The 131805-nt window shown below is 35.6% G+C and overlaps 3 protein-coding genes, 1 long non-coding RNA gene and 1 pseudogene across 4 annotated transcripts; 3 read left to right on the top strand and 2 right to left on the bottom strand.

Moving 5' to 3' along the window:
- Positions 1-2578: 2578 nt before the first annotated feature.
- Positions 2579-4682, bottom strand: LOC148565808 (uncharacterized). Its single transcript, XR_015883400.1, has 3 exons — positions 4559-4682; positions 4355-4432; positions 2579-2642 (listed from the first exon to the last, which is right to left on the bottom strand). It is a non-coding gene; the product is annotated as an uncharacterized LOC148565808 (long non-coding RNA).
- Positions 4683-17446: 12764 nt separating this feature from the next.
- Positions 17447-19531, bottom strand: LOC107643960 (uncharacterized). The gene is made up of 4 exons (XM_016347718.3): positions 19089-19531; positions 18623-18702; positions 18452-18510; positions 17447-18119 (listed from the first exon to the last, which is right to left on the bottom strand). The coding sequence occupies exons 1-4, from the start codon at positions 19368-19370 to the stop codon at positions 17815-17817; spliced, it is 726 nt and encodes a 241-aa protein (XP_016203204.1). The 5' UTR covers positions 19371-19531; the 3' UTR covers positions 17447-17814.
- Positions 19532-35529: 15998 nt separating this feature from the next.
- On the top strand, positions 35530-39510 carry LOC107643959 (vesicle transport protein GOT1). Its single transcript, XM_016347717.3, has 7 exons — positions 35530-35693; positions 37091-37159; positions 38032-38123; positions 38230-38310; positions 38388-38485; positions 38561-38642; positions 39067-39510. Exons 2-7 carry the CDS (start codon positions 37129-37131, stop codon positions 39103-39105), a joined length of 423 nt encoding a protein of 140 aa, XP_016203203.1. The 5' UTR covers positions 35530-35693; positions 37091-37128; the 3' UTR covers positions 39106-39510.
- A 16209-nt stretch (positions 39511-55719) lies between these two features.
- On the top strand, positions 55720-56214 carry LOC148565807 (uncharacterized). The gene is made up of 2 exons (XM_088487240.1): positions 55720-55828; positions 56036-56214. Exons 1-2 carry the CDS (start codon positions 55720-55722, stop codon positions 56212-56214), a joined length of 288 nt encoding a protein of 95 aa, XP_088343366.1.
- Positions 56215-71368: 15154 nt separating this feature from the next.
- LOC107642031 (putative protein phosphatase 2C 76 pseudogene) lies at positions 71369-72174 on the top strand (annotated as a pseudogene).
- The last annotated feature ends 59631 nt before the right edge of the window (positions 72175-131805 follow it).

The raw sequence follows: 131805 nt of genomic DNA, 5'->3' as shown, positions 1-131805 counted from the left end.
CCAGTCTTTACAATGCACCAAATATGAATTATCCAAGAGAGGATTATACGAGTTTTAGTTTTTATTAATATAAATTTCTGTTCACCCATGATAAAGTTTCGGTTCACCAAGGTTATAGGAGGGTTAATTTCTGACTGTTGTTAGTCTTTAATGAATAGTCACTTTTTTTGTGAAATTCTTTATTCCAAAAGTCAATTTTTTCATTATTGAATAGCCAATTTATTGTGCTATGTCAGATAGTTCAGGTGTTTCTGAAACTAAATACTGATAGAAACATTTTTTTATAATTAGTTCTCTGAATTTCTGTATAGTATGTTTGCAACTTTTGGTTCGACCAGTGTATTAATTTCGATTTTCACTGTGTTTTTTGGTGTTCTTCATGTATTGGTAAATACACTGATTGTAGTCACTGGAAATCCTGGAACAAAACAGCAGCCAGATAGTTCTAACGGATATATAAATTAACATCTCAGACCGACAGGACAAGGAGTAATCCATCTTGAATCAGATATAAATATTAACATTTGGTATATACATTGATATTAAGAATAGATATATACGTTAACATTTACATTAATATTGACATATATACATTTGAAAGAAGCATTGTTTTCTTTTTTAAACAAGTTAAACAAAATATTGTTAATTACAACCAGTTAATCATAGTATATCCTATTTACTATCTAAATCCCCAGATAAGAATTTACAATAAGAGCTGGAGAGGGCAGCAGATGGCTTCGGGAGTCTTATTGCTTCAAATGTCTGAATCACTTGGTCTCTGATTTTGTTCATTTCGTGCAACAGAATGTGCGGACCATATTCGTACCTGAAGCCATCAATCTCTTCCTACATTTCAATTGAAAGGAATTATTTACATAAGAAATGAACCCAACTGAAACAAGAAATGAAAGAACTTTATTAATTTAGAAAGTACTTACTTGTGTCCAAGCTTTATGTTTATATCTCTTCCCACTTTTGATCTTTCGTGGATCAATTGTTTCGAGCCATTCATGACGTATATGCCACAATCATAGCTAAGCAAGAATTGAGTATAATCCAATTAATAGTATTCAAAATAAAATACATTAAATATAGCACTGTAGAAGAGAAAGATTTTTACTTTGTACGTTGACCATTTAGTGGAATATACTGTGCTTTTTCTCCCAATCCGTCCTCCATTAAGGGTTCCGCCCCAGCGTAAACCCTCATCTGGGAAATTATTAATTCCTGAAAGGGACATAAAAATTGGAAAAAAAAAAAAAGCAACAACAGTGAATCGAACTCATTTCATGTACTAAATAATTTGAATAATTTACAAGAAAATAACTTACAACAAATTTGTTCAGTTTCACTCTCAATTCAGGTATATATTTTTTCGGCTTATTCACAGGGTCAAGCACATAGAATGTCTTTTTTTTTACATCGGCAATCCACAACCACCAATGCCCTCTGTTGCAAATTAGCACAAATAGCTGAAGTTTGGGAAAATGAAAGAATATTTCAGTCAAAACAATAGCAAACGAGAGAATTATCGAAGAATTTTTAGAAATTATAACTTACAAATGGATTCGATGCAAGTTTTTTTTTGTCAAGAAACTGGCGGTGGTGGGCATACTGCTCAATATCGAACCAGTAGACCTTCTTTGTCCTTTTATCATTGTAGTCCACGCCATGAGTTCCCACCATAAAATTCTGCAAAACGAACATAAGTTAAATCACATTTCCACCGAACCGAACACAATTCATATGATTAATAAAATGTGAAAAATATTCAATCATCAAGAGAAAAGTTTTCTTCATGCAAAAGAACTCAATAGAACACATAACAATCAGGTGAATCAATATGAATATTCCCACTAAACCGAACAGCAATCAGCAGGGAATAAGAAATTTAACTTACCACAATATCCAGCGGCACAATGTATATTTGTTCCTGATACTGGCAAATTTTTATTTGATTGAGAATCATGCTATGTATACTGACCACCTACAGGAAGAAAATTTATGAGATATACTGTATAAGAGTGTTTAGAAAAATCATTAATGTTAACGCAATTGGCAAAGAATTTACCGTGGCATGCACTTGTTCTTTGGACATTAGAGACATGAAATATTCTATTAACCCCTCGTAAAGTGCCTCATGTTTCAAGAAGAATATTGTATCATATTCATTGCTACTATCTTTTGTCTTTTTCACATGTGTCATCCAATGATAACACTTTTCGATCAACTTCTTCGAGATTTTTATCTTTTTCTCTAGAGTTTTGAAAACTTTAGCAGCTGGTAAGGTTGGCTCGGAAGTTGTTGCTTCAGCAAACTTTAATGCTGCCATCACTCAAGCATCTACCACCGCCTCTTCCAGAATTTCAAGCTATAAAACACTCGGCTCAGAGGGCTGAGTTGGTTGAGATGCTAGTTGACTTATCCCAAGGTTAAAGGAAGGCATATCATCTTCCCTTTGCCTAGGTTGAGCAGCATTGCAAGATGATAGATATTTAACAATGATATTAAACAATATAGTGAACCGAAATTAAAACTTATAAAAAAAATTTTATGCTTACACATTAACAGGTGCTTCTTGTTCTGATTTCCGTGCCACCGAAGGTTCTTGGTATGGTTGTTGTTGTTCTTCGGCAGCGCTGCTGCATTAAACAGAAAACAGTTCAATAACAACCCAGAATTATTATCCTATACCATTAAAATTAATAAAAAGAGTTTTTATGTGCAACTTACTCATTATCAGAAACTTCATAGATATAGTTGATAAACCACTATTTTATGGTTTATCTTATACTTAATTGAGTGGTTTTTATCAACTCTTTACCCATTTATTCATACTAATCGCATGTTTTATATTTTCCTTCCTGATTTTGTGCTATGATTGAAAACATGCTTCTCTAGCTTTAAATTACCAAATATTAATCCTCTCTTATTACCATTAGTTACCTTGATATGTGTGTTAAGTGTTTTCAGAGATTACAGGGCAGGAATGGCTCAGAGGATGGAAAGAAAGCATGCAAAAGTGGAAGGAATACAAGAAGCTGAAGGAACTGCAAAGCTGTCAGCCTGACCCTCTCTCACTAAAACGGCTATAACTAGAGCTACAGAAGTCCAAACGACGCGATTCTAGTTGCGTTGGAAAGCTAACGTCCGGGGCTTCGATTTGATATATAATATGCCATAGTTGCCCTGACGCTAGGCAACGCGAACGCGTGCTCCACGCGGACGCGTCGCAGTGACGAAAAATCAGCGTGTTTGAATTTGCAACCAGCGAATTCTGGGCTGTTTCTGACCCAGTTTGCGGCTCAGAAAACACAGATTAGAGGCTATAAAGTGGGAGAATGCATCCATTCATAATGATAAGCTTTCACATTCACAATTTTAGGATTTAGATGTAGTTTTTAGAGAGAGAGGTTCTTTCCTCTCTCTTAGGATTAAGATTTAGGATTTCTCTTAGTTTTAGGAGTGCCTCTCAATTCCAGGTTCAATGTTCTTTTTATTTCTTTTCTCAATTTAATTTATGAACTCTTTATGTTTAGATTGATCTTCTATTATTAATGCAATTCGAGGTATTTTCAGATTTAATTTTGCTTTGCTTTATTTATAAATGCTTTTAATTTAATTTAGATATTCTCCCTTTTGGCTTTGGTTAAATAATTGGTGACTCTTGAGTTATCAAACTCATTGTTGATTAAAAATTGGAAATTTTCAAGAATTAATTCAAGTTCCAATAACTCTAGCCTTTTCCAAGGAAAGACTAGGACCTGAGGAATCAAAATTAATTCATCCACTTAACTTACCTTCATAGTTAGAGGTTAACAAAATGGGAGAAAAATCCAATTCTCATTACAATTGATAAGGATAACCAGGATAGGACTTCCAGTTTTCATACCTTGCCAAGAGTTTATTTTATAGTTATTTATTTATTTTATTCTTCTTATCGTTTAACATACTGCTTTCTTACTTTCAAAACTCCCAATTTACAAGACTCCTAACCAATAATAAGAACACCTCCCTGCAATTTCTTGAGAAGACGACCCGAGGTTTAAATACTCGGTTATCAATTTTAAAGGGGTTTGTTACTTGTGACAACCAAAACGTTTGTAAGAAAGGTTGATTGCTTGGTTTAGTAACTATACTTGCAACGAGAGTTTACTATAATTTCTAAACCATCAATCTTCAGTTCTTTCAATAGTCATCATTGATTAACTCTTCAATAACAGAACTCGTAACAGACACCGTAACAGGATCTCTAAGGAATGTAATCAAGGAAGAAGTAAATGTTGAATAATTAGAATAGGTTTTGAGAAACCGAAATCTGCACATTGAAAAAATGATATTAATTAAAACTTACACATTCAACATAGGTTCTGGCTCCGTTTTCCTTGGTGAAGATTCCTCGACAACCTGTTTTTCGGGTTCCGGAGGGCAGCTGTAAGAAACAGAAGAGAGTCCAAAGACAAGAACACATTGAATTCATTTCTGGATTCAACTGAACCACAATTAAACCATGTAGTGAACCGAAATTATCAGGATTTGTATAAACAGTAAAACTTACACATCAACAGGTACTTCTTGTTCCGATTACTGCGCTGTTACTTCTTCGCAGGGCTGTTGTTGTGTTTCTAGAGAACTGCTGCATTTAACAATAAACATTTCAATAATTATCCCAAACTATTATCATATTCCATTAAAAATAATAAAAAGTGTTTTATGAGCCCACCGAACTGAATCTCATTGATGCACTGAATAAAACATGATAAATAATGAAACAGCTAGAAAAGCATTGAGCAAGATTCATGTGGTGAATAAATATTTATAAACTTACCCATTATCAGAAGTTTGTGTGTTTGATTTTCTAGAGGGACATAGATGAAGTCATCTTTGATCAACTCTTCCTGAACAGAACTTGGAAGAGACAACACAAGAGGAGGTCTAAGGAATGTAAATAAGGAAGAAGTTAATGTTGAATAATTAGAATTTGTTATGAGAAACAGGAATCTGCACATTGAAAAACTCACATTTCCAAAGGTTCAGAATGAGTTTCTTATCGAAAGTCAATGATTTGTAGCTTAGAATTAGGTGTAGTGCTAGTGACATTTAAACACATTTTCCATGTGATTAGTTAAACAAAAATTAATTACCTAAATCTAAAAGAGTAACATAAATATTTTTAACTTACACTTGTGGAGTTTTAAAATTCTTTCTTGGATGGATTTTCTTTTTTCTAAAATATTTTACCGGGCTTTCTAGGGTATTTTTCCTAAAAAAAAAAGATAACAAATTAAAATTAGAAACCAAGATTAAAAGCAGAGGTCAAGAAACACATTAAATTCCATGTGTTTTTTGTTACAGGCATGCTACACATCCGTGTAACCATGTAACCAAGTTGGCTCAAGCCCAAATAGAGTCATGCGCATTAATGACGAGGGAAAACACGCACCCGAAAACCCTACTTTACTTCGCGCTCATTATGAAAAAATGTTACTTCTTCTTCAACACGAAACCGCTCCTTCTCTTCGAATCTCTCTCAAAATCACTCAAATTTCAGTCACGTTCTCTGCGAAAATCACTACTGGAGAAGAATAGCGAGAAGATTTGGCAAGGAACAACCAGAAACAAACAAAAACAGCAACAGAGACTACCAAAGGTATGAGAGAAACTACTGTTCATTTAAAATCTTGCAATGTCACGTTTCTTCTAGTTGCATTTTAGGTTTACTGGATTGATTTACTTCGTTTAGTAGATCAAACTATTGTGATTATATTTTTACAGTATAACTAGGGCTTGGAATGAAATTTGTTGTTATTTTCATTTAGTTCAGTGGATAGTGTAACTAGGGCTTTGACATTGGTTGTTACTCTGTTCAGTACTTCTTTTGCATGGAGAAATACTATTCTTGTTGACTGAAAGTTGATCACCATTTATTCACCACATAAACAATGTTCGGTTCGATGGCCTTCTTTTACTTTGTTTAGGGTTTAGGGTTACTGTGATTGCATTTTTACAGTATAACTAGGGCTTTGAAATTGGTTGTTACTCTGTTCAGTACTTCTTTTGCATGGAGAAATACTATTCTTGTTGATTGAAAGTTGATCACCATTTATTGACTACATGAACATTGTTCGGTTCGGTGGCCTTTGTGATTTTGATTTACTTGATATTTAATGTGATCATTAGGGTTATTGTGATTACATTTTTACAGTATAACTATGGCTTTGAATGATATTTGTTCTTATTTTCATTCAGTTCAGTGGATAGTGTAACTAGGGTTTGTACTTAGTTGTTACTTTGTTTAGTACTTCTTTTGCATGGAGAAATACTATTCTTGATGATTGAAAGTTGATAACAATTTATTCACCAAATGAATGTTGTTCGGTTTGGTGGCCGCCTTTTACTTTGTTCAAGGTTTAAGATTATTGTGATAGCATGCAGGAATCATTTCCTAGCTATTTCATTATTTATCATGCTTGATTCTGTGCATGAATAAGTTTCGATTCAGTAGCTAGTGACATTTTAATTGACTTGATTAAGATATACATGCTTGTGATTATCGGTGTATTGAGTGAAGTATAACCAAATTTTTTCATTACAGCAAAACAAAACAAGACAATGGTGACAAAGAAGAAGAAGCCGCACTATAATGTAAGCACGTTAAATATATTTATCCGCTTTCATTCGAATAATATCTATTTTGTATTATAAATATATCCTCACATTCTGTTTCAAAATTTGCAGAAAACTCATAATTGCAGATGCCAAACAAAGGCAATAGCAATAGTGTTCAGGGATATGAGTCAGAAAAAGAAAGATATAGTAGAAGAAATGGGATTTGGTGCCCTGGCACATGTCCCGAAAATGAATGTCTTTCACGCCCTCTTGAGAAAATTGATTGATTGCTATGATGACTCTAAGGAATGCTTGAAAACTCTTCAGGGGAAAATATACATAACTCCTCGAAAAGTAGCAGCTGTTCTGGGCATAAACAACGGCGATAATACACTTTCCACTTCCTGCTTATTTTCAGTTCATTGGTGTACTGAAAATTAAACTGAGCCTTTTTGGCTGATTTTTGCTATTAAAATATTGTAGGGAATCGTTTTGATGAAAAGGTTGATTACACCAAACTGAATCAAGAAGACAAGGAATGTGGTGGATATGAGCGTTGAAGGGGAGGAGAACCGGAAAAAATTCAAGAGGAATTTTGTTGTTTTCATACAAAAGTGCTTTTTGCTACCGACGACGGTAAGTGTGGCCTCCTCGATCCATGAGCCGCCGATCTTTCATGTGGACAACATTCGGGAGTGGGATCAGGCAAAATATGTGCTCAACTTCTTGATGAAAGGAATTGAAAATAACAGAAAGGGGAGGAAACAGTCCGTTGATGGCTATGTTTTTGTGTTGATGCTGCTATACTTCCATGAAACCAAGTTCCCTCGCCCGTTCGGACCTGATGCTCCTCCGGCACCGTGGGTGGCCCATTGGACAAAGCAAATGATGCTCGATCGGATTTCTAACGAAGCAACAGAATCATTGGTAAATACTCTACTAAAATTCCCCCTAAAATTTGGTTTCAAATGCTTCTAAAATACTCTACTAACTAAATAAACTTGTGTTTTAGGTAATAATTAATTTATTTGTCCTACTTGTAATTGTTAGTGTGTTCATTTGAATCTTTGTGCATTCAGAAATATTTTTCTTGATGATTAAATGTTTGTCACGTATTATTCACCATATGAATCTTTGTTCAGTTCGGTGGGCTTGCTCCCTTTGGTTCACCTGATTATTAGTGTGTTCATTTGAATCCTTGTGCATTCAGAAATATTTTTCTTAATGATTAAATGTTTGTCATGTTTTATTCACCATATGAATCTTGTTTGGTTCGATAGGCTTGCTCCCTTTGGTTTACCTGATTGTTAGTGTGTTCAATTGAGTCCTTGTGCATGCAAAAATATTTTTTTATCATTAAATAATTATCATGTTTTATGGTGTTTTATTCAGCACATGAGTATCATTCGGTTAAGTGTGTTGCTCATGTTAATTCAAATGATTGTTACTATATTTCTCATTAAATAATTGAGTCCTTGTTTCTGTTTTAGGGACTTATGTACATAAAGGAAAAAAAGAAGGAAAAAAAAAGCAAGGAAGTTAGATAAGAAAGAAAAAGGAAAGAAAATAAAAAAGAAAATTGTCGATCTGGATTCTTCTTCGGAAGAAGAAAGATTTTCTGAATCTGAATCTGAATCCGAATCCAAATCCGACAAAACACCACCAGCAAAGAGAACAAGACAAAAGAAGGTGGTTGAAAAACAAAGGCTTGTTGAGACGGATTCAAAAACAACAAGTGAAACTGAAAGCATTCCCATGGATTCAAAAAGCAAAATTGAATCCGAAAACCAGTATGTTTAATGTCATATTGATTTCATTTAACTTGTATTTGCTTAAATTTGTTCTTATACGCTTGTTCTTATGTATTGCAGAGAAGAAGAAATTGAAAAAACTGGCACAAAGAAAATAAAACAACCACAGAAGGTGGTTAAAAAACAAAGCAAAAAAAGGAAGCCTGTGACGACAGATTCAGAGAGCACAAGCAAATCTGAAAGCCAGTAAGTATTGCGTAATTTTTCTTAGACGTTTTGTTGATTGCATATGTATCACGTTTTGTTCAGAAAATGAATTGCTTTTGGTTCAGTGGTCTTTTAATTTTCGGTTCAGCCCTTTAATTGAGTTTGGTTCGGTGGTGTCTATTAGTTTGGTTGACTTGATTGTTAGTGTCTTGTTCTTGGTTATATTTTTCTCCGGTATAAATTCGATGTGTTTGTCTGTCTTGCAGAGAAAAAGAAATCGAGAAAACACCCATAATAAAAAGAAAACAACCGCAAAGGGTGGCAAAAAAAACCCAATCTGACAAGGAGTAAGTTTCTCGAATCATATTTTCTTTTATTGATACTTTTGTTTTAGGTTCCTTGATACTTATTTTATGAACTTTCAGAACTGAACAAGCAAAAGACAACGCTGTGGAAAGAAGAAGACAAGCGTTGGAGACGACAAGAGAAAAGAGATCAAAGAAAAGAAATGATGGAGCTCAGTCAGCAAACATTGCTCCGGATCAGTTTGACTCAACAGAGGCACGAAATGAATTCTCTCAGACGTAAGATTCAGTTTCTTATACCGAGTTCTTTTTCTTTCTTTTCTTAGTTTTGCTAGAACCTTTTCTAATTCCTTTAGATTCAGTTACTAATATTTATTTATCTTGCTTAGAGTGCCGACTGTAAATCTGGATAGCAAACATCTCTTACAAACTCAAACAAGCCCTACACCATCTGTAAATGCCACGGACAATACAAGGTAAATTGGTTCATTGCATGCTTTACTTTCGGTTCAATGGTTCCCAAAAATAAATTTAATGTGTTTCTAGACCTCTGCTTTTAATCTTGGTTTCTAATTTTAATTTGTTATCTTTTTTTAGGAAAAATACCCCAGAAATCCCGGTAATTTATTTTAGAAAAAAGAAAATCCATCAAAGAAAGAGTTTTAAAACTCCACTAGTGTAAGTTAAAAATATTTATGTTACTCTTTTAGATTTAGGTAATTAATTTTTGTTTAACTAATCACACGAAAACGTGTTTAAATGTCACTAGCACTACACCTCATTCTAAGCTACAAATCATTGACTTTCAAGAAGAAACTCGTTCTGAAACTTTGGAAATGTGAGTTTTTTAATGTGCAGATTTCCGTTTCTCAGAATAAATTCTAATTATTCAACATTAACTTCTTCCTTGTTTACATTCCTTAGACCTCCTCTTGCATTGTCTCTTCCAAGTTCTGTTCAAGAAGAGTTGATCAAAGATGACTTCATCTATGTCCCTCCAGAAAATCAAACACAGCAAACTTCTGATAATGAGTAAGTTTATAAATATTTATTCACCACATGAATCTTGTTCAATGCTTTTCTAGCTGTTTCATTATTTATCATGTTTTATTCAGCGTATCAATGGGATTCGGTTCGGTGGGCTCATAAAACACTTTTTATTATTTTTAATGGAATATGATAATAGTTTGGGATAATTATTGAAATGTTTTCCTTTTAATGCAGCAGCCCTCTAGAAACGCAACAACATCCCTGCGAAGAAGCAACAGTGCAGCAATCGGAACAAAAAGTACCTGTTGATGTGTAAGTTTTACTGCTTATACAAATCCAATAATTTTGGTTCACTACATGGTTTAATTGTGGTTCAGTTGAATCCAGAAATAAATTCAATGTGTTCTTGTCTTTAGACTCTCTTCTGTTTCTTACAGCTGCCCTCCAGAACCCGAAAACCAGGCTATCAAGGAATCTTCACCGAGGAAAACGGAGCCAGAACCTACGTTGAATGTGTAAGTTTTAATTAATATCATTTTTTCAATGTGCAGATTTCGGTTTCTCAAAACCTATTCTAATTATTCAACATTAACTTCTTCCTTGTTTACATTCCTTAGAGATCCTGTTACGGTGTCTGTTACGAGTTCTGTTATTGAAGAGTTAATCAACGATGACTATATCTATGAAGTTTTTGATAATGAGTAAGTTGCACATAAAAACTCTTTTTATTAATTTTAATGGTATATGATAATAATTCTGAGTTGTTATTGAACTGTTTTCTGTTTAATGCAGCAGCGCTACCGAAGAACAACAACAACCATACCAAGAACCTCCGGTGGCACGGCAATCAGAATAAGAAGCACCTATTACTGTGTAAGCATAAAATTCTTTTTGTAAGTTTTAATTTCGATTCACTATATTGTTTAATATCATTGTTAAATATCTATCATCTTGCATTGCTGCTCAACCTAGGCAAAGGGAAGATGATATGCCTTCCTTTAGCCTTGGGATAAGTCCACCAGCATCTCAACCAACTCAGCCCTCTGAGCCGAGTGTTTCACATCTTGAAATCCTGGAAGAGGCTGTGGTAGATGCTGGAGTGACGGCAGCATTAAAGTTTGCTGAAGCAACAACTTCCGAGCTAACCTTACCAACTGCTGAAGTTTTCAAAACTCCAGAGAAAAAGATAAAAATCTCGAAGGAGTTGATCGAAAAGTGTTATCATTGGATGACACATGTGAAAAAGACAAAACATAGTAGCAACGAATATGATACAATATTCGTCTTGAAACATGAGGCACTTTATGAGGAGTTAATAGAATATTTCATGTCTCTAATGCCCAAAGAACAAGTGCATGGCACAGTAAATTCTTTGCCAATTGCGTTAACATTAATGATTTTTCTATACACTCTTATACAGTATATCTCATAAATTTTCTTCCTGTAGGTGGTCAGTATACATAGCATGATTCTCAACCAAATAAAAGTTCGCCTGTATCAGGAACAAATATACATTCTACCGCTGGATATTGTGGTAAGCTAAATTTCTTATTCCCTGCTGATTGCTGTTCAGTTCAGTGGGAATGTTCATATAGATTCACCTGATTGTTATGTGTTCTGTTGAGTTCTTTTGCATGAAGAAAACTTTTCTTTTGATGATTGAATATTTTTCACGTTTTATTCATCATATGAATTGTGTTCGGTTCGGTGGAAATGTGATTTAACTGATGTTCGTTTTGCAGAATTTTATGGTGGGAACTCATGGCGTGGACTATACTGATAAAAGGACAAAGAAGGCCTACTGGTTCGATATTGAGCAGTATGCCCACCCCCGCCAGTTTCTTGACAAAAGAAAACTTGCATTGCATCCATTTGTAAGTTGTAATTTCTAAAAATTCTTCGATAATTCTCTTGTTTGCTATTGTTTCGACTGAAATATTCTATCATTTTCCCAAACTTCAGCTATTTGTGCCAATTTGCAACGGAGGAAATTGGTGGTTGTGGATTGCCGATGTCAAGAAAAAGGCATTCTATATGCTTGACCCTGTGAATAAGCCGAAAAAAGATATACCTGAATCGAGAATGAAACTGAACAAATTTGTTGTAAGTTATTTTCTTGTAAATTATTCAAATTATTTAGTACATGAAATGAGTTCGATTCACTATTGTTTCTTTTTTTTCAATTTTTGTGTCCTTTTCAGGGATTAATAATCCCAGATGAGGGTTTACGCTGGGGCGGAACCCTTAATGGAGGACGGACTAGTAGAAGAAGCAGAGTATATCCCACTGAATGGTCAACGTACAAAGTAAAAATCTTTCTCTTCTATAGTGCTATATTTAATGTATTTTATTTTGTATACTATTAATCGTATTATACTCAATTCTTGCTTAGCTATGATTGTGGCATATACGTCATGAAATGGCTCGAAACAATTGATCCACAAAAGATCAAAAGCGGGAAGAGATATAAATATAAAGCTTGGACACAAGTAAGTACTTTCTAAATTAATAAAGTTCTTTCATTTCTTATTTCAGTTGGGTTCATTTCTTATGTAACTAATTCCTTTCAATTGAAATGTAGGAAGAGATTGATGGCTTCAGGTATGACTATGGTCCGCACATTCTGTTGCATGAAATGAACAAAATCAGAGACCAAGTGATTCGGGCATCTGAAGCAATAAGACTCCCGAAATCATCTGCTGCCCTCTCCAGCCCTTATTGTAAATTCTCATCTGGGGATTTAGATAGTAAATAGGATATACTATGATTGACTGGTTGTAATTAACAATATTTTGTTTAACTTGTTTAAAAAAGCAAACAATGCTTCTTTCAAATGTATATATGTCAATATTAATGTAAATGTTAACGTATATATCTATTCTTAATATCAATGTATATACCAAATGTTAATATTTATATCTGATTCAAGATGGATTACTCCTTGTCCTGTCGGTCTGAAATATTAATTTATATATCTGTTGGAACTGTCTGGCTCTGTTTTGTTCTAGGTTCTCCAGTGATTGTAATCAGTGTATTTACCAATAAATGAAGAATACCAAAAAACACAATGAACTGAAATTAATACACTGGTCGAACCGAAAGTTGCAAACACACTGTACAGAAATTCAGAGAACTAATTATAAAAAAAATTGTTTCTATCAGTATTTAGTTTCAGAAACACCTGAATTCTCTGACATAGCACAATAAATTGACTATTCAATAAAAAAAAATTGACTTTTGGAATAAAGAATTTCACAAGAAAAGGACTATTCATTAAAGACTAACAACAGTCAGAAATTAACCCTCCTATAACCTTGGTGAACCGAAATTTTCTCATGGGTGAACAGAAATTTATATTAATAAAAACTAAGACTCGTATAATCCTCTCTTGGATAATTCATATCTGGTGCATTGTAAAGACTGGAGCTTGATTGAATCAATGATCCGCCGTCTAAAAGGTTCAACTACAAAAGACATAATCAATTGTATATTAGCAAAATGTACAACTGAATTTTTACCTAATCGAAAGCAAGTCAATTTTACCTCGCTTGGAGCTGTCTTTTTCTTTTTCTTCATAGCATTTGAGATCTTTTTTTCAGGTTTGATCCAAGTCTGTTCTTGGGCCAGCCTCTTGTTTTAACGCGTGGCGGGCTTTGAAGGTCGTTCACATCGCTCAACGTCGCTTTTTCGTGGGATAACAAACTTTTTCCTTTGCTTCTTGATATTCTTGCATCTCAGCCGTGATCTTGTCAAATGCCCGGTGCAGAATTCCGGTCAACTCCTCGGACTCAGATGCAAATTCGCATATATTGTGTGACCAAAACACCAATTCATCGAATCTCTTACTTCTCGGCTCCAGTAGAGGCTCATCTTGGCTGCTCTTGATGTGTGTGTGCCTCCTCTTTATGTTCTTGCTCCAGCGTTTCAGTATGTATTTCGGTGCCACGTTATCCACTCGCTCGAAGCTTAGGACGCTCAGGGAATGGCGGCACAATATGTCCCTTGACTCGAACAGCAAACACTGGCACTTTACCTCTCATGATACTGTGTCGTAGGTGACGAAGAACTTGTTGAATGTGGAGTTAAAAACCTGCTCTATAACTTTGTATGTTATGAAATCTAGGGTGAAATGTGTTAATCTTGTGATGCAATTCACTTTACCTCTTAATTGACGGGCTTCTGGCCTTGGACAAGGAAGCTATGGTCCTCGAGATTGTTGAAGATACCCTTTGCATCGTAGAATTTAGAAATGAGAAAAGGGAACGAATTTGACGATTGAATGAATCAATGGCAGTGGTTTGTTTTCAGTGGTTAAGCTTGAAAAATTTAGTAGAAGCGATGGTTATGACTTATGAACTTAACTAGGTAAGAGGTCGAGAGCTTGTGATGAGTTCATTAAATTTGTTGAACAAATTTACAAAACGTTTCAGGCCTTATTTTGGGCCTATATCCAGGTTAGCCCCGACGTGGGCTTGTGCTTAACATACATGTTGACCAAAATCTAGACCGAAGATCAGTTATGACAACGAAAACATCACCAATAATATTAAATTAGGATAAAGTATAATTTTTTGTTCTTAAACTTTGGTAATAATTTTAAAAATATCTTTAAATTTTATTTTGTTTCAATCTTTTTTCAAAAGTTTTCGATTTGCATCAAATATATCACCGACAGCTAAATTTTCGAAAAATTTAAGACCAATCCAACAATAATACATGATAATTGTTTGATTTGTTTGTATTGAAGGTTATTCTTATATAATTGTTATTGAATTGGTTCTAAATTTTTTGAAAAATTAGCCCTTAAGGGCATATTTGATTCAAATAAAAAAATTTTGAGATAAAATTGAAATAAAATAAAATTTAGCGGTATTTTTAAAACTTTTGCTAAACTTTAGCTACAAAAAGTATATTTTACCCTATTAAATTATTAGTAGTACCCTAACAGTAAAATTAGTTTATTTAAAAAAAAAAACAGAGTTCGAAAATTTAGTATTGAAATTCTCAACTCTTAATTTATAAGAGACATGTTAGAGAATTATTAGAATTTATTATTTTTTACTAACAGTTAGCTATCAATATTTAAAAGTGTCGATTAAAAAATATTATTAGATTACTAGACTAAGAATTGGATTGATGGACAAAAACAATAAATTTTGATAGTCTTTTATTATTCCTCAATTTATAATACTTAATTTAGTCTTCCCACAGAAAGAAAAATTTATGACAAAATAAGAACCATAAGAAAAAATGTTGAGTGTATTTTTGTTTTATTTTATTTTTTGCTTGTTTAGGTATAGTCTCTTGTTTACTTCATGGAGCATTCCAACCTTTGTTTGTTAATGAGAAAAGCGACATAAGAAGAGTGAGAAGATAAACAAAATGGATATCGTTGTGTGGAATAGAAATGCTTGTCCTTTTATGAATGAGAAAAGAATTTCTTCTAGTTCTACTATGAATAATTTCTACGTAACAAAAAAAAAAAATAATAATAATAAGCTAAAATGTTTAACTCAGTATTGCTATTTGAGAGATCACACTTTACTCTTTAAAGTGAAATTCAAACTTTAGAGGATCCAAATCCTTTTACATAACATGATATCACTTTGCATTTGCAACTTCCAAAATATCATTTTGGAAATGGAAGAAGTTTGAAATGAATTTAATTAAAGCGGCTAAGCATGCAAAAGATATATACTTAATTTAATAATGAGGCTCAAATTTTCTAGTGACAATAATATAATTATGAATGCATGATTCTTTATTTGTTTGAGAATAAGCAAAAATTTAAACTTGGTGTTGTGATTTATGAGCATTTTTTAGTAGTTTCTTAATTAATTCTATTAGTAAAGTCAGTGACAATCAATTAGACAATTAACAATCAATTTCAATTAAGCAATTTAACAATCACACAACAGGAACGGAAGCTATTAACAATTATAAAAAATTTGACGATTGAATGAATCAGTGGCAATGTTTTGTTTTCAGTGGTTAAGCTTGAAAAGTTTAGTAGTAGCGATGGTTATAACTTAGGAAGATTTTCAAGTGTACCGTCGTACCGGTGTATCAGTGATTTTTAACCGTTGATCTTAATTATATATATTATATATATTTTTTATAATTAAGATTAACGGTTAAAAATCACTGAAATACCGGTACGACGGTACACTTGAAAATTTTCCTATAACTTATGAACTTAACTTGGTAAGAGGTCGAGAGCTTGTGATGAGTTTATTAAATTTGTTGAACAAATTTACAGCACAAAACGTTTCAGGCCTTATTTTGGGCCTATATCCAAGTTAGCCCCCACATGGGATTGCTCATAACATACATGTTAACCAAAATGTAGACCAAAGATCAGTTATTGACAACGAAAACATTACCAATAATATTAAATTAGGTTAAAGTATATTTTTTTCTCTTTAAAGTTTGATAATAATTTCAAAAAAATTCTTAAATTTTACTTTGTTTCAATTTTATTTCAAAATTTTTTTTATTTGCATCAAATATATCCCCAACAGCTAAATTTTCAAAAAATTTAAGATCAACCTAACAATAATTTATGATAATTATGTTTGATTTACTTGTATTGAAGGTTGTTCTTATATAATTGTTGTTGAATTGGTTCTAAATTTTTTGAAAAATTAGTCGTCAAGAGCATATTTGATGCAAATCGAAAATTTTTGAGACAAAATTGAAATAAAGTAAAATTTAGAAATATTTTTAAAATTTTTACTAAACTTTAGAGACAAAAAATATATTTTACCCTATTAAATTATTAGTAGTTCCCTAACAATAAAATTAGTTTATTTTTTTAAAATAAAAAAAGAGTTCAGAAATTTATTATTGAAATTCTCAATTATTAATTTATAAGAGACATGTTAAAGAACTATTAAAATTTATTTTTTTGACTAGCAATTAACTATCAATATTTAAAAGTGTGGAATAAAATATATTATTAAATTACTAGACTAAAAATTAAATTAATAACCAAGAATAATAAATTTTAATAATTTTTTATTATTTCTCAATTTATAATACTTAATTTAGTCCTTAGACAGAAAGAAAAATTTATGACAAATAAGAACCATAAGAAAAGATGTTGAGTGTATTTTTGTTTTATTTTAATTTTTGCTTGTTTAAGTATAAGGTCAGTTTGAATTGGTTTTTAAAAAAAAACTTAATTTTTTCATTTTTTGAAAAAAAAAAATTTACCAGACAAAAATTATTTTCCAGTTGGATAGATTTTTTAAAAAAAATTTTAAGTATTAAAAAAATCTTTTGTTTTTATTTTTTTTTTAAGACGTATCCAAATAAATTTTAAATTAAACAAAAATACTTTATTTAAAAAAAATATATTTTTTTTACTAAAAAAACCAATCCAAACTAGCAAATAGTCTCTTGTTTACTTCATGGAGCATCCCAACCTTTGCTTGTTAATGAGAAAAGCGACATAAAAAGAGTGAAAAGATAAACAAGATAGATATCGTTGTGTGGAATAGAAATACTTGTCCTTTTATAGATGAGAAAAGAATTTCTTCTAGTTCTACTATGAATAATTCACCTTAAAAAAGAAATAGAAAATAGCAAACTAAAATGTTTAATTCAACATTATTGCCCTTTCACATAACATGATACGACTTTGCATTTACAACTTCTAAACATTTCATTATGGAAATGGAAGAAGTTTGAACTGAATTTAATTAAAGCTGCTAAGCATGCAAAAGGAAACACATAAAAGTATTTGAATGCAAGATTTTAACAAATAAAAAATGAAGAAATATCTCCTCTAACCTTGCCATGAGTCATTTCCATTTTGCATCTCCCTTCACCATAGGCTGCAGACAGACATCTCGATAAACAGGTTCATTTGCAACTTCAATGTCCTACATCCAATCAACCCTTCTTCTTTGTTTGTTGCAGCAATTTAGTATTTGTCCAATTAAAAGTGGTCACAGAATCGGCATGTTCAACGCTTGCAAGACATCCTTAAACTCAAAATCATGTGTTTCTTTGTTGAACCTCTCAACCAGTTTGTACCTCACATCATTCAAATAGAAAGACTGAACAGTTTCTATTAGCCATTCCGCCTCAGAGTCGGTCAGCTTGCTGGTAAACACAACATCCCCACGGATAAGCACCAAGTCCTTGGTCTCAGCAAATTCTTTGTAAAAGGTCACAGTAAAGTAGGGGGCTGCTTGTGTTCCCCTGGCCTTGTAATCTTCAAGACCCGTAAAAAGAATGTGTGGCATCTGCACTGCAAGAAAAGAATGAATATGCATCTCAAAATCAAATTGGAAGAAGAGAAGCAATAGAGACAACAAAACAAATAAATCGTTTGCATCAACATAGCTGAACTGAACGGTATATTCACGTTTCCATTAGCTATCTGAATAGATTGAGCTTATAGAATTTCTACTAGTAACCTAGATTTTTAGGATATACATAAGCGTCCAAGGTCAGTGTTTATCCTATGTATCAAGGTGAGACTCTCTTAAAAAATCATCAAAGATTTGTAACACAGTTTTAATTCACAAGTATTAATTAAATTTAGACTAAATGATAAGCTAGATAAAGTTTTTAACAAACCTTGAACAAACATTGTCGTATAACCGCTTCCTCTCCACACAGGAATGACAAAATATCGGCTGCCGAGGATAAATAAAGCTGAGGTGAGAACATGAATTCTGGAATGGTACAAATATCGTGATACATATCTTAATAACTACCATAATAATAATTAAAAAGAAAAAATAATACCATTCTGAAGCTCTATGCTCCAGCAGGTTATAAAGTTTTGCTTTCATGGATGCTCCAATATGACCTCTTCCCAAGTGATACTGAAATAAAACAAGCCAAATCATATTATCATAAATAAATAAACAAAACTCTTTAAAGGAGACATAAATTGTTACACAACATAATAGCTTTATGATGAATTGCATTCCATGATTCCATCAAAGCTAAGAAAAGCTAACTCAAGCTATTCAACATATCACATTAGGCACAAGCAAAAGCATTTTTTTTACCAAGTTCCACAAATTCCAGTGAAAAGAATAAGGAAAAAAAAACAAATATAGTAAAAGCAAACAGCAAAGACAAACAAGAGGATTTTGAGTTTAATCTGATCCTTATCTTAATGCATATAAGTCCATAAAGGAATGAACAAAGAACTATTTGATGCATGCTAATTGAGTAATGAGTAGCCCGAAAATGAAAGACTTGCATCATCCCAAATAGAAGCAATATCATCAGGGTAGCGGTCCTTCAATCTTTCAACATCTACAACGGAATCCAAGGGCTTTGGCTGCAAAGGAGTGAACCCACTGGCGAACTTTGACGTCCTGTAAAACCCAGCCGAACCCCATTTCCGGAAATCTCCCGGAATCTCCGGCTGCTGCGATTTCTGGGTAGTTGCTGCAAAGAAAGGGCGTTTAAGCAGAAACGAGCTTCTGGCCTTGGACAAAGAAGCTATGGTCCTTGAGATTGTTGAAGATACCCTTTGCATCGTAGACTTCAGAAATGAGAAAAAGGAACAAATTTGACGATTGAATGAATCAGTGACAGTGTTTTGTTTTCAGTGGTTAAGCTTGAAAATTTTAGTAGAAGCGATGGTTATGATTTATGAACTTAACTTGGTAAGAGGCCTAGATCTTGTGATGAGTTCATTAAATTTGTTGAACAAATTTACAAAACAAAACGTTTTTAGACTTTATTTTGGGCCTATATCCAAGTTAGCCCCACATTGACCAAAATCTGGACCAAAGATTAGTTATGACAACCAAAACATCACCAATAATACTAAATTACGGTAAAGTATAATTTTTTGTCCTTAAAATTTGATAATAATTTCAAAAATATTTTTAAATTTGTTTTTTGTTTCATTTTTTTTAAATTTTTTATTTGTATCAAATATACTTTCGACAAATTTTTAAAATATTTAAGACCAATCCAATAATAATACATGATAATTGTTTGATTTGTTTGTATTAAAGGTTGTTCTTATATAATTATTATTCAATTGGTTCTAAATTTTTTAAAAAATTAGCTATCAAAAGCATATTTGATGCAAATAAAAAATTTGCTTGGATGTATAGCAGATCTGCTAAGTTTATACTGTGATAAAAACATTAGAATTAACAGAATGTTTTGTTAAATAAAATAAATATGCCAATCACTTAATTGAATATTTTATTTTGTTTAACAAAATATTCTATTAATTCCTACCTTTTTACATAGTAAGGATTTAGTTACAAAATTTTATATGGTATAAGATCTCAATTGAAAAGACAAAAATATAGAAACCTAATTAAAAATTTAGTAAAACTACAAGAATCCACAAAATAATTAAATCGTATTTATATTAATAATATATTATAAATTTTATACTTTTAATTTATAATAATAATATATAATTTTATATACGCACATAATTTTTATATATAATTATAAAAGATTATATAAATTATAATTGATAGATTATACTTTAGTGGCAGATACTATTTACATACTTTGATGGCGGATACTACTGTTGACTTCGTATAACCGAAATTATTGGATGATATGAGTGACTTCAATTTTTTGGAAGATAAAGCATTGTTAGCACCAACTCTTGAAGTTGATGAGATGCTCAATGAAAATATATATATATTCTTTCACAAATTCCTTTAGAGGAGAAAGAGTATTTAAGATCGAGCTCATTTTGTGTGACAGATCAAGATGTTGGCATTGAAGCTAAGTGGATAACTATTGAATTCTTAAATGAAATGAAATGTTCTTGAACTCCAAATCATAAATAAGTTTTGAAAAAGGGAGTTCCAATCATGCTACAAGATGAGTTGTTAGTGAATTGAGCCAAAATATCATAAGTGCTATTGTTATTACCGGTGAGAAAGTTTTCATTTCTCGAATGAATTTTATAATATTTCGATTTTTCATAGAGTTATTCTAAAAATTTCTGTAATGATAAAATAAACTAACATACGTGATTTTGTTAGTATGAAAGGATCATAAGTAATAAATATTATCCAATTTAAAATTTTAAAGGATTATTGGAAAGTGACACCTGATGACTGACACTGATCTGGACCTGACAGAAATTGAGTTGTTACAACTTAGTATCAGAGCACTTTGTTCTTAATAGAGTCTGAAAATGGATTGACTATGCTTCGTTGCATACTCTACCTTTTGTTTTCTCATGTTGTTAGGGTATCTTCATTGATATATATAGCATGATCGTCTGCGAGTGCTTGTTCAGGAATTATTCAGACTTGACCTGATATGTTAAGGCTGATCACCTTGATGTTGATTGTTGGGAATGAATAAGACCTCAATGACTGTGAGTAGACGAATTTATCGATATAGGATTTCTCGCAACACATGCGATTATTAGATAGACCGTCATCATAAAACTTTTAAACGCCGATGACCACATTTTTGTGGGATGCAGCTACTGTACTTAGACGTACGGTTGACTGTTAGACGTTGAGATAGGAATAGTACGAGAATGGTAACAATGAATCCAAGACAGCCCGATGTGAGTGATGCGTAGTGGAAGCATGGTGATATGAGGCACGAACGTGGAGAGTTTCCATCAACTTCGCTTACGGATGTCCTTGGGATCGAACTCCTTTCCATGTAAGATGAGTATTGCGTTAATATCGTACCACAATATTAGCTTACTACAATATTAGAACCGAATAGCAATCAGCAGGGAATAAGAAATTTAACTTACCACAATATCTAGCGGCACAATGTATATTTGTTCCTGATACCGGCGAACTTTTATTTGGTTGAGAATCATGCTATGTATACTGACCACCTACAGGAAGAAAATTTATGAGATATACTGTATAAGAGTGTTTAGAAAAATCATTAACGTTAACGTAATTGGCAAAGAATTTACCGTGGCATGCACTTGTTTTTTGGGCATTAGATACATGAAATATTCTCTTAACCCCTCGAAAAGTGCCTCATGTTTCGAGACAAATATTGTATCATATTCGTTACTACTATCTTTTGTCTTTTTAACATGTGTCATCCAATGATAACACTTTCGATCAACTCCTTCGAGATTTTTATCTTTTTCTCTGGAGTTTTGAGAACTTCAGCAGCTGGTAAGGTTGGCTCGAAAGTTGTTGCTTCAGCAAACTTTAATGCTGCTATCACTCCAACATCTACCACCGCCTCTTCTAGGATTTCAAGATGTGAAACACTTGGCTCAAAGGGCTGAGTTGGTTGAGATGCTGGTGGACTTATCTCAAGGCTAAAGGAAGGCAAGGCATATCATCTTTCCTTTGCCTAGGTTGAGCAGCACTACAAGATGATAAATATTTAACAATGACATTAAACAAAAATGATATTAAACAATATAGTGAACCGAAATTAAAACTTACAAAAAGAATTTTATGCTTACACATTAATAGGTGCTTCTTGTTCTGATTGCCATGCCACTGGAGGTTCTTCGCATGGTTTGCTGTTGTTCTTCAGCAGGGCTGTTGTCTTAAACAGAAAACAGTTCAATAACAACCCATAATTATTATCCTATACCATTAAAATTAATAAAAAGAATTTTTATGTGCAACTTACTCATTATCAGAAACTTCATAGATATAGTCATCGTTGATTAACTCTTCAATAACAGAACTCGTAACAGACACCATAACAAGATCTCTAAGGAATGTAAACAAGAAAGAAGTTAATGTTGAATAATTAGAATAGGTTTTGAGAAACCGAAATCTGCACATTGAAAAAATGATATTAATTAAACCTTACACATTCAACGTAGGTTCTAGCTCCATTTTCCTCGGTGAAGATTCCTCGACAGCCTGCTTTTTGGGTTCCAGAGGGCAGCTGTAAGAAACAGAAGAGAGTCCAAAGACAATAACACATTGAATTCATTTCTGGATTCAACTAAACCACAATTAAACCATGTAGTGAACCGAAATTATCGGGATTTGTATAAGCAGCAAAACTTACACATCAACAGGTACTTCTTGTTCCGATTGCTGCGCTGTTGCTTCTTCGCAGGGCTGTTGTTGCATTTCAGAGGGCTGCTGCATTAAACAGTAAACATTTCAATAATTATCCCAAACTATTATCATATTCTATTAAAAATAATAAAAAGTATTTTATGAGCCCACCAAACCGAATCCCATTGATGCACTGAATAAAACATGATAAATAATAAAACAGCTAGAAAAGCATTGAACAAGATTCATGTGGTGAATAAACATTTATAAACTTACTCATTATCAGAAGTTTGTTGTGTTTGATTTTCTGGAGGGACATAGATGAAGTCATTTTTTATCAACTCTTCTTAAACAGAACTTGGAAGAAACAACGCAAGAGGAGGTCCAAGGAATGTAAACAAAAAAGAAGTTAATGTTTAATAATTAGAATTTTTTCTGAGAAACGAGAATCCCCACATTGAAAAACTCACATTTCCAAAGGTTCGGAACGAGTTTCTTCTCGAAAGTCAATGATTTGTAGCTTAGAATCAGGTGTAGTGCTAGTGACATTTAAACACGTTTTTCGTGTGATTAGTTAAACAAAAATTAATTACCTAAATCTAAAAGAGTAACATAAATACTTTTAACTTACACTGGTGGAGTTTTAAAACTCTTTCTTGGATGGATTTTCTTTTTTCTAAAATATTTTACCGGGCTTTCTGCGGTATTTTTCCTAAAAAAAAGATAACAAATTAAAATTAGAAACTAAGATTAAAAGCAGAGGTCTAGAAACACATTAAATTCATTTTTGGGAACAACTGAACTGAAAGTAAAGCATGCAATGAACCAATTTACCTGGTATTGGCCGTGGCATTTACAGATGGTGTAGAGCTTGCTTGAGTCTGTAAGAGATGTTTGCTATCCAGATTTATAGTCGGCACTCTAAGCAAGATAAATAAATATTAGTAATTGAATCTAGAGAAATTAGAAAAGGTTCTAGCAAAACTAAGCAAAGAAAGAAAAAGAACTTGGTATAAGAAACTGAATTTTACATCTGAGAGAATTTATTTCGTGCCTCTGTTGCGTCAAACTGATCCAGAGCAATGTTTGTTGACTGAGCTCCATCATTTCTTTTCTTTGATCTCTTTTCTCTTATCTTCTCGAACGCTTGTCTTCTTCTTTCCACATCATTGTCTTTTGCTTGTTCAGTTCTGAAAGTTCATAAAATAAGTATCAAGGAACCTAAAACGAAAGTATCAATAAAAGAAAATATGATTCGAGAAACTTACTCCTTGTTAGATTGGGTTTGTTTTTTTGCCACCTTTTGCGGTTGTTTTCTTTTTATTATGGGTGTTTTCTCGATTTCTTTTTCTCTGCAAGACAGACAAATACATCGAATTTATACCGAAGAAAAATATAAGCAAGAACAAGACACTAACAATCAAGTCAACCAAACTGACAAACACTACCGAACTGAACTCAATTAAAGGGCAGAACCGAAAATTAGAAGACCACTAAACCGAAAGCAATTCATTTGCTGAACAAAACGTGATACATATGCAATCAAAAAAATGTCTCATAGAAATTACGCAATACTTACTGGCTTTTATATTTGCTTGTGCTCTCTGAATCTGTCGGCATAAGCTTCCTTTTTTTGTTTTGTTTTTTAACCACCTTTTGTGGTTGTTTTCTTTTCTTTGTGCCAGTTTTTTCAATTTCTTCTTTTCAGCAATACATAAGAACAAGCGTATAAGAACAAATTTAAGCAAATACAAGTTAAATGAAATCACTACGAACATTAAACTTACTAGTTTTTGGATTCACTTTTGCTTTTTGAATCCGTGGAAATGCTTTCAGTTTCACTTGTTGTTTCTGAATCTGTCTCAACAAGCTTTTGTTTTTTAACCACCTTCTTTTGTCTTGTTCTCTTTGCTGGTGATGTTTTGTCGGATTCATATTCAAATTTAGATTCGGAAAATCTTTCTTCTTCCGAAGAAGAATCCAGATCGACAATTTTTTTTTATTTTCTTTCCTTTTTCTTTCTTATCTAATTTCCTTGTTTTTGTTTTTTCCTTCTTCTTTTTTCCTTTCTGTACAGAAGTTCCTAAAACAGAAACAAGGACTCAATTATTTAATGAGAAATACAGTAACAATCATTTGAGTCAACATGAGCAACCCACTTAACCGAATGATACTAATGTGCTGAATAAACTGCCATAAAACATGATAATTATTTAATGATAAAAAAACATTTTTGCATGTACAAGGACTCAATTGAACACACTAACAATCAGGTGAACCAAAGGGAGCAAGCCCATCGAACCAAACAAGATTCATATGGTGAATAAAACATGACAAACATTTAATCATCAAGTAAAATGTTTCTGAATGCACAAGAATTCAAATGAATACACTAACAATCAGGTGAACCAAAGGGAGCAAGCCCACCGAACTGAACAAGATTCATATGGTGAATAATACATGACAAACATTTAATCATCAAGAAAAATGTTTATGAATGCACAAAGATTTAAATGAACACACTAACAATTGCAAGTAGGACAAATAAATTAATTATAACCTAAAGCACAAGTTTTTTTAGTTAGTAGAGTATTTTAGAAGCATTTGAAACCAAATTTTAGGGGGAATTTTAGTAGAGTATTTACCAATGGTTCTGTTGCTTCGTTAGAAATCCAGTCGAGCATCATTTGCTTTGTTCAATGGGCCATCCACGGTGTCGGGGGAGCATCAGGTCCGAATAGGCGAGGGAACTTGGTTTCATGGAAGTATATCAGCATCAACACAAAAACACAGCCATCAACAGATTGTTTCCTCCCATTTCTCTTGTTTTCAATTTCTTTCATCAAGAAGTTGAGCACATGTTTTGCCCAATCCCACTCCCGAATAGTGTCCACATGAAAGATCGGCGGCTTATGGATCGGGGAGGCCACACTTACCGTCGTCGGCAGCAAGAAGCACTTTTGTATGAAGACAACAAAAGTCCTCTTGAATTTTTTCCGGTTCTCCTCCCCTTCAACGCTCATATCCAGCACATTCCTTGTCTTCCGAATTCAGTTTGGTGTAATCAACCTTTTCATCAAAACAATTTCCTACAATATTTTAATAGCAAAAATAAGCTAAAAAGGCTCAGTTTAATTTTCTGTACACCAATGAACTAAAAATAAGCAGGAAGTGGAAAGTGTATTACCGCCGTTGTTTATGCCCAGCGCAGCTGCTACTTTCTGAGGAGTCATGTATATTTTTCCCTGGAGAGTTTTCAAGTATCCCTTAGTGTCATCATAGCAATCAATTAATTCTCTCAAGAGGGTGTGAGAGACATTCCTTTTCGGGACATGTGCCAAGGCACCAAATCTCATTTCTTCCACTATATCTTTCTTTTCCTGACTCATATCCCTGAACACTGTTGCTATTGCTTTTGTTTGGCATTTGCAATCATGAGTTTTATGCAAGTTTTGAAATAGAATGTGAGGATATATTCATAATACAAAATAAATATTATTCGAATGAGAGCGGATAAATATATTTAATGTGCTTACGTTATAGTGCGGCTTCTCCTTCTTTGTCACCATTGTCTTGTTCTGTTTTGCTGTAATAAAAAAATTTGGTCAATACTTCACTCAATACACTGATAAGCACAAGCATGTATATCTTAATCAGGTTAATCAAAATGTCACAGGCCACTAAACTGAAACTTATTCATGCACAGAATCAAACATGATAAATAATGAAATAGCTAGGAAATGATTGCTGCATGCTATCACAATAATCTTAAACCCTGAACAAAGTAAAAGAAGGTCACCGAACCGAACAATATTCATTTGGTGAATAAATCGTTATCAATTTTCAATCATCAAGAATAGTATTTCTCCATGCAAAAGAAGTACTGAACAGAGTAACAACCAAGTACAAAATCCTAGTTATACTATCCACTGAACTGAATGAAAATAAGAATAAATATGATTCAAAACCCTAGTTATACTGTAAAAATGCAATCACAATAACCCTAAACCCTGAACACATTAAATATCAAGTAAATCAAAATCACAAAGGCCACCGAACCGAACAATGTTCATGTGGTGAACAAATGGTGATCAACTTTCAATCAACAAGAATAGTATTTTTCCATGCAAAAGAAGTACTGAACGAGTAACAACCAATTTCAAAGCCTTAGTTAAACTATCCACTGAATTGAATGAAAATAACAACAAATTTCATTCAAAACCCTAGTTCTATTGTAAAAATGCAATCACAATAACCCTAAACCCTGAACAAAGTAAAAGAAGGCCACCGAACCGAACATTGTTTATGTGGTGAATAAATGGTGATCAACTTTCAGTCAACAAGAATAGTATTTCTTCATGCAAAAGAAGTACTGAATAGATTAACAACCAATTTCAAAGCCATAGTTACACTATCCACTGAACTGAATGAAAATAACAACAAATTTCATTCCAAACCCTAGTTATACTGTAAAAATGCAATCACAATAGTTCGATCTACTAAACAAAGCAAATCAATCCAGTAAACCTAAACGGCAACTAGGAAAAATGCAACATTGCAAGATTTCAAATGAATAGTAATTTTTCTCATACCTTTGGTAGTCTCTGTTGCTGTTTTCATTCGTTTCTAGTTGTTCCTTGCTAAATCTTCTCACAATTCTTCTCCAGTAGTGATTTTCGCAGAGAACGTGACTGAAGTTTGAGTGAGATTCGAAGAGAAGGAGCGGTTTCGTGTAGCAGTTTCGTATTGAGGAAGAAGTAACGTTTTTTTTATGATGAGCGCAAAGTAACGAAGAATTTTCGGGCACGTGTTTTCACTCATCATGAATGCGCGTGACTCTATTTGAGTTTGGACCAATGTTCTGAAAATCGGTTTGAACCGGCCGATCAAACTGGTCGAACCGTGAACCGAACAAAAAGACGAATTGGTCAATCATCAAAACCGCAAAATCCAAAAACCGGAATTGAATCGGCAAACTGGCCGGTAACCGGTCGGTCGAACCGAACCGTGACCCGGCCGGTTTTTTGGATGGCAACAAAACGCTGCCGTTTTTTCCCTCTGAATCCCTAAATGTCCAAAATCCTGAGATCCCTAATTGCCTTCCCTTCTCTGCTTCAGTGCTTGTGGTTCTCAGTTCTCATTCATCGAGCAGGCTTCACTGAGCTGCTTCCAACGCCTCACTCAGTCACTGTCACACCGTCACACGGGTCGAGCCACCGCCGTCGAGCCACCGTAGAGTCGTCGAGAAATGAGAAGTGAGAACACCTCACTCTCACACGGGTCGAGCCACCGCAGCAGCCATCGCGAACTGAGAAGGTGCCTTTGCTGTCTCCCACCGCCTTACTCTCACTCTCCCTGTTGCATGTTCTGTTGAAGCCTTGAAGGTGCCTTCGCTGTCTCCCACTCTCCCTGTTTTATTTTTCTTTGAACTGTGTATTGTGAAACTGTGAACTGATTTAAGACTCAACTGATTGGAGGGAGCTAAACTGTACTGTGATTATTGATTAGTGATTACTGAAACTGAACTATGATTCAACATGATGAACACCGAAACTGTGAACTTTGAAATTTGTCTCCCTGTTTTATTTTTCTTTGAACGGTGTAGTGTGAAACTGTGAACTGATTCTGATCCTACTAAAATGAACTGTGATTCAACATGATGAACACCGAAACTGTGAACTTTGGTTAATAATTGTTGTTTACTGATTAGTGATTAACTGATTACTGAAGCTAAACTGATTTTGGTTTGTTTACTAAACTGGATTTTGTTGTTTGTTGGATAATTGTGAATAATTTTGAATAATTTTGGATGTTGTTTGTTGTGCACTTGAGAGTTGAGATTATTGGGTTGGATTGTTGGTAATGTTTAGGAATGGATGAAAGTATCAACCAAGAACTACCTAGGAATAATAATGCAGCAAGTTATGGAGGATTTTGATGATTGATGACAAACTTGGATCATTTTGATGCTACTATGTTATGTTTGATTGGTTGTTTTGTTTTTTGACTTTTGAATTTGTATTTAAATGAGATTATAACATTCTGGTTTATGCAGTACTTTTAATTTGAATGATATTTTAAAGTTTAGATTAGACTATAATTATATTTTCATGTGCTTACTTATATTTTATTTATTATTTTATTATAAAACAGTTTTTTCGATTCAACTACGGTCGAACCGGTTGAACCTATAAACTAGTGAACCAATAGCTAGAACAGTTTGATGATCTGTTCGATTTTCAAAACCTTAGTTTGGACCAACTTAGTTACATGATTACATAAATGTATAGCATGCCTGACAGTATTATTGTCAACATAATGAACACAAGAACTATTCCTTTTGCCATCTTAATTACCTTTGAAAAGAAATAAAGATTTACAAACTATTTATATAGGCATACAACAAAACATAGCATTTTGTAATAATTGTTTTTATTAAAATCTAAATAAAGTTGTTACATATTAGTACACTTTTTTTTTTTAACAAAAGTTGGTCATTATTGTTACAAAATAAGAATAACGAGCATAATTACAGTTATGTTCGTTATTATTATTTTGTATCGAGTAGTCTATGGGTGTATTTAGAAAACACGTTGGAAAAAAAGAAGCAAGTTTAATTTTTTTGAAAGCTTCAATTTTTGGTTTGGCAAATTTTTTATTCATAAACGCAGAAGTGATTTTGCATTCAAAATCACGTTTATAAAAAGCAACAATTTTGAGCTTTTGCATTTCACCAACGGGCTTTTAGCCATCAACATTCAATCTTTATTTACATTTTACTAACTTTATCCTTTATGTATGTTATTGTATTATTTATGAAATTCTTATTATTTCTATTTATATGAACTCTCTTTTTCTATTATTTATTATTTTTATTTTTTGTTAATTATTTGTTTGACATTATACATTTTTATAATTGTGATTTTTTTGTATTATTTTTTTATTATATTTTTATAATATAATTTATTGATCCTATTAGATAAAGTAAATTAAACAAAAAATTAATCATAAATAATAATAATAATAATAAAAATTATAACATACTAAAAAAGAGTACTAAGAGTGCTAAAAATATACTATATAAAAAATATCATAAAAATTTTTTTGATTTATTTCAACCACTACCAAAGTAAATATTTAATTTTTTTATTATTCTTAGTATTCTTTAAATTTATATTTTGTTAGTTTTAATTAAAAATATATTTTATCAATTTTTATATGTTATTTTTATTTTAGTATATAAATATTAATTTTATTATAAAATTAATTAATAAGATCTATTCAAATATTTAAATTAAAATGATAAGATAATATATAAAAATTATTTAAGTTGATGTCTATTTTAGTAATTTTTTATCTAAAAATGATTTTGAGTAGTGTAATCCAAACAACATTTATTTTATTATAATTCATTTTGATATAAAGATTGCCAAACATAAATCATTTTGATACAAACTTACTTTTTATCAAAATCAAGTTTGCAAAATCAATTTTAAACAAACTTCTATTTATAAACTGTAATCCAAACACACACTATGTCATCCAATGTTTTGATGTGGAAAAGAGTTACAATAGATAAAATTATATATAATATGTCACTTTAAATATAAAAAAAATAAGATGTACATATTTGCACAAATTCTTTTTTAATCAAATTGTGGCTAAGCAACCCAAAAATATGGGTGCGTCTTAAACGAGCTTAATAATTTTGTGTGCATTGGATAAATTTTTTTTTTAAATTATTAGATTTTATTATATAAAAATTAAAAATAGTTATAAAAAGAAAGTATTAACAGATTTTATATACATAGAATATATTTGAATATAATAATAAATATATTTTTATTTTTATAAAAAATATTTAAATAAATGAATACATAACATATTAATATATAAAAAAAGTATAAAATTTTTTTATTAAATAAAATTAAATAAGTATCAAGTAACATCTTTTTTATTAAATAAAAATCAATAAGTATGAACTAACATTTTTTATTAAACTAAAACAAATTTATATTAAAATGTTTCTTTTTATTCCAATATACAAAATAATTAATTTATTTATATTACTTGACTGATGATTGGTTATTTTATATTAGCATTAAAAACATCTCAATTATTTATTTTTTTAAAATATTATTATGCAATATAGAATTATACAAATATTATTAAAAAATATATTTATTTAAAAAATACATATTAATTACATAGAAAAGTTTATCTTAAGAATGAAATTTAATATTTAATTTTTAACTTTGTTATTTTTTATGTATACTTGTCTCAATTTAATTAAGTTAGATTAACAATAGGGGTGGCAAAGTGGGTTGCCCCGCCCCAGCCCGCTCCGCCCCGCCTATGCCTGTCCCGCCAATTAAAATGGATTCAAAATGCTAGTCCGTCACACTTTATGACGGATTGGCGGGTCGGCGGCTAGCTCGCTTGATTCTTTTTTTTTTAAAATAAAATTTATTAAAATTAACTAAAAAATAATAATTAAAAAATCAAATACAAATAAAAAATAGTCAAATTATAATATAATTTTTTTACTATTTTTTTAATTTTTAACTTCAATAAAATTGTTCAAAATAATATTTGTCAATAGAACTATCTTTATTTTAAAAGACAAGTCACATAATTCAAACAAATGAAATTGTAAAATAAAATAAATAAAGTTAATAACTAAAAGAACAATAAAAACAAAAAAAAAGCCTTTGAAAATTCTATAATTATTAATTGTAGGCCCGATGGATTGGCATGCCCCACCCGCCAAAATCCGCCAATTTGGCAGATATTTTTAATTTGGCAGGTTCTAAATCCTAGCGCGACCCGCTTTTTTAGCGGATTTAGCATATTGGCTCGATAGATTCAACCCGTTTCGCCACCCCTAATTAACAACTAAAGATCAGTTATGATATAAATCTTATAAATTTTATTCTTAAACCATCATAATTAAGATAGGACATACTATATTTTGTAATTAATTTTTTTCATTCCATAATTTTTGCTTTTTGTAGAAATGAATGTTTAACTATATTTAAAAAAGTGAAAATAATGTTGTTTATTTTCTATTTTTATTTTTTTAGAGTATAAATAAAAAAATTCAAAAATATTTGCTTAAAAAGTTTGAAAAAATAAAAAATAATATTTTTATGTATTATACAAAGTATTTTAAATAAAATGCATGTTTATAAATATTCGGGCAAAACACTAAAATAAGCCAAGGGGAAGAAATTTTTAAGCAAATTCGCCAAACCAAAATCTGGTTCATGAATCAACCAATGCATGTTTATATGTAGTTCGAATCAACTAGATTCGAACTTGAGCTACACATAATTCGAATCATGTTGCTTCGAATTATACACAAAACTCACACACACACACTAATTCGAATCAACCTTATTCGCATTACACATATACAATAATTCGAATAAGGTTGATTCGAATTACACCCTCATTTATTAAAAAAATTAATAATTTATTAAAAAATTTATTAAAAAATTAATAATTTAAATTAAAAAATATATTTTATTTCATATATTAAAAAAAGCTAACAAAATATTTAATTACGAGACTTCTTTAAAATATTAATGAGTTATCAATTCGAATTCCATACAATACTCTTTTGTCCATTTTTAATAGCTCATGAATATTTTTTAATATATTTTTTTAAATTATATGGTGAGATATTACATGATTTGAATTACGCATGGGGAAGTTCAATCCATAGTTGTCAGAACCGAACCGGTGATCGAACTGGTGAGGTCACTGGGTCACTGGGTTACTGGTTCAATCGGTGGGTCACTGGTCGAACCGGTTAACCCGGTATAATTAAGTAATTATGTAAAATTTAATTATTTTTTCTTTATTATAAGTACTTTTATTTTTTTTATAAAAATAATAATTATTTTTAAATTTTAATACTTTATTAATTAATTTACATTTATTGTATTATTATATTATTATAAATAAAAACTTACATACAGTTAATTTTCATGTGAAGTTGATATTTAAAAACAGTTAGATGATTTGACAAGTTTAACTAAATATCATCTAACGATTTTCAATTATTAACTTCATATGAAGATAACTGCATGTGAGTCTTTACCTATTATTATATGCTACAATTATTTATTGAAAAAATAATATTAACTAGATATCATATAATCATAAAAAGAAAAAATAAATTATGGTTAATAATTTTTTTATCTTTTTAATATATATATATATTAATAAAATTTATAGTTAAATAAAATATAATTGATTTAAAAATGAGTGACTTTAAAATTAAAATTAATTGAATATAAGTAAAATAAAAAATTGCTATATGTATTCATTAAAAATAATATTAATATATTATATAATTATGAAAAGAAAAAATAAGTGATTTTATAATTATTGTTAAATAAAAATATAATTAATTTAAGAATGAGTGAGTTTATAACTAAAATTAAAATAAAATAAATAAAAGTAAACTATTTGATGAAAGATATCTATATATATTATAATTTGCATATATATTAATGAAAATCAACACAGCTCAGCGACAAGGAGAGGTTTTGATCTTCCAACAGATAAGGGTTCGAACCCCATATTATACATTTTGGATAATTTGCCTTTCAAACGGTTCGGTCAGACCGGTCTTACCGAGTTTGACCAGTTTTTCGGTCGAACCGGTCGGTCCGGTTCGATTCTGCTAACTATGGTTCAATCACTCTGATTCGAATTATATGGTGAGCAATTCAAATTCTATACAATACTCTTTCTGCCCATTCTTGATAGCTCACGAATATTTTTTAATAAATTTATTTTTAACTATACCACAAAAAAATATTTTATTCTATGCAAAATAATTTAAAAAATTGATTAAAAAATGTTAGGAGTACTATAAAAATTTGTAATATTCTAATGACTTAGGTAAATACATGCATGTACACAAATTTTAAATAAAATACTCTATATAGTCAATAATAATTTAGAAATTAAAGAAAATATTTTATTCCATCCAAAACAATTAAAAAATATATTTTATTCTATACAAAATAATTTTAAAAAATGGCTTAAAAAATGTTATGAGTACTATAAAAGTTTGTAATATTCTAGTGATTTAGGTAAATACATGATAAAAATATATTTTCTTTAATTTCTAAATTATTATCGACTATGTAGAGTATTTTTTTAATGTCCTAAGTCATTACAAATTTTTATAGTACTCCTAACATCTTTTAAGCCATTTTTTAAATTATTTTGCATAGAATAAAATATTTTTTGTGGTATGATTAAAATAAATTTATTAAAAAATATTCATAAGCTATCAAGAATGGACAGGAGAGTATTGTATAGAATTCGAATTGCTCACCATATAATTCGAATCAGAGTGATTGAACTTCCATGTGTAATTCGAATCATATGTAATATCTCACCATATAATTTAAAAAAATTTATTAAAAAATATTCATGAGCTATTAAAAATGGACAAAAAGTATTGTATGGAATTCGAATTGATAGCTCATTAATATTTTAAAGAAGTCTCGTAATTAAATATTTTGTTAGCTTTTTTTAATGCATGAAATAAAATATATATTTTTTAATTTTAAATTATTTTTTAATAAATTATTAATTTTTTTAATAAATCAGGGTGTAATTCGAATCATCCTGATTCGAATTATTGTATATGTGTAATTCGAATCAGGTTGATTCAAATTAGTGTGTGTGAGTTTTGTGTATAATTCGAAGCAACATGATTCGAATTATGTGTAGATCAAGTTCGAATTTAGTCGATTCGAACATGCATTGATCGAATTTAGTCGATTCGAACTACATATAAACATGCATTGGTTGATTCATGAAATAATTTTTGGTTTGGCGAATTTGTGTAATTTTTTACTCCCCTTGACTTAATATAGTGATTTGTCCTAAATATTGAGATAAAAAATTGTAATATATAATAATATATTTTTAGCAACAGTAATTATTTAATATTTTTTAACTATTTATTAAGTAATATAAAATAATTTAATTATTTTATAATTTTGTAATTAAAAATAATATTTTAATATGAATTTCTTAATATTAGAAAAATTTTATTGCATATCAAAACTATTTTTGCCCGCATTTATATATTTTATATTTATTTATTTAAAAAAATTGCACTTGCTATTTTAAAATATTATATATTAAAATATATTTATGTATATATGTATTAATTATAGACACTTTTAATTTATAGAAAAATATCCTGTTAAATTAAGACTTTTTATATTAAGAAAGATCTAATTATAAAATTAAAAGTCGTGTAAAAATTTAGTTGAAAAAAAATATAGATATTTAATTATAAATTTAGTAAAATTATAAAAATTAATAGAATAATTAAATTTTTTAAAAATTAAAATAAAATTCTAGAGATCAATATTTTATTATTTTTTATGTATTTTTAAATAGTTATTTAAATATTGTAATAAAATTTTAGATTAAATTCATAAATATAATACAATCAATTTTATCTGAAATTAATAGTTGAGAGTCATTTAATTTAACTAATTTAACTGAATTTTTATCTAATAATTCTCAATTATCAACTTTCTTATGACATTTTTTTTAATATCTATGAAACATAAAAGATTATTTTTGTAAGCGTGTTAAAAATATGGGACATTTTGGTTAAAAAAAAAAGCGCAATAAAGTAAGGGAAATTGAAAAGGATGCTGGTGCCTGGTGGGGTGAAATTGGAAATAGTAGACCAAAACAAAACGAAACGAAACGGCGTCGTGAAAGCACCGCTTGGAACTGGAAGCAGAGGAAAAGTTCATCTTTTACATCTTCGATTGCCGATTGCCGATTTCCATCTCGATTCGATAACGCAGGTGAGACATATTTACTTTTTATTTGAATGCACTCGTCGTTTCTACGGATAATTTGGGCTTTTTTTTTTCTTTTTCATGTTTATTGCACTGAATTTGACGGATCTGGTGTTGCTTCTGTGTAACTGTATCGTTGTTGATGCATTCTTCTAAGTTTTATATGTGAGTGGTAGGGGGAATTTGATATTTAGATTTACATTTGGTACATTCAATTTTTGGTTTCCATAGCTTCTTATGAAAAATAGGAGCAATCCTTGTTTTGCAATTTTGATGACTGAGCTGTTTGTATTGGCAAGTCGCCAACTGCTTTTCGAGCAATATCCATTTCATGCTTCTCCTCCTTTATAACGAAACTATTTAATTATGATACATAATTGATGTGGAGTGAAGGGACTAAAGAAACAAGTAACTTATGGATACTTATAAATGTGATTGTAATCAACTTCCTCCAAATACATAAAAAGAAAAATTATGCATATGAAACTTTTTCCAGCTAATGCTAATCCAAAGATTTTAGAATATCATCTCCTCACATTGAAAATGCACAGAAACATGTTTCCCTCCAGGGTCAGAGTTATGTTCAACCATCCGACTACCATGCCTTTGTTATAGTTTCTGAAAATTGGAAAAGCACCTACGCCCTTGATTTTTGTTTTTTTTTGGCGGGGGGGGGGGGGGTGTTTACATCCCGAGATAATTTGCTCAAGCAAGCATGAACAAGCCGTAATGGAAAAAAAACATGTCTGCAATGATATAGATTTATAGTAGTAATTATGAACCATGGCAATTGACAGTAACTACTTTTCTTATTGACTGCATTTATTCCTTGTTAGCAAGGGTGTGACACAAAAACGATTAAGCAGTGCCAACTGCATGACTCTTTAGTCTTTAGGTAATAGGAATTTAATACAGATCTTCACATTCTATTTTTTGTGTATAAGTGTTTCATGTCTTCATAAGTCCATTCCAACTTATCTATACTTAATCAACAAAACCTTATCTATCGTCATAACATGAAATGACAAAATAAATACTCAGCCTCAATTTCCAAAAGAATGAGGTTTCCAACAGCCTAACTCTTCAAACAACACGTCTAGTTGAATAAAACAAAGTATGGAAATCAAGCCTATGAAATTCCTTGAATTTTTTTATGAGATGGGAGGGATGGGAAAGTTTTTCAAGCAAAGTCAAGGGGAAAAATTAGTAGTTACATCTTGCTTGTTCAGTGGAACTAGAAATGTTTTCCATACGAAATGTTTAATAGATAACCCTCTCTGGATCTTTTTCCTAGGTTATGATTTTTCAGCTGTTGTTCTGTATTATCTTTGGATTGACTGTTCTACATAGAGATTATGATTCACATTCAATTATTGACCAAGTTTAGTTATTATATGTTTCAGATAAGGAAAGGGGCTTGAACATCTGAATTGTTGGTAAAATGGTTTCCTTTGAGATGAATGATCGCAAGAGTAAGTGAAACAGATATATTTTGTTGTAGCAATCATAATATTTTTTGTTGTAGATTATTGTGGATTTATATATAATTCCTTATCTTGGGTTCCCTTAATAGTCAACAAGAGAAATTTAAGGGTAATTTCTGAGTTTGTTTCAAATCTTTTAGATTATTAGAAAAATTAATCACTAATAAAATGAAAGGACTTTTTTTTAAAAAAAAGTAGTGTGGTTGATGGATTAACTTTTTTGAAATTTTGAAATATTTTATTAAGGATTGATTCGTCATACATTCTAAGATATCAGGACCAATTTGCCAGTCTGTTTTTTAAGGGACTAAGTTGTCTGAACTAAAAATTGTTAGGGACCATTTGGGGTATTACCCAGAATTAAACTAGGAATCATGTGAAAGACTTATTTCAGAGTTTTCGTCGTATAAATTTTTTCTTAAAAGTGCTGCAGTGAAATTAGTACCTCATGGTCCTATTCATACCAGTGTTCTAGTATGACACTAGACATGTTAGACGCATCACAATTTATCATTTGCGATGAAAATTATCCTATTGTGTAAGCAAAAGAATTAATCAGAAATGATTGTGATTTCATCCAAATATTTTCCCCAGTTGATTGGTTAAAATCATTTGTACCACCTAGTGGAACTAATTGGATGTGAATAATATGATGCTCTAGTTTGCATGACATATATTAATACCTTTGACTTTGCTCTCATGCTCTGCCATTATGGCTACTACAAGATTGATTTGACCAAACTGTGTATTGGTCATTTTGATATGTAGTTGGAATCTAGTTCATGTCCTATTTTTCACATTTTACAACTCTGTTATCTTAATATTTTTAATTTAACATATGTGATTGGCATATGGTACAGAGATTGGATTAGGGTTAACTGGATTTGGTATATTTTTCTCATTCCTTGGGGTAGTCTTCTTCTTCGACAAGGGATTACTAGCCATGGGAAACGTAAGTTTCATGCTATTTCAGGCTTCTCGCTTAGGTACAATTTCTTGTCATTGTTTCTCTTGTTAACGTCTTTTGATGATGCCTTAATCCTTGTCACTCAAATCAGATCCTGTTTGTTTCTGGAGTGTCCTTAACCATTGGCCTGAAATCCACTATGCAATTCTTTATGAAACGAAGTAATTTCAAGGTAAATTTGTTGCACTTCCTCCCTTTCCCCTCTGGTAAATTTCTAGCACTAACTTTTATCATCTCTCTCTTTTTAAGGGAACAATCTCATTTGGTATTGGATTCTTGATTCTCATAATGGGATGGCCTATTTTGGGCATGATCATTGAGGCTTATGGATTCATCGTACTATTCAGGTTTAGTGGAATTTGGAAGACATTGTTGTGTTTTATGTTCTATTTTTTAAGCTAACCATGGATTAAACTGTGCAGTGGTTTCTGGCCTACACTGGCTGTTTTCTTACAGAAGATTCCCATTCTTGGTTGGTTGTTTCAACAGCCATATGTTCGATCGGTAGGTATTTGTGATGAAAATTGAAATGCTTTTACTAGCTGCTATTTAACTGATTTTAATGTAATCATCCGATGCATTTAACCATGCTGATATAGTGCCATATTAAAAGCTCATGTTCATGTCAATCATCAATAGATCTACATTATTTATGAATGGTTGGAGACTCGGGGCACCTTGATTATCATTGAGTGGTGTAAAAGACAATGGCAAAACCTATATACACAGTGCTTCAAAACTAAACTCTTCTGAATCAATAAAGCTCTGTTGAGCTACTGGTTTTGTCCATCTATCTATACAATGTTGAACAATTTGATGTTTTTTTTTCCAGATTTTGTTTTGCTGATGTTGAAGCCTTTTGCATTCATTTGCAGAAAAATGCTGAACTTATTCATATTGAGAATGCTAATTTTCTGTTATATTGCAGTTGTTTGACAGGTATAGGGGCCGGCGAGTACCTATTTAAGCCATGAATCAATGGAAACATTGTGTAGCTGCTAGCAAGCGTGTTTATCAGTGCATGTAAAGAAAAATACTCTCATATGGGAGATACCTGACTGAATTGTGTTGGCACTCTGATGGTAGAAAATGATTTCAATTTTACATGATACTCATAGAGTGCAAAGGAAAATTAAGAAAAAAAAGGTTTTGGCTTTCACTTGTTTTGGCCCCGTTAAGATTTTAATGCATGATGCGGAATCAATGAATCAATGATCTTGGAAGTTATAAGTTATATATCTGCATTTTATGTCACTATTCCAACTAGACACATTGGGGAAGAAGCATCATTTGTGTGGGCGGTTCCATTTTTCACAGCCATCAAATGTATAGTGATTTTTTAATGAATATTAAATTGGTTTTTTATTTTTTATTTTTAAATCTGTCGTAGCATAGAATTTCTTTTTAAACTGTGACATTATTTATTCCATTATTTGTCATATCTTATTTTTTTTTTTTTGCCCTCGTGTAATCCACCACTCTTTGTTAGTTAATACCTATCAAGGTCAAACTGCAGGGATGAATTTGGTTTCAATTACTTTGAGACAACTATGAATTGCTTTTCACTACTTGCTTACGCATGCTTGCATCTTCAGGTTTTCTGTAACTTCCAACTTCTCCATCTGAAATTGCTAGCCGTCCAAATTGAACCATTGGTTGCAAAGACTGTAGGTTAACAAGAACATTCAAATGTAAAATACCTATATTGTAACATCAAAAATTACAAATTTATCGGATTTATTTAAGTCAAGTTTAACATCCGAAATAAAAAAATTATAAACCTAACGCATCCACAAAAATCTACAGACCATCTAAATGAAAATCCGAAAGTAAGATACTTATATTAGAACATCTAAAATTAAAAATCTGTTAGATTATGTTAAGAATTAAAAAATTCTAAACGTAACATGCAATAAAAAATTTTCAAACCATTTAATGAACCTCCTAAACTCTACATAAAAGAATATCTAAAAATAAGATATTTGTATTAAAACATTTAAAACTAAATTAAAAAAAATTCTAAAATCATAAAAAAGAAAAAAAAAACACAGAACAACCAAAATTTTATATATTCAAACATTCAAGGTACTCTTTAATTGAACGTTCAAATTTCTATAAAAAAAAAACATTCAAATGTAAAATACCTATATTATAACATCAAAAAGGTTACGGAAAGTGGCGGAGCTTGAAACTTTTGGAGGGGCCAAAAATTTTAGAAAAAAATTATACAATAATATTTATGTTAAAATAAAATTTGTATATATAATTATTTTTAAAATTTGTTATTAACATATAAGACTACATATAGTTAAAGTTAATTAAAAAAACTAAATTTAATTTAGGTTAACTAAATTATACCTATATTAAATCAGAGAACATGAAATAGTTTTAATTATTTTTAAAATTTGTTAATATATAAGACTACATATAGCTAAAGTTAATTAAAAAAACTAAATTTAATTTTGGTTAACTAAACTATACCTATATTTGGTTCCTACATATTGTGTTAGGTGTTGGTGCCATCAAGCATATTGATGAGCATTGGTTTAATTTGGTATATGTTTTTAAAGGATGTTTTTGAATAAGCAACATGGTTTGTAACTCCTGAGTCTGTGATCCAAGATTTTGAACTGAATGTGGACATTGACATTATGTAGGAAATACCTTGATTTGATGGAAGAGTTGTGGCAACTATTTGGTTCATACTATGTTTTGGTTATGCATCTTGTTGGTTCAAGAGAGCTAGCAATGCTTCCTTTTGCTCTAAAGTAAAACCAAGTCTAGACTTACCAGACACTTGTTGAGATTGATTGTTGTTCTCTTCATCTTCTCTAGTAACCAAGTATAGTTTATCGAGGCACCGTTGTTCTTGAAATGATGAGGAAAACCATGCTTTTTATAGCAACTATATGCTAAATGGTCATTCTTGCCACAGTAAGTACATTGCTTCGAGCCTCTTCCATCTTTGTCATGATTTCCATATACTCCTCTAGCACCTCTACCTCTGCTTCTTCCTCTTGCATTACCTCCATCAACTCCTGCATTTTCCTTCAATTGGTTCATTCATATTAAGTTCTTTCTTCTATAGGAGAGATAAGAAAACTTCTTCTACCTTGGACAGTGGTTTTAGCAATATGATTTGAGATCGTATATATATTCAATCCTCTTAGAAATCTCACAGCACTCGACTCTTTCTTGTATCCCCTAAGAATGCTTAGTTCACAAACACAGTTGTCAGAACATCTCGAACAGATTGGAATGGGACTCAAATTCTCTAACTCTTCCCAAATGGCCTTCAAGTTAGTATAATAAGCAGTCATTGTCAAATAATTCTTCTTCTAATTTTGCTATCCTATACATATCTCTATGGTTGTACCTATGTTTTAATTCTTTCCACAATTCTTCAGTTGAGTTGATCCAAACTACACTCCTGGCTATCTCAGAGCTTAATGTTTGGTTAATCCAAGAAACGATGTCCCTTGCCCCAAACAACACATCTTCCTTTTCATGTCGTTTAATTGATCCATCTACAAATTCTAGTTTGTTTTTGGACTTGAGTGCTTTCCACATCGCTCTCTCCCAACTTTAATAATTGCTTCCTACCAGTGTTATAGAAATTAAGGCTGAACCTGAATTTTCTCCAGGACGCAACAAGTTAGGACTCACCGGATCCAACACTAGATTTGGTTGATTTCTGGCTGCATTCTACTACATAAGATTGAATTGGTTCATCAAACTGGCAAAAGTATAAAAATCATGGACGAAAATGATTGATTTGCTTCTGAAGCCATTTCTTCGATTCTTCAATTTCTTGCTGTGCAATCTGGTGCAAGAATCTTCAAGAACTGAGTCACAATTGAATCAATGAACCCGGAACAACGTAGGTTCAAATCTTTCTCCATAGAATTCGCTGATTGGACCACTACCTTGCCTGAATTGAACTTGTTCAGAACAAAGTAGCTCTCATCCGTCTCTGCTCTGTGAGTTTAAGGGAGAAAGCAATAAGAAAGTATAAGAAGATTGCATTTGAGTTTCTTTTGAAGTTCTTCAACCTCCTTCCACGCTCACAAAATTTGGAGAAGGAAGAGTATGTTTTATGCACACTTCAATCACCATTCATCTAACAAATGAAAACACAAAAACTGATTACAAAAGAGAGTTTGCAGCATTAAATAGATGATGTTGCCAGCTCAGTTGCTAACTAACTTTCTATATCTAGTAACTGATCAACTAACTAATTGAACTTGTACACTTTAGTTCTTATTACTATCCAACTAACTAATTGAGCTGACTCTAGTATTAGGTCTATAGGTGATCCTTGTAAGAATGCTGACTCTATAGATTGAGTAGGTTTTCTTCTATATTTTTCTTTCATATTCTTTACATTTTCTACAGTTTACAACATTTTACTTTTTAGATTAAGTTTACAAAAGTAAAATTATTTGTCCAATTATCATTTTCTTTTCCATTTTATTTATATGAAAACAAACACAGTTTCTTAATCACACATCCCATAGGGCTGTCAAACAGGCCAACCTGGCCATTTAGGCCCGCCCTGTTTAAGTTTGTGGGTTAAATGGCTGGTCTATTTAAGTCTATTTCATTCGTAAGTCATAATTTTTCAGCTCAAACTGTTTATGGTTAGCCCGATGAATTAAACGGGCTGGCCGTTTACCCTTTTGTTTTATTTTTTTTAAAAAAAATATTTTGACAAAAATATCACTTTTAAATAAAAAAATTTAAACAAACAGTACTTTTTTTAATTGATAGGTTGGATTTTCGGGTCAGATTGGAGAAACATCGTCAAAAAGTACTACTTTTTTTTTAAAAAATGTAAAAAGAATAAACGGGTTGTCTGTTTAGCCCAAAATTTAAACAGACTTAATTTTAGAGACAAAGCCTGCTCGTTTAAATGGGTAAACGGGCTGGCTCGATGGCTTAGCCTATTTTAATGGTCTTAACATCTCATGTGCGAGCATAGCTAAGCTTAAGTATATATATATATATATATATTTTATAATCTTTTAGTATACGAAATAAAAGTTATTTTTTTTTACTTTTATCAGTTATTTTTAATAAATAATAATAAAAAATACATAAAAAAAAAGAAAATAACATTTTTTTAGATAACTAAATAACACTCTTCTTTTCTTTTAAGTTTTAAGATTAAAATAACTTATTTTTTAATTTATATATATATGACCAAATACCTTTCAATAATCATTATAGTTCTATATATAAATTAGTGATTGATTTAAATTAATATATATATATATATATTTACTATTAGTGCAATAAATTTTTATTTTAATATTTTATCATTAATCATAAAATATATAAAAAGTTTTAAATTAAATATTTTTATAACAAGTTAAAATATTTTATACTATATAATTAAAATACTAAAAATAAAAAAATTTATTATATTGATAAAAATATATATCTTGTATTATTATTATTTTTTTACTGAAGACAGAGAAACTCAAACCCACGACCTCTCTTAGGTAATTATGAAGAGACTGTGTCATTTGAGCTATAAAGTCATAATTAAAAAGTAAACTATTATAATCTTACATGAAAATAGATAATATATTTTATAAATAAAGAAAAAGAAAATGAAATCTAAACGTTTCACAAGAAAATGCCATTTTCTAAAATAATATCCATAAACGTTTCACCAAAGGTCAAATCATCAAGAAGTTTAGGTTTGGAACTTTCTTCTTCCTGTCTGATTACCTAATTGAGAAGCCATAACAAAGAGTATATATAAGCACAAATCGGTCCAAGTCTAACCATATATATCTTCCATACTCAGAACCTTAACCAAGCTAAAATGGACACATACCTAATAAGCACCTTGGCAATTGGAATCGTTTCTCTAATCATCTTCCTCTGCTTATTTCTTCTTCCTCCTTTCAAAGCTAGCCACCTTAAAGAACCCCCAATTGTTCATGATGCATGGCCTATACTCGGTCATCTTCCATTATTAATTAGTTCTATCTATCCATACTGAAATTTATATTTTTTCTTCCTTACAATAATTCAGTCTTTCTATAGTGTTTTTTTTTCCTTCTAGGATTTAGATTGTCCGCCATTCCCTCTGTATATTACGAAAAATGTTAGGTGACTAATATTTTTTTTAGAGGTGTGTTAGAGGTCAGCAATTTTGTGTTTTGTAATCATCAATTGGCCATCAATAGTCTTTTTAATGGTATGAAATTATATCCAATGGTGGTGGGAGATCACTCACTTTTCTTTTGATGGTTAAGTGCTGGCCATAAAACACAAAAATTGCTGGCCTCCTAAACTTTTTTTTTTATATTTAAATCAATAATAACTAATTTTTTTATATTTTTCTAATAAAAATATTAGTTGTCTAGCATATTTTTTATATATTATGTTATCATTCACTTTATCATTATTAAATTTTGATATGATCTCTATTTTAATATCTTAAACTCTTATTTTTACTTTTGTTGCCCACGTGTATGAAATTTTACAACATACTTTAAAACCATTCTTCTTGACTTGATTTATGTACGAGATGTCTCTGGTACGGGTTGAAGGGTGGATCGGGAACCTGTGGATCAAGGCTGAAGCCGGGTCGCTTGACTGGAGCAATGGGGGGAGGTACCTGCAAAGACACTCCGACGCTCAAGTCAGAATGGATCTAAGAGGTATAAGGTGTGTGGAATGAATGAATACCTGGAGGGACCTGGGTCCTCTATTTATAGGCGATGAGAGTCGTCTTATCTTGTCCTGTTTGGCTAAGATAAGGGAGGCGTTTGAATTCGAAAGTCGGTTAGGACCTTTAGAGGGCCGGTTTCGGGCCTTCTGGAATAGGGAAACGGGTCGGACCCGAGGAACTGGGTTCGGGTTTAGCCTTGGGTCCGGGATCCGTGGGCCGGATCCGTAACAGTTGCCCCCGCAGCGGGAGAGCGAGCAAGGTCGGTCTGTCGCTGGGAGGTGTGGTGTTTTGACCGCGGGCTGGGTCTTCAGTTTTCTCGGGTGTTCGCTCAGTTCTTTGGCGTGAGATCGGTGTCTCGGCCTCGGCTTTTGCCGGAAGGTTCGCCTGACCATTTTGTTTTGACGTGACTCCTCCGAGCCTACTGCGTCTGTTGCGTTCTTCGAGGCGTGCTTGATTAGCTTCTATTTTCGAGGGAGGCATTTAATGCAAGGGGGTATTTCCTTTTCTGCCCCTACGAGCCTAACCTCTGCCTAGGGTTATTAGTGTATTTTCGCCCCCCTTCCTTTGTAACCGTTTTGGCTTTTTACTTTAATTTCCTCGTTCGTTTTATTTTTCTTTCTTCGTTCTTTCTTGAAGAAATCTTCTCCTCTCTTTGCGCTACTGCTCTCTGGTGTTTGTTTGTTGCTTCTGCTTCTCAAGCTTTTTCAGGATTCATTTTCTGCGTTTCCAGGTTGGTATGCTTCGCTTTTTCTTCTTTTTGTTTGGTGTATCTGTTTGTTTCGTTTCTTCCATGCATTGCTTTGTCTGTTTCCTTTGTTGCTTTCATTTTTGGGCTGTGTTTTGTGTGGTTTTCGAGCCTTTGGAGGGGCTGAGTGTGGTTGTGTTTGGTTAGCAGTGGCAGTGCACCACCGTGTTGGATTAGCAGTAGTGGTAGGTTTTTGTTCTAGCTTCTGCGTAAGGTTGTTAGGCTGATGGTGGTGCTCCTCTGTGTTTTAGGTATGCATCGGCGGAGAAATGAGGGTGTCGGTGCTTCCGTAGCTCCCTCCAGGGGCATCCCCGCTCGCTACACTTGGGTGACTAGCGATGTGTGGGGCGTTCCGTCACGGATGACGGAGGCCGATCTTCAACGCCTCCGTGATCAGGGGGCGATCTGTGGTGGCGGTGAGATGGAGCGGCAGTACGAGCTTGCCCTTCTAGATGCCGACGAGCGTGTCTGTTATTTAAATCTTCATTCCCCCACTGTTCCAGACTGGATGTGGGTTTACGAGTCGATGTTTATGCGGCTCGGCGTGCGGTTTCCTTTCTTGCCGTTTGTTCAGGATTTGCTGAGTCGGTGTTCCGTGGCGCCGTCTCAGCTTCATCCGAATAGTTGGGCTGCCGTGCGGTCTTTTGAATTGGTGTGCCGGTATCTCGATCTTCCGGCTTCTGTTCCTGTTTTTCTTTTTCTCTTCCTATGCACTCTCCCGACTAAAGAAGGGAAGCATAAGAAAGGATATATGTCATTCCGTGCTCAGCCTCATCGCCGAATTATTGGTTTGTTTGAGGATTCCTTTCACGGTTTCAAAAGGGAGTATTTTAAGGTGCGTCCCGCTCAGGGGCATCATCCGTTTTGGTTGTCGCCGGAGGGCGTCCGCCGGTTTCCGACGTATTGGAATTTCCGTGCTGGCCCGTCGGTTTTGACTAAGTTAACCTATGATGGTTTGTCCCAGGAGGATAAGGATGTTGCCAACATTTTGTGGCATTTGTTTGGCGAGCGTCCGTTGAATCCTCGGGATGTCATGGGGGACCCCGAGGCTTGTCGGGCGTATATCGGTGTGTGCTCTATCTCTTTCCTGATTTTTTATGTTTTTGTTTTTCCCGAGTTTGTAACTTGATTTTTTCTTTGGTTTCTTTTTAGTTGAGATGGCTGGCGGGCTGACTTCTTTGGCTAGGTTGAAGGCCGCGATGGGTCGGGAGGAGGGATCTTCGTCTCCTTCTACCCCTGTATCTAATCCTGCCATGGATTCTCAGCCAGTTTCTCAGGAGGTGGTTTTCTCGGGTGCACGGGCCGATGCTCAAGTTTCTTCTGTTCCTGCGAGCTCTCCTGAAGTCGTCGTGGTGACGGCTGCTGAGGCTTCTCGGAAGAGAAAGAGGCCTGAGGATCCGAGCAGCGAGACTTTTGAGGAGGAGGGTTTGGTGCCTAGTGTGATGGATCGTCGTTTCGATGCCCCGGGTTTTATTGATCAACACTTAATACCTGGTACGGAGCCATTTTTTGATGGTTGCGATGTTTCGTTCCAGGCCAAGTCGGTGTACCGTGCCCTCCTTCGGTCTGCTGTCGTTGTTCGGAAGGCTGAGCCTGTGATGGCTCAAGTTGGTTTGCTGGATAAGAAGCTCCGTCATTCTCAGGCTGAAATGGTTAAGCTGAAGGAGAAGCTTGAGGCTGCCGAGATCGCGAGGGAAAAGGCAGTGAAGTCTTCTGAGGAGGCCGGGGCAGAGATTCTCCGGCTTTCCGAGGTTGAGACTTCACTTCTTTCTCAACTGGGTGAGGAGCGGCAAAAGGCTTCTAATGTGGGTTCCCAGGCTGCCGTGCTTCTTGGTGAGACGGAGGCTTTGAAGGCCGAGGTTGCTGCCTTGAAGAGGGAGAAAGCGGAGCTGTTGGCTGATGCTAAGGATGCGATTGCTACTACCGAGGAGACGATGAAGGCACAGGCCCTGGTGCTGGCTCCGGGCGTGGACGTGTCCGTGATGGGAGCGTTCAAGACCGTTCGCGATGGCCGGATAGTCGACCTCGAGTAGCTTTATCTCTTTTGTACTTTTGTATTTTTGTCTTGAGAGTTGGTTTATTTTTCGGATATTTTGGTTTGGCCGTGGGCCGTGTAACCGTGACTTCGTGATTTTGGTTTTCGTTTAATGACTATTTCGGCCATTCGGGCCTTTTTGTATATTCTGTTTAACGCTATTCCATTTTATTGGTTTCCCCGGACCGTCGTTTGGTTGGGTTCTTGTGGATATCCGTGTGTTGGGCCTGGGGGGTGATCAGTCCCCCAATCGTGGCCGCGTTTTTGTTTCGTATTTGAAACGTTTAAAGAGGGTGGAAATAGCTTTTTGATGAAATATTTAAAGTTTGGGCCTCGTTAAAACCCTCCATTGGTGGGGGAAAGAGTACCCGAGTTTGATACTTAAGCGAAAGTAAAGTTCAAGAGTCGAAAAATGGGGAGACACATAAACAAATAGAGTTAAAGAAGGGGGTGATTTAGTTGGGTTGGCCTAGGTGTAGTATCGCCGTAGATTGGCGGCGTTCCAGGTCCTCGGGACTTCGACGCCGTTAAGCCGTTCGAGTTTATATGCTCCTTTTCCGATTACTGCCTTGATCCTGTATGGTCCTTCCCAGTTGGGAGTGAGTTTCCCTTCTCCTGGGGTCGGGGGACCAATGTCGTTTCGTCGTAAGACGAGGTCGTCAGTTGCGAATTCTCGCCGGATGACTCCGTGATTGTATCTTAGGCTGATTCTCTGTTTTAGGGCTAGCTCTCTGAGATGGGCTATGCTTCTTGTTTCGTCAATGAGGTCTCGTTCTGCCTCCTCGTCGTTACCTCCGACCGTTTTTCTGGGGCTTGGGTCTCCGATCTCTACCGGAATGACCGCCTCCACACCGTATGTTAATCGGAAAGGTGTTTCTCCCGTGGTCGTCTGAGGTGTGGTTCGGTATGACCATAGGACCGATCCGAGTTCGTCGGCCCATAGTCCTTTGGCTTCGTCGAGCCGCTTTTTGAGTCCTTTGACGATTATTTTGTTCGCGGATTCCACCTGTCCGTTTGTCTGAGGGTGTTCTACCGAGTTGAAATGGTGAGATACACGTAGCCCTTCTAAAAATTCTCTGAACTTTTTGTCGGCAAATTGGGTTCTGTTGTCCGAGATAACGATCTCGGGGATCCCGAATCGGGTGATGATCTGTCGCCAGAGGAATTTTCGGCATTGGGTTGCCGTTATGGAGGACAGGGGTTCGGCTTCGATCCATTTATTGTAGTAGTCTATGGCGACGATGAGGTATCTGAGTTGGTCGGGTGCCGTAGGGAAGGGCCCGACGAGGTCGATACCCCAGGTGCCGAATGGCCGTTTTGCCGATATGGTGCTGAGCTGGTGAGGGGCGGCTTGGTGGATATTGGCGTGCCTTTGGCATTTGTCGCAGTTCTTAACTATTTGTATGGAGTCTCGGATGATTGTGGGCCAGAAGTAGCCTGCCCTGATGACCTTTTGGGCTAACGTTTTGCCTCTGACGTGGTGGCCGCAGCAGCCTTCGTGGATTTCGCGGAGTATGTACTCCGTGTCCCCGGGTTCAACACATTTGAGCAGGGGTTGCGAGAATCTGCGTTTGTATAGTTGTCCTGCGATAATAGTATAGTTGGCGGCTTCCCTTGTTATTCGCTTCCCCTCTTTGAGGTCTGGTGGCAGTGTTCCGCCGAGGAGGTACTGTAGGATAGGGTAGGTTCAAGATCCCTGGTTTGAGAATGTCAGATGAGCGTTGGTTGTTGTTGACACGAAGGGTGACTTAACGACTTCCTGGATTAGCGATTTGTTACCGTGTCCAGGTTTAGTACTGGCTAGTTTGGAAAGCAGGTCTGCCCTGGCGTTTCGTTCCCTAGGAACGTGCTGTATGGTAACGTGCTCGAATCCTTCTTTTAGTTTATTTACCTTGGCGAGGTATTGTTGGAGTAGGGGATCTCGTGTTTGGTAGTCTCCGTTAATTTGGGAACTGACTACCTGTGAGTCGGTACTTACCTCTATGATTTTTGCTCCGACTTCCCGGGCAAGGGCTAGGCCTGCCAAGAGGGCCTCGTATTCTGCTTGGTTGTTTGAGACCGGGAATTCGTACCGTACTGACTGTTCAATTACGACTCCGTTATGGCTTTCGAGGATGACTCCGGCGCCTCCGGAAGTGATGTTCGAGGAGCCGTCAACGTGTAGCTTCCATGACTCGGGGGTGGAGTCTCCTGGTGTCATTTCGGCGATAAAGTCGGCCATGGCTTGTGCTTTGATCGCGTATCGGGGTTCGAACTTGATATCGAATTGGGATAATTCGATGGACCATGCTAGCATTCTGCCTGCTAGGTCGGGTTTCTGTAGTACCTGCTTGACCGCTTGGTCGGTTTGGACCGTCACGGAATGGGCCTGGAAGTATTGTCGTAGGCGCCGGGAGGCCGTAAGGAGTGCGAAAGCTAGCTTTTCTAAGCGTGAGTAGCGGCTCTCCGCGTCCTGTAAGACCTTGCTTATGAAGTATACGGTTTTTGTTCTTTTTCTCGTCTTCACGGATAAGTGCTGCTGTGAGCGCCTCTTCTGTTATGGAGAGGTACAGGTAGAGTGTTTCTCCTGTCTGGGGTTTGGTGAGGATTGGTGGCTCCGTTAGGACTTTCTTAAAATGTTGGAAAGCTTCTTCACATTCCGTCTCCCATTTGAAAGGTGTTCCTTTTTTCATTAGTTTGAAGAAGGGGATTGCCTTTTGAGCTGATGCCCCGAGGAAACGTGATAACACCGTTAATCGGCCGGTGAGCTTTTGGATTTCTTTGAGGTTTTTTGGGCTTGTCATCTCGAGGACGGCACGACATTTCTCTGGGTTTGCTTCAACTCCGCGTTGTGTGATCATGAAGCCGAGAAACTTTCCTGCCTCCATTCCGAAGGCACACTTTGTTGGGTTGAGCCTCATTTGGTGCTTTCGTAGGGTATTCATGATGACCTCGAGGTCGTTGGTGAGTTGTTCGCCGGATTTAGTCTTGGCGAGCATGTCGTCTATATATACTTCTAATTTGCTTCCGGACAGGTGTTGAAATATTTTGTTGATGAGTCTTTGATAGGTGGCTCCGGCATTTTTCAGGCCGAAGGGCATCACTGTGTAGCAGTATGTCCCATCTGGGGTGATGAACGCTGTCTTCTCTTCGTCTGGTCGGTGCATCGGGATCTGGTTGTACCCGGAATATGCATCCATGAAGCTGAGGTATCGGTGGCCGGATGCGGCGTCTACTAGTCCGTCGATGTTTGGTAGGGGAAAGGCATCCTTTGGGCAGGCCTTGTTGAGGTCCGTGTAGTCGACGCACATTCGCCATTTTCTGTTAGATTTCTTTACTAGCACGACGTTGGCTAGCCAGGTCGTGTAGGGGAGTTCCCTGATGAAGTTGGCTTCGAGTAGGGCTTTAACTTGCTTTTTGACCTCGGCGGCCCGGTCAGGTGACATTTTTCGTCTCCTTTGTGCCATGGGTTTAGCTTTGGGATCCACGGCGAGTCGGTGGGACATTAGGTCGGGGCTTATTTCCGGCATGTCGGCTGGTGTGAATGCAAACAGGTCTCTATTTTGTTTCAGGAGTTGAGAGAGTTCCTCTTTGAGGTCATATGGGAGGTTCCTATTAATGAAGGTGTATTCATCTTTGGTTGGCCCTATTTGTAGTTTTTCCATATCTTCTTCTGGTTCTGGCCTGGGTTGGCCGTCTTGTCGGGCATCCAGATCGGCTAGGAATACTCCGGCCGCATCTCGGGACTTCTTCCTTAGGGCTAGGCTGGTGTTGTCGCATTCGGCTGCGACTTCTCGGTCCCCGTGGATGGTACCGACGGAGCCGTCGTCGGTTCTGAACTTCATAAGGAGGTATTTGGTAAAGATGACTGCAGAGAAGTCATTGATTGTTTTCCTTCCGAGGATCACGTTATATGCTGTGGAGTCTTTTAGGACTACGAATTCAGATAGGATTGTCTTTTTCTGGCTGCTCGTTCCTACGGTGATGGGAAGTGTGATTGAGCCATCTGGTTTGAGAAAGTTGTCTCCGAGTCCCGTGACGCTGTTGCAGTGTGTTTGGAGGTTGTCGTTGTGGAGCCCGAGTTTATCGAAAGCTCCTCGAAAAAGGATGTTTGAGTCTGCCCCGGTGTCTACCAGTATCCTTCGTACTAGTCCTGTTCCGATTCTGGCCGAGATGACGAAAGGGGCATCCTCGGCCGAGGTGCCGTGCTGGCAATCCTCTGGTAAGAAGGTTATCGTGTTGTCGGCCACAGCGGTTGGGGTTTGGTTTCTGACAGCCATTACTTTGAGGTCTTTTTTTATCGTTAGTTTTGACTTACTTGACACGTCTTTGCCTGTGATGACGTTTACTATGATGGTCGGGTCTTCCTTCGGGCTTTCCCTGGGGGGTTGCTTTTGGATTCTTGGGTTACGCCCTTCTCTCTCCGGCGATCTGTCTCTTTCCGCGCGTCTTGGTTCTCTGATGATTTTGGCAAATTCTGGGAGTTTGCCGTCTCGTATGGCTTGTTCGAGGGCGTCTTTAAGGTCAAAACAGTCTTGAGTCTTGTGACCGTAACCTCGGTGGTAGTCACAGTAGAGGGTTTTGTTGCCTCCCGTCCTTTCCTTGAGTTGTCGGGCTTTCGGAATTATATCTCGGTCTGCTATTTAGTGATATATCTCGGTAATTGGTGCTGTTAGGGGCGTGTAATTGGAGAATTTGCCAATTCTCGGTGGTCGGCTTGTATTTGCCGATCTGGGGTGGTCTCTTTGATTCTCTCTGGGTGGTGGGTTTTGGCGAGAAGCCGAGTTGCCGTGTTGGGTGTTGGCGTTTTGCCGTTTGTTGGCGACGACGACCTGGCTGACTTCTTCGTCATTGATGTAATCTCTGGCGACGTTCTGGATCTCGTGCATGGTCCATACTAGTTTGGTGGTGAGGTGTTTGCGAAAATCTTCGTTCATGAGTCCATTGGTTAGGCAAAGGCTTGCGACGAAATCCGTGAGTCCGTCGACCGTCAGGCATTCGTCGTTGAAGCGGTCGAGGTATTTCCTTGTGGATTCTTCTTGTTTTTGCGTGACTCCCAGTAAGCTGATGGGGTGTTTGGCTTTAGTGATTCTGGTTGGGAATTGGGCCATGAATTTTCGTGTCACATCGTGAAAACTGGCTATGGATCCGTTTAGGAGGGCGTTGAACCATTTGATCGCCGGTCCTGCTAGGGTTACCGGGAAGGCTCTGCATCGGACCACGTCGGTCGCTCCTTCCAGGTTCATTCTGGCTTCGAAGACCGTTAGGTGTTCTTGGGGATCTTTGGTTCCATCATACTTCATGTCGGTAGGTTTGTCGAAACCTTTGGGGAGTTTTTCTCTTAAGATTCTTTCTGTGAAGGGTGTAGCTCCCATTATTATATGGTCGTTTCTCGTGCGCTTGGTGTTTCGGTCCCTCCGATCTTCGTCTGAGTAGTGTTGGTAACTCAGATCTCGGGAAGCACTGCGGTTGTGTTTCTTGTTGTATCGCCGTTCTGGTGACTTCTCGTGTCTGTGGTCACGTGAGGCGCTGCGACCGTCTCTTCTGTCGTGTCGTCGGGTTGGCGACCTACCGCGGCGAGACCTTGATCTGGAAGTTGCGTGGCTTCCGTGTTCGTTGTTGTATTTTTCTCTATTGGTCAATTTGCCTTCGAGTTCCTGGACCCGGAGGCAGAGATCCTGGATGATCTGTGCCGCTTTGTCCCTAGCTTTCTCAGGATGTCGTTGGTCCGTGACGACGTGGTCGTTCGTGTGTTGGACAGTACTCGCTATTCTTGCTTGGTTTGTGACCTCCTGGTGTTCTGGGGTTGGGTTAAGCGGTCGGGAGTTATCCTGGCTTGAGGGGGTCTCCTCCAGGACGTCCCCCATTCGGCTTGGCTGGCGCAAGTTCCCCACAGACGGCGCCAATGTACGAGATGTCTCTGGTACGGATTGAAGGGTGGATCGGGAACCTGCGGATCAAGGCTAAAGCCGGGTCGCTTGATTGGAGCAATGTGGGGAGGTACCTGCAAAGACACTCCGACGCTCAAGTCAGAATGGATCTAAGAGGTATAAGGTGTGTGGAATGAATGAATACCTGGAGGGACCTGGGTCCTCTATTTATAGGCGATGGGAGTCGTCTTATCTTGTCCTGTTTGGCTAAGATAAGGGAGGCGTTTGAATTCGAAAGTCGGTTAGGACCTTTAGAGGGCCGGTTTCGGACCTTCTGGAATAGGGAAACGGGTCGAACCCGAGGAACCGGGTTCGGGTTTAGCCTTGGGTCCGGGATCCGTGGACCGGATCCGTAACAATTTATATATTCTCTCTCTTATGAGATTGAACTTATTGAGATAAATAAGGTATTCTTCCTATGATTCTTCATGTTATTTTCTCAGGCAATGATTGTTGGAGGAGTTGATACCGTCACTGTTACCCTTACATGGGCAATGTGTTTGCTTATGAGAAATCCTAATATACTAGAGAAAGCAAAAGAAGAACTTGACACCCAAGTTGGAAACCAGAGATGCATAAAAGAGTCGGATATAAACAAATTGGTATATCTTCAAGCAATAGTCAAAGAGACACTACGGTTGTGTCCGGCAGCCCCTCTTTCAGCGCCGCGCGAATTCACCCAAGATTGCACTTTAGGCGGATACCATATTAAGAAAGGAACTCAGTTAATTACAAATATCTGGAAGATTAACACCAATTCTCACAGTTGGCCATATCCATTGGAGTTCAAACCAGAAAGGTTTCTTACAACTCACAAAGATGTTGATGTTAGGGGTCACCATTTTGAGTTGTTACCATTTGGAAGTGGTAGAAGAATGTGTCCAGGAGTATCTTTTGGCCTTCAAATGGTTCACTTTACTCTGGCTAGCTTTTTACATTCCTTTGAAATCTTGAATCCATCTTCAGAACCTGTTGATATGACTGGAATTCTTGGATTGACTAATGTTAAAGCTACTCCACTTGAGGTTCTGGTTAAACCACGTTTCTCTCCTGACTGTTATGACTTATAATGTTACTATTAGATATGAGATGCTTAATTGGTGTCATTTTGATTATTTTATTCACAAAAATGTTATTTACGTACAAAGCTCAGTTACTAAATCAATTCACGATATATTTGTGTATAAATATATATTATTTTTTTTAATTTATATTATATATTTAATTATTTGATGACTGATTTTTTGTGTATAAGTAGTATTTCTCTTTATTTATTAGTACATATATTTGAGAATCAAATGCCGAAAATCCAGTTGATGGTGAAGCCTAAGAAGCTAGCTGAGCCATGATTCTCCTTATTCTTCTTGATTTTGAGATCATCCGTTTCTTTCAGCCGTTTTTGGTTTGGAAATAGAAATGTAAATGCAACTTGAACCTTGAGAAGATTTTTCTTGCCTATTTTTAAGTCATGTGCTGCCTATTTCCTTTTACAACTGTTAGAAACAAGAGACTAGGAGAGAAATCTGAAAAGTGTATTATTGAAATGTGATCAAAAAAGTACAATATACAAGAGATAGGTGCTAAATGAATCAGAGTAATAAAGGCATAGAATCTTATAATTAATATACAGATATACTATATAAAAATAGACGATACTAATTGATCTAAATTGATGCTAATGATTCTCTAACAACAACTATTTCTCACATAACACACGAACAAAAACAGAAAAAAAAAAGAAACAAAAAACAAAACAAACAAAAAGCAACAACCACAAAACAGAACATAACAGTCAGTGCTCCATGTTGTTTGTTTCACAAGTAATTATTTCCTCCTATTCACCACTCTTATTCTAACTAACCTCTCTCTTTCTCTCTCCCACTGTTTTCTGTTTCTTCTTTCGGTAGAATTTTGTGTTATTATATAAAACTTCTCCGATTGATTCCAATTTGTAAAATTATATTGTAATAATAACCACCTTCTCTCTCCGTTTTCTGTTTTTATTTAGTTAGAATTTGGCGTTATATATAAAAATTGCTTTCATTGATTCACAATTTGCATAATCATATTCTTCTTGCTTCTTATCTCCTATAAATTAAAATCTAAAATACTGAATAATTCTTACTTTATTTATCTTCTTTCAAGCTTCGGTGTTGTTAGTACACATATTTATCATTGAGGATTTTAACTGATACTAAGTAGTGATGAAGGAGGTAAAATTTTCTCGGAAAGGAAAGTGGTGGCGAAACATGATGCACTCAATTCGAAGGTTTTGTGGCGGCCTCACCATTGCCTTCGAGATTCGCCAAACAGGTAAATTTATATGTTTCTTAAATCAATAAATAATAAGTCCAAACAATCTTAAATTGTCTTATTTAACAATTATTATTTGAAAAAGATGAAAATGTAAGAACTATAATATTAATTTGTGTTTCCTAATATGATAACCATTAATTATGCTAAACATTTGTTTATGATTTTTTATTGGTTTATTTAATGTTTACAACGACAATATTTCAGGCCTTTTGAATCTACGGCATGATGTGATGGCATGTGAACATGAAGATATTCGAGTGCTGTGGGAGATGCTGAACGAAAAGGAATTAGACATTGATCAATCTCCTATAAGGAAAACCAAAACCAAAAAGGGGAGTTATTGGCGGTTGTTAAAGTGGGCTAGGTGTGCTTGTCGCTCTTGATTATCTACTGTCGACAATCTATAAAATTTTGACGGTGAAGACAAAACATATATAATATGATAATATAATAATTTTTATAATAATTTAATATAGTGAGGATAAATTTATTAATAAGAATAAATAAATATCTTTAATATTTATTACTTAAAAAAAAAATTAAATTTTAGTGGGAGCGATTGCCCCTTTAGCTTAATCCATGAATCAAACCCTGTTTTCAACCCCCTCTTTTAATCACATTGAAGGCTCCATCTTCTTCTTGTCATTCATTCACTGTGAAGTATTAGTAATGGGTTTTGCTTTTGTTTAGGTAAAATAAGAGGAATAGGTTATGCAAAAGGGTTTTCAGGTAGAGCATGGATCTTTATGCATTTTTGCATTAACTCAAACCAAATGTAAATATTAACCTTATCCACCAATATGATGTAGCAATCAGTTACTCTATATATGGCATCAAGTTTAGTTTAGTTTTATTTTTGTTTTTCTTTTATTTTTTTTCCCTTTTTAAATAGTATGCATATAGTATTACATAATTGGAAGACAAAAAAAAATGACAAAATAATTGAAATTTGTCTTATCTAATATTTATTAATTATCGTTACAACTAATAAATACTAAATAAAATAAATTTTAATTTTTTTTACCATCCTAACATTACTGTTACATAACAAAAATGCAATTTGTGGTGTACTTGCATTGTGTTGGATTAGACCACTTTATGCATCTGTTGGTTTTGGAGATCCATGAACATTATCTTAGATTTTTTGTTGCAAATTAAATTTAAATTTTCTTTGGTTTTGTAGAACTTATTCTGGTTTTTGTAGTTATTTTTATTTTACCAGGTATTAATGAATTAAAATAATTTCCGTAAATAATAAAAAACTGATTTTAACTAGAAATGAACAATTTTTTAAAGCAAATTACTTGAAGACTTTATACTGAGATAAAATGATACTCATTAATTTGTAATTTCTTGATATCAGATAAAAAAAAAAATATTGCATTTCAAATGTCTTATTTTGACTATATATTTTTCTAATATTTATTCTATTATTTTCACCACATTTTTCTTCCCTAACATTGGAGGTCATAGGTTACATAAACATAAAATTTTACAAACTAAGATACAAGAATTTAAGACTAGTCAAATAATCAAAATAAACACATGATAAATAAGGCATCTAAAAATTTTTACCAATAAATTTATATAGGAATTAACTTTGATTCATCTCTAAAAATCAAATTGACTCATATTTGTTCACAAAATTTATATGAAGTTATTAAAACATCAATAACTAAATTTAATTTTCGACTTGAACAAAAATTAACATTCATTTTTTAGATAATTATTAACGTAGTCAATGTAAAAGTGTTAATATGCCATTACATAATTAAATACATATATAAAATTATTTTACAATGTTATTACATAAAAATTAAATTATTAGAATGTGAAAGTGGATCTTATGTAACTTGGTTAAATAATGGACCTATGATCTTTATCACTAGATCCCAATGTGCACGTTGCACTTTGCACCATTTACATTCTTGGTGCATTGTATAATAATTCTCCAATAACTTAATAATCAAAGTATACCATAAACTGTTATTCAACATTAGTTCAAGTAGTTTACATTCACAAAAGGGTTAAAAAAAATAGAGTAAACAGATATAAATTTTTAGAATTGTAATATCCTATCACACAGAGCTTTATATTTAAATTGTAAATTAGAGATGGTGAGGTGTTACGACGTCTAAAAGCAAAATACGTATATATATTTGAAAGATAATTTAACAAGGAACCTTGAAAGAAGGATTGGTAAAACAAAGTTATCGCGTCACACTCGAAAAACGTTAAAAGTAGAAAGCGTAAATTACAGAAAAAGAAGTGAAAGACATATATATAGATATAAAGTTTTAAAAGAGTTATATAACCAGCTCTAGTCTCGATTTGCGAAGCAGAGACCAGTTACAAAATATATACATACAGCCCCAAATTAGCTAACATAAACATAAATCCTGTTTTTTCGAAATCAACCTCTAAGAGGAATATACATGTCAAAATACAAAAGTAGAGAACATATATAAATACATATACTAAGCACAAAATAAAATCCCAAAAGTAGTATTTGCTTTACAGAGAGAATCCAGGACGCTCAGCGAGGTGCGTCATGTCCTGTATCTGAAAACAAAAAAAATTCCCGAAACAGGTAAGAACCAAAAAGTTTCCAGCAGGGTAACAATTTCAAATAGAGACAATATAAAACTATCTAAACCCACTAGGCAATTCTAAACTCCAACAACCAAGATCCAAGCCTAGGGTTATGCTAATCCAAAATAGGATAAACACACTACACACTTCACTATGTTCATAGTCCAAATCTCAAGTTCCTTTAACACTCATCTTAGCCTGTCTCTTTTCAATTCAATACCACAGAATTTCGGTATTAATTTCAGCAGAAGCAATCACAATTTATAGGATGCAAACATCATTAATAACAGATATAACATATACAACAATTAGCAATTAAACAGAGATATACACGTAGGCAAACCAAAATAATGCACACTCAAAAAATTTCACATAAATGCATATAATGTATGCCTGTCCTACTGGCCATGAACTCACGTGTTGATTACATGTCAGAACTTGATACATCCGGTAGTTAACCTGGACATTGTCTCTCTGTCGTGTATCTCGATGAGGAATAAAATAATCTGGACTTCATCAAAGCCTGTCTAAAAAGGATAGTGCCCGCCCTTACACCTCTCACTAGAGGCAATGCTATCCAGGATGCGTGCCCGGCCACCCTTACAACCAGAGAGAGCCACGAAACAAGCGGGATTAACCATCGTCCTTATTTTGGCATAACTCAACTCAGTGCACAAGCGGGATTCACCATCGTCCTTGCCACGTCGTTGCCAAGAGTAATCATCAGTTCAGTATGCATGTGGGAACGACCCTAGCCCTTACCAGCACAAGTATGTAAGCGGGAATGACCCCGGCCCTTGCCAGCACAAGTATTTCAGATCTCATTCAGTGCACAATAATGTCTTTACCCAGCAAGTACATTGGACATAAGCCTTCATCAATAATCATTCACTTTGATCAACAATCTCATCCAAAATATCGATTTAATCCAATCCATGTGTTCACACTCATTCCGAGAACTAGAAACTAGTTATCGAACTTTAAACAAGGTTACAGAGGTGAAAAAGCATACTGAATAGGAAAAAAATAGTTGAAAACAATATTTCTTGAAAAATAGGACAATCGTGCGTACACATGCCTTGTGCGTAGGCACGAGCCTCCCTTTTGTACGGATGTGCGGAACGCGCACGAAAAAGATTCATTTCTGGAATGCAAGTTGTGTGTGCACATAGTATACGCACAAAACTCTTTCAATTTTGTAGCACCCCTCGTGCATACGCATACGCACGACCTCAATTTTCTGCAACTTTTGCAGAATTTAGTTTTTAACCATAAACTTCAAACGCGCATAACTTTTTTGTTAAAAATCATTTTCCATCTGTTCTTCGAATGTTATAAACTAAACAGACCCAATTTGAAGGTCTGAGAACCAATTTATAGCCCGTCGAAGTTGGTTAAAAATTTGTGTTTACAAATTTTCAAAAGATCAACTATTTCATCTACTCCCTTATCCAATTCCTATCAAAACAGTCCCAAAACATTCCCTCACAACTTGTTACCAATTTATAACCATTCCAACTTATATATATATATATATATATATATAATTCATCAAATTATTCATTTACAACACAACAAGCAATACTTATACATCCAAAATTCACACATTCACACTAAAAATCACTCATCATCATCATTATTTTAACATATTGCAACAAGGTAACACCACTACTTACTTTGACTTACCATATAGGGAATATCTCACCCTATCTTAGCTTCTAGCCCAATTTCAATATCAATTTCCATCATAATCAAGCATACCATAACCCATATTCAATTAAGCTCATTCATATATACATTCACATCACTCAATAACTACTAAATTCACAATTTGCAACCAATTAACACAACATCAACCAATTCCATTCAATCCTATTTTAGGGACAATTAACCTAGGCATTCACATAATCTTACATAATGCCTACTTAAAACTCAAACCCGTACCTCTAAGATGGCGGTTTTCCCAACACTTTGATTTTCTCTGTGCCACTCCAACCTCTACCAATTCCACACCAAAGTGATCCTTGAATTTAATCCCGCACCAAAATGCACCAAGCTAGTTCTGTTTCACTCCAAATTCAATCCAAACAAGCTCTATTCCATCTAATCACAAAATTTTCACATAATTCAACTAGGTTTTCATATATAGTGGAAAAAATTAGGAGATTAAGATTCTTTACCTTGTCTTACCCAACCCTGAGTTGAAACTCTATTAGAACTCAATATTGAACATCCCCTAAATATAAAAAATTTGAAATTTTCTCAATACCGAAACCAAAAATGTGAAATGGAAGAGGATAGCAAACTGGACAAGAAATTAAAAGTTTCTTACCACAATATTCAAATAGAATTGAAGAAGGATCCGAGACGAACGCGTGACTACAAACGGCTTGTCTCGAAAGTTATGAGCAATTGAAGAGGAGAATAAATAGTGTATTCAAGGGTTTGCTCTCATCTCCCTCTTTTCTATTTCAGCTTCTCTCTATGAAATGGGAGGCATTGGTGCTGAATTGGCCAAGTGTGGAAGGTGTTATGAGTCATTGGCCTCTTTAGGCGTTTTCTTCATATGCAAAGAACCACCTATAGGATTGTCTAGAGACATTTTGGCCATATCAAATAGTCCTTCATAGAAAATATGCACCCTGATCTAGTCTGAGAACATGTTAGGAGGACACTTCCTGAGCATCAACTTGTACCTTTCACAGGCTTCATAGAGGGACTCACTATCTCCCTGCATAAAGGTCTGAACATCTGTCCTCAGCTTAGTCAACCTCTGAGGAGGAAAGAACTTGTTAAAAAACTTATTAACTACCTTGTCCCAAGTGTCCAAGCTCTCCTGGGACTGAACATCAAGCCACTGCTTTGCCCTATCCCTCACAGCAAATGGGAAGAGCATTAGCTTATAAACTTTAGGATTTACTCCATTAGTTTTCACAATATCACATATCTGCAGGAAGTTGGCGATGAACAGATTTGGATCCTCCTGTGGGAGTCCATGAAACTGACAATTTTGTTGCACCAGAGTAATCAATTATGGCTTCAGCTCTAAATTATTTGCACCAATGGGAGGTACTGCAATACTGTGCCCATAAAAATAAGGAGTTGGGGCAGTGTATGAGCCCAGGATCCTTCTAGGTTGCTCATTTCCATTCGGATCCATGGTGAGCTTCTTCCTGTTTTTGCACACACAAATGAAAAACAAAGAAAAGTGGGAATTACTACGTCAGAGTGCAAAGAATTCCTAGTGAGGTATCCTATGTAAAAATAAATAAAATAAAACAAAGTAAACAATTAAGCCTCAAATTTTGAAAATTAATAAGGAAAAGTAGTTAACAATTTTTTAAAATTAAACAATAGACAATAATAGTGTTTTCGAAAATTGCAAAAAAAGAAAAATCACAACGGGACACCAAACTTAAGATAAAAAATTAAGAAAAAATTTTAAATAAAATAAAACTTAAATTTCAAAAATTTAAAGAGAAATAAACAAACAAAACTAAGAAAAATACCTAATCTGAGCAATCAAACAACTGGTAATTTTCAATCACCGTCAATCCCCGGCAACAGCGCCAAATACTTGGTACGGATTTTGAGAATATCCACAACTGAACCGGCAAGTGCATCGAGTCGTCCAAGTAATACCTCAGGTAAGTGAGGGTCGATCCCACGAGGACTGATGGACTGAGCAACAATGGTTGACTGATTGGTTTAGTTAGGCAGATAGGAAAGTTAGTTTTGTGGTTTTCAAAAGCATTAAGCTGTAGCTCAAGAGTAAAGAAAGCAATTAAGAGAATTAGTGAGAAATCAATAAGAGAACGCAGCTAACGTTTCGGAGATGTTTACTTTTTCAGATCAAGTTTTCTTACCAACTATTTTAATCATGCAAGATTCATTTCATGGCAAACTGTAATTGACTAAACCCTAATCCCTTAGTGTTTTAGTCTCCTCTAACCTTCATCAACCACCAATTCCTTAGTCACTTGATTACGATTAGAGGGTTAAGTTCAAATCTACTTTATGGCCACAAAAACCTAATTACCCAAAGCTAAATGGATTATATGTCACGTATCCAGATTAGTTTAAGTAATTAGCAATTTAGGAGGAATTTACTTCCAAGCTGTGTTCAGGTGAGAGACCTCTCCCAAGGGTCATAAGAACGCATCTAGAATAAGGGTCATAAAATGAAGAACAAAAGTAATCCTTGAAACTAAATCAATACATTAATTAAGATAGAAAGTAATAGTCTTAATCCATAGAAATAAATAGAGCTCCTAACCTTAACCAAGAAGGTTTAGTGGCTCATGACTTATAGAGAAAACAAGGGTTCTGAAAAGTGTAATGTGCGGAAGTGCGAAGATCCCCTGAAGGGTGAATCTTTTCCCTTTTATATCTAACCTAATTTCATTTGAAATTAAAATAAGATATTAAATCCTAAAACTAAAAGATATTGTTTGTAAATAAAAATTACAAAAATAAAGGATAAGATAACTAATAAAAGCTAAATCCACTAGAGATGCTCCAAAAGTGTGGGCTTGGCTCGGATTGCCTGGCACTAAACGCCAGTTAGGCGTTTAGCACCCCAAAGAGGCAGCAACATTTCTGGTTTGTGAGGCTTGTTGGTGCTAAACACCAGTTGGGCATTTAGCGCCCAAAGAGACAGCTTCACATCTTTTTGCACAAAACTCTGCCAAATTACTCTGAATTTCACCTGAAATCATAAAAACCCTAAAACAACTCAAAGTAACATCCAAAGAGGATTTTTGCATTAAAATATATTAAAACTTAGTAAATTCTAACTAAAAATGGCTAGAAAATAAGGGAAAAATCAGTACAAGATGCTCACATATCACAACCCTTTATTAATTTAGTTAACACTTCGCAAAACCCTTCCAATGTCCCCTCTATTTATTTAACAGACTCATTCTCATTCTAAGACTTAAAAGCTTACTAACAGACCTCAAACAAGTGTAAGGGAGGTTTGGAAAGCTAGATAATTTGTTTAGTATGCAAAAATCCCACTTTTAGCCAAAACAGGGGGGTCTCGCGTACGCGAGCTTATGGCCGCGTACGCAAGAGGGCAAAACAGAAGGAACTTCTTGTTAGCGGGTGCCGCCTACGTACGCGAGCGTTCGATTTTAGCAGGTCCGCGTACGTAGGACTATGTCCACGTACGTGAAATATCAAGGCAGTGAGAAATTCCCGCATCGCATGTGCATGCTCGCGTACGCGACTCCTCCTTTTTCTAAAAAAGTTGCTAAGTTACAGAATTTCAAAATTTGACACCAAACTTCAAACGCGCATAACTCTTTCGTTTTAAATGATTTTTCATTCCTTATTTAAACGACACAAATTTTATGGACTCAATTTTCATTTGAAATAAGTTTGACAAAATTTGAGGGTCTGGAAGTTGAGTTATAGCCCGCTGAATTCGGTCAAAAATCAAGTTTCTCCAAAAACCCAAAAACCTCTTTTCTTTCCAAATTCTCAATTTCAAGTCAAAGTTTTTATAATCAAAACAATACCAAAACTCCCTAAACATACTCACTTACCTTCCAACCACCTCACCTCACACAAACACCAAATTTTTCTTCCTTCAATCATTCAACAATTCCATATACGCATTCAACAATTTTCTCACCCAATTAAACAATCAACTATATTTCATATACATCAATTTATATTCATCACAACCATCATCAAACAACACATTTTCATAATAAACTCAACATTACCACCAAAGCTATTAACCATTAACAAGCTCACATAATCTAACTTACCCTATGGTCAACTAGCCTAAGTTTTCACGTAAAATTATACATTATCTACGAGAAATTAAAATCATACCTTGGTCGATTCTTCCCTAATGCTCGAACACCCCAAAAGTCCTCAATTCACAAGCTCCAAGCCTTCACCACAAGGATTCTTAGCACCCAACACCCAACTCAAGCTTCCAACTCTATCAATTTGGTTCTAATACACATATATACAATCTAATTCCAAACCAACATCACTAAAATCAATATAGGGTTTGCTAATTTAATAATTTCACAAGGGTTAGAGGTCTTTTACCTTACCGACAGATGTTTGAGACAAAACCCAGCAAGCCCACAAGGCTAATTCACTCCTAAAACACTAAATTACATAATCTCTCAAAATCAAAACTTCAAATATTGAAATTGTAAGGAGGATGGATGAGCAAGAAATAGATAGTTACTTACCACTTTGTTTGATGGATTTTGTAGTTCGATGCGGTAGTCGCATGGCTGCAGACAGTACAGCGATCGGAGTTTCGGATTGAAAGATATTGAAGATTGAAATCAAGAGTGGGTTAGGGTTCTTGTTTTTTCCCCTTTCCCCAAAGTTTCAGCGTGATTCCCTTATGTGTGGGAGGAAAGAGCTGAGCTCTTTCATTAACATGTTAGTAAGTTGGGCCTTGGGCCCAATATGGGCCTGGTTCAACCGGTTTCACCTGTTTAGCCCAATTTTGGGCCAAAATCTTTAAAATTAGTGTTAAAATTTATATTTTAATCATTTTTATTTCCCTAAACTATAAAATTAATTTTTATAATTTCTTTAATAATAATTAATTTATTGGCTAATAATTTATTAATTTTGTGGGTTCACATCCTACCCCCCCAATTTTTACGCCATTGAAAATATCGTTCACCACACGAGTTCATGAGAGTAATCCTTAACTCAACATATAGTAGTCTTGAGGTCTTTCCAATCTGCGCGCTTCTGCTGCCACACTCTGTTTTATTTATCTCTCGGAATTTGAATATTCGTCCCATGCTAACAAAATCTGCTTAAACTCTGCAGGCTCTAACAGTAATACCTTACGCGGTAGAACTAAGTTTTGTTCTAAGTTGATCTTCTCGAATCCTAATTTGTCATTTCTGTCTTAGGTATGAATAAATGCAACGTCTCTATGTGTCTTATAACTTAATTAAAATTCAGTTACTAGTTTCATGATAACCTCCACCTCGTTGCGACTGATCGGCATCCTGAGTCCTCCCACGTAGACAATATCGGGAGATATGTCCTAATTCCCCACAATGGTAACATGGACTTGACCCATTCCTGCGAGGCTTGTCGGGATGGTAGCTCCCATTCCTTTTGAAGTCTTGACCCTTTGGTGCCAAATTCTGATTGTGCTCCTTCCGGTGGAACTCTTGACTATCACTCTCTGCCATAGCAGACTTTCTTGAACATTCCTCAGCAACCTTACTCTTGTTTACTAACTCTGAAAAGGTTCTGATCTCCATTGGTCCTATTGTACTCAGAATATCACTCATAATTCCACCTTCGTACTTTATGCACTTCCACTTTTCAAAATCCCCCGGAACCCCCTGACAAATCTTAGAAAAATGACATAGCTCCTCAAATTTATTTGTGTATTCAGCGACAGACATTGAACCCTACTTCAACTGTAGTAATTCAAGCTCCTTGGCTATCCTGACGGAGTTAGGAAAATACTTCTTATAAAATTCAGATTGAAAGGTGCCCCAAGGTATCGCAAAATTGTCTCACTGCAGAAGACGACGTGTTTCCTGCCACCAATACTGCGCTTCACCCATCAGCTGATATGTGGCAAGTTCAACATACTGATCCTTAGGTACCTGTTGCACTTGCAAGGCTCTTTCCATAGCCTAAAACCAATATCTACCTCCGTGGGGTTCGTCGTTCCTCTAAAGATTGGTGGGTTTACTTTCAGAAAGATTGCTAAAGTCATTGGCCCGTTTTCTCCATTACCGCCATTCCTATTACCAGCTTGATTCCCTAACGCTGTGGTCGTGGCCTGCATAGCAGCAGCCATGTTCTCCAGGGCCGTTATGAAGTTTGCGGGTTTATTTTCAGTAGTCTCGAGTCCCTCACTACCACTCTGACCTCCCCCTCGACCATGTCTCATCCACGAGTCGTCATTTGGCTCCTGTTCACACCAAATAAGTGATATCAAGGTGATCAGTTTCAATATCTCAAGTCTAGTACTTCAAAGTCCCAAATACATACTCATGAACAAATATTTCACATGTATCAGTTAGATATCCTACTCAGCATATACAGACACTCAGAGTATGTCCAGAAGCATAGTCAGTCCATCTCTCAGGCTCTACATGAACGAACTGCTCTGATACTATAATGTAACACCCTACCACACAGAGCTTTATGCTTTAGTTCGTAAAATAGAGGTGGTATGCTATTACAACATTTAAAATAAAATATATACGTAGATATAATTGAAAGAATTTGTAACTAGGAGCCTTGAAGAAAAGTTTAAGCAAAAACCGTAAAAAGAAAAGCGCATCATACTCAAAAACGTAAAACCGAGTCAACAGAAAATGATAAGACATGAAGATATACAGAATAGAGTACCAAAATAACAGAATATCAAACCCCTGACTCGACCTGCGAAGCCAAGGCCGGCCAAAGAATATTTACACACACACACACACATACACACACACACACACACACACACACACATATATATATATATATATCCCAAATATCCCAAAACACAATTGACACCTGTTTCTCCAAAGTATCCTCTAAGAGGTATGATATCCAAAATACATAAAAGGAAAGTCTAAGTACATATATAACATAGCCTAAGACAAAATGTAGAATCCCCAAAAGAACCAACTCCGCTTGCTCAGGAAACTCCAGACGCTCAGCAAGGTGCCTCTCGACCTGCATCTGAAAAATGACAACATATGTATGGAATGAGAACTGAAGGTTCTCAGCATGGTAAAGGTGCCAACGTACATAATATATAAGGTCCAGAGGCAATCCTAGAAGTCCGACACTCAAAATTAAACTTAAAGGAATAAGGTAAACCACGATTTAGGTAAACTATCAAAGGTTTCCAAGTTATAAACCTAATTCTAACTTAACTCTTCTCTTAATGCTTCCTCCAACCCTTCGAAACATCGATGGAACTACCCTCGTCACTCCTTCGCCAGACAAAGGGTATGTCAATTGCACACACATACAATACAGATAAGGAAAACACAAATAGAATGCAGTTACAGCAAGTAGAACATATAGCAAATAAGCATAGATATTCAAACCTAAGTAATACAAACTCAAACAAGACAAACAAATCATATGATGTATGCCTTTTCTACTAGCTGTGAGCTCACGTATCAGTTACTTTTCCAGAACTTGATACACCCGGTAGCTAACCCAGATATCGTCTCTATCTCTGACATGTCTCCACACTCTTGGGATATAGTCCCCGTCATATTCTTAGGATATAGTGCCCGCCACACTCATGGGATATGGTGCCCATCGCATTCTCTGGGATAAAGTGTTTCCACACTCTTGGGATATAGTGCCCGTCACATTCTTGGGATACATTGTCTGACACAGTTTCTAGGGTAAAGTGCTCCCACACTCTTGGGATATAATGCCTGTCACACTCTTGGGATATAGTGCCTGACACACTCATGGGATATAGTGCCCGATACACTTTACAAACAAAGAGAATATATAGAAATACTCATCATCAATCACCATCAATCATATATTCCTCAATATCAGCCGATCATCATAAAGTTAGCCTTCATTCATAATAGTCTCAATATTCTACACTTCCTCAATCAACCAACCCTTCATTAATTCAGTTAACAATTCGCAAAACCCTTCCAATGTCCCCTCTATTTATTTAACAGACTCATTTTTATTATAAGGCTTAAAAGCTTACTAACGGACCAAAAACAAGTGTAAGGGGGGTTTGAAAGCTAGAAAATTGGTTTAGTATGCAAAAACCCCACTTTTAGCCAAAACAGGGGTCTCGTGTATGCGAGCTTATGGCCGCGTACACTAGAAGGCAAAACAAAAGGAACTTCTCACGTAGTGTGTGCCGCCTGCGTACGCGAGTGTTCGATTTTACCAGCTCCACGTACGTGGGACTATGTCTGCATACGTGAAATATTAAGGCAATGAGAAATTTCCGCATCGCGTGTGCATGCTCGCGTATGCGACTCCTCCTTTTTCTCAAAAAGCTGCTAAGTTGCAGAATTTCAAAATTTGACACCAAACTTCAAACGCACATAACTCTTTCATTTTAAATGAGTTTTCATCCATTCTTCGAACGGCATAAACTTCACGGACCAATTTTCATTTGAAATAAATTCGACAAAATTTGGAGGTCCAAAAACCGAGTTATAGCCCGCTGAAATTGGTAGAAAATCAAGTTTCTCCAAAAACCCCAAAACCTCTTTTCTTTCCAAATTCTCAATTTCAAGTCAACATTTTTATAATCAAAACAACACTAAAACTCCCCAAACATACCTCACCTCACACCAACACCAAATTTTTCTTCCTTCAATCATTCAACAATTTCATATACGCATTCAACAATTTCGTCACCAAATTAAACAGGCAATGACACTTCATATACATCAATCTATCTTCATCACAACCATCATCAAACAACACATTTTCATAATAAACTCAACATTACCACCAAAGCTATTAACCATTAACAAACTCACATAATCCAACTTATCCTACGGCCAACTAGCCTAAGTTTTCACGTAACATTACATATTATCTACAAGAAACCAAAACCATCCCTTGGCCGATTCCTCCCTAATGCTCAAACACCCCAAAAGTCCTCAATTCACAAGCTCCAAGCCTCCACCTCAAGGATTTTCAGCACCCAACACCCAACTCAAGCTTCCAAGTCCATCAATTTGGTTCTAATGCATATATATACAATCTAATTTCACACCAATCACTAAAATTAATATAGGGTTTACTAATTTAACAATTTCAAAAGGGTTAGAAGTTTCTCACCTTTTCGACGGATGTTTGGAATAAAACCCAGCAAGCCCACAAGGCTAATTCACTCCTAAAACACCAAAATCACATAATCTCTCAAAATCAAAACTTTAAATGTCAAAATTGTAAGGAGGATGGATGAGAAAGAAATAGCTAGTTACTTACCATTTTTGGTGGATTTTGTTGAGCTCGATACGGTGGTCACGTTGCCCGGATGGTGCGGCGATCGGAGCTCCAGATTGAAAGATATTGAAGATTAAAATCAAGAGTGGGTTAGGGTTCTTATTTTTCTCGCTTTTCCCAAAGTTTTCAGAATGATTCTCTTATGTTTGAGGGAGGGAAGAGCTGAGCTCTTTCATTGGCATGTTAGTGGGTTGGGCTTTGGGCTAATATGGGTCCGGTTTAATCGATTTTGCCCGTTTGTTTCAATTTTGGGCTAAAATCTTTAAAATTAGTGTTAAAATTCATATTTTAATTATTTACTTTTCTAAACTATAAAATTTAATTTTTTAAATAATAATTAATTTATTGACTAATTATTTATTAATTTCGTAAGTTTCACAAGCAACACAACAGAATCCTATGAAAATAACATGGTGCTATTCATAGAAACTAGTTATTCTAACGGGCTTGTTTCTTGTGTGGTATTTTATCCATACTTTAATGCCATAAGAGTTGTCTTCTATTTTATGTTGGTGATTTATTTAAGTCTTGATAGTACCTATATTAACTCAAAGTGTGAGATTTCTCTTTTTTGTGTTGGCATATAACAAGGATCATTTACAATAAACTAGTGGATCATTTGAAATAGAAATCTAGAGGAAAGATATATGATGGTTGTTTGGATAGATGACACTCGTAGTGTTGTTGAGGGGAGGCCTTATGTTGGCTATATGTTGCTGCTGGAAGACTATGTGATTTGAGAAGGAGCTCTATGGAGTTTTTTTTTTCCAAAGAGGTGTTGGTGTTGCTGGTGTTGGCTTCTTTGTTTGTTTTGATTTTTTTTTTGTATTGTTTGCTTGAACTATTGGTGTTGTCTGTTTTTTTGTTTGGGTATTTTGGGGTGATTATATAGCCTTGATGGTAATGTCGAATGTAAGACTCAGAAATTTTAGAAAAATCTTATTAAGAGCTAATTTTGATTTATTTATTCATTAAGTACTTTAATCTTAGAAATTATTTTATTAAAGATAATTAAAGCAAATTTTGATTAATTGAGTTTAAAGTAATTTAAGGTTTTATCTAATTTTATAATTAACGAATCATTTTCTATATTTAAATTATAAATTTTAGTAAATGTAAAATAATAAGAATTTTACGTGATTTGATTTAAATAATTAAGATTTTGTAATTTAATACTTTAATCCTTATAAACAAATAAAATTAATTATATTATTTTATATTTTAAATTATAATATTTAATTAAAAGCTAATCAACAAATTAATAATTAAATAATATCTTTAAAATAATTTTAAAGGATTAATTTAAAAATTAATTTAATATAATATCTCTTAATTTTATTAAAATTTAACAAAACTTCAATTTGTCCAAAAATTTATAATTTTACATTTGTCCCAAATCAAATCCTAATTCTATCCTAACCCCTAACCACCAGCGCCACACCCCCTTTTCTTTAAAGAAACACAGCTTCAGAATAAACAAAAAGAAAAAGAGAAGGGAAATGAAAACAGGGAAAGAGAGAGTGAAATCTGAGAAAACAGAGAGAAAGAGAGGGAAGAGCGCCGGTGGAAGGGGGAAGATGCACCGGAGCTAGTGGGCTGTTCCGCCGCTCTTCGTCGCGGCTAAGGCTGTCGCCGCCGCAGATGCGTCCGTGCCGTTGTGTGTCGTCGTCAGAGGAAGAGGAGCGCGAACCAGAGCCATGCAAGGGAGGAGCAGAGCGCGCGCAGGGGAGAAGCCACCGTTGCCGTCGCATCTTGCCGCCGCTGCCACTGCTGAGGTCACCATCATCGTCCTCACCGCAAGCAGAGTCACCGCCATCCACGGTGGAGCCGAGGACAGAGAGTGCCCGAAGAGAGGAGACTGACGGAGGAAGAGTGCGACGTGAGGAAGGAGACGATGTTTACGTCACTGCCGTCAAATCTCACCACCGCTGCTAGAGCCTCTGGCTGTCGGGACCGCCTTTCTTACCACCGCTGATGAAGCTCATCGAAGTTGCTCGAAGGTTACTATCGCTCTACTTGGTTCTGTTGGAAGCTGCGCTGCTGCGGGTGTGGTTGCCGAAAACTGCCGCCGGAACCCATGTCTTCTAGATTGGTCGGTTAGATGGTATGCAGCAATCGTGTAAGCCTTTGGTTGTTCAAGCTGGAACCTTTTCCAAACAAGTGAGAATAAACAACACTAAGAGGAGTTTGCAAGCTACCCCTAGTATTTCTTATTCGTCAATTTAATCATGATGGTGGATACGGGTTCTGTATCAAGAAGTGTTGGTTCCCCTGTGAATATGATGCCAGCAAAAAAATGATGATGGCCGGTTTGCAAGTGGAGGGTGGAAAAGTGAGGATGGAAGGCTTAGCCGTGGGTATTCAAGCTTCAGATGGAAGAGAGTAACGATGGAGGATTTTTATGATATTAAAACATTAAAGATTGGTGATCATTCAGTATGCTTATTTGGAATATTTGATGGCCATGGTAGTTCTCGTGCTGCAGAGTATTAATATTTGAAAGAGCATCTCTTTGATAATCTCATGAAGCATCCAAATTTTCTTTACTGGTGCCAAATTGGCTATAAGTGAAACGTATCAAGGGACTGATTCTCAATTTCTGGATTCTGAAAAAGACACTTTTCGGGATGATGGCTCTACTGCTTCAACTGCTGTTTTGGTTGATAACCATCTCTATGTTGCTAATGTTGGAGATTCTGGGACTATAATATTGGCTGGTAAAGCAATTGCTCTCTCAGGATCATAAACCAAACAGAAGTGATGAACGGAAGAGGAATTGATGCGTTTAACTACTGAGCTTTGACTAAATTGAGTAGGGGTTTTCTTAAAATCTATTTTACATTACAGAGTTGTTATAAATAGATATTAATGTGAGAAACATATGTCTGTGATTATGATTGTCTTATAAATGTGGTTGTTTGTTGGACTGAATGACTGGCTGCATGATTGCTTGAGTAGTTTGTGATGGCTAAAAAGAAATTAGTTTGAAAGTTTATTTAGTTGATTATCATGAAAAATGGTTTTCTTGGTTTTGAAGCTATTTTTGATAATGTAAATGAATCAGCTTTGGAAATGATTTGGAATATGAAACTGAATTAATTTTGGAAACGGTTTAATTTTGAGTTAGTCTGACTTTATAAATGATTTAGTATTTGTGCTGGTTTGATTTTAAAAAGAGATTTATTATTGGCACTGATTCGCTTTGAAAACAATTTGATATTGGAACTGGTTGAATTTTGAAAAATGAATGAGATTTGGAAATGGTTGAGAAAAAAGTTTGAGAAATGTTTGGATGGGACCCGAAAAGGGTGGCAGAATCCGAGTTTTAAAGGAGATGCTGCCGAAATTTTATAAAATTAGAAGTTTCATTTAAAGTAGTTATTTTGAAAGGGTTTTAAGTATTATATGATTTAAAATTACCTCATTTATCAAATGAAGAGTTATGTTTTGGATTGGGAATTGTTAGTGAATGAAATGGAAAGAAGGACGATGAAAATTTTCTTTGAAATATGGTTTTTGAATGAATTTGGAAATGAGATTTGGATTGATGAATGATTATGATGTTGAGAATGTTGAGATATGATCTTTGAATTATTCATATGGCTTATGATTTTGAATTATCTGAGATACGAGGTTCCCTGGATAAAGTACCATGGCTTGCCACCACGTGTACCAGGTTAAAAACTCGATACTCTGTTGACCCTACGACGTAAGTGTGACCGGGCACTATATAAATTCCCGGGAATGTTACCCCCATTGAGCAATATTGATTATTTGAGAAAAAGCTATGCATAGACTCTTTGGGATGCACGTCGGGGGACCGTCTAAGGACAATTCAGACTTGTCGGGTTGGCTGGATAACCGACAGATGAGCCTCATCAGCCATAGGACAGGCATGCATCATATACATTTGTATGCTTTGCTTGGGTTTGAACTTGTTTTGGTTTGCCTAATTGCTAAACTGTTCTTAACTGCTACTTGAACTATTTGCTGTAATTGCTACCTACTTGTGCTTTCCTTGTCTGTCTTGCCTGTGTTTGTCCTGACGTGCTACATTTGAGAATGAACTTTGGTGCTGAATTAATGATTGTATTGTTTGATTGCGTGGTTGGTTTCTAATTGAGATTTTCTTATAAGAAAGGAAATGTTTCGGATTTCAATTAGATTAAACATTGTTTCTTTGAAAAAGTTCTGAACGATTACCTACTGATTTTTAAAGGATTCATAAGGCGATGATAATCACTGAGCTTGAAAATAATTTTCTTGTTAAATATCTTCTTATGACAACTTTGAAACTCCGTGGTGAGACCATGTGGTTAGGTTCTCACCCCCCTACAGCTTTACATTTTCAGGAACCGGATGAAGAAGCATTAAGAAGAGTTAAACTGCATTTGGTTTCATATGTTGTTGTATGAATTAGATTATTTTCTTCCCTCGTCTTTGTTATAATTAGTTTGTAAGAGGGATAGGAGTTGTATGTTTTATATGTATATTATATTATAAGATATTATGTAAGGAGTTTTGTATATGAATCTATGCCTGCTTGTATTTTTCTTAAGATAAAGTATTTATTTTCCGGACTTCAAAGAACGCAGCGATACAGTGTCGAGTCACAGGCTCCTATTTAAATATTTAGTATGTAAAGTAGTCATAATACTTCTTGCTATCAGAGTGGCGTAGCCGGAAGCGTGACATTCTAGTAGTGAGGGTGTTACATCGAAAGGTTTATGTAATCGACCATTAAACTTTCCAAAATTTTCCTCCGCATTGGGCCAAGGTTGTAACTTAGCTATCAGAAAAAAAACATTAATCCAACAACTAAAGTAATGCATCTCTACCAATAATTTCATATAGAAATTAACTTTGATTCATGTCTAAAAACCAAATTGACTCATATTTGTTTTCATAAAATCTATATGAAGTTATTAAAACATCAAGAACTAATTTTGATTTTCTTTTAGAACAAAAATTAATATTCATGTTTTCTATGACTATTGATGCAGTTAATGTGAAACTGTTGATGTAGCATTACATAATTAGATACATTGTAAAATTAATGTTACTCTGATGGTTTATGCATACAAATTTGGGCTCAACCTGACCAATCTTAGTCTTTATTGCATTGAGAATGTCAACATGATTATAAGTTTTAATTGTATCAGGGCCTAATCCAGCATTTTGGAGTAGGCTTTAGATGTGCAACCTATTTTTAATAGTTATGACCAATCCAAAATATTAAATTTGGTTTGAAAATAAAAAAAAGTATAATATTTTCATGACTAATTCCACAATACGAAGCATATAAGAAAATATGAAACATGTTTCATAACAAAAATGAGATAGAAAAAGTTTCCTATTCAAATGGTCACATAGAGAACAATGGTAATGGTCAAGTAGTGCAACATGGATGGAATTGAAACAACCATACAGCCTCTATAAAATAGTCATTGACTAAATATGTGGTTAACCATAGGTGAAACAAAATTGAAGATCAGAATAATCTCAGAAGAATTTTACAGACTTAAATTAGGTGAAGATCTTAAAAGTTCTGGTTAGTAGAGGATGACACTACCACAAGAATTTACATTTAACTTTTTTGTTATATCAGGTATAATTAGGGAGATAATATTTGGTATTTTATTTTGTTGCTGTTTGTTGCTCTACCAATGGATTTTGAGGTTTCATGAAGCTAAAGGTGAGAGGAACTATTCCTCCTCATTCGACATGAAACTCACTTTTGTGTCCCTATAATACAGATAATGTGGTGAAATGCATTACCTTTGTTTCAAAAACTTGAATTTTAACATTCCTCAATTTGGGCCACTTAAAAATTTAACCTCCCTACTCACTCATTAATGGACAACTCTTTTCTTATAATATATCAGAATCCAATACCAGATATAAATTAAGAAGTTCTACACTAATCTTACTGCTACAAAAAGCCAGATACATTTGCAAGAAAATATATCAATAAATAAGTCAGCCTACCAAGGATGACATTGTCACCGGCCGGGCAGAATCTGCTGTGGGAAACAAAAGCTAAAAAATAATTGGAATGATCAATATTAGGAAGATATTCTATAAAGTATATTATTTAACTTCATATAAAGGAGGAGAAAATAAACTCAATTCACTTAGATAAGACTTTAACCTTTATCAGAGCATCAAATGATTTAGCAACGCTAACCATCACTAGAGTGAAGAAAACCTAGAAAATGTCATATACAAATGTCATATATAAAATATAAATATAAATTTTAAGTTTTAGTTCAAACTGCTAAAAGAGCCATTAAAACAGACAAGGCTTTCTCTTGGTCTTACAAACATGTCAAAAGTCAAAGTCAAAACTACGAGTATCCAGTCAAACTTGAGTAAAAACGAACTTGGAAACAACAAAAAGACAAGAGCGGAAAAAAAGGGGAAACAAAAAAAAATCCGAAGAAAATTAGTTTCAAATCAAAATTAAAATCATATCTAACATTCAATTAAAACTATGTATATCCACTATCCAGTTAAACTTGAACGAAAATGAATTTGGAAACAACAAAAACGAAATCGAGTGAAAACTTGTGTTGTGTGCAGTTAAACCTGTCAATTGAGATATTAAAGACTAAGATCATATCAGATAATTATTTTGAAACAGTATCTTATCATATCATATCTTAAATTAAACTTACACAGATTAAATTAATTAAAATCTTCTGTAATTGATTTTTAAAAACAGAAAGTATTTAATTGTATCATAACTTAAACTCTAAATAAAGCGCATCCTATGAATTCTGATTCATGAGTCTCACATTCTTGTGAAAAAAGTCTAACCTGTTTTTGAAAAGTGTTTCTAGTGTCATCATGGTTGCCAAGATGAGAAGCTAGAAAACTTTGAAGGAGTTGTTGAAGCTGGATTAGAAAACAATAGAAGCTATGGCTCCAAATCCATTCCGCCTTACAAGAATTGACGTCGTAGTGTCCCTACAGGATTCGGAGTACTGCAAAGTGAACCAAGCAGCAATTAAGGCAAATAAGAGTCTCTACTGCAAAGAGGACCATGCAGTACTCGAGAGGTTATCCAAAGCGTTGAAGCAGCACCACTCTCTTCGAAAGGCACACATGAAAGAGAATTAAGACAAGAGAACGCTGAATAAGAAGAATGTTGCATCATCGCCTTCAACAGGATCCACATTGGCATCTACATCGCCTTCAACAAGATCCACATTGGCATCTACATCAACAAAGACTGATATTCCAGAGCTTCTGGAATTTTTCAAGGTAATTATCGCTTCATTGAAAGGATTTGATGTAACTTTTGTGATGCAGAGAAAGTCAACAAAGACAAATTTGGAGCCTAATAACAGCCAGTTAGCGATGCCGGAGAAGCAGATAAACGAGGAGTGCAAGTTCTTGGCACACAAAGATGCAGAGATTATGAGGATTCTTGAGGCTCGGGATGGGAAGGGGCGGCTGATTGGGATGAAAGTACGGCTCATAGAACCGTCATGTGAAGTATGCCATGATCAGGTTCTGAAGAATTGGAATATGACCTCTACATCAACATATAATCTAGCGAGTTCTTCTTGGTGCGACATTGCTAGGAGGAATCATCTCAAGAAAGATCATCTTCTCAACATTTGGTGCTTCAATGATGTCGTCAATAAGTTTTATTTTCTTCTCCATCATGTAGGCTCTGAACCTTTTGAGCCTTGCAATGAAATCAAGACTTAGCGGTTAGTTTTAGGGTTTAGAAAGGAAGGGTAATTGAAGTATTTTAATGAAATTAGGAATAAAAAGGCAAATACGAATTGGAAAAATACTAAATAGTAAATACTATAGTATAGGATTGTTAGGCTGCAAAAACATTGTATACAAATACTCTTTGCAAGAACTTTCAACGATCTACATTGAACTTTTTATAAAATTAAATGTTAAATAATTAATTTTTTCTTGTATTTGAGCTTATATTAGTTAATTCTCCATCCTTTTTTCCATTAAAAATGCATTCTTTTTTCCACTAAAAATAATTAACCTCCTACCATCCACCTCTCATCAATCAAACAGTTTTACAACAATTTAGCAGTTTATTTATATTTTGCTTTTCAATTTTAAGTTACTAAGTACTATCTTTGTTTAATTTATTATTACTAACTTTAAAACATAAATATATATATATATATATATATATATATATATATATATATATATATATATATATATATATACAGAAATATTTTTTATTTGAATTTAAATAAAAATTCAACTTTTATATCTTAATTCTAATAATTAAAAAAGTAAAATATATTTTTTGTTCTTGAAATTTTTGATTTGTATTAAATATATCCCTGATAGCTAAATTTTTAAAAAATTTATGACTAATTCAATAATAATACATAACAACTATGTTTGATTTGCTTGTGTTAAAAGTTATGCTTGTGAAATTATTGCTAAATTGGTCCTAATTTTTTTAAAAAATCAGCTGTCATAGATATATTTGATACAATTCAAAAATTTTTGGGACAAAATTAAAATAAAATAAAATTTATGAATATTTTTAAACTTTTAACAAATTTTAAGGATAAAAAATATATTTTACCCTAATTAAAAATGTCATCGAACAAAGAAGGCTTCCTCTTTCAAACTTGTCAAACCTATGTGTAATCAGGTAATCTTGAGTGAAAACGAATATGAAAACAACAAAAATATAAGAAGGAATGAAAGGAGATTAAAGAAAATCAGTTAAGTGATAGAAAAATGTTTGAGCAGAAAAATGGGACTAGTGATATATTTCTCAATCACAAATCTTTTACAAATGTATGCTACTGAATAAGCTAGCATTACAGGTAACTGGGGCTCCCAGAAAATGACTATTTCTTCTTCAACTCCAAAGAGTTATGGTATGCAAGTTTATTCCACCTTTTTGCTAGATTTGGGATCACTCTCTTCTTGAGATGAGTTGGCTATCTTGGACTCGTCGAACTCCAATAACTGATTTGAAACAAAGTAAAAAAGTTATTATGCATAAATTCTACAGGTTTAAGTCTAGTTAAACCTACATTCAGTTAGTCTTCCTCTAACTATAACTCGGTTCATAAGGATTGTTATTATTACGGTAAAATGTTAAACATACTTAATAACCTTATAGAAACCTTAACAAGAAACTTTAGGTCAATTTACATTTGTAAATATGTATAAGATTTAGTTTTGATCTGTAACATGATGTAGTTTTTTTGAAAAACAGTTAAAACCTTACTGTGCAAGAAAATTTAGTTACCACAATAATTAGACATTTTCTTTTTAATAGTTCATTGATTAAACCTAGTAAGGTTACAAGTTCTATGTCTTTCATATTGCTTTGACAAAAAATAATTATTATATTTTTTGTGTATTAAATTTGGCCAATCAATCTCTAATTGATGCTCCAAACTCGTTGTCTATGAGAATAAAACCACAAAAATGATTAACAATTAATTTATTAGATCACAAAATAAATAAAAATGAATAAAGTCTAATTAATTAACTCAATAGGATTCTTTAAAATTTATTATTTTTGGAGAATAATTTAGTGGCCACGGATAAGACACATTTGTGGGTCACAAATTGTATATTGTGAAATTTAGCTTTGTAAGTTCTATGTCAATTTTTCAGGTGCAAAAAAAAGTAAAAAAGATGCTGGTCATTGTGTGGACCAGTTTAAAGAACTAATAGGCACCATTAGTAAGGAGATGAAGATGTAAGTAGCATAAATTTTCATTCATACATCAATTATATACACAAAATAAGAAAGGACTTAATTGTAGCATGCATAAAGGAGAATAGAAACTACTTTTAGAAGTATAATTTTTTATCAATTATAAAAATTAATTAAGAACAATTTTATTATGAAAGCTTAGAAGGTTGGAGATAGAGAGATGGTCCTCTTCCTTAAAATAGAATGTTAGTATTAACCAATTAGGTCAAAATAATATATCTAGAGAATTGAATAAACAAATACTTCTTTTTATTCAAACATCAATCATATATACAAAATTAAAAAGGATTTAATTGTAACATGCTTAAAGGAGAATAAAAACTACTTTTAGAAGTATGATTTTCTATCAATCATAAAAATGTTTGATTTTTAGGACCTAATCTAACATTTTGGAGTACGTTCTAGATGTGCAACCTATTTATAATAGCAATAGACAATCTATAATATTGAAATTAACTAAACATAGCAAGGCTACAAGTTTCATGTATTTCCTATTACTTTGACAAAAAATAATTATTGTATATTCTTAAAATTTATTATTTTTAGAGAATAATTTAGTAGCCAAGGATATGTGACATTTGTTGGCCACAAATCGTATATTATAAAATTTAGCTTTGTGAGTTGTATTATTAGTTTTTCAAGTGTAAAGAAAAGTAGAAAGGATGTTGACCATTGTTAGACCAGTTTAAAAAATTAATAGGCACCATTAATAGAATGAGATGAAGATGCAAGTAGTATAATATATAAAATAATTAAGACTGACTTCATTATGAAAGTTTAGAAGGTTGGAGATGAAAGTGGTGATTCTCCCTCTTTAAATAGAGTATTAACATTAACCTATCTAGTCAAAGTAATGTATTTAAAGAATTGAATAAGAAATATTACTTTTCATTCATATATCAATTATATATACAAAATTCTACAAGTTAAAACACAATAATTCAATACTAGTCGAGCAATCAAAATAAGCACATGATAAATAAGGCATCTAGAAATCTCTACCAAAAAGTTCATACAGGAATTAACTTTGGTTTATGTCTAAAAATTAAATTGATTAGTCATATTTGTTGTTCGCAAAATCTATATGAAATTATTAGAACGTCAGGAACTAATTTTTATTTTCTAATAGAAAAAAAAGTAACATTTAGTTTTTGGATGACTGTTAACGTAGATAATGTAAAAAACTGATGTAATATTACATAATTAGATACAGGTGTAAAATTAATGTTACTCTGATAGTGTATATATACAAGTTCGGGCTCAACCTGACCAATCTTAACCTTTATTGTATTGACAATATCAACATGATTATAAATTGTAATTGTATTATGGCCTGATCTAACATTCTGGAGTACACTCTGAATGTCAAACCTATTTTTAATAGCAATGACCAATTTAAAATATTAAAATTGGTTAGAGTTAGTAAGACTTCAATCTCTAGTTGAGGTTTTAATCTAATTTTGTTTATTAGATTTGGCCAATCAATTTCTAATTAAAGTTTCAAGCTCGTTATCTATGAAAATATAACTACAAAATGACTAATAATTAATTTATTAGATAACAAGATAAATGAAAATGGATAAAGTCCAATTGATTAACTCACTAGACTTTCTTTAAATTTATTGTTTTTCGAAAACAATTTAGTAGTTAAGGATAAGATGCATTTGTGGGCCACAAATCGTGTATCGTAAAATTCATCTTTAGGGTTGTGTTATCAGTTTTTCAGGTTACAAAAAAAAAAAAAAAATAAAAGAAAAGAAAGAATGTTGGCCATTGTTAGACCAATTTAAAAAATTGATAGGCACCATAAGGAGGATGAGATGAAGATGAAAGTAGTATAACATGAAAAATAACGAACACAGATTTCATTATGAAAGTTTTGAGGGTTGGATATAAAGAGTGATGGTTATTCTTCTTATAAATATAGTGTTGGCATTAACCCATCATGCCAAAGTAATGCATCTAAAGAATTAAATAAGCAAACACAACTTTTCATTCATACATCAATCATATATAAAAATAAGAAAGGATTTAATTGCAATGTTTAAAAAGAAAATAGAAGTTACTTTTAAAAGTATGATTTTTCATCATTCATAAAAATATTTTTTCTATTTAATTTTGTCCTTTTTTCTTCTTGATTATAATGTATAGTTCTTATTTATTCTCTCAACACTTTTCTAAATCAAATTATTTGAGAACTTTATAAAGATAAAATAGGACTCGTCAATTTGCAATTCTTAGATTTCAAATGAAAGAGAATAGTATATTGCATTTTAAATATCTTATTTTGACTATACATTTTTCTAATATTAATTGTATTATTTTTACTACACTTTTTTTTAATATTACAGACTATAGACTATATAAAAATAAAATCTTACAAGCTAAGACACAAAAATTCAAAACTAGAAAAGTAATTAAAATAAGCACATGCTAAATAAGGCATCAAAAAATCTCTACCAAAAAATTCATATAGGAATTAATTTTGATTCATGTTTAAAAATAAAATTGACTCATAGTTGTTCATAAAATTTATATGAAGTTAGTAAAACGTCAAGAACCATTTTTTATTTTTTTCTAGAACAAAACTTAACATTTGTTTTTTGCATGACTATTAACGCGATTAATGTGAAAGTGTTTATGTAGCATTACATAATTGGATACACATATAAAATTAATGTTATTCTAATAGTTTATTCATACAAGTTTATACTTAACCTGACCAATTTTTGTCTTTATTGCATTTACAATGTCAACATAATTATAAGTTGTAGTAGTATCAGGGCCTAATTTAGTATTCTCGAGTACGCTCGAAATGTCCAACCTACTTTTAATAGCAATGGTCAATCTTAAATATTGACATTGATTAAACTTAGCAAGGTTATAAGTTCATGTCTTTTCATATGTATTCTTTGTCTATTATATTTGGCTAATCAATCTCTAATTGAGATTTTAAACTCGTTATCTATTAGAATAAATCATAAAAATGACTAATAATTAATTTATTAGACAACAAGATGAATAAAAATAGATAAAGTCTAATTAATTAACTCACTAGACTTCTTTAAAATTTATTGTTTTTTAAGAACAATTTAGTAGCGAAGAATAAGATGCATTTGTTGGCCACAAACCGTGTAATGTGAAATTCAGCTTTGGAGATTGAGTTGTCAATTTTTCACGTACAAAAAAAAAGTACAAACGATGTTGGATATTGTTGGACCAATTTAAAGAATTGATAGGCACTATTAGTAAGATAAGATGAAGATGAAAATAGTATAATATGAAAAATATTAAAAATTGACTTCATTATGAAAGTTTAGAGGATTGGATATAAAGAGTGATGGTTCTTCCTTTACAAATAAAGTGTGAGCATGAATCTATCAGGCCAAATTAATGCATCTAAAGAATTAAATAAGAAAATACTAATTTTCATTCATACATCAATCATATATACAAAATAAGAAAAAACTTAATTCTAACATGCATTAAAAAAATTAGAAGTTACTCTTAGAATTATGGTTTATAAGTTGTAGTCGTATCAGGGCCTAATCCAGCATTCTCAATTACAGTTTAGATGTCCAACCTATTTTTAATAACAATGGTCAATACAAAATATTGAAATTGATTAAACATAGACAGGCTACAGATTTTATATCTTTCCTACTGCTTTGACAAAAAATAACTACGATATTTTTTGTCTATTAGATCTTGCCAATCAACCTTAATTGAAGTTTCAAACTCATTATTTATAAGAATAAACTACAAAAATGATAAACGATTAATTAGATAATAAGATAAATAAAAATGGATAAAGTCTAATTAATTAACTCACTAGACTTCCTCGAAACTTATTATTTTGAAGAACAATTTAGTGGCCAAGGATAAGATGTATTAGATTTTTCATGTGCAAGGAAAAGTAAAAAGGATGTTGATCATATTGAACCAGTTTAAAGAATTAATAAACACATTAGTAGTATATTATAAAAAATAATGAAGACTCACTACATTATGAAATCTTAGAAAGTTGGATATAAAGAGGGATGGTTCGATTTGCTACAAATAGAGTGTCAACATTAACCCATCAATTCAGGGTATTGCATCTAAAGAATTGAATAAGCAAATATTACTTTTCATTTATACATCAATCATATATTCAAAATAAGAAAGGACTTAATGATAACATATATAAAGGAGAATAAAAACTACTCTTAAAAGTATGATGTTCCTTCAATCATAATTTTTTTTCGGTTTAATTTTGTCCTTTTTTTCTTGATTATAATATATAGTTCTTATTTATTCCCACAACACTTTTCTAAAACAAATTACTTGAGGATCTTATATTGAGATAAAATAGCACTCAGTAAATTGCAATATCAAATGCAAGAGAATAGTATATTACGCTCCAAATGTATTATCTTGACTATACCTTTTTTTAACATATATTCTATTATTTTTACTGCACTTTTTTTTTCTGATATTAGAGATCATAGGCTGCATAAAAATCTCTACCAATATATTCATACAGAAATTAATTTTGATTCGTGTCTAAAACCTAAATTGACTCATAGTTGTTGTTCATAAAATCTATATAAAGTTATTAAAACGCTAAGAATCAAATTTGATTTTCTAGTAGAACAAAAATTAACATTTAGTTTTTTTATTACTATTGACGCAGTTAATATAAAAGTGTTAATGTAGCATTACATAATTGGATACACATGTAAAATTAATGTTACTCTAATAGTTTATGCACAACACGATTATAAGTCGTAATGGTATCAGAGCCTAACCCAACATTCTCGAATACACTCTGGATGTGCAACTTATTTTTAATAGTAATAACCAATCTAAAATATTAAAATTGATTACACTTAAAAGGCTATAAGTTTCATGTCCTTCCTCTTGTTTTGACAAAAAATAACTATGGTATTTTATGTCATTAGATTTGACCAATCAATTCCTAATTGAGATTCCAATCTTTTTATCTATAAAAATAAACTATAAAATGACTAATAATTAATTTATTAGATAACAAGATAAATAAAATGATAAAGTCTAATTAATTAACTCACGAGCTTCCTTGAAATTTATTATTTTTAGAGAATTATTTAGTGGCTAAGGATAAGATGCATTTGTTGGCCACAAATTGTGTATTGTGAAATTCAGCCTTAGAGATTGTGTTGTTAGTTTTTTAGGTACAAAGAAAAGTAGAAAGGATGCTGGCCATTGTTGGACCAGTTTTGTAACACCCTTACTACCAAAATATCATGCTTCCAACTGTACCACTCTGATAGCGAGGATATTACGACGACTTTTTTAAATAATGATTTTGTCGAAAATAACCTAAATCTAGTAAGACATAAATTGTTTAATTCAAAACCTTACGCTAAATCAGGATTTCAATTCAATTATATATAATTCTCATTTTAGGCATCCTATTAATTTTCTGATAACTTCTGATTTATTGGCTTAATTTGTTGACCAATTCTTTACTACCAGAATGTTGTAAATATTTGATATTTTCGAACTCTGTCTGTAATTCTCTGTAGGCTCGAGAAATAAAGAGATGTGTACGAACGAGTTGCTCTACCCACTGGAATACTTAGGGGAGCTCTCATATCAATCACTTTTATTCCTCTCATTAGACCATCTATAGCGCTCACAGCTAAAGACCTCGCCCGTGAAGTAAATCATCACACCTACGGTCCAATCCAACTAATTGGGAGAGAATCAATAGATTTCTTTTCGGGAGTGATTCATCATTCTCGAATGCAGGAGCCTTTATCCAAAAATCGTATTACCTTTTCTTTGAAGAAATGAAAATTCTTTTTCTTTCTTTTGCAAACATGCATACATACAGATCAATCACAACACTTGACGCACACACTATAAAATTCTGATTAAATGAAAATTAAATAAATAAATAATTAATTATGGGCCAACGGGGAAAAAATATACTTTTATGTGGAAAAATATATAAGGATGTGTATTGAAAATTTAACCGGTAATACCAGCTTAGGCTGTTCAGTACTGTGAGTGAGAAAATTAATTATGAGCCAAAAAGATAAAAAAAAAGTAGAATTTATAATTTTGAGAAATAAAAATAATTAAAATACCAATCTTAAAGGTTTTGTCCCAAGATTGGGCTAGCAGGCTAAATCGAATGAACCAGACCCAAGTGGATCCAAGTCCACGTATATATAAGCCCCATTTAAGCACAACTCAAACATTATTCTCCCTTTCTTGAGAGAGCAATGTGATTGAGGAAGAGAGAAAACAAGAAACACAAAAATTCTAGCCTCCTTTGATCTTCAAAACTCCATAACTTTCTCTCCGGAGCTCCAACTCATCCTCTTCGATTCTAATCGAACAAAGTGACGAGTAATTTGAAACCCATATCCTAATTCTCTGTCCTAACAAAATTCATATTTTTGGCTTTGGTTTATTGAGTTTTTCTTGGTTTTGATAGTTTTGGGGTGCTCTAGTATGAGCTATAACTGGGTTTTATTAACAATTTCTATGGGTTAAGATAAGAAACTTCTAAACCCTTGTGGTTTATCAAATTTTATGAATCCTAGGTTGATATATGTGTGAATTGGTTACATTAGAATTGTTGGATTATTTTGGTACACATTGGGAGCTTGAATTTGGCATGCAGAGCTTTTGGGTGAACCTTGGTGACTTGTTTGGAGCTTGGGTATCGTTGGGGAAAAAGTCTAAGTTTTAGGTGTGAACCGCCGTCATCAAGGTGCAGTTTAAATTTTATTTAAATACCATGCAGTTTGACATAAAGTCCTAGGCTAGATGATCCTAGAATATTGTTGAATTTTGGAGTGGTTGGTTGTTATTGGTTTAGTGTAAATGTTATGATGGAATGTATGTTATTGATTGAATTTTGTAGATGATTTACTATAATGATATTGTTGATAATTATGAATTGGGTATTGAAAGAGATTGGACCGGAGGCCGTGAATGGGTGAGTTTGGATAAGTTTTGACGGTATAAAATAAGTGAATTGATGTAATTGTGAATGGTGCGATTATAATTATGATGGTGACAGTGAATTTAGAGTGATTAATATTTGGAAATTGTGTTCAATGTTTGAGGTGTGTTTGAATTGAAAAATTGTCGAGAAAGATCATTAATGAATGATATGGTGTTGTGTGGATTAGATGTGGTTTGATATTTGAGTATGGTATTGAAATAGAGATAATGGTTTTGGGTGTCAAATGCAAAGGGATTGAGAATTGGTATAAAATTAAAAGTGTAGAGTTTTTGGTAAAAAAAAAAAGATTTTTATCCGATTTTGACAGGTCGTAACTCAGTTCTCGGAGTTGAGAATTTAACAAAAATATATTTTTATAAAAGTTTATTCAACAATCTTTCCAATGGTTCAAGAATGGTTGAAAAATAAATTTTGTGAAAAGAGTTATAAGATTTCAAAGTTTGGGATGAAAAATTGAATTTCTGCAACACATCAACTTTCTGAAAACTGATAAAGATGCGTACGCGGACGTGTCATGCAACGCAGGTATAGGGCTCTACCTAGTACTCTCGCGTACGCGGATGTGGGCTGCGTACACGACTTTAGAAAAATTTGAACTCTCGCGTATGCGGAAGTGCCTTGCGTACGCGGAAGTGTCTCGCGTACACGAGCCTATGTTGCTGCCAACACCCCCGCATATGCGACTATAGTCCACATACGCGTCATTGAAAATTTTGACACTCATGCGTATGCATGACTCCCAGTTTTTTCGAAATTGTGTTTTTAAAGCTTTCAACCATTCTTCTGACCTTTCAAACCTCTGCAAGTTTTGTTATAAGTCTAGAGTCGATAAAATAGAAAGTAGAAAAGTTAGAAGTGAGGATTTAGCATTGATTAAGATTTAGCATTGATTGCGAATGATGAGAATGGTTTTGATAAGGAGAGATGATGATGAATTGAGTATGATTAAGTAAGATGAGAAAGGTTATGATAATGAGAAATGATGGAGATTGATTATGATTGAGTATGATGAGAATGATAATAATGATGAGCGAAATGAACGATGAGTCTAAGTTATTGACAATTGGTGAATGATGACGGATTGGGGAGGTTGAGGATTCCCTCCAAGTTATACATTATATACATGAGTGAAGATTTTGACGAGATTATGATTGAGAAGTGTGACAAGCACTATATTCCAGACTGAATAGACGCGTTGAGGTTGAGGATTTCCTCTGTCGTGCTAGGTTTTAAAATGAGTACACACTTGTCGAGAGAGGGATATTAATATTGAAAGAAATTGAGGAGTTAGAAACTGAATCAATGATAAGGGCTCATGAGTAGTAAACTGATTGAATATGAAATTAACTGAGGAAATGAATGAATAGGCAATTTGAGGTAGAAGATTCCATCTCTTGTGTTAGGATTATGATTAAAAAGGCAATAAGATTTATGTTGTGAGGACGGTGGTGTTATCCCACTCACAAAAAGGCGTGTTGAGATTAAGGATTCTCTCACTTGCTGTGATAGACAAGTTGAGGTTGAGGATTCCCTCACTTGTTGTACCAGAGATTTGGATAGAAGGTCGAGGATTCCCTTTGGTTTAATTTTGTAATTATTAATTCAAATTTTGGGTATGTTTGTTTGTGTTGCATTGAAATGAGTTTCGAATTGAAATGGTAAGGATGGTGGTTGGATCTCGCTCACGGATAGGCAAGCTGAAATAGAGGATTCTCTCTCTTGCTGTGATTAACAAGATGAGGTTGAGAATTCCTTCTCTTGTTTTGGTGGACAAGCGAGGTTGAAGATTTCCTCTCTTGCTACATCGGGGAATTGAATGGAGAATGTTGAGGATTTTCTTCGATTTGATTCCTGGCTATAGTGTAAATGAGTTAGGTTGAGGATTCCCTATCGTTACATCACAGTCTCTCTCTGAATGGTAGCTTGAGGATTCCCTTCGTGTTGAGAGACGATATTCGGGTTAGCTACCAGACATGTCATGTTTGGCTATACAACCGACAGATGAGCTCATTGGCCATAGGACAGACATGCATCATTTGTATTTGATTGCTTTGGTTGGGTTTGCTTAATTGTAATGGTTTGCCTAATTGTATATATTACATGATTATATGCTAATTGCTTTACTTGAATCTACTTGTGTATTAGTTGTTTGCATTGCTTGTGATTGCACAACTGAGAGGTCCCTTATGCTGATGTCGGTTGACGCTGTGGGTTGTTTTATGTGAATTATGGAGAACTAGTGTAAAAATATTAATGAAGGTGAATTAGATTAGAATCTCTTAAGGTAGTTTCTTATTTATGGATTAGCGAGAACCGAGGATGAAACTATTTTGGTAAAGGAGCTTAAGATTGCTTAAAGAGTTTCTATTACCTTATAATATATTTATTTGGTACTTTAACCGTACTAAAAACCCATGGGGTGAGGTTCTCATTCCGTATGTATCTTTGTTTTTCAGATGTAGGTCCTGGTGCTCAGCAGTGAGTTGTGATTCGTCTGAAGAACGGCGAAGTTTATCTCGATTTCTGTTTTGTATTTTTTTTAGAATTTCTCCTCTTTATTTTGGAAAACCTTAGTGATGTATATGTATATATTTATTTTGAAAACTTGCCTATAGAGGCTATGATGTATTGGGAGAGATAGGAACTGTTATATACTGCTTTTGTTGCTGTAACCCTAGCCGACCTAAATTTCGCAGTTCGTGACTAGTGGTTATTATATATTTATATACATAATCTGTCTTTACTCTATTCTTCCTTGAAGATTTTATTTTTTTCTGCTTTTCCGACCATGCGATATTTGTTACGTGTGTGTTTGCGCTCGCAATTTTCTTTTACTCCTTTTTCAGGCTTCTTATTTGATAAACTCTTCTAAGTATATATGTACTAAAATTTCACCTGAGTTGTACCACCTTATTATCATTGACTTATGACTCGAGTATAAGAATCTGAATGATAAGGTGTTACATTAAGTTATCAGAGCAGTTCGTCCTCGTGAGCCTGAGGGATGGACTGTTTATGCTTCGATGCATACTTTGAGTTTGTGCCTGTGCTAGTTATGATATCTAATTGATATATTTAATATGAAGTTCATGAGTATACCTTTGGGAATTTGAAGCACTTAACTTGAGATATTGAGATTGATTACCTTGATATCGCTTGTTTGGTGTGGACAAGACCCGAATGGCGACTCGTGGACGTGGTCGAACCCCTATGCGGAGAGGAAATGAGGAAGGTTCATCGTTGGACAACTAGACCGCGCTCTTGGCTACTATGACCACTCTTGTGAATACTATACATGCAAATACTGTAGCTACTAACCAGGCCATGGAGAGAATGAACGGGAACAGAAATGGACTAGGGAACCATCAAGCTGATGGAGGTTCGATGACCTTGGCAACCTTTTTGAAGATCAATCCCCAATGTTCAAGGGTTCAACTGATCCGACAGAAGCCGATAATTGGATCCAGGAGATAGAACGGGCAATGCAAGTGCAACATGTACCTAAGGGTCAATTAGTGGAATTTGCTGCATATCAGTTTATTGGAGAAGCATAACACTGATGGCAAGGAACTCACTGTCTGCTGCAGCAAGGGAATGGAGAAGAGGTGATTATCGGGGAGATATTCAGAGGGGAGTTGTACAAGAAATACTTCCCAAACTCTGCAAGACAGGCTATGGAATTGGAGCTACTACAACTAAAGCAAGGATTAATGACAGTGGTTACTTAGCAAGTTCGAAGAGTTGTGCCAATTTTCGAGGGCTTGTCTGGGTTCCCCTGAAGGATACGAGGAATGAAAGTGCATGAAGTATCAGAATGGCTTGAGGTATGACATTATGCAAGCTGTGGTGCCTTTTGAGGTCAAGAGTTTTGCGGAGCTAGTTAACAAGAGTTGAGTGGTGGAAGAGTGCTCCAAAAAACTGATATGGTGAGGAATGACTGTCGGGAATCCGATGAAAGGGATCAAGACAAGGACTTTGAGCCAAGGGGCTTAGACTTTAAGAGGAGTGGGTATCCACCTCAGCATTCCCAAGGTCGAAACAATTATCGAAGAAATGACAACCACTCGAGAAATGGTAAAGAAAAATAGGCAGAGGCTATTTCAGATGACTTGAGGTGCCAAAGATACAAGAGATACCATTTGGACCAGCCATGCCAGACTGAGTTAGGACTGTGCTATTGTTGTGGGAGACCAGAGCATATCTTCCGAGATTGTCCATACAAGAAAAGTCAAGGAGAGGGCCAATCTCAACGAGGCTGAGGTAATTGTGAAATTGATAAGTATAATTAAATTTAACTGCTTTGCATAAGATTGGAGTATGGTATGCATCCGTAATGCATGAGTATATTATGAGGGTCGTAATTTCTAAATGAATTGTCAGTCCATGACTTTCAGTCAGTAAGACAAGGTAATTTTTGGTTAACACAGAGGAGTAGCTAGGTTCTTGGTGGCTAATAATCAGAGTGACATAGCAGAAGCTTCTGAAAGCATTGACACAGGATAGTTGCGAATATGAGTAGTAGGAGGTGACTAGAAACATCTTAGGCTTGAATACTCGAAGGGTTTAGTGGGTTAATGTAAATACTGATTTTCAGAAAAATTAAGTTTGATTGTGGTTGTAAGATTAGATTGATTCTGAGTAGGTTGTAGAGATTATTATAGGTGTAATTGGATTTGTGCTTAGATTGTAATGGATAAATTATTGATTTTGGAAGATGGATTTGGAAAACGTTGAATTGAAAACATTGATGTTGTATTGAGGTCGAATTGAGGAATCTTGTGAAGGGTGGTGAACTTCGGTCTTAGGGAAGGTTTTATAAAAGTGAGATGAACTTGCTATCGGATTATCTATTGAGAAAGATCTAGAGAAATCTAAGAGTGAAACGGACGAGTATAGCGTAGGCTTGAGTTCGGTTTAAGTTATGACGTTGTAAGAAAGAATGAAGAATGTAGATTGGTGTTTGAATTAATGCTGAGGGATTGTAGAATGAGTGGTGCGAGAGTAGTTGAATTCAATATTGATGAAGTGTAGTGTAGAGGAATGCAAAGGATTTAAATTGATTAAATGACAAACAAGGTTTAGACCCAATCCTTATGGCGAGGGAGAGTGAACTTAAGGAAGACTTGGTGCCGGAAATGGTGCTAGTTTCGATTGCACGATACGGGAGAGAGAACTATCAACTCAGTCTCGGATTCTTGACTAATCCTAATAACAAAAAAGATGCATCGTGGCTTGAAGACAAATTTGAGGCAACTAAATTTTGAGGGCAAAATTTCTAATTAGGTGGGTAGGATGTAAAACCCGATTAAACGAAAATTAAATAAATAATTAATTAAATATGGACCGACGGGGGGTGAAAAATTTAGAATCATAATTTGGAAATTTAAATGTGATATTTAAATTCAGAGAATTTTTTCGAGTGGAAAAATATACTTTTCTGCAAAAAAATGCGTAAGGACGCATATTGGAAATTTAACCGACAGTACTGGCTTAGACTGTCTGGTACTATGAGTAAAAAGATTAATTATGAGCCAGAGGGATCAAGAAAGTAGAATTTATAATTTGGAGAAATGAAAATAATTAAAATTCAAATTAAAACACCAATCTTAAAGGTTTTGGGCTAACGGGCTAAATCGAGTGAACCGGGCCCAAGTGGGCCCAAGCCCACATATATATAACCCCCATTTCAGCACAACTCAAACATTGTTCCTCCTTTCTTGAGAGAGCAACATGATTGAGGAAGAGAGAAAAGAAGAAACACAAAAACCCTAGCCTTCTTTGATCTTTAAAGCTCCATAACTTTCTCTCTTGAGCTCTGATCGTGCAATGTTTGCAGCCACGTGAAGCCCAGCTCATCCTCTTTGATTCTAAATGAACAAAGTACTGAGTAATTTGAAACCCATACACCAATTCTCTGCCCTAATAGAATTTGCATTTTGGCTTTGGGTTATTGAGTTTTTCATGGTTTTGATGGTTTAGGGGTGCTCTAGTATAAGTTATAACTGGGTTTTATCAATAATTTCTATGGGTTAAGGTAAGAAACCTCTAAACCCTTGTGGTTTATCAAATTTTATGAACCCTAGGTTGATATATGTGTGAATCAATTACATTAGAATTGTTGGGTGATTTTGGTACATATTAGGAGCTTGAATTTGGCTTACGGAGCTTTTGGGTGAACCTTGGTGGCTTGTTTAGAGCTTGGGTGTTGTTGGGGCAGAAAATCCAAGTGTTGGGTGTGAACTGCCGTCATCAAGGTACGGTTTAAGTTTTATTTAAATACCATGTAATGTGATATAAAGTCCTAGACTAAATGACCCTAGGATATTGTTGAATTTTGGTGTGGTTGGTTGTTATTGGTTTAGTGTGAATGTTATGATGGGATGTATGTTATTGATTGAATTTTCTGTACATGATTTACTATAATGATATTGTTGATAATTATGAATTGGGTATTGAAAGAGATTGGGCCGGAGGCTGTGAACGGGTGAGTCCGGGTAAGCTTTGATGATATGAAATAAGTGAATTGATGTAATTGTGAATAGTGTAATTATGATTATAATGGTGACAATGAATTTAGAGTGATTAATGTTTGGAATTTGTGTTTCAATATTTGAGGTGTGTTTAATGAGGAATGCTATGGGACCAGCAACTTTTGTGATTTGTAGCCATCAAATAACCATCAATGATGGTTTTAATGGTGTGAGATTTTATCTAATGGCTTACTTTTCTTTGCTGGTTACATGCTGGCCAAAATTTAACAAAGTTGCTGGCCCCCTAGACTTTTCCGTGTTTGAATTAAAAAATTATCGAGAAAGATAATTAATAAATGATATGGTGTTATGTGGATTAGATATGGTTTGATTTGAGTATAGTATTAAAATAGAGATAATGGTTTTGGGTGTCAAATGCAAGGGATTGAGAATTGGTATAAAATTGAAAGTGCAGAGTTTTTGGTAAAAAAAAAAGATAGATTTTTAGCCAACTTCGGTGGGTCGTAACTCGTTCCTCAAAGTTGGGAATTTAACGAAAGTTGATTTTTATAAAAGTTTATTCAACAATCTTTCTAATGATTTAAGAAAGATTGAAAAATGAATTTTGTGAAAAACGTTATGAGATTTTAAAGTTTGGGGTAAATAACTGAATTTCTGCAGCATAGCAGCTTTTTGAAAACGGATAAACATGCATACGCGGACGTGTCACACAACGCGGGTATAGGGCTCTGCCCAATACTCTTGCATATGCGAACGTGGGCTGCGTACACGACTTTGGAAAAATTTGAACTCTCACGTACGCGAAAGTGTCTCGCGTATGCGACTATAATCCGCGTATGCGCCATTGGCAATTTCGACACTCATGCGTACACGTACGAGGCATGCGTACGCATGACCCCAGTTTTGTTGAAATTGTGTTTTTAAAGCTTTTAACCATTCTTCTAGCCTTCCAAACCTCTGCAAGTTATGTTATGAGTCTAGAGCCGGTGAAATATAGAGTAGAGAAGTTAGAAATGAGGATTTAGCATTGATTAGGATGAGTATGATAATAAGAGATAGCGATGATGATTGATTTGATTGCGAATGATGATAATGATTTTGATAAGGAGAGATGATGATGAATTGACTATGATTAAGTAAGATGAGAAGGGTTATGATAATGAGAGATGATGAAGATTGATTACGATTGAGTATGATGAGAATGATAATGATGATGAGCAAAATGAACGATGAGTCTATGTTATTGACAATTGGTGAATGATGACGGATTGGGGATGTTGAAGATTCCTTCCGAGTTATACATTATATACGTGAGTGAAGATTTTAACGAGATTATGATTGAGAAGTGTGATAGGTATTATATTCCAGACTGAATAGATGACTTGAGGTTGAAGATTTCCTCTCGTGATAGGTTTTGAAATGAGTACACACATGTGGAGAGAGTGATATTGAATTGAAGGAGATTGAGGAGTAAGAAACTGAATTAATGATAAAGGCTTACGTGTAGTAAACTGATTGAATATGAAATTGACTGAAGAAATGAATGAATAGGCGAGTTGAGCTAGAGGATTCCCTCTCTTGTGTTGGGATTATGATTAAAGAGGCAATATTAATTCCTATATGAACATATTGGTAGAGATTTTTATGCAACCTATGACCTCTAATATTAGAAAAAAAAAGCGTGGTAAAAAAATAGAATATATGTTAGAAAAATATATAGTCAAGATAACACATTTGGAGCGTAATATACTATTTTCTTGCATTTGAAATTGTAATTTGCTGAGTGCTATTTTATCTCAATATAAGATCTTCAAGTAATTTATTTTAGAAAAGTGTTGGGGGAATAAATAAGAACTATATATTATAATCAAGAAAAAAGGACAAAATTAAACCCAAAAAAAATATGATCGAAGGAAAATTATACTTCTAAGAGTAGCTTCTATTCTCCTTTATGCATGTTATAATTAAGTCTTTTCTTATTTTGTATATATGATTGATGTATGAATGAAAAGTAATGTTTGCTTATTCAATTCTTTAAATGCATTACTCTGGATTGATGGGTTAATGTTGTCACTCTATTTATAGCAGAAAAAACCACCCCTCTTTATATCCAACTTTCTAAGATATCATAATATAGTGAGTCATCGTTATTTTTTATAATATACTATTTGTATCTTCATTTTATGCTACTAATGTGTTTATTAATTCTTTAATCTAGTTCAACATGACCAATATTCTTTTTACTTTTTTTTTGCACTTGAAAAATCTATAATACAATCTCCAAAACTAAATTTCACAATACATTGGCATATTCAATGTAAAAGAGCTAATATAACATTACAAAATTGAATACACGTATAAAATTATTTTACAATATTAATGTATCAAAATTAAATAGAAAATTCTATAGTATTGACCAAAGAAAGAAAGCATATTGGTAGCGTCTGTTTTCGGAGGCAGGACACAGACATGTTTAAAAAGTGTTTGGAAGCAGAGACATGAACACTGAATACATTGTTTCCAAGACAGTTTTTCATACTTTTGTGTCCACTTTTTTATGAAGGACAATGATGGACACGGAATTTAGAAGAGTGGACACAGACTTTTTTATAAATTTTGTTTTCCTTTTTGTGCATAGATATTTTTTATTATTCTACTATTACCCCTTCTTATTTTTCCTATTGCGTTGTCTCAGAGAGGTACTTTCTTCTTCCTGCTCTTTCTCTATCTCTTTCTTTTTCAAATACTCTCTCCTTTTTGAAGAATATTTTATTGGGGTGGATAATTTTTCCTTCTTATTATTTTTACTTCAATACCATTTTAACCTTATATTATATTATTTGATTTGTAATAAAAATAAGAATAAATGACTATTTGTACCTATGAAAGATGAAACCGCTGACATATGTATCTACACTAAATCAAAACTAAACTTGTATCCACGCAAGATACTTTCTGTGTGACAAAAGTATCCTGTCTTTGGAGGGTTGGAGTGCCACGTAGGGTACTTTTGTCACACGAAGGGTATCTTGCGTGGGTACAAGTTTAGTTTCGATCTAGTGTGGGTACATATGTTAGTGTTTTCATCTTTTATGGATATAAATGATCATTTATTCTAAAAATAATAATAAAAATAATTAATCTTAAAACTTTTGAAAGATAAATATTATCAAAAATAAAATTAATTTTTTAAAATACTAAAAAATAATTTATAAGTTATAATTGATTAAGAACAACACGTAATTTTTGTGCTCTCATTTGGCAAGTTTTAGGAAGCGCCCCTTCTAAAGGGGCATCCCACACACCGCTTGCTTTTTGATGCTGTGGCATTGTTGCAAATTAACACGCGGTGGTGTACGTGACAGACTCGCAGAAAGAGGAAAAAAGGAGAAACCTGCAATCGTGGACATCCCGTTTTCTGTTAATTACATATGTGGTTGGAGTGCTTGTGGTAGAAATATGATATAAGATTATTATATGAGCAGCTTGTAAATATTTTTTTGTGGGTAACATAAATATTTTTTTTGTCTGAAAAGATGGCCTATTTTAACTGGGCTTTGCAATTTATGGTTTTGGGAGAAAACTAAATGGCTGAGAGATTTAAGAATTGGGCATTTAGTTACCGAAAAAAAAGAATTAGGCTTAGTAGGTGGCTGCCAAAAAATATTTTGACTGTGATGTAGAATAAAATGTTTAAAAGTGCATTGTCCAAAAATAAATCTTTGAAAGCCTTCAGTTTCTTCCTGTAATACATATTTTATTTGATGGTAGATTGAAGACCACAAAAAAATAGAATTAATTGTAGATTTTAAATTATTGTTGTCTTATTAATATATAATTATTTTTGTCTTTGTTCAGTTTGTGACTTCCCTGTATAATCTGTCTGATTGATAATTTATATATATATTTTTTATTATAAATAATATCAATCAAAAAGCACTTATTGTAATTTTGTTATTTCATTCTTGAAGTTGCTGTCCAATGAAATTATAATATTTTAGTTGATGTAGTTCTATTTAATTTCAAGGTTCAGAATAAATTATAAATATGTTTTATTACATTTATTTATACTTTATCTATTAATTATTATAAAATGGTTTTGTTTGGTTCAAAATCTTGAATGTTGTTATTTTAAATAATAAGTGAGTTGTTGGGCTGGGCCGTGGAACCCAATCCAAAGAAATGTTATTATAAAATAGGTGGCCTCTAATCAATACATACGTTGCAGTAGAAAAGAAACACTATAGTAGGTTAAGTATGGAAGACCCGATGCAGCGATATCTTTTCTTCGCCGTGACGAAAGGTACTCGCACCGGTGTTTTCACGAGCTGGGAAGAGAGCAACTTCATTATTTCAATTTCCGAGAAGTTCATGGCTTTAACAGTTACCAATAAGCTGTGTTGGCCTTCAATGCAAGATTGCGGTGCATTATGGCTGAGAAATGTGCAACTCTGGAGATGATAGGTGGTGCCGTCGATGCCGTGTGTGGTCAAAAAGGAGGCTCAGAGTGTGGAAATTTCTGTGCCCGTTCAAGTGTTTCTTGTAAGTGTGTTACTTTTTGGTGTTACATTTTTTGAATTTATTGGAATTTTAGTGTGAAGATGTTGCTGTTGTTCAAATAGGGCTGCCAGTCATTCCGCAAGAGGAGCTGAATGCTGAATTTGCTATAGTGAATAGCATGGAGGATTGGTTGGTGAAGCTTTGCTATGATTCTGAAATTCCTGCTCCTTGTTTCTTCAAGCAAGAGAGATATCTGAGAGACCAAAGCCCATTCTATGGCTTTACCGTGGTGGTTCCTGGTGAATCATATGAGGTTAAATTAAATGCCAAGGGACGATTTTCTATGGTGGAAAAGGCTGCCCGCGAAGAAGAAGAAGGATGAGAAAAACAAATCACCTTAGCTTTCAAACTTTATGAAAATCAACAGACAACTTAGTCATTTAGAACACAGCTTATTTGAAAGGGATAAAAGTTATAAAAGGAGTTGCATTCACCTTCCAAGATAGATAAATATTCAATGCATACGCTACACATACTTTCACCACTTTCAATTTTCACAATCTTTCCATTATTTTGAAATTCTACTGAGACCCCGAAAATAAATAAAAAAATTAACTAACTCATGGATGTAAGACCCGGTTAATTAACGGCTAATTAACCCATATATGAGAATTTATTCTAGAAAGCCAAAAATGATATTTTTATGGCTTAATATGATAGAGGAAATTGAGACGAGAATTTCGGTACCAATTTTATGGAAATCGGACCAAGATTGGACCGAACGGGCCAAACCGGTCCAACCGGACCCAAAGTGGGCCCTTGGCCCAACATAACTAAACCAAAACCCTAGTTTTCAGCACTCTCTCTCCTCACACAACACTAATACACGCTGAAAAAGAGAGGCCATGGAGGGAAGAACACTCTCTCAAGTTCTATCTCTCACTTGATCTTCAAACTACCATAACTTTTGATCTAGAGTTCCGATTGCCGCTCCGTTTGCGGCTACACGTTTACAGCGGAGAGCTCTACAAAATCCATACAATTAATCTTGAGGTAAGCCACGTTTTACTGTTCGAAATTCCAGCCCTTGATTTCGAGTTTCATGAGCAAAAATGTTGAGATTTTGGGTTCTTTGATGTTATAGGACCCAACTCTCTTGAAGGAGAAGGTTAATCTTGTCTCCTTGGACCTTGGGTGTGGTAAGATTCTCAACCCTAGTGTAATTTGTTGTTCTATGAGGTTTGGGCATTGAGATGTTGTGTATGGGTATGATGATTGTGGCTTAGGTTGTGTATATGTGAATATTGGAGCTTGATTGGTGATTTTGAAAAGCTTGGAAGAGGGTTTTGTGTGATAAAATCTGTTTTTAGAGGTGTTGATACCTTGAGAGCTTGTGGACAAGTGGTTTGGAAGTGCTCCGGTTGGGCTTGGGAAATTGGCTAAGGTATGGTTTCGGTTTCCCGTATCTAATATGTAATGTGGTAGGAAATACTTAAGCTAGAGGCCCTAAGATAGGCATTGAATTGATGATGTTGTGGAATGGTTGAGATATATGATGTGATCATATGTGTGATTATGAATATTGATGCCTTGATTGTGTGATATGTGAGAAAATGCATGTTGTGATATATGCTTGATGAATGATTGAGGTTGAATTGATGGGTGGTGCCATATTGTTGGTGAGTATGATGATTATGTATAAAGATGGTTGATTGGAAATTGATATTGTTAGAAATTGGGATGAGAAGGATGTATGACATAATATTGTGTTTATCCTTTGGCCTTTTGATTGAGAAGTGTTAAAATGGTTGGAGGTAGTTTTGAGAATTTTGGTAAAATGTCAATGCGTGAGTTGAGGATGGCTTGTTGTTGAATTTGGTACACTTTGATTGATTTCAAAGAAAAGGGATGAAATTGGCATGTTTTAATTGATTTTGAAAAGAGTTGAAAGTGGCTTGTTTTGAAAATGGCACTTTGTGGTTTTGAATGAAAATATGGTTTTTAGGCATACTTTGACGGGACATAACTTGGACTACGGATCTTTGATTTGTGCCAAATCTGTTTAGAAATGAAATTGGATCCGGGATGTCCATGCCGTTCGAAGAACGGGTGAAAATGATTTAAAATGAGAGAGTTATGACCGTCGGAAGATTGGGGGTTGAATCTGTGAATTCTGCAGCTTTTAACTTAGAAAATTTTTAGCAGAATGACCCCTCGCGCGTAGGCGCACTTGGCGCGTATGCGCCGTTCTTCGAGAAAGCATCATCCACGCGTGCGCGTGGAGTGCGCGTACGCGTGGCCCTGTTTTCATCCCAAAGTTGATTTTTGAGTTTTAAAAGCCAAACTTCATACTTCTAAGCCTCCGATCTCACCACTTATGTCTTAAATCATTATGATATGCCTAGCATGAGGAAAAGGGCTAGTGAATGTGGTAACTTGCGAGTGAAGCAAGGGAAAAATGAATGATCCATGAGGATCAAAGATGATTATGTGAGATGTGGAGGATGGCGGTGGAAGTGCTTGTTATGCCATGGGCCGAATGGCCGTAATTGTTAATGAATTGGCTGGTTATGGATTTAACCGTAAGCCGGATGGCTGGATTATGCCGTGTGGCGGCGGAGCCATGTTTATGGCTAAGTATAAATGCATATATGCTGTTGAATGAATTGTGAATGTTTGCACTTCCACCATTGGAGATGAGGGTTTCCTTGGGTAGTAGCAGTGGCTAGCCACCACGTGCTCCAGGTTGAGACTCGAAGCTCTTTTGACCCTATGTCGTAAGTGTGGCCGGGCACTGTGAAAGGCCCGGATGAGCTCGCCCCCATAAATATTCACCAGTGATGGTGATGGATAAATATTCACCAGTGAGGGTGATGGATATGGATCATGATTATGATCAAGTTTATGATGAGTATAACTCGAGTTGGGGATGCACGACAGAGGGACAGTCCAATGGCTAGCTACCAGGACTTGTCGGGTTGGCTCTATAACCGACAGATGATATCATCAGCCACTAGGGACAGGCATGCATCATAAGCATACTACATGAATTGTTTGAGATTGCCTATTTGACTGCATATTACTTGCTAATTGCCTAAATGCCTTATCTGTTCCTATTTGTAAATCTCTTGTCTGATATAACTGTGTTTGCTATATTATACTCCTGCTGGTGGTTGGGAGGTCTGAAGGAATTGGAAAGGGAAGTATTAGTTAGACTGAAGAATCTTTAGTCAGTTGCCACTTACGGTTTAGCTTGTTTATAAGCTTTGATATTATCTGGAGGAAGTTCTAGGATTGCCTTCGGCTTTCCTCTATTATTATGTATTATATATGTGGAAGCTATTACCGTGCTAGGGACCTCTGGTTCTCACCCATGCGGATTTTGTGGTTTTCAGATGCAGGACGCGAGGCTTCTCGTTGAGGCATGCTGGAGACTTCTGGATTAGCGAAGATCCTTTGTTCTCGGGACTCTGTTTTGGTTTATATATCTTGTTTAGATACTTTTATCTCCATTAAATAATACAAATTTTGATGACTCCTCTTATAGGGGGTTTTGGAGAATAGGTTTCTGTATTTGTGTCCCTTTGGGTTTCCTTTGGGGTTTCCTTATTTTAACATATGTATATATTGCTATGCTCAGGCCGGTTATCTTCGCGGCCGGATTTTGAGTCTTGATATTCCTGTTTTTGACACTCTTTTGTATACATATGATCTTGCGTTAGCTTATCCTTTGCTCGTTACGTTATCGATCGGAGTGTTGCGTGTTCGAGATTACGGTTTTTGTTTACCCCCTTTTTCTACAAAGGCTCCTAGTTATAATCAATTATTCATACTACTATACATACTAAATTTTTGTTTTAGAGGTCGTAATACCTTGCCATCTCTGAATTATGACTTAAGCATAAGACTCTGTATGGTAGGGTGTTACATTATGGTATCAGAGCAGTTCGTTCCTGTAGAGCCTGAGGAATGGACTGACTATGCTTCTGTGCATTCTCTGTATGTGTGTTATGTGCTGTTAGTATATCTACTTGATATAGTTAGCATAAACGTTCATGAGCATGCATTTGGGACTTTGAAGCACTAAACTTCCAATATTGAGACTGATCAACTTAATATCGATTGTTTGGTGTGTATAGGAACCAGATGGCACCTCGTGGACGCGGTAGAGGCCGTGGGAGAGGTCATACGAATACTCGTGCGCCGGTGAATAACCCTAATGACCCGGTAAACTTTATGACTGCGTTGGAGAACATGGTTGCTGCTATGCAAGCCACTGTTGAGGCTCTTGGTCAACAGATGAACAACCATGGTAATGACGGAGGTGGAGTTTAGGGCCCGATGACACTGGCGAAATTTTTGAAGGTTAATTCCCCAAAGTTCAAGGGAACTACTAGCCCGACTGAGGCCGATACATGGTTTCAAGCCATGGAACGAGCACTGCAAGCGCAGGTGGTGCCTGAAGGACAGCGTGTTGAGTTTGCTACCTATTTGCTCACTGGCAAAGCATCGCATTGGTGGCAAGGTATCCGACGTCTCCTGCAGCAGGGTGATGATTATATTACCTGGGATATCTTCCAAGAGGAGTTCTATAAGAAGTACTTTCCGACTTCTGCTAGGACGGCCAAGGAACTTGAATTGTTGCAGCTGAAGCAGGGTACTATGTCCGTATCTGAGTATACTGACAAGTTTGAGGAGCTGTTCAGATTCTCTCGTATGTGTCAAGGGACTCCGGTGGAATATGAGGAATGGAAGTGTGTTAAGTACGAAGGAGGACTCCGGAGCGACATTTTCAGTTCAGTGGGACCAATGGAGATTAGGACTTTCTCTGAGTTGGTGAACAAGTGTAGGGTTGCTGAAGAGTGTGTGAAGAGGGCAGCCGCTGAGAAAGGAAGTCACAAAGGGTCATTTCCACAGAACCGAGGGAAGAGCTTTGCACCTAGAGGCCCGTCGTTCAAGAGGGGAGGTTCTTTTAGGAGGCCCAACAACAACTACTCCCAAGGAAAAAGGTTTGGGAAGCAGCCTCAGAATGATCAAGCTTGTACTAGGTGTGGGAGTCACCATCCGGGAGTACCATGCAAGGCCGGATGGGGTTTGTGCTACAATTGTGGAAAGGCGGGGCATAAAGCCACAAGTTGTCCGGAGAAGCAAAAGCAAGGTGCTGGGAAAGCACAGCAAACTGGTCGGGTGTTCACCACCTCAGCTGTGGGTGCAGAAGGATCTGAGACACTCATTCAAGGTAACTGTGAAATGGCTGGTCAAACTTGAAATGCTTTATTTGATTCGGGAGCATCGCATTCATTTATTGCATTTGAGAAAGCCCATGAATTAGGATTGAAGATTGTAACCTTAGGTTATGACTTAAAAGTGTATAATGCTACCCATGAAGCCATGGTAACTAGGCTAGGATGCCCGAAAGTTTCGTTTAGGTTCAAGCAGCGTGATTTTGTCCATAATTTAATCTGCTTACCGATGATCGGTCTTGATCTTATCTTGGGATTGGACTGGTTATCCGAAAACCATGTCCTGCTTGATTGTTCTACCAAGTCGGTGTACTTTATGCCGGAGGATACAGAAGGGCCGGTCGTGGTAAATAATTATTACTTGAATTTGATGATGGTGAACTGTTCTGGAATCGAATGTCAGGGTATTTTGTTGTTAACCGTGGGTGTTTCGGGTGATGATCAAAGGTTGGATCAGATTCTGGTAGTGTGTGAGTTTCCGGAAGTGTTTTCCGATGATATTGAGGAATTTCCACCTAACCGAGAGGTCGAGTTTGCTATTGAGTTGGTGCCTGGGGCGGGACCAATCTCAAGTACTCCTTATAGGATGTAACCGTTAGAGATGGCCGAGCTAAAGTCTCAGTTAGAGGAATTGTTGGGTAAGAACTTTATCCGACCAAGTGTTTCCCTGTGGGGTGCTCCAGTGTTACTGGTAAAGAAGAAAGATGGAAGTATGCGACTCTGTGTGGATTACAGGCAGCTGAACAAGGTCACCATAAAGAATAAGTACCCATTGCCGAGGATTGATGATCTCATGGATCAGTTACAAGGAGCTGGGGTTTTCTTTAAGATCGATTTGCGATCCGGTTATCACCAGATAAGGGTGAGGGGTGAGGATATCCCTAAGACCGCTTTCAAGACTCGTTATGGTCATTACGAGTACACTGTAATGTCCTTTGGGTTGACGAACGCTCCTGCAGTATTCATGGATTACATGAATAGAGTGTTCCGTCCGTTTCTGGATAAATTCGTGGTTGTCTTCATTGACGATATACTAATTTACTCCAAGACTGAAGAAGAGCATGCGGAACACTTGCGGACCGTGTTGCAGATTTTAAAGGAGAAGAAACTCTATGCGAAACTGTCTAAGTGTGAGTTCTGGAAGAGTGAGGTGAAGTTTTTGGGTCACGTGGTGAGTAAGAAGGGAATAGCCGTAGATCCAACCAAGGTAGAAGCTGTGATGGATTGGAAGCAACCAACCACAGTAACTGAGATAAGGAGTTTTCTGGGTTTAGCTGGCTATTACCGAAGGTTCATCAAAGGCTTTTCGCAATTAGCTTTGCCGTTGACAAAGTTAACTCGCAAAGACACTCCGTTTGTTTGGACTCCTGAGTGCGAGGAGAGCTTTCAGACATTGAAGAAAAAGTTGACCACTGCACCTGTGTTAGTGTTACCTGAGCCGAACGAGCCTTTTGAGGTGTACTGTGATGCATCGTTAAAGGGCCTAGGGTGCGTGCTGATGCAGCATCATAATGTGGTGGCGTATGCCTCACGACAGTTGAGACCTCACAAAGTTAGTTATCCTACGCACGATTTGGAACTCGCTGCGGTTGTGTTTGCCTTGAAGGAGTGGAGGCATTATCTCTATGGGGTTAAGTTCCAAGTCTTCTCCGATCACAAGAGCTTGAAATACCTCTTTGATCAAAAAGAGCTTAATATGAGGCAAAGGAGGTGGATGGAATTGTTGAAAGACTATGACTTTGAGTTAAATTACCATCCTGGAAAGGCGAATATAGTGGCGGATGCGTTAAGTCGGAAGTCGTTATATGCGTCTTGGATGATGCTTCAAGAGGAGAAGTTGCTCAAGGGATTCGAGAGTCTAAAAATTGGTGCTCGAGAAGTATCTGGAACCTTGTGTTTGAGCCGATTAGGAATCTCGAGTGACTTTAAGTCCGAACTCCTAAAGGCTCATGAAAATGATGAAGCGTTATGGAAGGTGTTACCGGCTATCGAGCAAGGAAAACAGTGGAGAGTGTCGGAAGAAAAAGATGGGTTATGGAGATTCAAGGGTAGGATCATTGTGCCGGATGTTGGCACTTTGAGGCAAGATATCTTAAAGGAGGCACACAAAAGCGGATTCTCCATTCACCCGGGGAGTACTAAGATGTACCATGATTTAAAGGCGATGTTTTGGTGGCCGGGTATGAAGAATGATGTGGCGGAATATGTTTCAAAGTGCTTAACTTGTCAAAAGGTAAAGATTGAACATCAAAGACCTTCCGGGATGTTGCAACCCTTAGAGGTTCCGCAATGGAAGTGGGAAAGTATTGCAATGGACTTTGTGTCGGGATTGCCAAGGACTAGGACTGGTTTTGATGCTATCTGGGTGATCGTGGACCGACTGACGAAGTCAGCTCACTTTTTACCCGTTCGGATGACTTACACCCTTGAGGAGCTAGCTCGGTTATACATAAAGGAGATTGTGAGACTCCATGGTGTACCTGCTACTATAATCTCTAATAGAGATCCTCGTTTCACTTCGAGGTTCTGGGGTGCATTTCAGAAAGCTTTTGGAACCCGATTAAGCTTGAGTACAGCTTACCATCCTCAAACAGATGGTCAATCCGAGAGGACGATCCAAACACTAGAGGATATGTTGAGAGCTTGTGTTTTGGACCAACCGGCGAGTTGGGATCGGTATATGCCGTTAGTGGAGTTTGCATACAATAATAGTTACCATGCGAGCATCGGAATGGCTCCGTATGAAGCATTGTATGGGAGGAAATGTCAATCTCCGCTATGTTGGTATGAAGCTGGAGAGAAAGGCTTGTTGGGGCCGGAAACGATAGCTGAGACCACTGAACAAGTCAAGAAAATCCGAGATAGGATGCTTACGGCGCAGAGTCGCCAGAAGAGTTACGCCGATCAGAGGCGGAAACCCTTGGAATTTGAGGCAGGAGATCATGTTTTCCTTAAGGTTACTCCGACCACAGGAGTAGGTAGAGCGATTAAAGCAAAGAAGTTGAATCCTCGATACATTGGTCCATTTCAGATCCTGGAGAGGATTGGGCCGGTGGCGTATCGAATGGCTCTACCACCTCATCTTTCGAACCTGCACGACGTATTTCACGTGTCGCAGCTTCGGAAGTACACTCCTGATGCTAGCCATGTGTTAGAACCTGAATCGGTTCAGTTAAGAGAAGATTTGACGCTTCCAGTGGCTCCAGTCAGAATTGAAGATACTAGTATCAAATGGTTGCGTGGAAAAGAGGTTTCATTAGTCAAAGTGGCTTGGAGTCGAGGCGGTGTTGAGGAACACACTTGGGAACTTGAGTCGGAGATGCGAACGGATTATCCGCACTTATTCTCAGGTAATTGAATTTGAATTTGAATTTTGTGGGCAAAATTCCCAATTAGGTGGGTAGAATGTAAGACCCGGTTAATTAACGGCTAATTAACCCATATATGAGAATTTATTCTAGAAAGCCAAAAATGATATTTTTATGGCTTAATATGATAGAGGAAATTGAGACGAGAATTTCGGTACCAATTTTATGGAAATCGGACCAAGATTGGACCGAACGGGCCAAACCGGTCCAACCGGACCCAAAGTGGGCCCTTGGCTCAACATAACTAAACCAAAACCCTAGTTTTCAGCACTCTCTCTCCTCACACAACACTAATACATGCTGAAAAAGAGAGGCCATGGAGGGAAGAACACTCTCTCAAGTTCTATCTCTCACTTGATCTTCAAACCACCATAACTTTTGATCTAGAGCTCCGATTGCCGCTCCGTTTGTGGCCACACGTTCACAGCGGAGAGCTCTACAAAATCCATACAATTAATCTTGAGGTAAGCCACGTTTTACTGTTCGAAATTCCAGCCCTTGATTTCGAGTTTCATGAGCAAAAATGTTGAGATTTTGGGTTCTTTGATGTTATAGGACCCAACTCTCTTGAAAGAGAAGGTTAATCTTGTCTCCTTGGACCTTGGGTGTGGTAAGATTCTCAACCCTAGTATAATTTGTTGTTCTATGAGGTTTGGGCATTGAGATGTTGTGTATGGGTATGATGATTGTGGCTTAGGTTGTGTATATGTGAATATTGGAGCTTGATTGGTGATTTTGGAAAGCTTGGAAGAGGGTTTTGTATGATAAAATCTGTTCTTGGAGGTGTTGATACCTTGAGAGCTTGTGGACAAGTGGTTTGGAAGTGCTCCGATTGGGCTTGGGAAATTGGCTAAGGTATGGTTTCGGTTTCTCGTATCTAATATGTAATGTGGTAGGAAATACTTAGGCTAGAGGCCCTAAGATAGGCATTGAATTGATGATGTTGTGGAATGGTTGAGATATATGATGTGATCATATGTGTGATTATGAATATTGATGCCTTGATTGTGTGATATGTGAGAAAATGCATGTTGTGATATATGCTTGATGAATGATTGAGGTTGAATTGATGGGTGGTGCCATATTGTTGGTGAGTATGATGATTATGTATAAAGATGGTTGATTGGAAATTGATATTGTTAGAAATTGGGATGAGAAGGATGTATGACATAATATTGTGTTTATCCTTTGGCCTTTTGATTGAGAAGTGTTAAAATGGTTGGAGGTAGTTTTGAGAATTTTGGTAAAATGTCAATGCGTGAGTTGAGGATGGCTTGTTGTTGAATTTGGTACACTTTGATTGATTTCAAAGAAAAGGGATGAAATTGGCATGTTTTAATTGATTTTGAAAAGAGTTGAAAGTGGCTTGTTTTGAAAATGGCACTTTGTGGTTTTGAATGAAAATATGGTTTTTAGGCATACTTTGACGGGACATAACTTGGACTACGGATCTTTGATTTGTGCCAAATCTGTTTAGAAATGAAATTGGATCCGGGATGTCCATGCCGTTCGAAGAACGGGTGAAAATGATTTAAAATGAGAGAGTTATGACCGTCGGAAGATTGGGGGTTGAATCTGTGAATTCTGCAGCTTTTAACTTAGAAAATTTTTAGCAGAATGACCCCTCGCGCGTAGGCGCACTTGGCGCGTATGCGCCGTTCTTCGAGAAAGCATCATCCACGCGTGCGCGTGGAGTGCGCGTACGCGTGGCCCTGTTTTCATCCCAAAGTTGATTTTTGAGTTTTAAAAGCCAAACTTCATACTTCTAAGCCTCCGATCTCACCACTTATGTCTTAAATCATTATGATATGCCTAGCATGAGGAAAAGGGCTAGTGAATGTGGTAACTTGCGAGTGAAGCAAGGGAAAAATGAATGATCCATGAGGATCAAAGATGATTATGTGAGATGTGGAGGATGGCGGTGGAAGTGCTTGTTATGCCATGGGCCGAATGGCCGTAATTGTTAATGAATTGGCTGGTTATGGATTTAACCGTAAGCCGGATGGCTGGATTATGCCGTGTGGCGGCGGAGCCATGTTTATGGCTAAGTATAAATGCATATATGCTGTTGAATGAATTGTGAATGTTTGCACTTCCACCATTGGAGATGAGGGTTTCCTTGGGTAGTAGCAGTGGCTAGCCACCACGTGCTCCAGGTTGAGACTCGAAGCTCTTTTGACCCTATGTCGTAAGTGTGGCCGGGCACTGTGAAAGGCCCGGATGAGCTCGCCCCCATAAATATTCACCAGTGATGGTGATGGATAAATATTCACCAGTGAGGGTGATGGATATGGATCATGATTATGATCAAGTTTATGATGAGTATAACTCGAGTTGGGGATGCACGACAGAGGGACAGTCCAATGGCTAGCTACCAGGACTTGTCGGGTTGGCTCTATAACCGACAGATGATATCATCAGCCACTAGGGACAGGCATGCATCATAAGCATACTACATGAATTGTTTGAGATTGCCTATTTGACTGCATATTACTTGCTAATTGCCTAAATGCCTTATCTGTTCCTATTTGTAAATCTCTTGTCTGATATAACTGTGTTTGCTATATTATACTCCTGCTGGTGGTTGGGAGGTCTGAAGGAATTGGAAAGGGAAGTATTAGTTAGACTGAAGAATCTTTAGTCAGTTGCCACTTACGGTTTAGCTTGTTTATAAGCTTTGATATTATCTGGAGGAAGTTCTAGGATTGCCTTCGGCTTTCCTCTATTATTATGTATTATATATGTGGAAGCTATTACCGTGCTAGGGACCTCTGGTTCTCACCCATGCGGATTTTGTGGTTTTCAGATGCAGGACGCGAGGCTTCTCGTTGAGGCATGCTGGAGACTTCTGGATTAGCGAAGATCCTTTGTTCTCGGGACTCTGTTTTGGTTTATATATCTTGTTTAGATACTTTTATCTCCATTAAATAATACAAATTTTGATGACTCCTCTTATAGGGGGTTTTGGAGAATAGGTTTCTGTATTTGTGTCCCTTTGGGTTTCCTTTGGGGTTTCCTTATTTTAACATATGTATATATTGCTATGCTCAGGCCGGTTATCTTCGCGGCCGGATTTTGAGTCTTGATATTCCTGTTTTTGACACTCTTTTGTATACATATGATCTTGCGTTAGCTTATCCTTTGCTCGTTACGTTATCGATCGGAGTGTTGCGTGTTCGAGATTACGGTTTTTGTTTACCCCCTTTTTCTACAAAGGCTCCTAGTTATAATCAATTATTCATACTACTATACGTACTAAATTTTTGTTTTAGAGGTCGTAATACCTTGCCATCTCTGAATTATGACTTAAGCATAAGACTCTGTATGGTAGGGTGTTACAATGGACTACTCAATTTTAAAGGGATCCTGTATCAACAGATAGAAAAAACCTAGATGAGTTTCTCATGCTCAAAGAAACAAGCACAGACAAAAAATACATGATTTCCATGTGTAAGTGCAAGGAGTAAAATATTTACTGCTTTAGAGTTGGACTTTGATTTGCTGCCACTATGGTTCAAAACTGAAGACTTCTCCTTCACTTGTTTCTTGGCTGCACCAGTAACAACTTCAAATATTGTGGGCACTTCATTAATCATATTGAAAAGGCGTTTCCTGCATTACAAGGTAATTCATAACTTCATGGATGAATGAATGGCAAACATAAACAAAGTTGCAACAATGCCATTAACCAGACAAGCAAGACCCAAATGTTATCTTACTTCCAAGTTCCAACCATCTCAAGTCCCAAAACATAGTTCCAAGTTAACTTAAGAAAATATTTACGCTTTAGAGTGAGACATACCTATGAGCTTTATCAAACCCAAATCTGGCTCCAAAATAGAAGGCAATAGCAATACCTATCAGCTTTAAAACTCAATGAAGATGGTTGAATAGAGGGCTGAACGGTTGCTCGAACACGCGTCGGCACCGACGCTCAAACAGAGGGAAAGCTCGCAAGACACACGGTGACCGACGGTGGAACAGACGCGTTTCGAGAACGCTAGAGCAGTGCGGATGTCCACCGATCAGACGCGACGGTTCTCGTAGCTAGACAAGTTGAACACCGGCAAGGAGGGGGAGGTTCCAACTACTCTCTACGGTGTTTGAAGCAACGTTCTTGTCTGCCAAACTTGATACAGGACACAAAGGCTAGAACTAAGGGGGAGAGAAGTAAAGGGGCATAGGCTTTTTTTGTTTTATAATTGGCTTAGGGCTTTTTTATTTTTTTCTTTCTTTTTTCTCTTTTTACTGGGCCGGTAGAGCATAAAATCCACTAGTCAAGAATTATAAATTTTAAAACCTGTTTTCGTAATAAATCTTAGTCATGTGGTCACCTTTCAAATTAAAATTAGCAACTGAGGTCAAATCAAAAAGCAATAAAAAACCCATATAACCGTTTCTTTTTGCTATAACTTTGTGTCAGAGTCACAGAGGCGCGTTAGACGCCTCATCTGAATGGGCACTTATTAAAATTCACCTTCTCATTTTCGTTTTGATTAAGGAGTTTTCCACTTTTCCATTTTGAATAAGGAGAGTAATTAAGTGGCTATTTAACTATTGTTGCACTGGGTTTAGATTAGACTTTAGTGACCAATATTTGAAAAGATCCATTCAAATTTTAAAACCGTACAATATCCAAAAAAAATTATAATTATGGGATCTAAAACCAGAACTGTTACTTTATGAAAGTGAAATTTAGAAAATTTTAATTTTAAATTATATTATTTACATAATTTTATTTAATTTTAAAATTTAACATTTTAAAATTTAAAATATATTATATGTATAATTTATGTTATAAATTTAATTTAAAAATTTTAATCGTATTATATATTTTAATAATGAGTTATAACTCAAATGATATAGCCTTTCAATATTCATCTAAAAGGTCGTGGGTTTGAATTTTTCTATTTTTAATAACAACAACAACAAAGCCTTGTCCCATTAAGTGGGGTCGGCTACATGAATCAAACGATGTCATTGTGCTCTGTCATGTATCATGTCTACAGAGAGACCGTTTACATGTAGATCTCGTTTGACCACCTCATGGATGGTCTTTTTAGGTCTTCCTCTGCCTTTCGCCCTTTATCCATCTTCCATCTCATCCACCCTCCTGACTGGATGTTCTATCGGTCTTCTTCTCACATGTCCAAACCACCTGAGACGCGATTCAACCATCTTTTCCACAATGGGTGCTACTCCAACTCTCTCCCTTATATCTTCATTCCTTATTTTATCCAATCGCGTATGACCGCTCATCCATCTCAACATCTTCATCTTTGCCACACTCAACTTATGTTCGTGCTCCCCTTTAGCCGCCCAACACTCCGTACCATAAAGCATACCCGGTCTTATAGCGGTGCGATAGAATTTACCTTTAAGTTTTAAAGGCACTTTTTTGTCGCATATAAAACCAGATGCACTCCGCCATTTTGACCAACCTGCTTGGATCTTATGATTTACATCCTGTTCAATCTCTCCATTATCCTGTATGATGCACCCAAGATACTTAAAACTTTTAACTTTTCGTAAAATGTTTTCTCCAATCTTCACCTCTATATTGGGGTTTTCCCTTCTCAGACTGAACGTACATTCCATATATTCTGTCTTGCTACAGCTTATGCGCAAACCATACACTTCTAGAGCTTCTCTCCATAACTCCAACTTCTTATTTAGGTCTTCCCTTGACTCTCCTATAAGGACGATATCATCAGCAAAAAGCATGCACCATGGCACAGGCTCTTGGATGTGCTCTGTGAGTACTTCTAAGACTAATGTGAAAAGGTATGGACTTAAGGATGATCCCTGGTGTAATCCTATACCAATAGAAAATTCCTCTGTCACACCACCTTGAGTCTTCACACTAGTTGTGGCCTCATCATACATGTCTTTAATTGCCCGAATATATGCGATCCTTACTCTCATCTTTTCTAAAACCTTCCATAAGACCTCCCTTGGTACCCTATCATACGCTTTTTCGAAATCAATAAACACCATACGTAGATCCCTTTTATTACTACGATACCTCTCCATCATCCTTCTTAATAGGTATATCGCTTCAGTGGTAGATCTGCCTGGCATAAATCCAAATTAGTTCTCTGTTACTTGTGTCTCTTTTCTCAACCTCCGTTCTATCACCCTTTTCCATAGCTTCATAGTATGACTCATAAGCTTAATCCCTCTATAGTTTCTGCAACTTTGTATATCCCCCTTATTCTTGTAGATAGGTACCAAGGTTCTCTTTCTCCACTCATCAGGCATCTTCTTTGACCTTAAAATCTCATTAAAAAGCTTGGTTAACCAGTTGATGCCTTTTTCTCCAAAACCATTCCAAACCTCAATCGGGATATTATCAGGTCCTACTGCCTTGCCATTTTTCATCTGCTTTAGAGCCTCTTTTACCTCGAAGTCTCGAATCCTTCAATAGTAGTCAAAGTTTTGATCTTCTTCCCTTGAGCAAAAAAAATTATTATATATATTTTTATAATTTTAAACTTTTTAAAATTGAAAAGTTTAAATCTTTAATTTTAGAGGAGGAACAACTGTAGACGTCCAGCCCGAGTACTGCGACGACAGAGCAGAAGATGGCGATATGCAGAGGCAGAGCAGAGGAAAACGGTGACCCACGCCACTGACGGCAACGTTGACCTCCCAGAGGACGACGATGGTGAACGGGAAAATGAAGCACTGATGTTAGGGATTTTTGCCAGTAAAGAATGTCATAAAAACAGTCGCGTTGTAGATATAGTCTCTAAACCAACAGAAATCCCTTTCGTGCAAACGTTTTGGTTGTCACAAGTAACAAACCCCTTATAAATTGATAACCGAAGTATTCAAACCTCGGGTCGTCTTCTCAAGGAACTGCAGGGAAGTATGTTCTTATTATTGGTCATGGAGATTGTAGAATTGGGGGTTTTAAGAATGAGGGACAAATATGACAATTGATTTAAATAGCAATTAAAATAAATAAACAAATACTGTAAAGCAAACTTTTGGCAAGGTATGAGAAATTGGAAGTCCAGGCTTAGTTATTCTTATCAACAACAATGAAAGTCGAATCTTAATTCCACTTAGTCAACCTTTACTAAAGCAAAGGAAAGTCAAGGGACTAATTAGCTTGATCTTCGAATCCTATTTATTTCCTAAGAAAAGGTTGGGATTATTGAAGTTCAATTCAATTAGCAAAGATAACAGTTATCAATTATGTTGAGATAAGATAACTCCTGAGTTACTGCTTTCTTAACCAAAACCAAAAGAGGAAAAAGTAAATTTGCTGGAATAAGAATGCCTTCAGATGTAAAGCAACAATAACATAAACTAAAGAAACTAATCATGAATTGAAATACCTCAAATAACATTAATAAGTGAAATTGTAATCTAACATGAAGAGTTCATAAACTAGATTGGAAGAATAAATAAAAATAAAGAACCTGGGATTGAGAGTTACTCCTAAAACTAAGAGAAGTCCTAAATCCTAATCCTAAGAGAGAGAGAGGAGAGAACCTCTCTCAAAACTAGATCTAAAACATGAGAAGTGGAAATTGGCGAGCTCTCTCTGAATGGATGCATTCCCTCACTTCATAACCTCTGGTCTATGCCTTCTGGGCTTGGATTTGGGCCAAAAAGGGCCTCAGAATTCGCTGGGAGCATCTTCTGCAATTTCTGGTGCGTGGCCTCTGTCACGCATCCGCGTGGGTCACGCGGTCGCGTCATTCAGAGCTTTTCTTGCCACGCGGTCGCGTCAGTCATGCGGCCGCGTCATATGCGTTCTGCTTAAGGCGCGCAGTCGCGCCAGTCATGCGGCCGCATCGCTGCTGATTTGCGCTTGGCACGCGATCGCGTCGTCCATGCGATCGCGTGGATACCAGTTTCTTCAAGGACTCCGTTTTGTGCTTTCCTTCCATTTTTGTATGTTCCCTTTCCATCCTTTGAGTCATTCCTGCCTTAGAAGATCTGAAACTACTCAACACACTAATCACGGCATCGAATGGAAATAAAGGTAATTAAAATAATTAATTTAAAAGCATAGGAAACATGTTTTTCACATACATCACATAATAGGGAAGGGAAAGTAAAACCATGCAATTAACATGAATAAGTGGGTGAAGGATTGAATAAATCACTCAAACAAAGCACAAATTACATCATAAAATATGGGTTTATCAACCTCCCCACACTTAAACAATAGCATGCCCTCATGCTAATTCCAAGGTAATAAGTAAGGTTAAAGTGATGGAATGTCATGCAATGCAATCTAATCTAAATGCAACTACCTAAATGAATGATGCATCATGCAATTCTACTTTATTCACTCATATATAAAGCTTACAGGTAGTTGAATTAATTCACATCCTCAAGAAGTCATATATATATATAGCCAAGCCTTAGATAATCAATAAGCACTTTTACAGTTGAGATGGGAGAAAAAGCATTTTATGAACTTGCAAGACAATTAGATAATTCAAACAGAGATAAATGTTAATGAGCTATTGAACCCTCACTGAATTTGTGTTTACTCTCTAGTCACTCAGTGTTTATTGGGTTAATCACTCTATTCCTCTTTTTTATTCCTCCTTTTTATAACTTTGTTCTTCATCTAACCAATCAACAATTATAGAATACAGTCATACCAAAAATCATGAGGTCTTTAATTAAGGTTGTAATGGGGCCAAGGTAAAGGTAAGGATATATGTATAAGGCTAAGTGAGCTAATAAGTGAATCCTTAATTAGACTAAGATCTCACCTAACATACATACTTAGTAAAACAAAACTTCTTTACCTATTTTCCCATATTTTCCCACTTTTGGATGTTACATGCTCATGTTTCAAAATTTTTTTTATCCCGTGTGCATTGCTTTTATTTTACATTTGGGGAATTCTTTTGTATCCCCTTTATTAAATACTGAAGAATAACTTTTTTTTTAATGCACATGGTAATTTAATTACTTTGATTTCTCATGAGCATGCTTCCCAAAAATTTCTTAGTTTGAGTTATTTTATTCTTTTCAACTCTTCTACCTTTTGTTTTTATCATCTATGTTCCCAATAGGTTTCCCACATTTAAACTATTCATAATTTTCTATCTTAAGCTAACCAAGGATTCAACTTGGGATTTTATTTTGTTTTTCTGCTTAAGGCTAGTAGTGTGGCTAAATAGAATAAAAGGGGTTTAAAGGCTCAAGGGGGCTAAAGGGTGATGTGAAAGGTAGGTTATTTTTGGGATAAGTGAGCTAAAATCAAATAATGACCTCAATCATTCTTTTGGTATGTATCTATATTCTATATTCTTTATTCTATAATTGGACATATAGATTAAAGCAAAGTAAAGAACATCAGAATATAAAAGAGGGGTGGAACACACAGGAATAAAAATTATGGTTTAAATATAACCATACAATTAAGCTCAAAACTCACAGGCTATGTGTTCTCTAGCTCAAAAATCATTTATCACTTATGTAAGTCATGCAGGTTTAGTTAAAAATTCTCATTATTCTCAATGTAAAACTTATATTGAATGGCTTTAAAGTTTGAGTGTTTCTCCTTGATGAAGTGTTGTTAACTTAACTACATGATGTAATGCTATATATACAAGGTTTATGGATTTAAATCTGTTATGTTCAAGTTCCTAGCTTACTTCCTTTTTATATTTTCAATTTAAACTAAGCTATCTTATGATAAAAAGGGTAAACTATACTAATTAATCCACTAATAAGTTAGAATTGCAAAATAAACTAAGTGGCTAAAATATGACCTAAAAATACAAAATGCAGAAATAGAGTAAAAATACATGAAAGTAGCAATGTATAAGTACTCAGAAAATAAAAATAAAAATAAAGAGAAAAATACAGAAAAATATCCAAAATAAAAGAAAAAGAGTCTGTAGTGGTTCACCAAGATAATACGCCAGAGATGGCGACCTCCCCACACTTAAAATGAAGCATCGTCCCTGATGCTCACTCACGCAGGGTGTGAAGGGGTGTCATCACTGGAAGGGATGGTAGCTGGTGTCTCTGTGGTGGCTGGCTGAATGTCTGGCTGCTGGAGAGGAGGGACTGTCTGAATGGGGATCTCAGGATCTGCTGCCTGGATCTGCTGGGGTGCTGCCTGCTGGGTGTCGGCCTGCTCTGCCTCTCCCTGGGGATGGGTCTCTGCCTTGAGCGCATCCGCCTCCTCCTCAGATGCCTCAGAAGGTGTGTCAGGCTCGGAGGGGATGTCGCCGGATTGTATCATCAGCTTCAGGTAGCGACGCTCCATCTGGTCAAGTCGTCGAAACAAGCGGTGCACCAGATGATAGACAGGCTCTGTGGCAGGTGGAGGTGCAGTGGTGGTGGCAGGGGTGGATGGTACAGCAGTGGAGGAAGAAGGACCGGCAGATGGTGTAGCTGTATCATCAGCAGTGGCAGTCAGGAATGGAGGTCTGTAGCCCAAGGCCAGGAAGTTCCTGCTGTGTGGGATAAGCTTCTTGCACTCTGCAGCAGGTGGCCTCTCATCAGCATCCTCCCATGGCACGTCAGCTCGACGGCCCAGCTGTGTAATCAGATAGGGAAAGGGGAGAGTGCCGCGGACGTGGACCATGGCCATGTAGTGTCGGATAAAGCGTGGCAGGTACAGGTCCTTGCCCTCCATCACACACCATAGGAGGGTGATCATAGCGGCTGGTATCTCAGTCTCATGAGTACTCGGCATAATGTAGTTGCTGAATATCTGATGCCATAGCCGAGCCTCATCGTTCAGGTAAATCCACTTGATCCCTTTCGGCATGGTGGTGTTTTGACCCATGATCCAAGGAACTGACGGGTCAAGGGCAATCCGGGCCTTGACTGCATCCCAGTCAAACTTCATAAAGCGCATATCCTCCTCAGCTTTCTGATAGCCATCTGTCTGATCAGTCTTAGGCAGAAGTTTCAGAACCTCTTCTATTGCCTCCTCAGAAACCAATATCTGCTTCCCTCTAAGGTTTACTGCATCTAGGGAAGTTTTGAAGTAGTTGCAGTAGAATTCCCTAACCCAAGATGCATTAACCTCAGTCAGAGGTCTCTCTAGAAAGAACCAGCCTCGTTGTTTGATCTGATCAGAGGTGTATTGCTGGAGTTCTTCTGGGATCTTCAAAGTCCACTCCAGGTATAGGTTCCTGGAGTTTGCAAACACTGGATACTTCAGCTCACAGTATCGGTTTGCAAACTTTACTGGGTTAGTGGCGGGAAGTTGCTGGTCGGCCTTCTCCTGCGGGGTAAAGGCTTTCTCCCGCAAGGAGGCGTCATGCATAAGGTCGATGATAGACACGAAGGCTTCGCCTCGTTTCCTTTTGCCAGTAGTGGCCTTGCCTTTGCCCCTTCTCTGGGAATCTGACATCCTGAAAAATAGAAAACCAGGATATAATAAAAATAGGAAAGCAAATAGGCAAATAGTCAAAGAAAACACAAAGTGGCGAAGGAGCAATAGGATAATGAATATGAGTTAAGTAGAATGTGCATTTAGGATTGTATATGAGTGAAAAGTCTGAAAAGAAGAAATCACAATCCAAAATGTAATTGAATGCAAGTTAAATAGAAAAAATTAACATCATGCCTGGGTTAGAATGTTAAAAGAAAGTGAAAGAAAAGTAAGAAAAGAAATTTTGAAAAGGTTAGGTTGGTTAGAGTTAAAATTAGTGAGTTAGTGAAAAATGGGTTAAAGTAAGAGGCATAATGAAAATAGACCAAGTAACAAGTAATCACAGGTAGAAGCTATAGGTAACTCATATTTAAACAAGTAAAACAATTTGATGATGATTCAAATAGAGATAAAGAAAGCAAAAATAGGAATCAAACATCAAAATTACAGTTTAGGAACCAGGAGATCAAAGAAAATAAGAATGCATGCCTAAGCATTCATGAATTGGTTTGGTGAAATTATAGGAAAGCACAGTTGAAAATGCCAAAACCAAGACATAAACAGAAATATTTCATAGAAATTTGGGCAGCATTCCGGCTAAAATAGGACTTTTCCAGAAAATAAACAGCAAACAAGCAATTCATATGAATCCAAATTAAAGCTTGCAATGACATATACAGAATATAAACATGAAAGTTCAATGTAAAGAGCAGCAAATGCAGGAAAGTACAGCATATGAACAAGATCACAGCAGCAACAGATTTGCAACTTTGATAAAATAGAAACAAGAACAGTGCAAATAAACAGACCTAAATCCACTAACCACATCCTAGGCTACCTAACAACCTAAAATCCACTACAACATGCATATCTAACTATCCTAACATGAACAAAAACGGAAAAATAAGAATAAACTACGAACGAATAAAAGGGATTGCGTGTTGCGGAACCTGGAAGGCGAAAGAAGGAGGTTGGGGTACAGAGGTGGCTGGGGTGGTGGCGGTGACGTCTGGCGCGGCGGCTGGCGGCGGTGGGCACGGCGGTTGCTGCTGTTAGGGGGTAGAGGCTTTGGGAAGGGTAATGGGGGAAGTAGGGGAGAGGGTTGGGGGTTGTGGGTGGTGGTGGGAGGCTGCGTGGTTGGGACGGTTGGCGACGGTGGGTGGTGGCGCGGAGGGGAGCAGTGGCGGAGGAGGAGGGAGAAAGAAGAAAGAGAAAGAAAGAAGGGGGAAGAAGGGAGGGGGGTAGGTGGCGGCGGCGTCTGGGTGGTGGCGCGGTGGTGGCTGGGTGGTGGTGGTTGAGGGTTGGGAAAGAAGAGAGGGAGAAGAGGAAGTTGAGGGGGGGCTGCACGAATGTAGGATTTCGCGTGACTGAGGGGGTTATATTTTTGAATCCACGCGGCCGCGTGGGGCACGCGGTCGCGTGGTTGGGGTGAGAATGGGGTTGACGCGATCGCGTGGGGCGCGCAGTCGCACGGAGGGGTAAAAGAAGGGATGACGCGATCGCATGGGGCATGCGATCGCGTCGCTGGAAATTGTGCTAAACGCATGAATCCAACGTCGTTCCAGCGTAACTCTCTGTCTTCTATTGGGAATTGTGCAATCCATGCGACGCGATCGCGTCGCTCACGCGGTCGCATGGGATTGGTTGTGTGCATGTGACGCGATCGCATGGGGCATGCTATCGCGTGGGCCATTTTGTGCTAGACGCACAACAGCCGCACGATTCCAGCCTAACTTTCTGGACGTTGGATGTTTACGCTGATCTCCAGGTCACGCGGCCGCGTGGATGACGCGGTCGCGTGGGAAGTGTAGTTTGCCATTTGACACGATCGTATGGGGCATGCGGTTGCGTCGCGCACCCTTTTTTTTTATATGCATGAAAAATGCAGAATGCAATGATTAATATGAGTGAGATGCAAAATTCTAGGTTCAATATAATAAAACAAAATAAAACTTGAAAACAAATAAAACTAAATAAAAATTAAAGAGAAACGATCATACCATGGTGGGTTGTCTCCCACCTAGCACTTTTAGTTAAAGTCCTTAAGTTGGACATTGGAAGGGCTTCCTGTTATGGTGGCTTGTGTTTAAATTCATCCAGAAATCTCCACGAGTGCTTGGAATGCCAATAGCCTCCGGGGTCCCAAACTAGGCATGTAAAGCTCCGGAGCAGCTTCAAACAAATTTTTAGGCTCCTGGAGTGACGAATGTCAGAATAGATTCCAGGATCCCAATCCTTGGATCTAAATCCGCCTTCGTTTCGATTTATATTTTTCCATTCGGGCGGTTTAGAAAGTAAATTCTCACCATAGTGACGAAACGTTTTCCGAGATCCATTCAATTGAGCTTGATACCAATCTGTGCACTTCAAGTTGAAGCGTGGAACCTTATTGAACCTTGTACACCAGCTCTGAGCACGAGCCATTTCCCTCTTACTCTTAAAGCCGCATAGAGCTCTAAGCTGGCCATCTGTTTCAAGTAAACCATATTCAAGTGAATAAGTAAAGTTAAAGGTTAAGGATTGTACCCACTTGAAGCTTGTATTGGGTGGTAATGGCCTTGGGGAAGGTGTTTCTGGTGGTTCTGTAAGTTCTGCTCCCTGGTAATCTTCTGTGAATTCCTCCACTTCCTTGCAAGGGTCTTCAAACGCATCATCACCTTGGTCAAAGTCTTCTATGTCTTCCTCATCACTTGAGTCATAGATTGGAGGTTGAGAGAAATCTACCTCTGCATCATCCTCGTATTCATTTGGGGAAGGCTCTTCGATCTCAGAGAATTCACTTGTAGATGCAAGTTCATCACTAAGAAAACTTGACTTGTGACTATCATTATCAAGAGAATTTGCTTCTTGGACTATTCTGTCTGATTCTTCATAAATGATTTGCCTTGGGGATTGTGCGCTATCCTCCTTAGCATTAACTGTAATGTCCTTGACGGATTTCTCTTCAGCTCTGGATTCCCATGGAGGTTCAGCGTCTCCTAGATCTTCAACCAACTCTTCTTCTTGTACAATGACAGCTTCTTCTACTTGTTCGAGTACGAATTCCTGCTCTGTCTTGTCCACTGGAGTTTCTAATATCTCCTTCATGCTACGCTCTTCATTAGATTGTCCACATAGGGCTGTGGTTGGTCCTTTAATGTTCGCACGTCTAGAAACTAATTGAATTACTACTTGCTCCAGTTGTCGAATAGTTGCTTGAAGTTTATTTACTGTTGCCTTGAGGCGAACCTCTGATTCTCGGGGTGATGGATTTGGACATGAGACATAGGGAAGTGGTGGTGCTTGGGAGTGATTGGGTTAGAACTGGGGTAGGAAAGGATCATACGGTGGCGAATGGTGAAGAGAAGCTTGTGAGTGGGGCGGTTCGAGGTTATGTTGAGAGGTTGGTCTATGGTCACGGGGTGGGGCTTGTTGGTAGTTACAAGGTTGTCCACCATATCTATCAGCTGGGTATGTATTGTAGAATGGTCGTTGTCCATGATATCTTGGAGGGTGTTGTTGCCTAAAGGGTTGATTAGATCCTCTTGGCTCCATCCATCCTTGATTGGTTTGCCTTGATGCATATTCCTGCTACAACTTCTATTTCCTTCAACAAAGTTAGAACCAAACTCAAAGCGAGAGGGGTGAGAGTTCATAGTAGCAAATAAAATTAAAAAGGAAAAACAAAAATAAATAAACAAGAAAAAGAAAAATATTTACAATAACCAATAATAAGGCACACGTTAGCAGTTCTCCGGCAACGGCGCCATTTTGACGTTAGGGATTTTTGCCAGTAAAGAATGTCATAAAAACAGTCGCGTTGTAGATATAGTCTCTAAACCAACAGAAATCCCTTTCGTGCAAACGTTTTGGTTGTCACAAGTAACAAACCCCTTAAAAATTGATAACCGAAGTATTCAAACCTCGGGTCGTCTTCTCAAGGAACTGCAGCGAAGTATGTTCTTATTATTGGTCATGGAGATTGTAGAATTGGGGGTTTTAAGAATGAGGGACAAATATGACAATTGATTTAAATAGCAATTAAAATAAATAAACAAATACTGTAAAGCAAACTTTTGGCAAGGTATGAGAAATTGGAAGTCCAGGCTTAGTTATTCTTATCAACAACAATGAAAATCGAATCTTAATTCCACTTAGTCAACCTTTACTAAAGCAAAGGAAAGTCAAGGGACTAATTAGCTTGATCTTCGAATCCTATTTATTTCCTAAGAAAAGGTTGGGATTATTGAAGTTCAATTCAATTAGCAAAAATAACAGTTATCAATTATGTTGAGATAAGATAACTCCTGAGTTACTACTTTCTTAACCAAAACCAAAAGAGGAAAAAGTAAATTTGCTGAAATAAGAATGCCTTCAGATGTAAAGCAACAATAACATAAATTAAAGAAACTAATCATGAATTGAAATACCTCAAATAACATTAATAAGTGAAATTGTAATCTAACATGAAGAGTTCATAAACTAGATTGGAAGAATAAATAAAAATAAAGAACCTAGGATTGAGAGTTACTCCTAAAACTAAGAGAAGTCCTAAATCCTAATCCTAAGAGAGAGAGAGGAGAGAACCTCTCTCAAAACTAGATCTAAAACATGAGAAGTGGAAATTGGCGAGCTCTCTCTGAATGGATGCATTCCCTCACTTCATAACCTCTGGTCTATGCCTTCTGGGCTTGGATTTGGGCCAAAAAGGGCCTCAGAATTCGCTGGGAGCGTCTTCTGCAATTTCTGGTGCGTGGCCTCTGTCACGCGTCCGCATGGGTTACGCGGTCGCGTCATTCGGAGCTTTTCTTGCCACGCGGTCGCGTCAGTCATGCGGCCGCATCATATGCATTCTGCTTAAGGCGCGCGGTCGCGCCAGTCATGCGGTCGCGTCGCTGCTGATTCGTGCTTGGCACGCGATCGCGTCGTCCATGCGATCGCGTGGATACCAGTTTCTTCAAGGACTCTATTTTGTGCTTTCCTTCCATTTTTGTATGTTTCTTTTCCATCCTTTGAGTCATTCCTGCCTTAGAAGATCTGAAACTACTCAACACACTAATCACGGCATCGAATGGAAATAAAGGTAATTAAAATAATTAATTTAAAAGCATAGAAAACATGTTTTTCACATACATCACATAATAGGGAAGGGAAAGTAAAACCATGCAATTAACATGAATAAGTGGGTGAAGGATTGAATAAATCACTCAAACTAAGCACAAATTACATCATAAAATATGGGTTTATCAAGCACGAGAAAGGAGACAACAGAAAAACATAAGTGAGACTGAGGGTCATCCACAGTGACGACGGAACGAGATGACGCCGGGTTTTAGAACTGGAGGGCGGATGGATGAGGGATATAGCCAGGTTTCAACACCAACCAACCAAGGAGGTTCGGTTCACCTTGAAACTGCAAGCCACGTTTGGGACTTCTTCGTAACCACGAACAATCGTTCTCAGCATCCGTTTCAAGCATGAATTGATATGTTTGGGAGAAATTTTCGGGAGCGATGGAGGAGTCTCTCAACCCGTGATTAGCGCCGCAGCAATGACAGCCACGGAAAAGGGTGGCGAGCAGCGTCTCGTAGGCTGGGCAAGTGGGCATGATGAAAACCTTCATCAATGGAGGAGACGCTGTTGAGTTAAGAAATTAACTAAATTAATTAGTGATGACAAACATTATTTTTGGGCAAAATAAATAATTAGTATTGATTAATATTTGCATATTACTAATTATTTATTGTTGCAAGCCAAATCCAATTCCGTAGCCTAAATGGAATGAAAGCAAACAGAAAAGAATGGTGGGCTAAAAACAAAATAGAAGCCCAAGGAAAAGAAAAGAAAGAAGTCAGAGGGGTTGCTCAAATGAATACCCGAACCAAACCCAGCTTAATTTCAATTCCCTCCATCTTGCTCCAATCAAAGCAACGTTCCCTTCTCTTTTGTCATAGTCAAATCAGAGCTTCAGAAAAGTAAGAAAGAGAAAGAGAGAGAGCTTCTTCCCTAAGCAAATCACCAAAGAAGAAAGAGAGAGAAGGATTAAGCTTGAAACACAGAAGTCAAATCAGAAAATCCAAACCAAATCAAGCTTAGGTTAAAGGTAATCCATTTCCTCTTGCATGCATCAGATCTTCTTCTCTTCTTTCCAACTCTCTGCTCTATCCGAAATAGGATACAAAGAAAAGATGGTTTCTGTTCTTCTCTGCTGTGTATCCACGGTCTTAAACATGACTTGGGGACCAAGTTGGTTTTCAAGGGCTAAGATCAAGTTGACCATGGAAAGATTTCTATGGTTGCTGATTTATGGCTTTCGGTCAAGATGAGGAAGTCAGAAGCAAAGTTTCTACTCTGGGGATTAAGGAGAAAAAGTGAATCTGTGGGTTGGTGAAGCTCAAGGCTCAAGGTGTTAACCTTAGAAGAAGAACCCAGCAATATGCAAGGAGATAAAAGAAGCTTGCTACTCATTCAGAAAGTAAGGAGAGAAAACCAGTGAATAGATGTTTTGTTCTGAGAGAGCTCTTTGAAGAAGTTCAACTAACTGGACAGTGTAACCTAATCAAAGGTGCATTCCGCCAGTATGAAGAACTGAATTAGAGGCTTGCCAATCTGGTTTTTCGCATAGCACAGAGGCTGTTGATAAAATAAATCTCCTTCATGTTTTACTGATTGTAATGTACTTTTCTAAGTTTATCTTTCTGTAATTTCTTGTGAGAAAAGGCATTGTGAGAAAGCTTAAGAAAAAGCTATGAGTGGAAAAAGGCTGAGAGAAACACTTGAGAGAAAAGCCTAGAGTTATTTTCTGATTTCTTTAGGTTGGTTAAGTGTCTTGTATCTTGTACCTGTAAGGTATCCCTTTCTTAGTTGGGTTAGCACTAAGAGGAATAGTTAGGTATTAGCATAGCCAATGTCAAGTTAGGTTAGAACTTGAGTGTGAAAGGATTGAGTCAATCATGTGAAATTGGTGTATGTAATACTATTAACTATAGTGAAAATTCTTCTACTGTTGTAGAGGAGACTGGATGTAGGTTGCATAGCACAAGGCAACCGAACCAGGATACATGCTGGTGTTAGCTTTTTCTTCTCTGCTACGTTCTGTTTACTGAAATTCATGAGACAAAAATAAATTGTCTCATAAATTTCCGCTGCTGAGTTCAAACAGAATCAGAATAGTAATTTTATTTAAAAAGGGTCATAACAGCAACTTAAAAAGGAAGGCATAGATTCAACTCCCCCTTCTCTAAGCCTACCACAACCTTCAATTGGTATCAGGAGCTAAGGTCTCAAGAATCAAGCTTAACCGCTTGGAGCAAAGATCCATTGGCGAATAACTTGGGCACAACCACAGTTGCCTACACCCTCACTGAAGGCCAGTCAAACAACCGGCCACCTTTCTTCAACGGGAAGAACTACTCCTACTGGAAAGAAAGGATAAGGATTTTCATCCAATCCATTGACTACAACATATGGAAGATTTTTGTGAGCGGTCCCAAGATTCCAACAAAAACAAGTGCTGATTGAGTGGTGACTCCAAAAGAATAAGCTGAATGGAATGAAGATGATAAGAAGAAGATAGAGCTGAATGCTAAAGCAATCAACCTTCTTCACTGTGATATCATCTTTGAAGAGTACCGGAAGGTGTCTAGATGCAAGACAGCCAAAGAAATCTGGAAAAAACTCCAGGTTACACACGAAGGCACTAAACAAGTCAAAGAAACGAGGATTGATATGCTGCGAAAAGAGTACGAGATGTTTAGCATGAAGGATGGAGAAAGCATTGATGAAGCGTTTGAGAGATTCTCAATCATAATCAATAACCTTGATGCTATGGGTACAAACTATGCAGAACAAATCTTGGTGAGAAAACTCCTTAGAAGCCTCACAAAAGAATGGGAAAACACTGCCACTGTCCTAATCGAGAGTAACAACATAAGTCCCATAACCTATGATGAGTTGAGAGGAAAACTCCTTACCTATGAAGCCACGCACACAAGCACAGACTCAAAGAAAAAGGGAATAGCCCTCAAGTCACAAATAGAACCGAAAGAGAGTGAGTCTAGTGATGGTATTTCAGATGACGAGCTTTTGTTTTTTGCTAGGAGATTTAGAAGGATGATGAAAAACAAGGGCAAATACAAGGGTTCAAGTTCAAAGGAGCACAAGATCGACTTGAGCAAAGTGACGTGCCATCATTGCAAGGAGGCTGGACACTTCAAGCTAAACTGTCCAAAGCTCAAAAAGGAGGACAAAGGAAAGAAGAAAAGGAAGAGAGTACTCATGGCAGCTTGGGAGGATCTTGAGAATGACTCAAATGAAGAAGAAGAATCTGAAGGAGATGACAAAGACTGCTTCATGGCTGGAAACAACAATCTTGATGAGGTAAATTATTATGATTTGACCATTGAGGACTTACATGCTATTATTGATGATCTCACTTTAAACACCTCAAAACTGCTTGACAAGTACAATGAATGCAGATCTGAAAGAGATGTGTTAAGAGTTGAAAATGATTTTTTAAAAGAAAAAGTAAAGGAAACTGAATGTGCTTTAGACATCATTGAAGAAAACAGATTTCTAAAATCTGAACTTGAAAAATTAAAAGGAAAGCACATTGTGGATCCTTCTCATGAGTTAATTGCTGAAAATGAAAGATTAAATGATATGATCAAAAGGCTGAATGGTGACTTAGCAAAATTTGCTCAAGGTTCTAGTAACTTGGACAAATTACTTGCAAGTCAAAGACCATTGTTTGAAAAATCTGGTTTAGGCTACATAGCCAAGGAAGATGCAATTTCCAACACTTCCTCTATAAAATTTGTGGCTTCTTCATCAAATACCAAATCCATACCAAACAAATCGGGCATTGGATATGTCTCAACTTTTGAAGAAAAATTTGATGAAGTATACACAAGTGAAACTGAGCCTTCACCAAGAACTGATCCGAGTTCAAACCGGCCAGGTTTGGGTTACATTTCGAAAAATGAGGCTGTTTTCAAGAAATCACCATTTTACAACAAAATCTCATATTCGAAAGGTAAAAATGTTCAAAGAAATTTTGGTGAAAATACTTTTGCAAAGAGGAACAACTTTAATAAAAATCAGTTTGTCAAAAGAAATGCATCTCCTCCAAAAACCAGAAAATTTCAACACTTTAATCATTTCAAGCAATATAACTCACCTCAATTTTAGCGACATACATTGGAAAACCATTGTGTAAATTGCAAGAAATTTGGTCACTCATATGTACAATGTTTCATTGAAAAAAGAGTTGTTGGAAATAAAGTTTACAATGTTATTTGTGATTTCATTGCACTTGGGCAACCAAGATGGATTAACTTCAAAGGATCCAAATCAATTTGGATACCTAAGGCTACTTGAAACTCTTCATGCAGATTTGTCTAGCATCCAAGAACAAAAAGGACATGTGGTACATGGATAGTGGATGTTCAAGGCACATGACTGGAAGGTCAACTTACTTCATCAAACTAAATAAGTATGATGAAGGTTTTGTGACTTTTGGAGATGATGGTAAAAGTAAAATCATTGCTGTTGGAAAAGTAGGTAATGAGCAATCTACTTTCATTGATGATGTACTTTTGGTATGTGGTTTGAAGCACAATCTTTTGAGTATAAGTCAGCTATGTGATTTAGGATATTTAGTTATTTTCAAAAGGCTTGAATGCTGTGTTGTTAATGAAAAGACAAATGAAGTGATGTTTGTTGCCAAGCGTTTTAATAATATGTATGGACTTACTCTTGATGAACTAAAAGATCAAAATGTAGCTTGTCTTCACTCTAAAGAATCTGAAAAGTGGTTATGGCACAAGAGATTGGGCCATGCAAGTATGTTTCAAATAAACAAACTTGTAAAGAAAGAATTAGTAAGGGGTCTTCCTTTGATAAAGTTTGACAAAGACATCACTTGTGATGCTTGCCAAATGGGAAAACAAACAAAAAGTTCTTTTAAACCAAAGGAAGACATCTCTACTAAAAGACCACTTGAGTTGCTACACATTGATTTATTTGGTCCAACAAGAACTCAAAGCCTAGGTGGTAAACATTATGGTTTAGTAATTGTGGATGACTATACTAGGTTTGGTTGGGTTTTATTTCTTGCACACAAAAATGAAGCCTTTTCGGCCTTTGAACCTTTTTGCAAGAAAATTCAAAATGAAAAGGATTTGAAAATCTCTTCTATAAGGAGTGATCATGGAATTGAATTTGAAAATAATTTATTTGAATCATTTTGTGAGAAATTTAGAATATCTCACAACTTCTCTTGTCCAAGAACACCACAACAAAATGGTGTTATGGAAAGAAGAAATAGAAGCATACAAGAGATGACAAGAACTATGCTTTGTGAGAGTAATGTTCCAAAATTCCTTTGGGCTGAAGCAGTTAACACGGCTTGCCACATTTTGAATAGAACAATCATAAGAAAATTTTTGAAGAAAACCCCTTATGAACTTTGGAAAGGCTACCCACCAAACTTAGATTACTTACACATCTTTGGATGCAAATGTTTTATTTTAAATAACAAAGAGAATTTGGGTAAGTTTGATCCAAAGGCGTATGAGTGTTTGTTTGTAGGATATTCCACAACTAGTAAAGCATATAGGGTTTATCATCAAGATGCTAGGATTATTGAGGAGTCCATACATGTTACATTTTGTGATACTAATTTGGTGCAAAGTATTTTGGAAGATTGTGATGCAGGAAATCAAGCTCAAAAGGAAGATGAAGCCACTCAAAATAATGAAAAAGGAAATTCTGGTCAAACTGAACCAGAAACTGCAACTGTTGAAAATTCAAGAGACAATTCCATTTTGTCTCATGAATCTGAAGGAAATCCTGAAGCCAGCAGCACCCAGAATCCATTGGTATCTGAATCTGTCTCCAAATCCACCAGATCTCATGAATGGAGATTCTTGAAGAATTATCCTGAGGAATTTGTCATTGGGGACGTCTCTCATGGAGTGCAAACAAGGTCTTCCACTAGAAAGGCAAATGAAGGATCAAACATTGCCCTTCTTTCACAAATAGAGCCTCAAAACATCAAGAAAGCGCTTAGTGACCCCTCTTGGGTTAAAGCTATGGAGGATGAGCTTCTTGAGTTTGAAAAGAACCAAGTATGGACTTTGGTTCCTAGGCCAAGTGGAAAGAAAGTGACCGGCACCAAGTGGATATTTCGGAATAAGTTGGGAGAAGATGGTAGCATTGCAAGAAACAAGGCAAGGCTAGTGGCACAAGGATATGACTAAGAAGAAAGAATAGACTTTGATGAATCCTTTGCCCCTGTTGTCCGAATGGAAGCCATAAGACTTCTCTTAGCTTATGCTACATTTTGTGGTTTTAAATTATATCAAATGGATGTGAAATGTGCATTTTTGAATGGTGTGATAGATAGAGAAGTGTATGTGGAGCAGCCTCCTGGTTTTGAAAATAAAGAGCATTCTAATCATGTTTTCAAATTATCTAAAGCTCTCTATGGTTTAAGACAAGCTCCTAGAGCTTGGTATGAGAGACTTAGCTCTTTTCTTTTGAAAAATGGTTTTCAAAGAGGCACCACTGACACAACTCTATTTACCAAGAATTCTAATGATTCTTTTATTCTAGTCCAAATATATGTTGATGCCATTATTTTTGGATCAGCCAATGAATCCCTTTGTTCTGAATTTGAAAAGCTCATGACAAGTGAATTTGACATGAGTATGATGGGTGAACTTAATTTTTTCCTTGGGCTGCAAATTAAACAAACTGAAAAAAGGTATTTTCATTCATCAAGAGAAGAATGCCAAGAAATTAGTTAAGAAATTTGGTATGGAAAATGCCAAATCCATGGGAACTCCCATGCATCTTAATTCAAAATTAGATAAGGGAGAAACTGAGAAAGATGTTGATGAGACTAGGTATAGAGGAATGATTGGTTCTCTTATGTACTTAACTTTCTCTAGACCCGATATTGTGCAAAGTGTTGGATTGTGTTCTAGATTTCAATCCAAACCAAAAGAGTCACATCTTTCTGCAGTTAAGAGGATTATTAGATATGTTCATGGCACATCCAATTTTGGTCTTTGGTATCCAAAGATTGATGATTTTTCTGCAGTTGGTTATTGTGATGCAGATTTTGCTGGCGATAGAGTTGATAGAAGGAGCACTTCAGGTTTATGTTGCTTCCTTGGAAAGTCCTTAAACGTTTGGTCAAGTAAAAAGCAACCAACAGTGGCCCTATCTACTGCAGAGGCTGAGTATATAGCTGCTTCTTCTTGTTGTTCTCAGCTTTTATGGTTAAAAACACAGCTTGTCGATTACAAATTAAATGTTGAAAATATTCCCTTGATGTGTGATAATATGAGTTCCATTAATATTTCTAAAAATATAGTTTTGCACTCTAGGACTAAATATATTGAAGTGAAATTTCACTCAATAAGAGAGTATGTCCAAAAGGGGGATATTTGCATTCAATTTGTTAAATCAGAGGAGCAATTAGCAGATATTTTTACAAAACCATTAGCTGAGGATAGATTCTGCATGCTTAGGACTTGTCTAGGAATTTTGAGTTATGATTCCTTATTTAAAAATTGCTGATGTATTTGCTGGAGCGTTTCTGTCTCATAAACAGGTATGAGACAATTCTGGGCAGGTGATAAACGTTTCCTTCAAATCAGCGTGTTCTGGGCTTGTTTCAAGTGAAACTCAATCTGGGCCAACTTCAAAATTCAGATCATGAATGGTCCAAATGTGTTTCCTTAAGTCCAACCATCTCTGGGCCCAAATATAAATGTTACAATTTTTGGTTAAAAATTTTTGTTGGCCTGTGTGTTTAATTTTTTTAAAAAGGTTTTATTTTAATTTTTGTCCAAAAATATTTTTCAGTTTAATTTTTTAAGGATTTCGAATATTTAAAATTAAATTTCCTTGTTTTGAAAATCAAATCAAATCTTTCTTTTATGAGGTCATGTCTTTTCAAGTCTTTTCAAATGGTGATGCAGTTGCATGGTTTTGGAAATCTTCTTTTGGGTACGGTTACTAACACTCCCTCTCTTCCCTCCATAACTCCCTCTCTATCCCTTCGGTTTTCACCACTACCCTCATTACTCTTTTTCTTCTTAAATCAAAAACCACCAAATGAGGAAGAAAACCATAGCACACAAACCTCCTCGTGAAAAGGTGTATAAACTTCCATCCAAGCCTTCCACTCGCTCCCAAGACAGAACCTTCACACCTTCACCATCTCCTCCTACCTCTCCTCCTCGCACTGCTCCCATGGCGCGAACCAAGACCACACCAAGGTACCCTGCCCCTGCCAAACCGACACCACCACCTAAGGCAACGCCATCCAAACCAAGCTCCTCAAAACCTGGCTTATCCAAGGGTAAGCGTCCTGCTGTTGAAGAACCTGTTCTTGAGACAACAAAACCTAAGCCAAAGTCTGTTCCTGTGCACTCTCAACGAGGTAATACTCGAGTCCCTCTCAAAAATGTTAAAGAACCAGACATTGGACCTTTTGATCACAAAGCCCATTTTTTGACCTCTCACTCGAACTATAATCCCTATAGATTCAAATCTGCCATGAATAATGATTTTTATGATGGGGTTATAAAGTATCGTACCATGTGTCCCTCTTTTCTCGCTGATCTGCCATCTTTGAAAAGAAAAGATTTTCCATTTGTTGATAACTTGATTTTTCTGGACTGGAATCATCTTTTTTACATCAAAAAGCCGGTTTATCCCTTGTTGGTCAAAGAATTTTATGCAAACATGACTTATCATGAAGGCACTGCTCACTCATATGTAAAGGGCCGAGACATAGTTTTAAATAATGAAACTATCAGTGATGCTTTGAAGTATACTGATGTTGGGCCTTGTGCTTACACTTCGGTTAAGTGGGATGAAGGTGTTGGAATTTCTTATCATGATGCATTGGCTCACATTTGTGAACATGTTTCTTTAATTGATGGTATTACATCCACTCACAAAGCCCTAGGATATGAGCATGCTCAGTTGCACCGAATGGTCAACCACATTATTCTGCCTCAAAGCAGCTCATATCAAAGGGTTTCCTACACTGATACTCTTGTTTTATATGCCCTTCTCACCAAAACTGAAATTTCATTTGCATACTTGATGGTTAGATATATGTTTGATACTGTTAGGAGTGAAAAGGACAAAGCACTTCCTTATGGCATGTTTCTAACTTGCATATTTGAGTATTTTGGTGTTGACTTGACCAATGAGGAATATCAAAATAGACATTCATACCTAAAAGGGGGTGGTTCAGTGAAACAGCAAAAAGGACCCACTAGATCTGAAAGAGTTGTCCTAGATGATGAAGATGATGACTTTGTCCCTGAGGATTCTCCTGCTCCTTCCACTAAGGGTACATCCATCTCTACTGGGAAGAAATCTGCCTTGCTAAATGTGGTCAAAGATATTGTTCAGGAGTTTGTTTCTCAATCAAATCACTTGATTGCTATGAGCAAAGAGCAAAGGAAGCTGGCTAGCAAGCATGAGAACTTCCTAAAGAAATCAAGGGATAGAGTGGCTGTGTTCATGTCCTTCATCGATAACCTTCAAGAAGATGAAGACCCTGCCACTGATGTTGAGGAGGAAGCTAATGGTTCTGATGCCTAGAAATTGTCTCATGAAAACTGCTGCTGCTCTCTTTTTATCTCATGAATTATGTTTCTTTAGCTACTTTTGAACTGTTT

This window comes from Arachis ipaensis, chromosome B5, assembly GCF_059453495.1.
Source record: "Arachis ipaensis isolate K30076 ecotype BB chromosome B5, ASM5945349v1, whole genome shotgun sequence".
Lineage (NCBI taxonomy): Eukaryota > Viridiplantae > Streptophyta > Magnoliopsida > Fabales > Fabaceae > Arachis > Arachis ipaensis.
This window is presented reverse-complemented; position numbering and strand designations above follow the sequence as displayed.

Bases quoted from the DNA above. Each gene is read 5' to 3' on its own strand.
- LOC107643959 (XM_016347717.3), top strand. From the start codon at position 37,129: ATGGTTTCCTTTGAGATGAATGATCGCAAGA. The intron at 38,124-38,229 runs GTAAGTTTCATG...CACTCAAATCAG, and splicing joins GATTACTAGCCATGGGAAAC to ATCCTGTTTGTTTCTGGAGT. The intron at 38,643-39,066 runs GTAGGTATTTGT...GTTATATTGCAG, and splicing joins AACAGCCATATGTTCGATCG to TTGTTTGACAGGTATAGGGG.
- LOC107643960 (XM_016347718.3), bottom strand. From the start codon at position 19,370: ATGCAAAGGGTATCTTCAACAATCTCAAGGACCATAGCTTCTTTGTCC. The intron at 18,703-19,088 runs GCAAGTCTTTCA...GTTTTATTTCAG, and splicing joins TTGCTTCTATTTGGGATGAT to TATCACTTGGGAAGAGGTCA. The intron at 18,120-18,451 runs GTTTGTTAAAAA...CTTTTCTTGCAG, and splicing joins TACGACAATGTTTGTTCAAG to TGCAGATGCCACACATTCTT.
- LOC148565807 (XM_088487240.1), top strand. From the start codon at position 55,720: ATGAAGGAGGTAAAATTTTCTCGGAAAGGAAAGTGGTGGCGAAACATG. The intron at 55,829-56,035 runs GTAAATTTATAT...ACAATATTTCAG, and splicing joins CTTCGAGATTCGCCAAACAG to GCCTTTTGAATCTACGGCAT.